General features: G+C 37.5%; 2 protein-coding genes across 2 annotated transcripts; both read left to right on the top strand.

The window, feature by feature from the left end:
- The first annotated feature begins 40,269 nt into the window (after positions 1–40,269).
- On the top strand, positions 40,270–139,252 carry AQR (aquarius intron-binding spliceosomal factor). The gene is made up of 36 exons (XM_069595983.1): positions 40,270–40,395; positions 57,590–58,068; positions 61,525–61,581; positions 63,684–63,724; positions 66,818–66,853; positions 72,881–73,001; positions 75,081–75,221; positions 76,848–76,916; positions 77,906–78,006; positions 80,672–80,748; positions 83,480–83,544; positions 84,029–84,145; positions 85,879–85,992; positions 87,552–87,655; positions 89,836–89,938; positions 92,439–92,559; positions 94,617–94,758; positions 97,836–98,014; positions 100,954–101,121; positions 102,231–102,400; positions 103,470–103,711; positions 105,634–105,780; positions 106,536–106,605; positions 108,886–108,996; positions 111,830–111,939; positions 114,634–114,769; positions 116,855–117,064; positions 119,161–119,298; positions 121,799–121,870; positions 122,864–123,051; positions 123,753–123,924; positions 125,742–125,912; positions 128,044–128,129; positions 132,729–132,903; positions 133,586–133,699; positions 136,919–139,252. Exons 2-36 carry the CDS (start codon positions 57,994–57,996, stop codon positions 137,225–137,227), a joined length of 4,452 nt encoding a protein of 1,483 aa, XP_069452084.1. The 5' UTR covers positions 40,270–40,395; positions 57,590–57,993; the 3' UTR covers positions 137,228–139,252.
- ZNF770 (zinc finger protein 770) lies at positions 40,308–49,357 on the top strand. Its single transcript, XM_069595984.2, has 2 exons — positions 40,308–40,395; positions 44,542–49,357. Exon 2 carries the CDS (start codon positions 44,598–44,600, stop codon positions 46,671–46,673), a length of 2,076 nt encoding a protein of 691 aa, XP_069452085.1. The 5' UTR covers positions 40,308–40,395; positions 44,542–44,597; the 3' UTR covers positions 46,674–49,357.
- Positions 139,253–144,179: the final 4,927 nt, after the last annotated feature.

The raw sequence follows: 144,179 nt of genomic DNA, 5'->3' as shown, positions 1-144,179 counted from the left end.
TTAACGGCTGAGTAATACTCCATTGTGTATATGTACCACAGCTTTCTTATCCATTCATCTGCTGATGGACATCTAGGTTGTTTCCATGTCCTGGCTATTATAAACAGTGCTGCGATGAACATTGGGGTACATGTGTCTCTTTCAATTCTGGTTTCCTCGGTGTGTATGCCCAGAAGTGGGATTGCTGGGTCATAAGGGAGTTCTATTTGCAATTTTTTAAGGAATCTCCACACTGTTCTCCATAGTGGCTGTACTAGTTTGCATTCCCAGCAACAGTGTAGGAGGGTTCCCTTTTCTCCACACCCTCTCCAGCATTTATTGCTTGCAGATTTTTGGATCGCAGCCATTCTGACTGGTGTGAAGTGGTACCTCATTGTGGTTTTGATTTGCATTTCTCTAATAATGAGTGATGTTGAGCATCTTTTCATGTGTTTGTTAGCCATCCGTATGTCTTCTTTGGAGAAATGTCTATTTAGTTCTTTGGCCCATTTTTTGATTGGGTCGTTTATTTTTCTGGAGTTGAGCTGCATAAGTTGGTTGTATATTTTTGAGATTAGTTGTTTGTCAGTTGCTTCATTTGCTATTATTTTCTCCCATTCCGAAGGCTGTCTTTTCACCTTGCTTATATTTTCCTTTGTTGTGCAGAAGCTTTTAATTTTAATTAGATCCCATTTGTTTATTTTTGCTTTTATTTCCAGAATTCTGGGAGGTGGATCATAGAGGATCCTGCTGTGATTTATTTCTGAGAGTGTTTTGCCTATATTCTCCTCTAGGAGTTTTATAGTTTCTGATCTTACATTTAGATCTTTAATCCATTTTGAGTTTATTTTTGTGTACGGTGTTAGAAAGTGATCTAGTTTCATTCTTTTACAAGTGGTTGACCAGTTTTCCCAGCACCACTTGTTAAAGAGATTGTCTTTACTCCATTGTATATTCTTGCCTCCTTTGTCAAAGATAAGGTGTCCATATGTGTGTGGATTTATCTCTGGGCTTTCTATTTTGTTCCATTGATCTATATGTCTGTCTTTGTGCCAGTACCATACTGTCTTGATGACTGTTACTAGAGATCATCAATGAATATAGTAAAGTTGCAGGATATAAAATCAACACACAGAAATCCCTTGCATTCCTATACACGAATAATGAGAAAGTAGAAAAAGAAATTAAGAAAACAATTCCATTTACCATTGCAATGAAAAGAATAAAATACTTAGGAATATATCTACCTAAAGAAACTAAAGACCTATATATAGAAAACTATAAAACACTGATGAAAGAAATCAAAGAGGACACTAATAGATGGAGAAATATACCATGTTCATGGATCGGAAGAATCAATATAGTGAAAATGAGTATACTACCCAAAGCAATTTACAAATTCAATGCAATCCCTGTCAAGCTACCAGCCACATTTTTCACAGAACTAGAACAAATAATTTCAAGATTTGTGTGGAAATACAAAAAGCCTCGAATAGCCAAAGCAATCTTGAGAAAGAAGAATGGAACGGGAGGAATCAACTTGCCTGACTTCAGGCTCTACGATTTAATTTTTTAAATTGTCCCACTATAGTATATTTATCATCCTAAAGGGGGAAACACGCAAGGTGACCAGTTATCAGAGTGGCCAGAAAAGGTTGCAGAGTTGAAAGCTGTGGAATTTACAATTTAGCTCTCTTCATTGCCTCTTATTCTATTAAAATACAAAAAGAAAAGTTACACATTTCCAAATTAAATATTAGCATAAAGATAGACTTTTCAAATGTAGACTTTTCTCTTGTTCTTCAAGATTTCTTGGTATACTTTTGGATGCACGATCTGATCAAAGATTAAAAATTGTTACTGGCTCTTATTTCTATTCAGTATCTTTATTTGTAATAGATTATTTCTCCAACTTTTTAATATCCCCTAAGAGTTTTGTGTTTGGATGATTTCCAAATAATTTAATCTGTCAAGCAGATTTTTTGGTAAACAGAAATCTGGTCTGTGAGATTTATTTTGTCTGTCAGCCCATTTATCTTTGGATTTTTCCAAACATAAATTTATTCCATTTATCTTTGGAAGTATAAGCATGGTAGATATCATGAATATTTCTTGTTCTCATATATGACTAACCACACGCATTCAATACCCTTTACTGTCAACCTGCTATGTGCCCCGTACTGCAAAAATAAAGACAGAGTCCCATGGAACTCACACCATATTAATAAATAGAGAAACTAACACACAGAAAAATCATTAAAATGTAATGAAATAAAATAAGAACTATAGAACATACTAGAACAATGTACACACACTCTGGATGTTATAAAAGTATGATTTTTGCCTCTGTGAATAAGCTTCACAGAAGAAGAATCTTCTGAATCGGAACTAAAAGGTTTTACGAAAAGGTTTTCATAAGGAAAGGGATGGGAAGGTTTATATACATATATTACTTTGTCCCTTGCCTTATGAATAGATATTTTTCCTCAATGAATAGTCTGGAGCCATCTAGTATCAGTCAATCTGACTGTAACATTAAAAACATCTTTAGATTTCATAGCCAATTCATCATTCTTTTGTACAGTCTTCATTCTCTTTAAATTCACTAAACTGTCTATCATTTTCTACTGTGCCTGCGATTGAGCAGACTGAAAAGAATTTATTGTTGATCAATACATGTTAAGCTTAACCATTAACTTCTTGATTCATTTACAACTGCATTTGTAGTGTCAGGATGCCCAGCTCCAAGGGATGCCATTCACGTGAACACTATCTATGGGCTGGGCAGTCTTCTGCACATCTCTCTGATCTAAAGCATTTATCTCCATCTTCCTTGTACGCAGTACTATTCTAACTACTGTATTTTCCTTTCCAGATGAACTATACATACAGCAGAATTTTAAGAAAACAAAAATTGCAGCCGATTATTTATACCAGCTACTTCTCTAGCTAGTTTGGTTAAACCAGATAATTTGGTCAAAATTTTTTAAAACAATAGTAATGACTTTCTAAAATATTGTATCATCATTTGGCCTAATCTCTTACTGGCATTGATGGAACATGTATCACTGGACAATGTAATCTCCATTGCACAGTGGATATTGATAGTTTCTACTCAATTGGTATATACCAGATTTATTCAGAAATCATACCAGCTTTGAGATTCCTGATCAACTCTGCTGAGTATTCTCAACCATTAACTGAATTTTGAAAAGGAATCTCATATATCTCTAACTTCTTTATTGATGGCTGATCAGGTCATAAATGGTCTATTGTCTAGAATTCTGAATGGCATCTACCTTACTTGTTCTTTGCTAACAAACATTTCAGGTTATTTTAACCATAGCTGTTTTTTATTACATATTTGAAATAAATGGATAATAGAATAATACTCAGATGCTTCCTCTGAACAAACTTGCTTCATTTTCTAAAGTTTTATTTTAAATTCCATGGATAGAAGAACCTGGCAGGCTACACAGTCCATGGAGCCCCAGTAAGTTGGATACAACTGAGTGACTGAACACATAGACTCTTCCATGCCTCTCAGTTCACTTCAGTCACCCAGTCGTGTCTGACTCTTTGCAACCCCATGGACTGCAGCACATCAGGCAACCCTGTCCATCACCAACTCCCAGAGCTTACTCAAACTCATGTCCATCAAGCTGATGATGCCTTCCAACCATCCCATCCTCTGTCATCCCCTTCTCCTCCTGCCCTCAATCTTTCCCAGCATCAGGGTCTTTTTCAATGAATCAGTTCTTCGCCTCAAATGGGCAAAGTATTGGAGTTTCATCTTCAGCATCAGTCCTGCCAAAGAACATTCAGGACTGATTCCTTTAGGACTCACTGGTTTGATTTCCTGCTGTCCAAGGGACTTTCCAGAGTCTTCTCCAACATCACGGTTCAAAAGCACCAATTCTTTGGTGCTCAGCTTTCTTTATAGTCCAACTCTTGCATTCATACGTCACTACTGGAAAAACCATAGCTTTGACTAATGGACCTTTGTTGGCAAAATAATGTCTCTGCATTTTAATATGCTTTCTAGGCTGGTCATAGCTTTTATTCCAAGGAGCAAGTGTTTTTTAATTTCATGGCTGCAGTCACCATCTGCAGTGATTCTGGAGCCCAAGAAAATAAAGTCTGTCACTGGTTCCATTGTTTCCCCATCTATTTGCCACGAAGTGATGGGACCAGATGCTATGATCTTGGCTTTTTGAATGTTGAGTTTTAAGCCAGCTTTTCCACTTTCTTTCACTTTCATCAAGAGGCTCTTTAGTGCCTCTTCACTTTCTCCCATAAGAGTGGTGTTATCTGCATCTGAGGTTATTGTTATTCCTCCCAGCAATCTCCACACCTCTCAGTAAATGCCAAACTCACCTCAGTAGCCTTTTCTTTTCAGATGTTTCTCTAATGGTAAATGGACTTACACTAAGTCTGTTACCTAATAATAACAAAAGCTAATTAACTCTTTTTGAGCAATCAATATATACTGTCCCAAACACATAAGCATATTATCTCATTTAATCATTATTGTGACAATCAAAAATGATGGAATGATCTCTGTTCGTTTCCAAGGCAAACCATTCAATATCATGGATATCCAAGTTTATGCCTCGACCAGTAACATTGAAGAAGCTGAAGTTGCAAAGTTCTATGAAGACCTACAAGACCTTTTAGAAATAACACCAAAAAAAGATGTCCTTTTCATTATAGGGGACTGGAATGCCAAAGCAGGAAGTCAAGAAACACCCAGAGTAACAGGCAAATTTGGCCTTGGAGTACAGAATAAGTACAGCAGGGCAAAGGCTAAGAAAACGCACTGGTCATAGCAAATATCCTCTTCCAACAACACAAGAGAAGACTCTACACATGGACATCACCAGATGGTCAACACTGAAATCAGATGGATTATATTCTTTGCAGCCAAAGATGGAGAAGCTCTATACAGTCAGCAAAAAAAAAGACCAGGAGCTGACTGTGGCTCAGATTATAAAATCCTTATTACCAAATTCAAACTTAAATTGAAGAAAGTGGGGAAAACCACTAGACCATTCAGGTATGACCTAAATCAAATCCCTTATAATTATACAGTGGAAGTGAGAAATAGATTTAAGGGACTAGCTCTGATAAGACAGAGGGCCTGATGAACTATGGATGGAGGTTCGTGACATTGTACAGGAGATAGGAATCAAGACCATCCTCAAGAAAAATTCAAAAAAGCAAAATGGCTGTCTGAGGAAGCCTTACAAATAGCTGTGAAAAGAAGAGAAGCAAAATGCAAACAAGAAAAGGAAAGATATACCCATTTGAATGCAGAGTTCCAAACAATAGCAAGGAGAGATAAGAAAGGCTTCCTCAGCGATCAATGCAAAGAAATAGCAGAAAACAACAGAATGGGAAAGACTAGAGATCTCTTCAAGAAAATGAGAGATACCAAAGGAACATTTCATGCAAAGATGGGCTCAATAAAGGACAGAAATGGTGTGGACCCAACAGAAGCAGAAGATATTAAGAAGAGGTGGCAAGAATACACAGGAAAAAATGTACAAAAAAGATATTCATGACCCAGATAATCACGATAGCGTGATCACTCACCTAGAGCCAGATATCCTGGAATGTGAAGTCAAGTGGGCCTTAGGAAGCATCACTACGAACAAAGCTAGCAGAGGCAAGGGAATACCAGTTGTGCTATTTCAAATCCTAAAAGATGATGCTGTGAAAGTGCTGCACTCGATATGCCAGCAAATTTGGAAAACTCAGCAGGGGCCATAGGACTGGAAAAGGTCAGTATTCATTCCAATCCCATAGAAAAGCAATGCCAAAGAATGAGTGGCTTAAAGCTCAACATTCAGAAAACTAAGATCATGGCATCCAGTCCCATCATTTCATGGCAAATAGATGGGGAAACAGTGGAAACAGAGATTGACTTTATTTGGGGGGGCTCCAAAATTACTGCAGATGCTGACTGCAGCCATGAAATTAAAAGACGCTTACTCCTTGGAAGGAAAGTTATGACCAACCTAGATAGCATATTAAAAAGCAGAGACATTACTTTGTCAACAAAGGTCCATCCAGTCAAGGCTATGGTTTTTCCAATAGTCATGTATGGATGTGAGAGTTGTACTATAAAGAAAGCTGAGTGCTGAAGAATTGATGTTTTTGAACTGTGTATTGGAGAAGACTCCTGAGAGTCCCTTGGACTGCAAGGAGATCTAACCAGTCCATCCTAAAGGAGATCAGTCCTGGGTGTTCATTGGTAGGACTGATGTTGAAGCTGAAGTTCCAATACTTTGGCCACCTGATGTGAAGAGCTGACTCATTTGAAAAGACCCTGATGCTGGGAAAGATTGAGGGCAGGGGGAGAAGGGGATGACAGAGGATGAGATGGTTGGATGGCATCACCAACTCAATGGACACAAGTTTGGGTAAACTCTGGGAGTTGGTGATGGACAGGGAGGCCTGGCATGCTGCGGGTTCATGGGGTTGCAAAGAGTCAGACATGACTGAGCAACTTAACTGAATTGAAATGAATCATCATTGCAGTTCTATGAGGCAAGTACTGTCAATAGTCCATTTTACAAATGAGTAAATTTACACTGAGGCACAAAGAGGCCAAGTGACAGCTTGAGGTTGCACAACCAATAAGTAGTAAAGAGTGTATTAAAAGTCAGATTTTTTGAGAGATGACTGATACTCTGCAAGGAAAAAATGTGCTAGTCTTATAAAACAATGAGAAAATTAAAGTTTTCCTTCTTCCATATGAGGATCATATTGGAATTTTTCCTAAAAGATTATTTTAGAAAGAAGGAAATGCACCATAAAATTATTCATGCTAAATTTTGGAGAAAAAAATTCCCCCAGGCAGTGACCTTTATTACTAAGAGTGGATTTGGAAGCCAATTTTTATAGCTCTGTTAAAAACTGCTAAACCCAGGCAGTTATATAATAGAAATGCTGACATGACCTTAATTCCAGAGGTACAAAGGGTATAATTGAATTTAAGAACAATGTATCTCCTCCATTAAGTCATTAAATAGATAGTAATAATCTGACACATTTGGTAAGTACTACATGAAAGTGGTTAACAATGGTATGCAAATAAAATGAGCTTGCGCTATTAGCTACTGTATTTTGCTTGTGTTTGCCAAATATTATATTAAATTACAATATAGTCATTTAGAAAATATTATGGCAATATATTTTAAATGTTCCAGAACCTGATGCCAACATAGAGAAAAGAAATATTAGATTATTCAGGAGATTGCCAAGTGCCTATGTGCAATTTAGATAAGTTATATTTACTATTCACAGAATTAAACTGAAGCAGAACTACATTCTTTTGACCCAAACTTCCAGAGTTGCCCCGGTGGTGTAGTGCACCTGGTTCAAGAGCATATATAAGGATGCCAACTAAATGCCAAAACGAGAACATTCCTCCACACAGATGCATATTTGGCTTTTTTGAGAAAAAAAATCTAGATGTTTGGTATCATGCAACTAAATGCATAAATCCAAGTGAAATCATAAGTTAAACGCACATTCAGGGAATATAATCAATGCAGACAGTCACTTGGGCTCTTTCTAGCATAAGCAAAATTAAGCCGAAACCCCATTCTTCTTTAATAAAAGCAGAGCTGGAGACCTGGATTTTCAGTTTATATTGGTAAAAATCTTCATTTAATCTGACTGTTTCTAGGACCAATAAAGAAGTGTACTAATCATTGCAGCGCAACAGAGAATCTAGGAGTGCAAAACATAATTATTTTAAATACATAGGACTTCCCTGGTGGCTCAGATGGTAAAGCGTCTGCCTACGAGATGGGAGGCCCGGGTTCAGTTCTTGGGTCGGGAAGATCTCCTGGAGAATGAAATGGCAACCCACTCCAGTATTCTTGCCTGGAAAACCCCATGGACAGAGGAACCTGGTAGGCTACAGTCCATGGGGTCACAAAGAGTCGGACATGACTGAGCGACTTCACTTCACACTTCTGTGTTTTATTTCCTTACCAAAATGCTAATATGGCAAATAACAGTTAATAAATAAGACTATATCTAATAGATTTTCCAGGTAAACAGTTGGTCACAATAACTGCAAATGTTTTCAAATGTCTTATTTTAGGTTTCTATAGGGCAGCAAGCCACAAAAACACATATGGATATATGTGTTAATGTAGGAGATATATGGGCTTCCCTGGTGGCTTAGACAGTAAAGCATCTACCTGCAATGCGGGAGACCTGGGTTCGATCCCTGGGTTGGGAAGATCCCCTGGAGGAGGGCATGGCAATCCACTCCAGTATTCTTACCTGGAGAATCCCCATGGACAGAGGAGCCTGGCAGGCTACAGCATGGGCTCGCAAAGAGTTGGACATGACTGAATGACTAAGCACACACACAAGAAATATACAATACAGTATGTGAAAATTGAAAATGTCAGAAATCACTGCCATAGTAAAACAGATATTTTTTAAAAAATCAAGGATTTAAATTGTGTATATTGCATATAACTGACTTACTATGATAGATGATCACAAAAATGCCTCCAAGTTTCCCAACTTCTTACAATGTATCTATATAGCTCCTCCCATTACAATGTAACATTTATTTGTCCCACACTCTTACTCCTTGAATTAGGCTGTCTTGCAACTTGCTTTGGCCTCTACAATGTGGTGGCAATGATTAGGTGCCATATTTAGCTGATCTTAAGTGGTATTATGCATGCCCCTTGACTTGCTCTCTTCCTTTGCCATGAGAACAATTCTGGCCTGGCCTGCTAAATAACAAGAGGCCATGGGAAAGAGAGCCAAACTGTCCCAGCTGGGGCCATACTAGACCAGCCAGCCTCCTGCTGACACACCAGCTATCACAGATACACAAGCAAGCCCAAGAACAGCTGAACCTGGCACAGAAAAGCAGCTCCCATTCAGCTGATTTGTAGTCTGATGAGAAACAATACAGTAAATGGTTGTTTTAAGCCAATACGTTTCGAGGTGGTTTCTTATGCAGCAATAGATAACTTCATACAATTATCATCAGACAATATTTCTATAGCAAAACAATACAAATACCATGGTCATCTCCAAATATTAATGATCCTTGAATTTATATACATGTAATACTTTTAATGCACTGTCACAGACTTGGGTCATGCTACAAGTAAGACAAATACAGTAATTCTCATAAGACTATTGACCTAGAAAAATCATGTGGCCAGGTACTAAGGAAAGGAGTGAGGGCAACATAGACAAAAGAGTAGAATCGAGTCCTTTTCTCTATAAGTCCACATCAATTTCCAATAATCTTTATGATCTAAACTGGCTTCATCGTGATTTTTGACTTAAGGATTAAAAATATCAGCAGTCTGGTACCCCAGCTAATACGGTAAGTTCTATCTTCACCATTAGGAGAACTAGGATATCACTGACTCCAACAAACCCACTAAAACGAAAAATGAGAAGATGCAAAAATACCTACAAATAATTTAACATTAACTGTTGCTGTTTTTGTCTTAGGCTTCTGTGTGCCTACCCTTCATTCAGAATATCTTAGGCATCTGTGGTGCTTACCCTTCGTTCAGAAGAAAAAGGAGCAAGAGGAAAATTCACCTCTCTTACTTTGGTGTCAACCTTTAGACTACTTAATAAACCAGTTAAATTAAAGATTCAGAATGTACCAATCTTTACACTGAGATAACCACTGAGCAATCAATGATAATTAAAAAAATCAATTGGTCTTCTGTAGTAATTAAATTTGTCCACTTAGATATAATTGATATTGTTCACAACTAATTATCCAAGTAAAGGCTCTGAGGGACTTTTAGAGACTAAAGGATTGAGCCAAAGATTCTTCCTAATTTGAAATTGGACTGAATGCCATGTTTTCTCAAAAACTGATTAAGTCTTCCCTAGAAACACAGTATTGAACAAACTCAAATACAGTCAGGAAATCAGTATTTCATTAGGAGCAGTTTAGCATACTCTCTAGTACTCCCTGTGTGACCATGGGCTAATCACTTAACCCCTGTGGTTTAGGGTCCTCATTTTCAAAACCCAGATAACAACAGTACCTACCTCATGGAGTTGTTGTAAGTATTAAATTATGAGTAGTAAAATGTTTAGAATAGTAAGCACTGTGTTGGTATCATTTTTAATACTGTCATGTGGAACTTTTTTTTTTTTTAGAAAGAATGGTAAGAAAGCCACCAAGCATAAGCTTATTCCATCATTTTATTCTCGCATGCACCTAGTTCCTATAGACATTTTACATTCAAGGGTTACTACTGCCCTTTCCCACATTACAAGATACGTTGTTTCTCATATTAAAAGATAAGTTGTTCTTTTGGGGATAAAAGATAGCTAAAATAGGGTAATAGGAAGTTCACATTTGCTGTGTGGCATATCTGATTACAAGTTATTAAGCCAACCTTCCTTTCCCTCTTCTAAGCAATTCATTTCTTAGCACCAGAGGGGAGGAATAATAATAAAACATGGATGATCTTATCACTGATGCTTAGCATTTGTATATTCACTTAAAAAGGTGGCAGAGCAATTTACTGCAGCCCTCAGGCAGCCTAAATGACATGTTAGCAAGTTATATAGATATGCTATTACCTATTTATTCTGATATTCAATGCAAAAATGTCAGGAGATCCCTACTTAAGTACATTAAATTACTGACTCCTAGGGCAGGAGAGTACAGTAGAAGCCATTAGCTATTGAACCCAGCCTCCAGATAAGAATCTATGGCCCATATAGATGCAAACCTTTCCAAGTTCTAGAGAAAGCTATTAAACTCTCTTCTATATTCTGATCCTCATGCTTCCAGGAAATTCTTTTTAAGGTACTCTGGCTTCAGCTTAAGTACATGTACATTTGTCCTGTCATCTGATGGAATGAAAACAGCTGGTGAGTCTTCTGACCCATTGGCATTTTCTTGAATTCTCTCCTTCATCCCAGACCTGTATTTGTAGTACCAGCAAGACAGTTTTATCTGAATGCCATCCATTTATCCTATAACCTGTCTTCTCACCTGAGATTACATTTAAAATTCCCTGTGCATTCTGATTCTGAAAATGCAGGAATCATGACTTGAGCTGTCCAGATATGCTTTCTCCAAACTTTTGCAATAGCTATCAGTCAAATAAGGGTTAAGGAAAAAGAATACCCGCAAGGTTAGACCCTTCTCTATTGTTAGTGCCAACAGTGGGTTAAACTCTCTGGCCAAGGATCAGAACTTGAGCCAGAAGTCCAGCAACAACGGATCTTAACAGCACAGTTCATGGCACCTTGGAGCCCGTAAGTAAATGTAGAATTGAAAGCAAGTAGATGTGAGTGAGATACAATAAAAAGCTCTTGGGCTTCTAAACATATTTCTTAATTAAGAAATTCTGGCATTAAACAGTTGGAAACAACCTGACGTTTCATGTAAGGAAAAACCAGAATTTGATTTTTTTATATTAAGGAAGCTTTATAAAGCATCAGTTTCAGATGGCAGACTGAGCACATCTATCTACCTCCATTTCTTTCCGCTGTCATTAAAATTCCTATTTATTAATACACATTGGACTAGAAAACAAAGGATCCAGCACCAGAGCACAAAGTTCCAAGAAATGTTAGAGGAAAAAAGTAGGACCAATAGAGAAAACAGAATAGGGAACTCTATAGGTCAAATCACCAAAAGGTAAGAAAAATCCTCTCCTTGGAAGCCCTGAAGCAGGCCTGATTTGGGAATCAAGATTAAGCCTTGAGACACCAATCAAGGCTATTAATTTACAAACTTCATTCAGAACAAACAAGGCAGGGTGGATTTATCCGTTTCCTATTTCCCCACTTTCAGCTAAACGTAAGACATAAAGCTAGAATCTGTTGTTTTTTGGTTTTTTTTTTTTTTCAAAAAGAAAAACCCAAACTTTTAAGAGCTCATTAACGCTTTCAAAAAGTAGAAAGATAATTCAGACAACAAAAAACATTTTGAACAATTCTAATTAGAAGATAGTAATGTAACTATAGGTTTTCCCAGGTGGCAATAGTGGTAAAGAACCCACCTATCAGTGCAGGAGATGTAACAGACGTGGGTTTGATCCCTGGGCCAGGAAGATCCTCTGGAGGAGGGCATGGCAACCCACTCCAGTATTCTTGCCTTGAGAATCCCATGGACAGAGAAGCCTGGTAGGCTGCAGTCCATAGGATGACAAAGAGTCAGACACGACTGAAGTGACTTAGCACACACATGCACAATGCAAGTCACAATGCACAATGTGACAGAACTGCATATAGCTACACACATATATGCAATCATATATCTGGTGAAATTTGAGTAAGCTCTATGGATTGTACTGATGTCAGCTTTTTGGTTTTGATATTGAAAGGGATCAGAACTTGCCACCTCAAAATATGCCAACTTGGCATATTGATTATTTTGATCTGAAGGCACTTGAGAAACAGCAGATGCAGGAAGGGCACTCTGACTTGCCCCTTTCTGCCTAAAATCAAGTTTAAACTTTCCCATGAGAAAGGTGCCCTCCCTGTACGAGGAAGAGAAGAACACCCTATCAACGGAGATGAGGACCTGACCTGCACAAACAAACCTACCAAGATAACTTTATCTCCCACTTGTCTCCCCATATATTTCTAGTCACTTTCCCCCAATCTATCAACCCCAGAAGCTTAATCCCCTTTTCTTTTGCTAGTTTTTCATAAGTTAATCATTATTTGTTAAAATGATATATAATTGCTCAGTTACATCACTTTCTTTGAGTTCTCATTTCTTTTTATTGAGTTTATTAAACAAGAACTGCCTGCTATGAAAAAAAGGAGTAATAATAATAACAGAGTGCTAGAAAATCAGAAATGTGATTTTTTGAAACTTAAAAATTCAAGTTCTAAAAATAACTAACATGAAATAAAAATGAATTGGACATTAACAAAAAGACACTATGAAGAACAAACTGGACAGTACTAAAAATCAGACAAATAATAAGGACGGTAAATGTAATGAAATTTTCTATTATGTAAAATAGAAAAACAAAGACACAGAAGATATGAAACAAAACGGAGAGCCAGTTGACATATGGGGAGAGGATCCAGGAATTTCAACATCTTTAGGCCCAGAGACAGGATTGAGGGAGCAGAGTGCAGGCAGAGAAGGAAAAAAGAAGAGGAGAAAACTTTTCTGAGTTCAAGAAAAATATGAGTCTTGGGATAAAGATACCTACTGAAATAACCGGATAAACATATGAGAAAAAAATAAAATGGATCCACTCCTCACACAAAGGCAAAATCCAAACAGATCAGATTTAAATGTAAAAAGTAAAACTATACAAGTACTAGATGAAACTATAAATTCCTCTGCAACCAGGAACGAGGGAAATTTTTCTTAACTATGACCCCAAATTTAGAAACATTAAAAGAAAAGATTAAGAAACTTGATTACATACAAATTTTAAATAATGTGTTGCTTGTATTTTTGCGAGGCAAGAGTGTTGTTTTTTGTTATGGCCAAAAAAATACATCACAAACAAAGTAAGGTCAAATGATGCATTAAGAACAAAATCTCCAACTTATATCACAGACAAATCATAAAAATTCTACAACTTATACTACACAGAGCTAAAGTTTATAGTGTATAAAGAGTTTCTAAAACTATTTTTTTGAGAAGATACACACCAATGATCATATTAAAAAAAAAAAAGCACTAGAGACAGGAACAGAAATCTTACAGGAAATAAAATGCAAACCACTTTTAAACATATAAAGGGATGGTCAAAGCACTTACTATAAAACAAATGCAAATTAAAACCTCAGTGAGATACCATTTCTCACCTTTGCTTTTGGCAAAAATCCAGATGAAAATCCAAATGTGTGACATGTCTTAGAAAGGTAGCCATATATACTGTTAGCTGGAAAACAAAATGGTACTACCCTCTTCAGGGAGAAATCTGACAATAACTAGCAAAAATACATATATACACTTACCCTTTAACCCAGTAATCTCATTTCTGTTAATTTATCCCAAATATACACTCTCCAATATACAAAAAAAACTGATGTATGCACAAGGCTATTCATTGCACCATTATTTGTAACAGCAAAAGATTGCAAACAAGCCAAATGTCCACCAATGGACGGATTACATAAAGCAAACATCCACACAACAGAGTACTAGGCAGCTGCAAAAAGGAGTGAAGACTGTCTCTACGTACTGTTATAGAAAGATCTCCAGACTACAATATTAGGTGAAAGAAAGCAAAGCAAAAAAAAAAAATTATTTAATAAAGAAAGTGAAAGTGAAGTGGGCTCAGTCGTGTCCGACTCTGTGTGACCCCATGGACTGCAGCCCGCCAGGCTCACCCATCCATGGGATTTTCCAGGCAAGAGTACTGGAGTGGGTTGCCAGAGGGAGGATACAAATATATTTTGTATTTGCTTAATTAAAAATAAAAAATGAAGTATAAACTATGAAGAAATGCTTATTTATCAGGGGAAGAGCATGGGTAGAAGCTAAATTTCTCCAAATACACATTGTTTAACAGATTTGATTTTGGAATCATGGGAAAGTTTTCTATAAAAAAAAGTCATATCAAAAATATTAAAGGTGTTTCTATCACTTAAAAGCAAAATGATACAAATGAACCCAACTGTATATCAAATCCGTGACTTAACAATGCAGAGAAAATATATTTCAAATGACTTTAAAACATAGTCATTTGACTATGTATCCCTGGTGAGATCAGACCTAGTGGTGAAGGGAAAAAAAGTCCTCAACTTTTCTTAGCAATCACATTATTAGTATTATAATTCAGGAACCATACAGAGAGAAGGACAAAGTGAGTAAGTAATCATATTAAAGTCTGAAGAACAAGGATTTCTGAGCAAGAGAAAAGAGATACTAACATAAAATCAAAGAGGTTTCATAGAGCCCTGGAATCCTAAATTCAAGCTAGAAATACTAGTGAAGAATTCATGATGCATTTCTCTTTTTAGGAATGTGTGTATCTTCTAGCTCTTACCACTAGAAGGACTAAGCAATAACCAATCCAGTAGCAGTGAGCATCTGCAACCAGGTTCTGGCCTCTAAATATGACTCTTCCTTAAAGGAGCCAGGACTCCACAGAGGAAACAGGCAATCACAGGTCTGGGACAGGAACTACCAGTTGAGCCTGGATATTCTGTCATCAAGAAAGCAAGGAGGTTATCAAAAACTATGTGGGGTCATGTCAAAGGGTTCATGAGCTAACTTGAGGGAAATCAACAGAAATGATTATGGCAGTGGACTGCAAACACATCAAATGTGTTATGTTAAAATCCATGCATTTATGATGTGATTCATGGGGTCGCAAAGAGTCGGACACAACTGAGCGACTGAACTGAACTGATGATGTTAAAAAAAATCTTATTGGTAACTTTTGGAGAATGCTAAGGAGCCAGCTCATAATTCTAAAATCTGGCAAATAAACAGAAAGAACCAAGCAGTTAACCTGCCTTTTTGTGTTGGGTAATTCAGAGCACCACCTAAATCCCCCTCTTCAGGACTAAGACACTCATTCAAGTGCCAGGAGCATTCCCAGGAACTATCTTTGAATAAAAGGAGCTATCTTACCCAAGCTTATATCCTCAACCCTGGGGCAGCCCACAAAAAATGATAAGTCAATGCAAGGATGGGAATGGGTACAAAGGTACAGCCTCCACTTTCAAGGGCTACCCCAGCTTCAAAGCTCCCTGTGGGACTGACTGAGTGAATCCTCCATCAGAGCCCAACTCCTCCCCCAGCCGGTCCCTGCTTCCCTCACTGGGTGTTATTCCCTAGTGCTCTGCTTTTTAAGCCTCTGACATGCAAACTTCATCTCAGTCTGTTTCCCAGGAAACAAACCTAAGATATTTCCCATAAAAAACACAACTCGGGGTAACGAAGTAGCTGATGAGGTGATTCAAAGAAAAGTGAGACAACTGGGTATTATGTGCCTCCTGAAAGAAGTATACACCACCGTCTATGAAGTATTCTTGCAAATTTAACATAAATTAAACTGAAAGTCTGGATTCAACTATCAGTTTACAGGAAATGCAGAGACAGAGGGTCATGTTAAATGTATACCATAGGGATACAACAAAAAACTCAGTGTAGGAGACTCAACTGAACAACCAGCTTTCTTCAATAAACAGCTTGCAAGGGGAAAAAAAAGGAAGGAGAAAAGTATCAACAAATTACAACAAAGGGATTTAATTTGGTCTGGTTTCTGATTTAAAAAAACAACTATAAAAAATTTATGAAACATTATTATTAGGCTACTTTGAACTCTCATTAGATACTGGATACTATATTAAAGACGTGCCAGGGTTTTTTAGGTATGATTATGATATTGTTGTGAATATTTTTTAAAAGATCTTTATCTTCTTAGAGATATATACTGAAATTTCTCTCATTTGAAAAGATGCTGGGAAAGATTGAGGGCAGGAGGAGAAGGGGACGAGAGAGGATGAGATGGTTGGATGGCATCACCAACTCAATGGACATGGGTTTGGGTAGACTTTGGCAGTTGGTGATGGACAGGGAGGCCTGGTGTGTTACGGTTCGTGGGGTCGCAAAGAGTTGGACACGACTGAGTGACTGAACTGAACTGAACTGAACTGAAATTTCAATTTGAAATTTCAATATAATTTAATACAATATAAAATAATATAGGAAAACAATCCCACTGAGTGCTGAGCAGAATGAACAAAATGCAGTACCCTACCCAACATTTTTCACTGTGTAAAGTGGTGATTTCTTTTACTTGCCTTCAAATAATACATAGTGGTACTGAACTATAATATAACAAAAGGAACATAATGATAAAAATTCTTATTGACTTAAGGTTAAAACACAGATTCCCAAAAATACACAAAATAATTTAAAAGGTAAATTAATTCTAATCTCCTATATAAAAAGATGATTGAAAAACAATGGCTATTTTAAAGGCAAATGTAATTTTAAAGACACTAAATGAATTACAGAATGAATATTTCTACAGAACATTTTATTTTTTCACTACAGAATAATTAGAACAGAACTAAGGAAAAAGGAGAGGCCTTCAATTAAAGGATGCCTGATAAAAATACAGGATACCCAAATACACATGGATTTCAGATAAGCAACGAATATTTATTTTAGCATATGTCTCAAATAGGGCTTTCTTGGTGGCCCAGTGGTTAAGAACCCGTCTGCTGATTCAGGAGACCTCAGTTTGATCCCTGGGTTGAGAAGATCCCCTGGAGAAGGAAATGGCAACCCACTCCAGTATTCTTGTCTGGGAAATCCCATGGACAGAGAAGCCTGGCAGACTATAGTCCACAAGGTTGGAAAACAGTCAGACATGATTAAGAACTAAAACAAGTGTCTTGAATATTTTTATTTGCTATATCTGGCAAACCTACTTCTAATTCCTTACCTTTCTTTTTTTCTAACCTTATTGAGATATAATTGGCACTTAATGTTGTGTAAGTTTAACGTGTACAACATGATGATTTGCTACCCCTATATATTGTGAAATGTTTTCACTTATTTTTATAATTGATTTTTTTCTTTCTCACCACCGTTTGACTGCCTGTCTTAAAATGTTACCCATATGGTACTTCATTAAAGCAACCATTATTTAAAAGCTCTCAAGTTAAGAAGTCAAGGGAGATTTCTAGCACTATCACCTTGAAGATGACAGTTCTGGTACAGGTATTTAATTTTGAAATATCAGCAGAAAAATTATCCCCTAGAGAAAAAGGAATCTGGAAAGTGTTTTTGACAGATCCACCACAGTCTTACACCAGTAAATGCTGCCACTTACTTGGTTCTCTCTCCTCCTCCTGTTTCCTTTGCAATAACACACAAGCTGTATTAATCAACCAGATAATGGTGGTGGTGAGTGGGAGTTGATGAGGGCTCCACTGTACTGACTGTGCTGACTCTACCAGACATGGACTGAGGTGGGGAAAATGGTAACCAGAGCACAGTCCCTTAGTTATAACCACAGCCTTTTAAAGATGACCACATATATACACTACTACATATAAAAATAGATAACTAATGAGAACCTACTGTAGAGCACACGGAGTCTACTCTGTAACAGCCTAGATGGGAAAAGAATCTACAGAGTGGATATATGTATATGTATAACTGATTCACTTTGCTGTATACCTGCTAACACAGCATTGTGGATCAACTATACCCCCTCAAATTTTTTTTTAATAAAATAAAGATGAGCCCATCTCTTCTGCGTCTCCACTACTATCAACTCATATTGTTTTCAAAAGACTTCTCCAGACTGTCCTTCACTACTCAGAAAAGCTCTGAAAGATAAAGAGGTTAAGCAACTGGCCAAAAGTCACACATCTGTGTGAACCTTGTAGTCCTGACTTTCATCCTGGGATTCTTCACAGCATAATCTGGATAAGGCTGGGTTTTGGTCAAGTTAGGGGTTCTTCCCAGGAGAATTCCTGTGACTTGATCACAGGTCCTGACCCAGCCTTGAACTCTTTTAAGTGAGGGGCTCACTATGCACTTATTCTCAGACTCTCAGCTCATTCAGTCCTCAACACATACTTAATGAACATTGGATTAACTGTGAAGAAACAATAGTGGACAATACAAAAAAGGTTCCTGCCTTCACTGAACTCACAGTTTAGGGGTGACTAGGCAATTAGGTATGCAATAACAGTGAAATGTGAAGAGTACTCGACAGGATTGTTGTCGGGACATGTACAAGAGTCTCCAACCTCTGTGTTGGGAGGCCTCCCTGAGAAAGGGATGCTTAAGCTGAGACAACAAGACTCATAAGACTAATACAAGTGATGGGGAAGAGGATGAGAGAACCGAAGAGTATTCCAAACAATGGGACTAGAAATGCAAAGACTTGGAGGAAAGAGGAGATGATGTACGGGTGGAGTGAGAACAGGGCAGGACCAAAACATGGGGAGGCCTGAGCCAGGTCAATGATTTTGTGTGGGGAGAACACTAGTGGCCTCTCAGCTACTCCTCTGTGGTCCTAAACATGGACACACTTTGACCCCAAACTTACAAAGCCTCTCAGCCACACACAAGATCTGCACTGAGCAGGACATGTCCTCCTTAGAAGTTGTTTAATGATCACCTATTGTGCAGCAAGCTCCTTGAGGAGGGGCTGGTCCTCTCTTCCCATTCTCTACCCCAAGAGGTTATGTTTCTTTTCAATTTTAAACACAGTTGAGGTTTCAGTAGAGTTCTACTAAAAATAATTTCTTCTATCTTGGTACATTTATATGTTTCATTTTAGGACCCTTCCCAATTGGCTGGTTTTCCACAGTTCTGACGTTGTGAGAGAGACAGATGAAACTGAAGAATCAACAGGGGCCAAGAGTAGAGGGTTTTGTGCAGGGTGTGCAGTTCACATGAATTTCCTCCAGCATCACTCACTCAACTGGGCAGAGTCTTCAGGTCCAGGCACAAGAACACTACCTGCCTTGTGGCTGATATGGAAACAGCAACGTGGAATGGAACAGCAGGCCTCAAACCTCCCTGACCAGAAAATCAAGAAGGCTTTTTAAAATACAGATTCCTTGGTCCTATTCCTGACCTAATAAATCATCAGAATTTCTACAGATAGGATTTAGGAATATATACTTTCAAAATTCTCGTTGAGTGAATCTGGTATTAAACAGTTCTGGGACTCACTGGTCTTTATTGCAAAAAGCACAAATTTCAGAGCCAGTAAAACCTGATGTCAAACTCCAGCTCCAGCATTTATTAGCTGCTGGTAAGTTGGAAGAGGGTTAAAATAGATTCTTGGGAAATACAAGAAGGCAGTAAGCAGGGCTGCAGCTGAGGCTGGGACCAGAATTAACTTGGCATCCAGGGAAGGTAAGATAAGGTAAGGTAGGTCACATGATTAGATCACACGATCTTGGATGAGATGTTTTGCATCTCTGAGCTTCCAGTTTAAAAAGAAAGAGGAGGAGGAAAAGTAAATAATATAATTAAGCTCGTATTTTTAGAGGACTGAAAATGAAATCATGACTAGCAAGTACCTGACACAACACTGTGAATGGTAGAAGTTACCTACCTTACCTTATCTTACTTTCCCAGGAGGCCAAGCTAATTCTGGTCCAAGCCCCACCTGCAGCCCTGCTTATTGCCTTCCTGTATTTCCCAAGAACCTATTTTAACCCTCTTCCAACTTACCAGCAGCTTCTATGGGGAATGACATGAGATAGTGGCTGCTGCCTACTGAGAAAAAGGGCTGAAATTGAAGCCACAGGAAAAAATAAGAGTCTGTCTACACACTTTCCACCTCAGGCACAAACACTTTCCCAAAGAGTTTGCCATCCCTCCTGATGACTGGATCAAGTTGCTATATAATGACCAAGGTCTCTTCGACTCTTTCTTGGACACCAGGGTCAGCATACAAAACTAGATGTGAAGTGGTAGTGGCTATCTTGTGCCTCTCTGATGATGGGGACAATTACTTCCAGGCACCTCCAGTCATTATCAAGAAAAAATGCTATGCATGGAGATATTGGTTAAAATTTTCCTTTAACATAAATACTTGGACTGTTTAGCTCATGTCTATCAGAATTCAATTTTTTAAGCTCCTGTTATTTCATTTTACTCACAACATCCTTATGAATTAGGCTAAAGCAATTTTTTTCTATTAAAAACAATGTATTTTCCTTATGGTAGTATTAGTATATGTCCATTAAACACAATTTGGAAAGTAGTGAAAATACTATAGGAAGAAGAAAATTAAATTCATCTCTAGTTACCATCTAAAGATAATAAAATTAACTTTTTGCTATATTTTATAATCATCTATTTTTTAAAACTGGCATAACTCAATATATATACTTTCTGAATCATGCTTTTTCTCTAGGCATTATATTGTGAATTTTTTGTACATTGGTAAAAATTTTCAAAACTGGCATTTTAATGTTGATAATATTGTAGCATATGATATAGCATAATTTTTTATCTCCCTATTGTTTCTATTTGGGCTTCCCTGGTGGCTCAGACAGTAAAATCGTCTGCTTCCAATGCTGGAGACCCTGGTTCGATCACTGGGTTGGGAAGATCCCCTAGAGAAGGAAATGGCAGCCCACTGCAGTATTCTTGCCTGGACAATCCTATGAACAGAGAAGTGTGGAGGAGTGGCAAAGAGCTGGACATGACTGAGTGATTTGAGGGCACAGTGAGAGGACAGTGGCAAGTTACAGACATAAAGGAAATTTATAATTTTTTACTTGTCTTCATATTGCCCAACTAGAGTCATGATCTTGGGGCCACAAAGTGTGATATTCTATCAATAGTAATGGCAATAGATTATTGAGCCTCACTGATTCCTATCTTGATATTATTTTTCTCTATTTGTGTTGATTCATTTCCCCTCAACTTCCCCCTGCTCCCACAACAAACTTAGATAAAGTAAAGCAATCTCTTCTGGCTCACCTAGCCAACCTTCAACTAACTTGTACACCTGAAACCAGGGTGGCAAAAAAATGATCTATTAAAAAGTATGTTAATTCCAAATCTCTTTAACTGTTTGTCACATCATGATGTTTTTCAGAATTAGGAGTCCTGATTTTATAAATCTGAAGGAGTTGATTATATACATATGGTATTTCAAAAGGACATGGATGGAGAAGTATGTGGCCTTTAAAATGGCTTTAGTTGTAGTTCTACCTAAGCCAGAAAAAAAAAAATTAGCTTGGGAAAATTCTACCCAGCTTACAAAGTAGCTTGATGACACAGAACAAGTTATTTACCCTCTTAGAGACTCAATTTCTTTAACTATAAAATGAGAGGGTTGTATTAAATGGCCTCTAAGTTTCCTTGGAAGGAAAGTTATGACCAACCTAGATAGCATATTCAAAAGCAGAGACATTATTTTGCCAACAAAGGTTCGTCTAGTCAAGGTTATGGTTTTTCCAGTGGTCATGTATAGATGTGAGAGTTGGACTGTGAAGAAAGCTGAGCACCGAAGAATTGATGCTTTTGAACTGTGGTGCTGGAGAAGACTCTTGAGAGTCCCTTGGACTGCAAGGAGATCCAACCAGTCTATCCTAAAGGAAATCAGTCCTGGGTGTTCATTGGAAAGACTGATGCTAAAGCTGAAACTCCGATACTTTGGCCACCTCATGTGAAGAGTTGACTCATTGGAAAAGACTCTGATGCTGGGAGGGATTGAGGGCAGGAGGAGAAGGGGACGACAGAGGATGAGATGGCTGGATGACATCACTGACTTGATGGACATGAGTTTGGGTAAACTCTGGAAGTTGGTGATGGACAGGGAGGCCTGGCATGCTATGATTCATGGGGTCATGACTGAGTGACTGAACTGAACTGAACTGAACTGAAGGTTCCTTTAAAAATCTAAGGTTTTTATGGCTGCCTATGATTTTATAAGCAGGTATGTCTAGAGCCATTTAACAGAGAAAACTGCAGAATGTGAAAACCTTTAGGACTTAGCTAAGAAATAAAAAGATCATTCATCAGGAAACAGGGTCAAGTTAGACAGTGAAGAGTATTTGCCTGAGCAACTCTAACTAAAAAAGAAATTATTACAGAGTTAAACAGAGACCTATGCTGCAGGCCAAGGAGAAAGAAAAGAAACAAGATCTCCATTTTTTTTTTTCCTATTGTCCTGTTAGAGGAATCATATGATAAATCCTTAACTTTCTGGAACAAGGGGAAGAATGAAAAAAACACACACACACACATACAATACCTAATCGTAAGGTAGCAAGTTATAACTGCTACAGTTTCTTTCCTAGTGCTTTTTTTCTTTCCTAGGGAAAGTCTGAAACTTCGAATGCCAGCTCTCCATGGGTACTTTAGTGGCTACTCCCAGCATGTTAATTTTCCCTCCCTCTTCCTGTATCAGAAATCCTCTCCAAAATCCTACAAGTAGATTCTCTGCTGAAGCTGGTGTTAAAAGCTGGTGTTAAAAGCTGGTGTCAAGCCCTCAAATCCTATAAGTGATATTATGAGGAAGCAGGACATTCAACTCTGTTGTGAAACTAAATCATAACACATCAGACAAGAATATAAAACTATTTGGTCAGAGTGCTCAGTCCAAGGCTACAGTCAACTATTCCAGAGATTATCAATGCCCCCAGGAGGGACCACTTTATTCTCTATCTTCTTGCTGAAGAGGAAATTAAAAAAATACACAGTTTGACTTGGAAGTTTAAACATGAGAGAAACAAATCTCCTACTTAAATTCCCATGCTTTGAAATTGATCAAAACACAGGATATTGCAGGGGCAGGATAAGAAAAAAAGAATAACAGAATACTTGTAAAATCTCAGATCTGGCTAACCAGCTCTTCATTAAATAAAACTTGGCTATATTTCTAATAGTTATAGTAGTAAAATTTGAAAATGTGGGTTATGGGAATTCCCTGGCGGACCAGTGGTTAGGACTCAGCACTTTCACTGCCAGAGCCCAGGGTTTAATCCCTCGTCTGGGAACTAAAGGCCCCACAAGCCTCATGGTGTAGCCAAACAAACAAACAAACAAACAAACAAAAAATAGAAGGAAAAAAGAACATGAAAATGTGGGTTATAAAAATATACCATCAGTGAGTTTTCTATTATTTTCTTATGTTCAGAAAGACATGTCTCCTGAGAATCCAATTTGTTCCTGTACTTATGTTTCTGAAATCTGACTCAATTTCTTCTATGATATACATTTTTGCAAATCTCCTCTTCTTGTTAGACTATTTCGTTGAATACAAAGAATGTGCCAACAACTGTGAGGAAACAGACAGCCAAAATCTGTCCATTTGTAACCTGCTTTTTTAAACCTAAACATCATTTCTCATTAGAAGTTTAGACATCCAGCATAAATCACTGAAATATAGGGCTTCTGTGAACAGTGAGTAGAGAAACCTCCACAGTGAAGATCTGATAGGGAGGAGAAGGGAGATTTTCCACATGACATACTGAGCAACTTCAGCTATCCTTGAGCTTTGGAAAAGTTTCTCGAACAGTTGTTTCCTCAGGAAACTTCACACTCTCCATATTATTGTGCTATTTTATCAAACAAACACCTGTGTGTGTGCTCAGTCACTAAGACATGTCCAACTCTTTGAGACCCCATGGACTGTAGCCCACCAGGTTCCTCTGTCCATGGGATTTTCTAGGAATATTAGAATGGGCTGCCATTTCCTCCTCCAGGATATCTTCCCACCCCAGGGATTAAACGTGTGTCTCCAACAAACACTTGGATAGTGGTTATTATATGCCAGGCCTGATAGGTGCTTTACAAATATTAATCTTTGATTGTTCAGAACAACCCTACAGAATAGGCAATATCATCATCATCACCATCACCATCCTTGCTTTAACTGAGGTAGAAATTGCAGCACAGAGAGGTTAAGTCATTTGCTCCAGGCCCACAGCTAAGGAGTACATAAGTCTTAAACACCACTCTCTGCTCCTCTCACAAGAGCTCATTATTTGAGGCAATGGTGGAAACAGAAAGTTAGAAAAGGTCATGGATGCCACAGCCCTTTAGCATGTCACTTCCTTAGTGAGGAAACACCACTTTAACTTCTAGAAACTTCATTTCTTTAACCTGGAGATTCTTCCTCAGGTCTGTGCCTCTCAGATGTTCTTAAAATAAAAGATATGATGAAGTAAACACCAAAGAAGAATTTTAAGAGTAATCTCTAGAATGACCTTGCATAAGAAACTGAGATTAGTGAGCAAAAGAAGAAAACAGCAAGATATTAATAGTTCCTACTGGACCTAATTAAAGCTCAACATTCAGAAAACAAACATCATGGCATCCAGTCCCATCACATCATGGCAAATAGATGGAGAAACAGTGGAAACAGTGGCTGACTTTATTTTGGGGGGCTCCAGAGTCACTGCAGATGGTGATTGCAGCCATGAAATTAAAAGACACTTATTCCTTGGAAGAAAAGTTATGACCAACCTAGACAGCATATTAAAAAGCAGAGACATTACTTTGCCAGCAAAGGTCCATCTAGTCAAGGCTACGGTTTTTCCAATAGTCATGTACGGATGTGAGAGTTGGACTATAAAGAAAGCTGAGTGCCGAAGAATTGATGCTTTTGAACTGTGGTGTTGGAGAAGACTCTTGAGAATCCCTTGGACTGCAAGGAGATCCAACCAGTCCATCCTAAAGGAAATCAATCCTGAGTATTCACTGGAAGGACTGATGCTGAAGCTGAAACTCCAGTATTTGGCCACCTGATGCAAAGAACTGACTCATCTGAAAAGACCCTAGTAGTGAAGTCGCTCAGTCATGTCTGACTCTTTGCAACCCTATGGACTGCAGCCTACCAGGCTCCTCGTTCCAAGAGATTTTCCAGGCAAGAATATTGGAGTGGGTTGCCATTAGACCCTAATGCTGGGAAAGATTGAGGGCAGGAGGAGAAGGGTACAACAGAGGACAAGATGGTTGGCTGGCATCACCGATTCAATGGGCATGAGTCTGAATAAACTCCGGGAGTTGGTGATGGACAGGGAGGCCAGGCGTGCTGCAGTACATGGGGTCTCAAAGAGTCGGACACAACTGAGTGACTAAACTGGTCTGAGCTGGACCTAAACTCTTAGTCACTTTTATCATTTGCCTAAAATTCAATAACATGATTTTTTGTTGCTGTATTTATGGGTTAATATGAATGATTTCTAAGAGAAAGTTTAAGAAAACAGATGGTATGATTCTTTACATAGAAAACCCTAAGGATGCCACCAGAAAATTTCCAGAGCTAATCAATGAATATAAGAAAGTCACAGGATATAAATTAATACACAGAAGTCTCTTGCATCCCTATACATTAACAATGAAAAATCAAAAAGAGGAATTATGGAAACAATCGCATTCACCATTGCAACAACAATAATAAAATACTTAGGAATAAATTTATCTAAAGAAGCAAATGACCTGTATATAAAAAACTATAAAACACTAATGAAAGAAATAAAATATGACACAATAGAGAAATACCCAATGTTCTTGGATTGGAAGAAACAATATAGTGAAAATAATTATAATATACAAAGCAATCTATAGATTCAATGTAATTCCTATCAAACTGGTATTTTTCACAGAACTAGAACAAATAATTTCACAATTTTTATGGAAATACAAAAGACCCCAAACAGCCAAAGTAATCTTGATAAAGAAGAATGGAATTGGAAAAATCAACCTTCCCAACTTCAGACAATACTACAAAGCTACAGTCATTAAGACAGTATGATACTGGCACAAAAACAAATACAGATCAATGGAACAAAACAGAAAGACCAGAGATAAATCCACACACCGCGGACACCTTATCTTTGACAAGGGAGGTAAAAATATACAATGGAGAAAAAGTCTCTTCAAAAAGTGGTGCTGAAAAAAAAAAAAAAAGTGGTGCTGGCTGTTTAAAATAGCCAGGACATGGAAGCAACCTAGATATCCATCAGCAGATGAATGCATAAGAAAGCTGTGGTACATATACACAATGGAAAATTATTCAGCCATTTAAAAGAATACATTTGAATCAGTTCTAATGTGGTGGATGAAACTGGAGCCTATTATCCAGAGTGAAGTGAGCCAGAAAGAAAAACACCAATACAGTATACTAATGCATATATATGGAATTTAGAAGGGAGGTGGGAGGCGGGTTCATGTTTGGGAACGCATGTAAGAATTAAAGATTTTAAAATTTAAAAAATAAAAAACAACAACAACAAAATTAATTCATTTAAAAAAAAAAGAAAGATGGTAACGATAACCCTGTATGCAAGACAGAAAAAGAGACACGGATGTATAAAACAGTCTTTTGGACTCTGTGGGAGAGGGCAAGCGTGGGATGATATGGGAGAATGGCACTGAAACATGTAAATTATCACATGTGAAACGAATCGCCAGTCCAGGTTCAATGCATGATACAGGATGCTCGGGGCTGGTGCACTGGAATGACCCAGAGGGGTGGGATGGGGAGGGAGGTTGAAGCGGGGTTCAGGATGGGGAACACATGTACATCCATGGCGGATTCATGTCAATGTATAGCAAAACCAATACAATATTGTAAAGTTAAATAAATAAATAAATAAAACTGAAAATAAAATAAAATACTCAGACAAGGAAGTCCGAGTGCTGGGAAAACTGGTCAACTATGTGTAAAAAAATGAAATTAGAACACTGTCTAACACTATATACAAAAATAAACTCAAAATAAGTTAAAGGCCTAAATGTAAGACCAGAAACTATAAACCTCTTAGAGGAAAGTAGTAAGCAGAACACTCTGTTATAAATCACAGCAAGGTCCTCTATGACCCACCTCCCAGAGTAATGGAAATAACAAAAACAAACAAACGGGATCTATTTAAATTAAAAGCTTTTGCACAATGAAGGAAACTATAAGCAAGTTGAAAAGACAGCCCTCAGAATGGAGAAAATAATCCCAAATGAAACAACTGACAAAGAATTAATCTTCATAATATACAAGCAGCTCATGCAGCTCAAAACCAGAAAAATGAACAACCCAATCAAACAGCAGGCAGAAGATCTAAACAGACATTTCTCCAAAGCATTGCAGGAGGATTCTTCACCAGCTGAGCCACAAGAGAAGCCCAAGAATACTGGATTGGGTAGCCTATCCCTTCTCCAGTGGATCTTCCCAACCCAGGAATCAACCCGGGGTCTCCTGCATTGCAGGCAGATTCTTAACCAAATGCACTATTAGGAAAGCTCCAAAGAAGACATACAGATGGCTAAAAAACACATGACAAAATGCTCGATATCACTCATTATTAGAGAAATGCAAATCAAAACCACGATGAGCTATCACCTCACCCCAGTCAGAATGCCATCATCAAAACGTCTACAAACAATAAATGCTGGAGAGGGTATGGAGAAAAAGAACCCTCTTACATTGTTGGTGGGAATGCAAACTGATACAATCACTATGGAGAACAGTATGGAGATTCCTTTAAAAACTAGGAATAAAACTACCATAGGACCCAGCAATCCCACTACTGGGCATATACCCAGAGGAAACCAGAACTGAAAAAGACACGTGTACCTCAATATTCACTGCAGCACTATTTACAGTAGCTATGACATGGAGGCAACCTAGATGTCCCTGGGCAGATGAATGGATAAGGAAGTTGTGATACATATACATGGTGAAATATTACTCGGCTATAAAAAGGAATGCATCTGAGTCAGTTCTAATGAGGTGGATGAACCAAGAGCCTATTATACAGAGTGAAGTAAGTCAGAAAGAGAAAGACAGATATAATATATTAACACATATATAATGAATCTAGAAAGATGGTGCTGACAATCCCACATGCAGGGCAGTAAAGGAGACACAGATGTAAAGAACAGCCTTTTGGACTCAGTGGGAGAAGGAGAGGGTGGGACGATTTGAGAGAAAAGCACTGAGACACATACATTACCATAAGTAAAATAGATAACGAGTGGGAGTTTGATATATGATGCAGGGTACCCAAAGCCAGTGCTCTGTGACAACCTGGAGGGACAGGGTGGGAAGGGAGGTGGGAGGAGGGTTTAGGATGAAGGGGACACTTGTTTACCTATGGCCGATCCATACTGATGTATGACAAAACCATCAAAATATTGTAATTATTCTCCAATTAAAATAAATTTTAAAAAAGAAAATATATGTTAGTAGTTCCTATAAAATATATACTTTGGCCAAGGAGCTTAGAGAACAAGGTCTTTCAAGTACAACTAAGAAGCAGTACAAGGATGCTAATCTGAAGGATTGTTTGTCATAATAAAAACTTTAAAAGAGCCTATTCACCATCAGCTACAAAATGGTTAAATAAAAGAACATTTCTGCAATAGGACACGAAGCAATCATTAATATTCATATGAAGAAACATGTAACATATCAAGTGAAATAGGCAAGTTAAGAACACTCTCATTGTATTATGCCATTCCGTGGGAAAACAATACAAGAAATACCATTTGTTTTTGTATGTCTATAACATTTAGGCGTGTTTGGATATAACCCTGAAAAATTGTACACACACCTCTTAAGCGAGGTTACCTCCAGAGAAACTGCTGAAGGGGGGATGAGTGGTGGTGAAAAAGAGATAAGTTTTTATTGTATAGACTTCCACTTGCTTGTGGTTGGTGAGATTCACAAAACACACATGAATTAAAGCACAAGCAACCATATGGAAACAAACAATTGGAGAAAGACTGGAATTAATTAAATTGTAAATATGCTGTGTAATAAGTTTGACAAAGTGACTCATGAGATACATCATATAATCACTTTGTGTACCAGTTCTTCCATAATTATGCATAAATTACTGTTAGCTTTACTAGACTTTTATTTTGCTTAATGTTATAGATTTTTAGTTTTTATTTTCATTAAAACTTAAAGAGGAAAAAACTGTACCTTCCAAAGACTGATAAATCTATAATTAATGCACCGTCTCCAAGAGATGGTGAAGGATGGGAAGTCTGCGGTGCCGCAGTCCAGAGTCACAGAGTCGGACAAGACTGAGTGACTAAATAACAACAATGCATTAGTCTTTTATTTCCACAGATTTTTTTGAGAACCTCAAGCACACATTTATGTGAACCATCACCATATCTCAGACTGATTGGATGGTGCTGTGGTATAATAAAAACAACATAGCATCGAGTTATTAGAAGACCAGTCCAGATTCTATCACAGACTCACTGGGTAATTACTGCCACTTAACACCTATGAGTCCCTATTCATTCTTCTTTTAAAAGTACCTATGATATAAAATGCAAGGGAAAGGTATCTTTCTTGGTTGATGAGCAATGAACTACATCTGCTGTGCTGGCAAAAAGTCTTGTTCAGTTCAGTTCAATTCAGTTGCTCAGTCGTGTCTGACTCTTTGCAACTCATGGACCGTAGCACACCAGGCTTCCCCGTCCATCACCAACTCCCAGAGCTTGCTCAAACTGATGTCTATTGAGTCGATGATGCCATCCAACTATCTCACCCTCTGTCGTCCCCTTCTCCTCCTGCCTTCAATCTTTCCCAGCATCAGGGTCTTTTCCAATAAGTCAGTTCTTCACATCAGGTGGCCAAAGTTTTGGAGCTTCAGCTTCAGCATCAGTCCATCCAATGAATATTCAGGACTGATTTCCTTTAGGATTGACTGTTAGGCAGCTTACTAAGCAGTGCTGAGCATGACATTTGCAACTGTTACAGTCTCCTCCTTTCGTCCACTGCAGGTTTCTCTGATTCTTTCATGTTCTGTTCAAGTGTCATCTGTGCAGTTGTGGGAGTCAGGAGAGCCAGCCTTTCACCACCCTTTGCCTCCTTCCCCTGCTCCTTCTCTACTCTGAGGTACCAGAGAAATGCCAAACCCAGGCCATCCCATGCTCTGCTGCCCAGGAGAGTCTAATCCAGTTTGTTCATGATAGCCAGAGAGATCTTTGTAGAACATACATAACCTTGTCACCCCCTTTAAAGGTCTTCATTATAGATCCCCACCATTTACCAAGTCCATACTCTTGGCTTGGCATAAAAGCCTCTTCCTGTCACAGCTCCAGTCCACTTTTCCAGTCTCTTCTCCTGCCTCCTAACTCCCAACATACAAAATCTAGCCATATGGAAATGTCTCAGTTTACTGTTTATAAGTATTCACTTAACAGAAACCCCGGAGACCACAAGTGTTTCAGAATTCATATTTTTTTATATTTTCAACAGGTAATCCCATGCCTCTGTATCTGTATGTGTGTGTGTTACATAACATCACAGATTGTCTAAGGCATCAGCTCACTTCAAACACATTAATATTTCTGCAGCAAACCTAGAATATTCACATTAAGTGCATTAAGATCACAAGTGGCCTCAATCAGTTGGGTCTGGCTTTGCTACTGAGTCACTTCCCTTGGCTCCTCCAGATCTTTTCCACCTGCTCTGTGCCTAGAAAACTAACCTATCGGGGCTTCAGGCCCATAGCCCATTGCCCCAGGATTCTAATAAGATACAGCCAATGGGGCGCCCTGCAGGTTATCTGGAAACCTGGGGTGTTTCCTTCTTCTGAAGCACAGTCCCCTGGAGGTAGCTGCTCTTGAGGCAGTCTTCTTCCCATGACTCTTCCTTCTGGCCTCCAAGAACCACTCTCTCCTCTCGTCTCCTAGGATGTGCGTCTTGGCATTATCACAGCTCTGCTATCCCACTATCACATTCCCATCTCTTGTACCAGCACTCCACCCACACCTTTGAGGGAGTCTCGTTATTAAACCCTCTTTCAATGATCCCAATCTGACAATACCATCTATTTCCTGCTGGATCTCTGACAAATGCTGCACACCAGTGCATTCAGATTGAGGCAGGTTTTCCTGCCTATGGATTAAGAAAAAGCTTTCAGCTTTTAAAACTTTCTGGACTTAATAATATAAGATATTTTAAACCCATCCATTTTATTGTTTCTTCTGTTTAATATATACTGCTACTTCCACCTGGAATGCCCTTTTCTCCTTGTCCAATTGGCTAACTTCAATTTAGTCTTTATACACCATGTGAACTCCAGTGAACTCCAAGGGTGAACTAGCCATTGACCAATGCCCTGTAGACAACACCTCATCCAATAGTCCTGGACACTTGTAAAGTCCCTAGAATAGCCTTGGAAAACGTATTTGAGTTGGGGCTTGAAGGGAAAACCCCACTGAAGGAGGTGCTGGACTTAAAAGTACTGTTACTGTTACATACATTAAACATATGATGAACAAAAGACAACATTTCTTAATATTATTGTGTGATTCTAGAAACACTGGGTGAGTGCCGTCATAAACAATTAAAATTTGCTGATTTTAAATGTCCATTATTCACCCTCTTGTGCCAAAGACTCATGGACAAAACACACATTTTTGAAAAATACTCGCCCTTAGCATGTGCAATGTACTCTGACATTTTCTAGCCTATTGTAGTCAATATCGCTTTTCAAGAATATTGATCACACCCTAGAAACATGTCATACAAGGCACAGTGTGAAAGACACCAAACAAAACAATATTCACTGACAAATGCTTCCAAACTCTGTCAAACAACCAAAAAATGTTAACTAAAATTGTAACCACACTTTAGTTTTTTGCCATTTATACTTTCAGGTTGTTACCCCCATTTTCAGATCCCTTGGACTGCAAGGAGATCAAACCAGTCCATCCTAAAGGAAATCAGTCCTGAATATTCACTGGAAGGACCGATGCTGAAGCTTCAATACTTTGGCCACCTGATGCCAAGAACTGATTCACGGGAAAAGACCCTGATGCTGGGAAAGATTGAAGGCAGGAGGAGAAGGGGTCGACAGAGGATAAGATGGTTGGATGGCATCACCGACTCAATGGACATGAGCTTGAGCAAGCTCTGGGAGTTGGTGATGGACAGGGAAGCCTGGCGTGCTGCAGTCCATGGGGTCGCAAAGAGTCAGACATGACTGAGAGACTGAACTAAACTGACTCCCATTTTTAGTGATTTGCTCTCCTGAACAGAGCCCAGGAATTCCTATCCTAAAGTTGGATGACATCTGGCTAGACCACATGACGTGTGCTGAGACAGAAACCAGAGCAGCAGGCAATCTGGGAGTTAGGACTGTCTTAGCCAATTTTGGAAATTTGGTCACCTTATCTGAGATTACACATAAACTTAATTTTTTCAGTCTCTCAGGCAGCTTTTATTGTGTAATTTTAAAAGAATTTTGTCCCCTGTGTTGTTTAATGATTTGGATTAATTTTAAACAAGGGTTTAGGAAATGTGAGCTAGTGCCAAGAAAATGCGGATCAATTGTTGCTTCCCTAGAGAAAGTAGGGGTGCTTTTAATAATAGATTCTAGTAAAGTATCTATAATTCTTTTAGAACTTTAAAGGCAAAGCAAAATATGGGTTGGTAGAGGGATTTTGTGTGTGTGTGTATAGACAATATACACAGGCTTGACTAAGAAAAAAAAATTGTTCTAATTAGACTATTGTTTGCACCAAGCAGGCATTCATTTAGATGCCCTTGGGAAAAAAAAAGGAGTTAATTATATGGACACTGCTTTATTTAGGATTAACACTGGCTACATGTGATAGAAATAGAAAATAGTGGTGGATAATAATCTTATATCAAATAAAATAGGTTTTAGCTCTCTTGTAAAAGACAAGAAGTAGGAAGTCCAGAACTGACATGGCTTGATGACATCAAAGGACCAGGATCCTTCTCTGCTGCCTGCTACTGAGATTGTCAACACATAAAAATTCCAAACAGCCAGAATGAGGAAGGGAGGAGGAATGGCATGCCCCATTCCTTTAAGGTCCTTGCCCAGCAAATTACAGACAAAATGTCCCCTATAGCCCCATTAAATGGAATATCATCACATGGCTATACTTAGCTGCATGGAAGGTAAGGAAGTGTAGACCAGATTTGTGGTACAGATATTGTCCCAGGCCAGTAAGATAAGCCAGGAAATTACAGCTAAGTGGGTGCATTGCAGTGGGGCCTTGCGCCCTTCTCTGACCTTTCAAGTGTAAAAGCCATAGGCTACTGCTTCCTTTCTGCCTTCCAAATAGCATATAAAATGCTCCTTGTGAGGCTTACCAACGCTGAGTCTCTCAGGAAGGGGAATTCTGGGAAACATCTTATCCTGGTGGCTCAGATAGCAAAGAATCTGCCTGGAATGCAGGAGACCCAGGTTTGATCCCTGAGTGGGGAAGATCCCCTGGAGAAGGGAATGGCAACCCACTCCAGTATTCTTGCCTAGAGAATCCCATGGACAGAGGAGCCTGATGGGCTACAGTCCATGAGGTCACAAAGAGTCAGACACGACTGAGAGATGAACACTTTCACTTTCTTTAACTCAGGATTAGCTAAATTGACATCATACATATTCTCCCAAACCCTTCACTTGACTCTAACATAGCCGCAATAAATATCACTTAAAATTCAAATCATACAATTTTTTCTTCTTAAAGCCTTCCAAATGCTTTCTCCTGCATCTAGAATAAAAACCACTCTTGACCATAGTTTACAAGGCTGCATAACATCTGATGCCTACCATTCTCAGAGCTCATTTCACCTTGCACTGCTTCCTCCTTGAAAACCATTTCTGAGCCACTAGCCTTCCACCTGCTCCTCAGATACATGGAGGTCTTTCTTGTCTTCATCTTCTCATGGCGTTCTTCTGTGTGTCTGTGTGTCTCTCTGTGCCCTTTCCTTTTCTTAAAAGGCCAATCATCACTGATTTAGGGTTTACCTTAAACCCAAGATAATTTCACATCAAAATCATTCATTACATCTGGAAAGACCCTATTTCCAAACAAAGTCCCATTCACAGGTTCCCAGGGTTAGGACTTGAACATACCTTTTCAGGGAACACAATGCACCACATCACAAGGCTAATGAAAGGTTCCTACTATGCCTGCTTCTTCTGAGACAGGATCCTTCAGAGATCAGAACCTGGGACTGACTACTAGGACCCCGACTAAATGCTACATGCCACAAGAAATATAGACATTTTCAGGTTATGCAGAAGGGAGGATTTTTACATTCCCTTAACTATTATTAGAGGCATGACAGTTGGGATATGGACAATAATTAACTGAAAGTTTGCAGAATCCAGAATTAGAAATTTATGTGATTGTAAAGCTTCCAATGCATCCCTTGGGGTACACTGGGTAGCTGAGTGCTTAACAATACTTTTGTTGTCTAGTCATTCAGTTATGTCTGATTCTTTGTGACCCCATGGATGGTAGCCCACCAGGATCCTCTTCCATAGGATTTCTCAGTCAAGTATACCAGGGTGGGTTGCCATTTCCTTCTCCAGGGGACCTTCCCCACCCAGGGACAGAATCTGCATCTCCTGCTTGGCAGAGGAATTCTTTACCCTTAACCCTCTGGGAAGCCCCTTAACAATATGTGAAAATGTGGTAAATTGTCTGGATTTGTAAGTTGGATTTTTGACAATTTAAGAGCTGAAAGGTAATATGACCTTTGCAGTTGTGTTAAAAGTTAAGCGGCTCTTGCCACAAAGCATCCATGTTGCTGTTAGAAAGCAGTTTGGAACACTCAGGCTTGCTGGAGAAAGTTGCTATCAGAGGATTTTAAAGCAAAACATTACAGGAGAAGCTCAGAATTTCCTGCAAAAATGTGAGCTACCCTTCCCACCTCTTGCTCTTAAAGAAGTTATCCAAGGGGAAGAAGAGAAGGAATGTTCAGGGTTAGAAATAAGGGCACACATCCAGCCATATAGGTACACATCAGCCCCTCAAGCTCAGGTTTCTAATTTCCAAAGCCCTCTGACTAGGGAATAAGTGACTTCCTCACTTTGGGTTAGAGAACACACAAGAAAAAGTCCCTGGGCCTTAAATCTGAACCATGACTACTGAATTTTTATCCAGTTGGGAAGCCAGGTCCTAAACAAGAGATCAGTAATATCTCACATATTTGCCCCTGGAATCTAGCAGCCACTTCCCTGCTGCTTTCCTGGTGGCTCAGACAGTAAAGAATCTGCCTGCAATGCAGGAGACCCATGTTTGATCCCTGGGTTGGGAAGATCCCCCAGAGAAGGGAATATCAACCCACTCCAGTATTCTTGCCTGGAGAATTTCATGGACAGAGGAGCCTGGTGGGCTATGGTCCATGGGGTTATGAAGACTTGGACATGACTGAGTGACCCCACAATTGCACTCATCTCACACACTAGTAAAGTAATACACAAAATTATCCAAGCCAGGCTTCAGCAATACGTGAACTGTGAACTTCCAGATGTTCAAGCTGGTTTTAGAAAAGGCAGAGGAACCAGAGACCAAATTGCCAACATCCACTGGATCATTGAAAAAGCAAGAAAGTTCCAGAAAAACATCCATTTCTGCTTTATTGACTATGCCAGAGCCTTTGACATATTGAGGATCACAATAAACTGTGGAAAATTCTGAAAGAGATGGGAATACCAGACCACCTGACCTGCCTCTTGAGAAACTGTATGCAGGTCAGGAAGCAACATTTAGAACTGGACATGGAACAACAGACTGGTTCCAAATAGGAAAAGGAGTACATCAAGGCTGTATACTGTCACCCTGCTTATTTAACTTCTATGCAGAGTACATCATGAGAAACGCTGGGCTGGAAGAAGCACAAGCTGGAGTCAAGATTTCTGGGAGAAATATCAGTAACCTCAGACATGCAGATGACACCACTCTTATGGCAGAAAGTGAAGAGGAGCTAAAAAGCCTCTTGATGAAAGTGAAAGAGGAGAGTGAAAAGGTTGGCTTAAAGCTCAACATTCAGAAGACGAAGATCATGGCATCTGGTCCCATCATTTCATGGGAAATAGATGGGGAAACAGCGTCAGACTATTTTGGGGGCCTCCAAAATCACTGAAGATGGTGATTGCAGCCATGAAATTAAAAGACGCTTACTCCTTGGAAGAAAAGTTATGACCAACCTAGATAGCATATTCAAAAGCAGAGATACTACTTTGCCAACAAAGGTCCATCTAGTCAAGGCTATGGTTTTTCCAGTGGTCATGTATGGATGTGAGAGTTGGACTGTGAAGAAAGCTGAGCACCAAAGAATTGATGCTTTTGAACTGTGGTGTTGGAGAAGACTCTTGAGAGTCCCTTGGACCACAAGGAGATCCAACCAGTCCATTCTGAAGGAGATCAGCCCTGGGATTTCTTTGGAGGGAATGATGCTAAAGCTGAAACTCCAATACTTTGGCCACCTCATGCAAAGAGTTGACTCATTGGAAAAGACTTTGATGCTGGGAGGGCTTGGGGGCAGGAGGAGAAGGGGACGACAGAGGATGAGATGCCTGGATGGCACCACCAACTCAATGGACGTGAGTCTGAGTGAACTCCAGGAGTTGGTGATGGACAGGGAGGCCTGGCGTGCTGCGATTCATGGGGTCGCAAAGAGTCGGATACGACTGAGCGACTGAACTGAACTGAACTGAGTGATTATTTATTATTATTATCTAGTGCCACGGAGAAGGCAATGACACCCCACTCCAGTACTCTTGCCTAGAAAATCCCTTGGACAGAGGAGCCTGGTAGGCTGCAGTCCATGGGGTCACTAAGAGCAACTTCACTTTCACTTTTCACTTTCATGCATTGGAGAAGGAAATGGCAACCCACTCCAGTGTTCTTGCCTGGAGAATCCCAGGGACGGGGGAGCCTGGTGGGCTGCTGTTTATGGGGTCGCACAGAGGAGAACACGAGTGAAGCAACTTAGCAGTAGCAGCGGCCACTGAAGACAGCTTTAATATCCACAGCACCCCTTGGGGGTGGAGACTAAGAAGAGAAATACCTCCATATGTTCCAGTTCTTGTGAACATGGGCACTTTTTGGTGGAAAGTGCTTGTGAGAAGAGGAGGGCACAGTAACTCAGTCCAGTATTTTTGCCTGGAAAATCCCTGTGAACAGATGAGCCTGGCAGGCTATAATCCATAGCATCACAAAGAGTCAGACGTGACTGAGCAACTTAGCATGCACACTTGTAAGAACTGTCCTCCAGAAATTAAGATCCAGAGACAAGAGAAAGGTCTCAGTGTCAAGCTCTCCTGACCCCATAAACAAAAAATCTTGGTAGATACCACACCCCTGCCTTCCCTCCTTGGTTAGCCTCCACCCTGGTATTAAAATAGTTGGAGGGGTCTCCATAGTCATGAGGCTTCAATGGTCAGCCCTGACTTAAGGGTGAACAAACGTGGTCAAAGTCCTACACTGAGAATCCTGCCTGCTTTATGGTGACTCTCGAACCCCTGTGCTACTGAATTTAAACTATAGAGAGTGGGGTGGGATGGTGCTACCTAACTAGACCCAGAAATCCAATAGGCATTATCAGCAATGGAGCTTTAGAGGAAAACTTCCAGCAACAATTTAGGAGATTGAGAACTAGCCTATGAGTTGGAGGTTGTTCAACTACTTTAAGTAAAATACCTCTGTACTATGTACTGTAATACTGCTGTATTTAAGTAAAAACTATATTTACCATATTTAATACTGTATTTAAATAAAATACTGCTGTACTGTAAAATACCTTCTGACCCCAACTGACCACTCCCCAGCCCCAGCATCAGCAACCCTTCCCTCAGAAATCATGCAGCAAGACACAAACAGACTGCAAATATTTTTCTTGAGGACATACAAAATGAGGAGGAAACTGTAGTCACCAAGTCTTAGACAGGGAGAGCTGTCTTTATTAGAAAAACTCTTTGAAAAACACCGATTCAAAAGGACATATGCACCCAATGTTCAGTGCACCATTGTTTACGAAAGCCAAGAGATGGAGGCAACCCAAGCATCCACCAAGCGATGAATGAATAAAGAAGATTGGTATATGTATACAATGGAATATTACTCAGCCATAAAAGAATGAAATTTTGTCATTGTGACAACATGGATGGACCTGGAGGGAACAATACCTAGTGAAATAATTCATACAGGGAGAGAATAAGACTGTATCTCTTCAGTGATACGTAAAATCTAAAAAATAAAACAAATGAACAATTGTAACATAACGGAAACAGACTGACAGAAACAGAGAACAAATTAGTCATTACCAGAGGTGGGAGGGGTGGAAAGATGAAGGGGATAAGAGGTACAAACTACTAGATATAAAATAAATAAGTTACAAGGATGCAATATACAACACTGGGAATGTAGTCAATGTTTTATAATAACTTTGTATGGAGTATAATCGTATCATATTTGTCTCTGTTCTGATCTCGGCTATTCAATGAACTCTATGGAAGTTTCCTGAAATAGCTCTCATGGTGAATGGGGGAGGTGACAAGACAAGGTATGTGACCTTGGAGAACAGCCCATCCACTTGTGTTCCACACTCCATATTTATCAGGTTCTTGGTGCAAAGGCCTATCTATTTTTTCAGGTAACGCACCTTTCATCGGTCCCCAACCTCGGGTAATAGTCTCTCATGATCTCTACATCTCTCCTAAAGACTTATATGGCTGGTGATGGATGCGATTGTTTCCTTAATTTGACTGAGATGAGCTTCCAAGAGAAGCTGCAGAAGCAAGCAAGTCTGGACAATGCACATCCCCACCCTGGGATCAGCACTCAGGACACAAAAAGCTCTTCCTCTCTGCTTGTGTTGGAAGTTAAGGGCTTCAACCTTCCCAAATGTGACTCTTCCCAAGGTTGCTTCCTAAGAAGCAAAAGCTTTTTCCTATTATCCATTTCCCCATGTTACATCAAAAATAGAGACTTTTCATTGGCCCTTTTTAAATAGAAGCGCATATACCAACATCAGGAATAACAATTTTTTTTGCAACGGCTCTTGAAAAGTAACGTAAAAAGATAACTCACAGGTGAAAACGTGCTTCTTACTTGTTCTCATTTCCTTGCCTCTTAAGCTGAGACAGTTACAATCAGAACCTGCAAAAGCCACAACAAATTCTCCTCTGATGTCTTTTGTACTTAAAAGCTTCAATAGATACTCAAGCATCTTAGTAATAATGTGCCACCCTAGTTTTCAACTATACTACAACACGTAGTCCTTAATTGTGCCTACATAATGTTGGGATATCCACAATTTGGGAGACAGTACCGAATTAAAAGGACTACCTGTGTTCAAATCCCACTGCCATCATTTATCAGCTGTGCGAAATTCAGCTCCTTAACGTCTCGGTCTCATTTTCCTCATTTTACAATGAGATACTTTAATTCATATAGTTGTTGTATTAAAATGAAAATAGTAACTAATAAACGATAATAGTTATTAGGGGGGGGGTATTATGCACTGGGCATTCCACTGAGCACTTTACATCCATTTCATCTGTCAAATCTGAAGAAACTAACACTCTGAGCACAGGTCTTCGTACATTGCAGACGACCCGAAATACACTGAAGGAATGCTCAAATAAGCTAAAAGAGTCCGCTGCTAGCAGGATGTTAGCAGAGCCGAGAGTGAAGCCCAGGTCCCTGACTCCTGCGCTGTAGTCTGACGTGCAGAGTACCCAGGACAGTGAAGGCACAGAAAGTTCTGATACGTGGCGTTTTATCACCGGCCCTTTTCTCTCGCATTATAGAGGACTAGAAGAGTGGGCTTTGAACACGGGCTCACCAGCTTGCAGTAGAGCCTTGAGCCCACCGGTCAAGGCTGTGTGGTTTTCCTAGTCAAGCACTGAGCTGAAACGGAAAATACACCCTTCTTAACTCTTCTCTTCCCCCCATAATTGCAGTGCCGGGGAAGCAGCACCAGGGTTGGAAACATCGCTGGAGCCGCATTTCACACTGAACACTTCCAGGAAAGCCTAAGCGACTGCGGCCCTGGGCTGGTGGGGAGCCTGTTTCCAGTCGGACCATGTCCCGAGGCTCTCCCGAGTCCTGCGCTTGCGCACCCAGCCCTCGCCGCGCCTGCCCGGAGGACGTGCGCACGCTGCCTTTGCGGCTCCTGGCCCCGAGATGCGCGGCTCCCGGGCCCGTGCCAGCTGCAGGTGCGTGAGGAAGATTTCAGGAATTCAGGTGTGAGGCGGAGCGACCCACGGGAAAGGTCGGGCCTGCCTCAGTCCCTCCAAGGTGCCCGGGGACCCAGAACGGGGGAGCCAGGAACTCAGCTCATTTTATTTTCTCGTTTCCCCAACTCCTGACTTCGTCTCCTGGGGAGCAGGAATCTCTGAATGGAAAAATGCAAAAAGCATACTTTCCCGTGCAGTGAATCGTATCACATGTGGCATTCCCTCCCCCCGCCCCACCGTGGCCAAAGCAGTTTTCACCCTTGCCTTGCCTTTCCTGCTGTGGGGTTTTGCAGTCTCTGGACTTTCGTTCGACTCCTAGGTGCTTACTGGTTGTGGATGATGAAGGCGAGGGTCAGTTGTGAGGGCCCTGTGTCCTGTGCAACCCCCCACCTCACCCCCCAGGAGGAAGAGGTGATGGTTCAAGGGCAAGAGAGAGTGGCCCAAGGGAAGTAGAGCAGAAGCTACCAAGAGGGAAAGGCCGTGATAAATGTCGCCAAAGATTATTCCCTAACTGAAAGTTCTCTAAGTTTTTCTCAGTTCTTGTGTTTCTTGCTCAATGATTTTTATGATGTCCTCACTTCCTTTTAATGGTGTTGTTCGAGACTGGAAAGCCAGTAGGCTTTCAGCCTTAAATTTTCGTTGGAATTTTTTGAGATCAGTTTTTTCAGTCTTCCAACTGTAAGAGTATTTTGCTATTGTCAGGATAATCTTGGGATTGAACCATTGAGATTTGCCGTTTTTTATTTTTACTTGAGCCTAGGAAAAATTACACAGTGTTGGTTTGTTTTTTAAAATATTATCGACCAAAAAAAAAAAAAAATCAGTTGAGAGCACAAGATCCAGTTGAAGTGGGATTTGGAGTTCTATCAAATTAACGTGCATGTGCTTAAGTACACGTGGGACTGCACTTGGAGCTTGGGGATCCCTGAGCTGTCACTTATAAATAGCAGATGAGATCACTGCTTGCCACCAATGATTCTAACAATATAGAGCTTCCAGTCAGTGCTTTCCCACATGGCGTGGATGCAAGTGACAATAGTATCCAGCCTTAGGGCTAGTGTTAGATGATAATCCATGGTCTCCTTTTGGCACGGTAACTATAGGTAGTCAATTCCTGTTATAATCAGAAATGGTTGCCATGTGTGTAGTTCTAGTGTGGCATTTTTTGCCAGTGTTCCAAAGAGACTATTAAAGGAAAGAAGAAATACACAATAGGAGTGGAGGAACCTGGCTTCAGGCCAAAATACTTCGTGTGATCATTCAGGCCCAACGGTAGACAATTGCATGGCCTTGCCTGGCTGGCCTCATCAGGGGAAGCTGCTCTGGCAACACTGGACTTGTGCATGGCCAGTGCACTGCAGTTTTGTGGAGGGAATTACAGTCGAGGATGCACCAGTTCCTTCCCACTAGCCATGCTCATATTCTTCTGCATTCCTGGTTCAGGTACCTCCATTCTGAGGCCCAGCTACTTCCCAATTGTCTCCACCAATACCTCCCTTATTGCAAAGGGAGGGAATGTGGACAGGGTACCATTGACTGAGATACTTTTGTCCATTTTGACTCAGGATCTTTCTACTTATAGCCCTTCCTTCCTCCTCCCCTGGCTCACAGGTCCATAAAGAGCCAGTAGCCTTTTTTTCCAGCCTCCTCCCCTGGGATATGACTGTGTGCACTCTTCTGTTTAATTGACCACTGGGTGACCAGTACTTTTTTAGCCTCTTGCTTGCACTGTTGCATAAGTGAATAAAGATTTGCTAATTACTTGCAGTTTGGCTCATTGTCCTAATTGACACCTCAATACCTGATTACTTGACAGGAATTAAATAAATTGCCAAATTTGGGGCAATTCACCTAATTGCAATCTTCATAACTGCTGCTATGTTAGCACTTGAGGGATTTGGAGGCTGTTCACCTGTAATTTCTCTAACTCAGTGTTGTGAAAATGCATACTAATAGTATCAACAGCTGATTATTGCTAACATGGATATCTGGGTTATAGTGTGTATTTTATAAATTAATAGAGTGGCTTGCAGTCAGACTATTTTGTGTGCCGTATTACCTTTGACCTCTAATTAAATTTTTTGATAATATTTTGGGGTTATTTGGGTCAACTGAAGAAAATTAGTAATCCTTAGAAATTCCTGTCTTGTCCTATGGGCCTCAGTCTTACCTAATGGATTACTTGGCCACTTTTGGATAAAGTGATTGATTTGTTGTGGGTTCCTCTGTTTCCTGTGTGAAGAAATATGCAAGAGAACAGGTTTCACAAAGTTTATCTCTACCTATAGAAGTTTCACATATGCATACCATATGTTATGCAATCTGATATTTTCTAATCTATTTTATTAAACAAAAATGCAGATCATGACCCATTAAATTTATTTCACAATCCATTAATGGATAGTGACTTGGAGATTGAAGGACACTATGATAAAACAACTAGTAGAAGATAATTTGCTCAATAAATGATTTTTTTCCTATTTTTAAATCAGATTGCTGAAGAGCACTACAGTAAGTGTGTTTGAGATTTTGTGTTTAAGGTGTTTTCTAGACACCTTAAACACAAAAACAGTAATAGCACACAGCACATATGCTGGATTGTCACTGAAAATGAAAGTGAAAGTTGCTTGGTCGTGTCGGACCCTTTGTGACCCATGGGCTGTAGCCCACCAAGCTCCTCTGTCCATGGAATTCTCCAGCCAAAAATACTGGAGTGGGGTGCTATTCCCTTCTCCAGGGGATCTTCCCAACCCTAGGATCAAACCCAAGTCTCCTGCATTGCAGGCAGATTCTTTACTGTCTGAGCCACCAGGGAAGCTCAGATATTCACTAAATCAGCTGACAAAAAAAACGGGGAGTCTCCTGTAGGTTTATCAACTCTCTTATCTCTCAACTAGAAGATACACTTTTTAGATGAGAGAGCTAGAACACCTTTTTTTAAATCTCTGGCTTCCTTATTTAAAGAAAAGGGATCCATAGAAGGATAAGAAGAAATTGGCTTTTCAGATAGAATATATGGTATAAAATGGTTGTGAAAGTTCCTCATAAGCTTTTGCGTGTGTCCCATAGAGGCATGTTAGGGAAAGTGTTTTTGTCTTTTTAATAACTCTTAAGACCAAAATGACCTTTAATTATATTGCCTGAAAGTGTATTGTACTCAACCTGCAATTACTGAGCCATAGATAAATATGTAAGTAGCCACTGTGTCAACCTTATTGCCTCTATACTTGTCTTTCAGGACTTCTACAACAAAGTGGAAAGAAATAAAAAGAACTATACATTTAGTCTGTTTACCTCTTAGTTAGAAACCCTAAAAATACTAAGTAGATTAAGTTTTTAAGTTTGCTTAGTGTTGAGCTAAATAATACCTTACATTCATATACTGCTTTAGTTTTCTAGCACCATCAGATGCATCATCTCCATTGATTCTCACGACACCATGATGTGGTAGGCAGGCCAGTCGTCACTTTCCCTGACTTAGAGCTGAGGAGTCTGTATATTTCCTTCTCCTTGCCACCAAGATCATATGGTAGCAAATCCAGGATTAAAATTCAGGTTTCCTGGAACATTTTCTTCCAGTTGTCTGTATCTTTGTTGGTCCAAAGAAGTAACTTAGAGTAAATATTACTAATGATGTGACTAAGAATTTTGATAACTGAAACATTCCATTCTCAGATCATATCCAAGGAGTGTTATAATTGAATGTAGATATGTCTTGTCTTGTTTTTACTATTATATTTCTTTTAGTTTTTACCTTTCTAGTCCAATTTTTGAAAATGGCAAATCTACTTAATAGTGAACTAAGAAAATTGGAATTAAAAGGTCTAATTAATGTTAAGAAATCCAACTCAGTCTCTTTAATATATCTCAACTAATTAGAAATACAGCTTAAAATTATATACATTTTTAAGTATTTCTTTTGAAGACTCCTTGTTTCTCTATATGTGTGAAATTAGTTTAATAATTCTAAAGTATCTAAAATGGTTATTAACTTACTGTTAAACACAGGAAAAGTTGAGGCTCCCTATTTCCTTTAATATCTTTAGCCAAAGGACATTTTAAATTAGTTCTTCTCACATGAATAAGTAATTTTAAAATTAATACATTTTTATTTTTAATTTTTAGACATCTGTGGAGTTTAAGAACACTATGGAGCTCATCAGAGTATATCACTGAAGAATATGATGGCTGAAAACAATTTTAAAATGCTAAAGATTCAGCAATGTGTAGCAGCCAATAAGCTACCTAGAAACAGGCCATATATATGCAATATTTGCTTCAAGCATTTTGAAACACCATCAAAATTAGCTAGGCATTATCTCATTCACACTGGTCAGAAGCCATTTGAATGTGATGTGTGTCATAAAACCTTTAGGCAACTAGTTCACCTGGAAAGACATCAACTAACTCATAATCTGCCTTTTAAATGTAGTATTTGTCAACGCCACTTTAAGAATCTGAAGACATTTGTGAAGCACCAACAGCTTCACGATGAAACGTACCAGAATGATGTTAAACAGGTCAGAAGATTGTTGGAGGCCAAGCAAGAAAAGCCAGTGTATGGAATGTATCATACTTTTACCCCAGAGGAGAGATGGGCATTACACCCATGCTCCAAGTCTGATCCTACATACAGCTCTTCAAAGAAAAAAAAGGATATTCATGCATGTACAATCTGTGGCAAGATGTTTCCATCACAATCAAAACTTGATAGGCATGCTCTAATTCATACTGGTCAGAGACCTTTTAAATGTGTCCTGTGCAGTAAGTCTTTTCGACAGTCAACTCACTTAAAAATCCACCAACTCACACATTCAGAAGAAAGACCTTTTCAGTGTTGTTTTTGTCAAAAAGGATTTAAGATTCAAAGCAAACTTCTGAAGCATAAACAAATCCATACCAGGAATAAGACTTTTCAGACTCTTTCATTAAAGGTGAAGAGTTCAGAATCATGCTCCCTGCCTAATAAATTAAATGCAAAGCAGGATGGCTTTGAAAATGGTAATATAGGTGAATCTGAAGAGAATAATCAACTTGATGTCCACTCTGTTTATATTGTCCCTTTTCAATGTCCCGAGTGTGAAGAATGTTTTGAATCAGAGCAGATTCTCAATGGACACAAGTGTTTTCCTGCCAGAAGTGGCAAAATTCCAAGCAAGCTCAAAAGCAGCTACAACTATAAAACCATTGTTAAAAAAATCTTGGCTAAGCTTAAACGTGCTGGGGGTAAGAAATTAGATAATTTTCGATCTGATAAAGTATTTAAAAACACTCTCATGAAAAATCGTGATCTTATTTCTGGTGAGCAGAGGCCTGAACAAACCCAGAGAACATGTCTGAGTTCTCTTGGCAAGCATGGAACATATAAGACAGTTGGCAATAAAAAGAAAACATTGACTTTGCCATTTTCTTGGCAAAAGCACTGCCAGAGCCAAAATATGGGGAAAAATGTAAAAGGTATTCTCACACCAGAAAACATGTTAACTATGGATAATCCTGTGCATAAAAAAGACATATCTATCTATGGTTCATCAGGTGAGGAATTCTTTGAAAACTGTCAAGTGCTCCAATGTGGCTTTTCAGTTCCAAGTGGAAACATACATACTGGACATAAGATGTGTCCTTGTGACAAATGTGAGAAAGTGTTTCCTTCTGTTTCTAAACTACAAAGACACTATTTAATTCATACTGGACAGAGGCCTTTCAGCTGTAATGTTTGTGGGAAATCTTTTAGACAGTCAGCTCACTTAAAAAGACACAAACTAACTCATAATGATAAGCTTCCCTATAGAAAATCTCTTTGCCAAGTAGAATTGGAAAATTTTAACAAACTTTTCATTCACCAGGGTGATAATGTTAGCTACAGTGCTTCCCAACAATGTCAGACTCTTGGTTTTCAAAAATACAAGGTCTCAGAGTCAGGTCAAATGTCAGAAATAAAAGTTAAGGCAGAATCAGAGGATTTCATTCTTGGTGCCCCCTGTAGGAACAGAGAGCCCTGTCTCTCTAGCACACTTCTGGAATCAGAGCAGAGCCAACATAGTCATTATTGTAGTTATTCAGGGCGTGCCGAGAGGAATGATGGCCTTCTTTACCAATGCAGTGTTTGTTCTAAAAGTTTTAGATCCCCATCTAAACTGGAAAGACACTATCTAATTCATGCAGGGCAGAAACCATTTGAATGCTCAGTTTGTGGCAAAACATTCAGACAGGCTCCTCACTGGAAGAGACATCAACTTACTCACTTTAAGGAATGACCACAAGAGAAAATGGGTATCCTAAATTCAGTTATGAAACTGACAGAACCACTGATATGTTTGTCGTGTCTCTGGTGACCTTGTTCTTCAGCCTGAATTTAAAATGTGTTTTTATCAAAAGGCCTGAATTAGATTGAATTAATTCATAAGCAGTTGCTTGTCCTTCATACTAAGAGGTAAGATACATAGACATTTAATACAGTGTTTTAGGAGCAGCCAAATTAATTTTTAGAAAAATTTGATATCATAAAGTAAGCATTTATTTTAACATATAACTTTGGCTGTATTGAAAATGTTATAAATCCATCATGGTACAAATAATTCAGCCTCATTTTTGAAGGAATTATTCCGTAAGACATATGATCTCCTTTTATATATACTCAAAAGACAGGCAAAAATTGATTTTTGGCTGCAGCAGATAGCATGACTAGATTTCATTTCTTTCATAGATTTTAGGTCTATGGTTCAAATTCCATTGGAAAATTTTTTCTTACAAGCTAAAAAATATAAAGTCAATAAAAGTGAAGGTAGATGAGAAGATAATAACAGTATTTTCATTGGTCTTTTCCAAGGTATTGATTCTTAGGACTCTGGTAACCTCACCTCCTGTTCTACAGGAGATTGGTGTTTTGTTGGGTTTTTTTTTTTTTTCCCCCTGCTCAGCCTGCTGTTTTTCCCTCCAAAATTTAAAAGAAAGAAAGAGTCTAGTATGTACCTCTGTACATTTACCATGTTTACTCAGTAAATATAGTGTTCAAGTGCCATAATCTTTTTGTTGATGTGAATGCAGTGTCATCTTTTCAGAGGAATGAATGTAATTCATCTACATGCTTTTTCATAATTGATAGCAGTAGACTTAAGGCTCACTTGCAGATTCTATCACCACAAGACTTTTACTTTAGTAAACTTTCTTTTAATAACTTTAATTGAGTGATTCTATGACAACTAAATCTATTAAATTTAATCAAATGGCAGTGACTACATCTAGTTTTTATTCCTGTTTTTTTGCAAGGTTCTAATGCTAAAGTGTTATTTTGATCATTAGTGAATTGTTATTTTAATTTATAAAGTAATCGTATAGAAATAAGATCTTTATGGAATTGAGAGTGTCATTCTAAACAGTTCTGTCATGATTTGGGAAATATTTAATCAAACTGTAAAAGAGTTATAATCACACATTGTCCTTCATATTTGCCATTTTAAATAAAAAATCCTTCAGTCAGTTCAGTTGCTCTGTCCTGTCCGACTCTTTGCGACCCCATGGACTGCAGCACTCCAGGCTTCCCTGTCAATCACCAACTCCTGGAGCTTGCTCAAACTTATGTCCATTGAGTCAGTGATGCCACCTAACCATCTCATCCTCTGTCATCCCCTTTTCCTCCTGCCTTCAATCTCTTCCAGCATCAGGGACTTTTCCAGTGAGTCAGTTCTCTGCATCAGGTGGCCAAAGTATTGGAGTTTAGGCTTCAGCGTCAGTCCTTCCAAAGAATATTCAGGACTAATTTTCTTTAGGATGAACTGTTTTGATCTCCTTGCAGTCCAAGGGACTCTCAAGAGTCTTCTCCAGCACCACAGTTCAAAACCATCAATTCTTCAGCACTCAGCTTTCTTTATAGTCCCAACTCACATCCATACATGACTACTGGAAAAACGGTAGCTCTGACTAGTTGGACTTTTGTTGGTAAAGTAATGCCTCTGCTTTTTAATATGCTGTCTAGGTTGGTCATAGCTTTTCTTCCAAGGAGCAAGCGTCTTTTAATTTCATGGCTGCAGTCACCATCTGCAGTGATTTTGGAACCCCCAAAATAACATCTCACTGTTTCCATATCTATTTTCCATGAAGCTAACCTGAAAATCCTTAAGAATGACCCTTCCTAGTAATAAGAAAATAGCCATAATCTTCCTAAGGTGAAAAGAACGGGTGGGTATTTATCCTCTCATACTCAGATATACTTGGTGGCAAGCCCTCCATTAAAATGGACTCGTGAACAATTTTACATCCCACTGTAAGAACTGTCTTTGTGAGGTGGGGAGGAAAAGTTGGTCTGCTGTTTTTTACAAGTGAATTTTGAGAAACTTGGGTTTAATTCACAGAGGTTAAACATAACAGTACAGATCCCAGCAATTTACAAACAGAGGAGAGTCATGTTTTAAAGAGTAATTTCTTTTTTCCTGAGATAATGTTCCTCAAGTGCAAGCAAGATGCTGGTTTATAGAATTTGCTTTACACAAGAACATTTCTGTTAAGTAAAAGCAAAGGACAACTAGTTCATATTTTCCAAGAATAAAAGTTCAAGGTTTTTTCTTTAATATGTCTGAAATTATCTATTTGGGGATTTTCCTAAGCTATTTATATAATTTTATTTGAACTTGATGATTTATATACTCCTTTTCCAGCCCTGACAGAGAATCCTAACAGTGTTGTGTTTGTATGATTATTAGATTTTGTTTGCCCATGTGATACTACTATACATTTTTTATCTTTTTGGCCCACGCCTTTTAAAGCTGTTTCATATTGAAAGTTGGAATATTGTAAAAATTTTGTCAAAGATGTACTGTAGTGCTATTTGAAGTACCTGTAATGAAACACTTTTATTATCACTACACTCTTCTTGTGGAAACTTTATAGGAGTGAAAATAAACTGTATACATCGTGATAAGATTAAACATTAGATGTTAAATGATCTGCTGCATGCTCAAACTTATTATTGTTGAATCAATTACTTCAGTTTTCTGAAAAAAATAAAGTTTTAAATATCTTTAAACAAAAGTAGAAGAAATTTTCATTTGGACAGGAGCAGGCTGTAGCATGATTATTTACTGAGATAGTTTGACTGAGTTAGTGGAATTATTGTTTTATTACTGCCATAGGGCCTATTAGGGGCTTCCCTGGTGGCACAGTGGTAAAGAATCACCCTGCCAATGCAGGAAATGTAAAAGACATGGGTTTGATCCCTGGGTTAGGAAGATCCCCTGGAGTAGTAAATGACAACCCACTCCAGTATCCTTCGCTGGAAGATTCCATGGACAGAGGAGCCTGGAAGGCTACAGTTCATGGGGTCACAGATGTGACTGAGCACACACATGGGGCCTATTAGGAGAAAATGTATGTGGAATGAAAGATGATGATTCTTGAAAAATTCAAATTTTGGAATATTTTTTAAATGTCAATTATACAGTTTGGACTTTTTTTTTAAGGGAAAATCATATAGAATAGAAACAAGGTACCGATAGGCAAACACTCCAGGGCTCACTCCAATCTACCTTTTCCACTGAACTTTCTAACATAGTTAATTGTTTGCTTCCTTCTTCATAATAAGTTGCTTTGATAGCTTCTTATCACTTGCAAAAGGATATGTTAACTCCCTTGCAAGTCACATGATATGCTTGTCCATTTATCCTCCTCATTGGCCTCCCTCTCCAGATTTTTACTGAAGAAACAAAGTTATTTCCTCCAATACATATTCTTGTTATTCCTGATTCCATCTTACTACATAAGAGCAGTGGCTGCGCAGTGCTGCTGTGGTGAGCAGCTGAGGAGATTACCCCACGTCCAAGATCAGAGAAACCCCAGTAAGACGGTAGGCACTGAGGAAGGCCTCAGAGGGCAAGCAAACTGAAACCACAATCACAGAAAACTAGCCAATCTTATCACATGGACCACAGCCTTGTCTAGCTCAGTGAAACTATGAGCCATGCTGTGTAGAGCCACCCAGGACAGACCGGTCATGGTGGAGACTTCTGACAGGATGTGGTCTGCTGGAGAAGGGAATGGCAAACCACCTCCGTATTCTTGCCTTGAAAACCCCATGGACAATATGAAAAGGCAAAAAGATAGGACACTGAAAGATGAACTCCCCAGGTTGGTAGGTGCCCAATATGCTACTGGAGATCAGTGAAGAAATGACTCCAGGAAGAGTGAAGAGATGGAGCCAAAGCAAAAACAACACCCAGTAGTGGATGTGACTGGTGATGGAAGCAAGGTCCAATGCTGTAAACACCAATATTGCATAGGAACCTGGAATGTTATGTCCATGAATCAAGGCAAATTGGAAGTGGTCAAACAGGAGATGGCAAGTGTGAACGTCTACATTTTAGGAATCAGCTAACTAAAATGGACTGGAATCAGTGAATTTGACTCAGATGACCATTATATTTACTACTGTGGGCAAGAATCCCTTAGAAGAAATGGAGTAGCCATCATAGTCAACAAGAGTCCGAAATGCAGTACTTGGATTCAATCTCAAAAATGACAGAATGATCTCTGTTCGTTTCCAAGGCAAGCCATTCAATATCACGTAATTCAAGTCTATGCCCCCATCAGTAGTGCTGAAGAAGCTGAAGTTGAATGGTTGTATGAAGACCTACAAGACCTTTTAGAACGAGCACCCAAAAAAGATGTCCTTTTCATTATAGGGGACTGGAATGCCAAAGTAGGAAGTCAAGAAACACCCAGAGTAACAGGCAAATTTGGCCTTGGACTACAGAATGAGTACAGCAGGGCAAAGGCTAATAGAGTTTTGCCAAGAGAATGCACTGGTCATAGCAAACACCCTCTTCCAACAACTCAAGAGAAGACTCTACACATGGACATCACCAGATGGGCAATACCAAAATCAGACTGATTATATTCTTTGCAGCCAAAGATGGAGAAGCTCTATACAATCAGCAAAAACAAGATTGGGAGCTGACTGTGACTCAGATCATGAACTCCATATTGCCAAATTCAGACTTGAATTGAAGAAAGTAGGGAAAACTACTAGAGCATTCAGTTATGACCTAAATCCAATCCTTTACGATTATACAGTGGAAGCGAGAAATAGATTTAAGGTACTAGATCTGCTACAGAGTGCCTGATGAACTGGACAGAAGTTCATAACATTGTACAAGAAATAGGGATCAAGACCATCCCCAAGAAAAAGAAATGCAAAAGAGCAAAATGTCTGTGGAAAGAAGAGAAGCGAAAAGCAAAGGAGAAAGGAAAGATACACCCATTTGAATGCAGAGTTCCAAGGGATAGCAAGGAGAGATAAGAAAGCCTCCTTCAGTGATCAATGCAATGAAATAGAGGAAAACAATAGAATGGGAAAGACTAGAGATCTCTTCAAGAAAATGAGAGATACTAAGGGAACATTTCATGCAAAGATGGGCTCGATAAAGGACAGAAATGGTATGGACCTAACAGAAGCAGAAGATATTAAGAAGAGGTGGCAAGAATACACAGAAGAACTGTACAAAAAAGAGCTTCACGACCCAGATAATCATGATGGTGTGATCACTCACCTAGAGTCAGACATCCTGGAATGTGAAGTCAAGTGGGCCTTAGGAAGTATCACTACAAACAAAGCTAGTGAAGGTGATGGAATTCCAGTTGAGCTATTTCAAATCCTGAAAGATGATGCTGTGAAAGTGCTGCACTCAAAATGCCAGCAAATTTGGAAAACTCAGCAGTGGCCACAGGACTGGAAAAGGTCAGTTTTCATTCCAATCCCAAAGAAAGGCAATGCCAAAGAATGCTCAAACTACCACACAGTTGCACTCATCTCACATGCTAGTAAAGTAATGCTTAAAATTCTCCAAGCCAGGCTTCAACAATACCTGAACCATGAGCTTCCAGATGTTCAAGTTGGTTTTAGAAAAGGCAGAGCAACCAGAGATCAAATTGCCAACATTGAAACAGCAAGAGAATTCCAGAAAAACATCTACTTCAGCTTTATTGCTATGCCAAAGCATTTGACTGCGTGGATCTCAACAAACTGTGGAAAATTCTGAAAGAGATGGGAATACCAGACAACCTGACCTGCCTCTTGAGAAATCTGTATGCAGGTCAGGAAGCAACAGTTAGAACTGGACTAGAACAACAGACTGGTTCCAAATAGGAAAAGGAGTACGTAAGGCTGTATATTGTCACCCTGCTTATTTAACTTATATGCAGAGTACATCATGAGAAATGCTGGGCTGGAAGAAGCACAAGCTGTAATCAAGATTGCTGGAAGAAATATCAATTACCTCAGATATGCAGATGACACCACCCTTATGGCAGAAAGTCAAGAAGAACTGAAGAGCCTCTTGATGAAAGTGAAAGTGGAGAGTGAAAAAGTTGGCTTAAAGCTCAACGTTCAGAAAACAAAGATCATGGCATCTGGTCCCATCACTTCATGGGAAATAGATGGGGAAACAGTGTCAGACTTTATTTTTTTGGGCTCCAAAATCACTGCAGATGGTGACTGCAGCCATGAAATTAAAAGACGCTTACTCCTTGGATGAAAAACTATGACCAACCTAGACAGCATATTAAAATGCAGAGAAATTACTTTGCCAACAAAAGTCCATCTAGTCAGAGCTATTGTTTTTCCAGTAGTCATGTATGGATGTGAGAGTTGGGACTATAAAGAAAGCTGAGTGCTGAAGAATTGATGGTTTTGAACTGTGGTGTTGGAGAAGACTCTTGAGAGTCCTTTGGACTACAGGGAGATCCAACCAGTCCATTCTAAAGGAGATCAGTCCTGAGTATTCATTGCAAGGACTGATGCTGAAGCCTAAACTCCAATGCTTTGGCCACCTGATGCAAAGTGCCAACTCATTTGATCTGACCTCAAAGACCCTGATGCTGGGAAAGATTGAAGGCAGGAGGAGAAGGGGACGACAGAGCATGAGATGGTTGGATGGCATCACCAACTCAATGGACATGAGTTTGGGTAAACTCCAGGAATTGGTGATGGACAGGGAGGCCTGGCGTGCTGCAGTCCATGGGATCACAAAGAGTCGGACATGACTGAGTGACTGAACTGACTGAACTGATCTTTCCTACATAGTATGAATTTAAATTAGATATAAACTTTCATACTTTATTCAAAGAAGAGATTTAGTTGAGCCAGGTTTAATTTGTTTTTATTCCATCATTAAATTAAAATTAAATGAAGTCTCTCAGTCATGTCCAACTCTTTGCAACCCCATGGACTGTAGCCTACCAGACTCCTCTGTCCATGGGATTTTCCAGGCAATAGTACTGGAGTGGATTGCCATTTCTTTCTCCAGGGGATCTTCCTGATGCAGGGATCGAACCCAGGTCTCCCACATTGTAGACAGACGCTTTACCATCTGAGCCACCAGGGAAGTCCATCATTATGGAAGGAAACTAAAGTTTAATATGCAGAAATCAGATTTCAATTTATATTATGTAAGATAACCAATGGTAATTGCACACAGTTTTTAGGGGATAGCACCATGGCAATGGCACCCCACTCCAGTACTCTTGCCTGGAGAATCCCATGGATGGAGGAGCCTGGTGGGCTGCAGTCCATGGGAACGCTAAGAGTCAGACACAACTGAGCGACTTCCCTTTCACTTTTCACTTTCATGCACTGGAGAAGGAAATGGCAACCCATTCCAATGTTCTTGCCTGGAGAATCCCAGGGACGGGGAGCCTGGTGGGCTACCGACTATGGGGTCGCACAGAGTCGGACATGACTGCAGTGACTTAACAGTAACCATGTTTGACGTCTGCATGTCTTTCAGGAATCCTTTATTAGAACTGATGTTGGCTAGGACTGTTTCATGCAGAGTATCTGCTCTTCAGAAGCAGTGAAAGAATATGCTTAATTCCTTTCTTGTTGAGGTTTCTCTTATTGTCAGTTAGGAGGGGTTAGAATTTCAGGGCTAACTGCTGGAATTCTATTAGTACTATTCCATTAGAGAAACAGAATTCTATTGGAGGAAAAAAAGAACTAAACTGAAAAAGAAAAGTGGTTCAGTGGTGTTATTAAACAACATGGGACATGTAATATTTTACATCTGTATTGACTAGTTTCTATTCATTCTTCGATGTTTGAACCTAAACACTGCTTCCTCTGGAAGGCTTTTTGATTTACCCTAACACTGCATTTTCAGTGCTCCCACTGCTTTTTCTTCTTAACTATGTTAATTGTCCCTGTTGATTAGTGGTTTTCAAACTTTAGTGTGCACTGGAATCTTCTAGAGGGCTTGTTAAAAACAGAGATTGATGAGCTGCACCCTCAGAGTTTCTGATTTAGTATTTGGGCCTGGGCCTGAAAATTTACACTTACACAAGTTATGTTATTGCTGTATTGAAACTACACTTTGAGAACCATTGAGTTAAACTATTGTTAGCAATACATGTTTCTGGAAAGCAAGAGAAGGCATGATTTTGTGTTTTAAAAATATAGTATAAAACAGTATCTGATGTTGTTGCATTCTCAGATGTATACTGAATATATAAAGAAGGAAATGAATGGAGTCATCATTACAAGCTCTTATATTATCTGTAAATCTCTATTTTCATTTAAAGCCTTTCATTCACTCTTGGAATGAGTTTGCTTTCTAATGTGTTGAGGTCACTCCCTGATGTTTGTCAAAATCGTATCTACCTTTAAACACTCATCATAAAAGCTATTCAGAAAATCTTATTTTACCTTTTGTTTTATAGACTTTATTTGTGATTAAAGTGTAATTAGATACTTTATGTATTCAAAATCTGTTGCATTTAAAATTATGATCATGCAAATCATCTTTAGTTCTAAAAACAAATTTTATACCATAGAAATTAGGAAAAGAAAAGCACTCCATATTTAATTTTCATATTTACAGACACTTTTGTTATCTTTCTCAACTGTTTATTCTCAAACAGGCTATAGATATTACCAAATTCAAATGTTTCAAAAGGGTATAAAATGTAAAATAAGACTTCCCGTGCTCCTGTTCTTCCCTCTCCCAGTACTTTGTCCCTAGAGGCAACTGCATTACCAGTTTCTTGCCTATGATAATCCAGGCAAGGTTTACTAGAGACACATGTTTAATTTTTGAATGGATTTGGGAGTGGTAGAAGTATGCGTTCAAACTCAATGATAAAACTAGCAATTCAATTTAAAAATTGGGCAAATGATTTGTATAGAGGATTCCACAATCATGAATGGCAAAGAAGCACAGGGACACTCAACATCATTAGTCATTAGGGTAATAGAAATTAAAGTTACAATGAGATATGCCACATAACTATTAAAGTGGCAAAAATTAAAAAGACTATACCAAGTGTGGATGAGAAAGAAGTGGAATTGGAACTCTCATACACTGCTGTTGTGAATATAAAGAGTACAACTACTTTGGAAAATAGTTTCTTAAAATTTAAGCATACACCTCCCATATGACCCAACTATTCCACTCCGATGTATTTACTTGAGAAAGGGAAACACATGTCTACATTAAGAATGCTCTTAGTGCATTATTTGGAATAGTCAAGAACTGGAAACAATTCAAATGCTCATCCATAGATGTGTAGGTTAACAAATAGTGGTATGTCCATAAGATGGAGGAGCCTGGTAGGCTGCAATCCATGGGGTCGCTGAGAGTTGTACACGACTCAGTGACTTCACTTTCACTCTTCACTTTCATGCATTGGAGAAGTAAATGGCAACCCACTCCAGTGTTCTTGCCTGGAGAATCCCAGGGACGGTGGAGCCTGATGGGCTGCCGTCTATGAGGTCGCACAGAATCGGACACGACTGAAGCCACTTAGCAGCAGCAGCAGCAGCCATAAAAAGGAATGAACTATTAATACATGCATCAACATGGATGAACCTCAAAATAATTATGGTGGACTTCCCTGGTGGTACAGTGGATGAGAATCCACCTGCCAATTCAGGGGCCACTGGTTCAATTCCTGGTCCAGGGAGATTCCACGTGCTCTGGAGCAGCTAAGCCTATGCACCACAACTACTGATCCTATGCTCTAGGGCTTTCCAGTCACAGCTACTGAGCCCAGATGCTGCAACTACTGAAGCTCGTGTGCCTGGAGTCTGTGCTCTGGAACAAGAGAAGCCTCTACAAAGAGAAGCCTGTGCACTGCAAAAAAGAATAGCCTCTGCTTATCACAACTAGGAAAAGCCCAAACACAGCAACAAAGACCCAGCTCAGCCAATAAGATAGATAAATAATAAAAATCATTATGTTGAGTGAAAAAAAGAAAGAAAGATGTACATACTATATTATTTCATATTTGTAAAATTATATTAAAAGTATATTAACCTACAGATGAATATACTTAAGATTAATAGATTATAGATTCATATACATTATATATTAATCTGTAGGTTAATATACTTTCAATAGGATTTTACAAAAATGAAATAATATAGTACATATCTTTTTCTAGGGCTTCCCTGGTGGCTCAGAGGTTAAAGCGTCTGCCTGGAATGCAGGAGACCCAGATTCAATCCCTGAGTCAGGAAGATCCCCTGGAGAAGGAAATGGCAACCCACTCCAGTACTCTTGCCTGGAGAATCCCATGGAGAGAGGAGCCTGGTAGGCTACAGGCCATGGAGTCGCAAAGAGTCGGACACGACTGAGCGACTTCACTTCACTATCTTTTTCTATAGTGACAGAGGGGTTTTCCGGGTTGCTCAGTGGTAAAGAATCTACCTGCCAGTGCAGGAGATGCTGAGACACACGTTTGATCTCTGGGTCAGGAAGATCCCCTGGAGAAGGAAATGGCAACCCGCTCCAGTATTCTTGCCTGGGAAATCCCATGGACAGAGGAGCCTGGTGGGCTGCAGTCCATGAGGTCGCAAAGAGTCGGACATGACTGAAGCGGCTTAGCACGCATAGTGACAAAAAGAACACTTCTACCCAGTGGATGGGTAGAAGAGAGATAAGAATGGATCGCACAGGAGTAGTAGGAAACTTTTAGAGACACTGGATATACTTATTATTATGACTTCGGTAATGGCTTCACAGATGTGTGCCTATGAAAAAAAGATCAAATTTCACACAAAATATGTGCAGTTCATTATAGACTAATTTATATTTCCATGAATCTGTTTAAAAAGTTAAAATCAAGCCTTGCCTCCCCGTCTAATTTTTTTTTTTCACTACTACTTTTTTTTTTTTTTTTTTTTTTTTAGGGTTGAAAGAATCCCAAGTCTCCCTCTTCCTCCCCAACGCTAACAAGAAAACCTCCACCAACACCGTCTATCAGGCCACTGAGACATCAATCCAGTCTCGCTGGAGTTTTTCTGTCGGTTTCCCACTAGGGGGCAGAAGCGGAAGAGAGCGAAGCTCTTGCTTCTCTAGCTCAGAGCCGACACCTTGCATGCACTTCCGGCCTTGTTCTGTTCCGCTTCCCGAAGAATGTACAAGCTGCGGTACTCGTTCCCAGTGAGACTGTAAACCTTGAGGATATTCTGCCCCGCAGAATTTTTGCATCTTGGAATTAGGCAGCTGCAATCTCCTCTTCGGGGAAGTTCATCAGATTCACCGCTGCTCGGAGCGGTCCTTTCTTTTCCATTGGAGCGGAGAGAGTGCTGCCATGACGGCCCCTGCTCAGCCCAAGAAAATCGTGGCCCCTACGGTGTCCCAGATCAACGCAGAGTTCGTGACCCAGGTGGGCTAGGGCGAGTCTGGTGTGTGTGAAGGGATGAGGACTCTGAGGCCAGGGGGTGGAATTTTCCTCGGGAAGGGAGCATCCAGGAGGCTCAAATCTTTTTACTAAAGTGTATGTGCTGTGTGCCAGCCACCGTACTAGCTCTTGGGGAAACCATGGTTAAAGAGGCTCTGCCCTGAGGAGTTCACATTCCTGGGGATACAGAAACATGAAAAGAAAGCTTTTATGCTAGAGTTTGTCGCTGGAGCGATGAAGTCGCAGAAGGAACAGCCCAGTCTACCTGAGACTGGCAAGATTCCGTAGCAGAGGTGATGCTGAACTGAGTGTTGAAGGAGGGATAGGTTTATTCTTATCCTTAAAGTAACCTCGATCTTTGAGCGGAGCGATGAGAATCAGACAAGAGACTTGCTTCAAATAAATGCGTCTAGGAAGAGCAGTCTCCGACGCTAATGCGTGAATGTTCCTCTAGAACCCGTTACTGTGTTTTATTGTGAACCGCGGTTGGCTTTGAACAGGGAAATAGAAGCCTGGTAGCTCATAGCAACATTCCTAATCCTTATTTGTTGTTTGGGATATTGACTAACAGTGCAAGTAGCTCAAGGTAGAACTTACTACTCACCAACTTCTTTCTTCCCTGTGCCCTGGCTCAGCAGATTTGCCAAGGCAGAAGCATAGGAGTCACTTTGCGTCCTTCTTTTCCTAGCCTGCACTTTGCTACATTCTAAATGTCTCTTAAATCTATCTGCTTTCTGTGCCTTAAGCCAGGTTTCCATGGTTTTCTTCCTGAACCTAGGTATACTAACCTGTGTTCCTGTCTTTCCACTTGCTCTCCTCGAGCTCATTTTTCACATTGTTGTCAGAGTGATTTTACCCAAGTACAAATCTGATCACCTCACTTATCTTCTTACAATTTCTAATGAGTTCTAATTGCCCTTAGGATAATGACTGGAATCATCCAAAGTGTTTTATATTCTAGCCTGTGCTTATATCCAGTTTTGTCTGTTATTTCCCCTTTTCTAATTGTGTTTTAGCCATACTCAACTGCACTTAATTGTGCTGTGTTATCTTTCACCTCCTGGCTTTTCAACATTGTTCCCTCTACTTAGAATCCTAATCCTTTCTGCTCCTCCCACCCTTTTCTTGTATGGTTAATTCATTGTCATCAATCTACATCAATTTGGAGAGGTTTTTGTGGATAACTTAGACTAGATTGTTATGGTTGTTCAGTCGCTAAGTTCTGTCCAACTCTTTGCAACCCCATGAACTGCAGCACTCCAGGCTTCCCTGTCTCCCTTGTGAGTTGCTGATGCCATCCAACCATCTCATCTTCTTGTCACCCCTTCTCCCCCTGCCTTCAGTCTTTGCCAGCATTAGAGTCTTCCAGTGAGTCAGCTGTTTGCATCAGGTGGCCAAAGTATTGGAGCTTCAGCTTTAGCATCAGTCCTTCCACTGAATATTCAAGATTGATTTCCTTTAGGATTGACTAGTTGGATCTCCTTGCTGTCCAAGGGATCTCAAGAGTCTTCTCCAGGACCACAATTCAAAAGCAACAGTTCTTGGGCTTTCAGCCTTTATGGTCCAACTCTCACTTCTATACATGACTGCTGGAAAATCCATAGCTTTGACTATACAGACTTTTGTCAGCCAAGTGATGTCTCTGCTTTTTAAAATGCTGTTTAGGTTTGTCATGGGGTTCCCTGGTGGCTCAGAGGTTAAAGTGTCTGCCTGCAATGTGGGAGACCTGGGTTCAATCCTGGGGTCAGGAAGATCCCCTGGAGAAGGAAATGGCAACCCACTCCAGTATTCTTGCCTGGATAATCCCATGGATGGAGGAGCCTGGTGGGCTACAGTCCATGAGGTCGCAAAGAGTCAGACTCGACCGAGCGACTTCCCTTTAGGTTTGTCATAGCTCCAGACTAGATTAGAACCCTCTTTTCACATATACTTGGAATTTTTGGGAGAAAGTATCAGTTTCCTCCCCTCAGGGAGCTTACAGTTTAGAGATGAGTCAGTAAATGAACAGCGTAGTTTCAGACAGTGATCACTGCTATCGGGAAAATGAAACGGCACTGTGACAGAGCAGGCGGAGTGTATAAAAGCAGTCAGGAAAATCCTCTCTGAGGTGACTTTGACCTAAGACCTGAATGCCAGAAAAGGAGCCAGTTGGGGAAGAGCAGGCAAACAGTATGGGGAGACGCAAGTGCAGATGCCTTATGATGTGTATGTAAAGGAGCCAGGAGCGTGAACTCGTGGAAGGAAGGATGGCAGAGGTGGGGACAGAGAGTATGTAGGGACAGTACCATTTCCCTGCCCTTCCTCCTCTATTATTTCTGAGCACCTGGTGCACCTGACCAGAGAAGGTGCTTTCTAATGATTATTGAGTGAATGATGTGTCGAGGTTGGAATTTAATTATAAAGAAGACCAGATATCTGAATTCTGTGATCTCACTTCTTTAATGATAAGCATTTTTTAGCAATAAAGTTTTCTTAAAGTATGTACATTGTTTCTTTTGAGACATAATGCTATCCACTTAATAGACTACTGTTATTGTTGTTTAGTCTCTTAAGTCATGTCTGACTCTTTTGTGACCCTATAGACTGAGCCCGCCAGGCTCTCTACCCATGGGATTTCCCAGGCAAGAATACTGGAGTGGGTTGCCATTTCCTTCTCCAGGGGATTTTTCTGATGAAAGAATTGAAACCTAGTCTCCTGCATTGGAGCCTTTGGCCACCTGATTCAAGAACTGACTTATTAGAAAAGACCCTGATGCTGGGAAAGATTGAAGGCAGGAGGAGAAAGGACGACAGAGGATGAGATGGTTGGATGGCATCACTGACTTGATGGACATGGGTTTGAGCAAGCTCCGGGAGTTGGTGATGGACAGGGAGGCCTGGTGTGCTGCATTCCATGGGTTCCCAAAGAATTAGACATGACTGAACCACTAAACTGACTGACTTCTGCATTGGCAGGCGGATTCTTTACCATTGTGCCACCAAAGAAGTCCTCCTGAGTGTGTGCTAATCACGTAACGATTTATTGTTTTGCAGATCAACATTCCTGAGGACTTTGAATCTGGTGTTTAGTACTGGCTCACTTGTGAACATTTTATCGTGGGCAGCTCATTTAGTTTTTCTAAACCTGTGTTTCCTTAGCTCTATGCTGAAGATGTTTGACTGTGGTTATTAACTTTCCTCTAGGGGTAACTAGGAAAGTATGTCTTGTTTTGTTTTTAAAATCGCAGTAGCAGGTTGCCATGCAGGGCATTACTGACATTCATTGGATTGTGGCCAAAGATGCTAACTGGTCTACAAGCCCATGTAGTCCCCTTAGTAGGTAAATGACTCTTATCTAACGTGGCCCTGTGCCAGAAGTGCTTGTTACTGACTGATCTTGGTCTTTTAGCTCTACAGCCATATGAATATATGACTTACTATTTATACTGTTTGCTTTTGCAGTTAGCATGTAAATATTGGGCACCCCATATCAAGAAAAAGTCGCCCTTTGATATAAAGGTAAGTATTTTTGATTTGCAGCATCCTTTTTGAATACGTATGCTCTTTGTATCTCTTTTTCAAGAGCTGACTCACCAAAAGCTTTTCACCTTTTTTAAAGTTAAAATGAATGGTTTTCCAAACTAGTGATTACTCATAAGAGAAAATTTGAAAAATACAGAGGCTATACATATGAGAATAAACGATCATTTCTCAGTGATAACCTCTATCATTTGTTCTGTTTCCTTTAAGCTTTTAAAAAGTGTGTGTGGATTTTCCTGTTCATAGATTCTTAGATTGCTTTTGATTTATCATTATTAGATGACCATGTAATGAATATCTTTGTAAATATACAGCAGTTTTCCTACAGGTTTTTTGACAGTTCACCTAGGATAGAATCTATTGTTTTCTGGTTGATGAGCTTCAATAAAGATCTGTAATAATGGTAGAAGAGGGGTGACTTGTTTAGTGTAGAGGATCAGAGGCGTGGGGCCAGTCATATCCAGTTAGAGAATGGTCTTAGGATTCATGTCACACAGTTTAGAATAATTGAAAAGAAAAAAAGCCTAAATGTAGGATTAATTCTTACTGAAATAGGTTCTTAAAAAGAGGTCCTTACATGAAATAGAGCTGACATATTGCATGCCACTTAATGTGTAGTAAAGACTGATATAAAGCTTTGCCATTATAAATTGAATTGTGATACTTTAGGCACTCTTAGTAAAACTGAACCCCAAATTTCTTATTATTTGAGCTTAAATGTTTTATCTATAAATATATTTGTTTTGCCAGCAATCCCATTTTGTTCATTAGGAAGATATTAAACTTGACATACATTAGTTACTCTTAATTATTGGCCAGGTTGCTTTATCTTACTTTATGTTATTTGTATATGTTGGGTCTGGGGGTTCCTAGAGTCATTTTTCATTGATAACAAAATTATCTTGATGACATTACTAGATTGAGTTGAACCTAATTAGATCAAGATTTTTAGAGGTTAAATTTATATTCAGATCATTTTAGTTAATACTAGAGATAATTCTAGATGAAGCTGTGTATGCCTGTTTAGAAAAAATTTATTTTAACTTGGTATTTAAAGAAGATTATACCCTTCATTTTATTATTTTTTAATAATTTAGATTTTAATAGAAAGCAGAAAAAAACAGAAATTTCATATAAATTCAAGATTTGCTTGCCTCATTATCTTCCTGCCTTTACTATCCACAAACATTTATTTGACAGATATACTCTGAGCAATTAAAAGATATCATAGTTACCATAAAATTATATTATACCATGTTAAAGCATTTTATAATTTTAACTTTTTTTTTAACCTACTCATCACTAGCACTACTATTACTTTAGCTACTGTTAACTATTAAAGCCTCACCATATGCAAGGACCTGGGCTGAATTCTATTTTTGGGGGGGGGGGGCTGAATTCTTTATGTGTGTTATCTTTTAGCAAACCCATGGGGTAGTTAATAGTATAATTAGATCCTTTTTGTATACTGGGAAACAGCCTTAGAGCAGTCAGGCACTTGCAGAGGTTGTAGCCATCAGCAGTGAATGTGGCTGGTTTGAATCAGGCTTCCAACTCCAGAACCTGAATTCTTAGGGATTATACCATCTTACCCCCCCCCCCCCCAACCCAAGTAAATAGAAATCAGAGGTTTTATCATGCATTTGGAAAACAGAATGGTGTTTGTTTCTGTTATTCCTTTGTGCTTTCAGTTTGCTTTCTGATTTTTGAAAACACATTGTTAAAACTCTTAGATGAAGCCTGCTACCATTTAGTATTCCTTGTTAAAACTATGTTTTAAAAATTATCCTGCTCTTGTGAATTTTTGTTTTCCCTAGAAATGAAATAAATACGTCATTTTAATAATTATTTCTATAATTATTTTTATGCAGACATATTTATTTTTTCTACTACTTTGCTTTCTTGCTATTTTACATTTTGAGGAATATAATGGGATTATAAAAAATATCTCTGAAGTATTTCACTAGAAGTAATATTTGAGAGCTTTCCTAAACAACTTGTGTTATGTAATCTCAGTAACTGAAAACTCTGAGTCTGAAAAAAATTATTTGAGATATTAAACATTTTTATATTTTTAACAGGTGATTGAAGATATATATGAGAAAGAAATTGTCAAATCAAGGTAGGAATGAGTTTAATTTTTATACATAGGGATTAGATGTTTCTAACTTAGATCTCATCTGAGCTTCTAAACTAAATGTAGTTATAAACTTGGAACTTTCTTTTCTTTCTTGATTTGATCATCAGGGAGATGGTAGCTAGAAAAATTACATCTAGCTGCTGAAGAGTCATAAGATATTTCTTTGCCTTGTAATTTTTGACTCAGATTAGAGCGATTAAGTTCTTTAGGGTTTATTTTCTTTTTGAAGGAATGTGAGGAAGACTAAACGTAGAGATTTTAAGATTTCAGTTCAATTAATACCAATTTTCTTACCATTTTCTGATAAATCTTTTTAAAAGATTATTTAAAAATTGGAAAAGTAAACATGCATGATAACTAAATACCAAACAATGAAATAAGTATGTTGTATAAGCTATGTATGTAATAAAAAATTATTTTGAACAATACCCAGAAGGGGGTAAGTTTCAGTAAATCTTCTTCCCTGACCCTTAACCCTCAGTGTCTTTATTTATATATACATCTTTTCCAGTTCCCTACCCCTGTGATTTTTTTTTAAAACTGCGTCTTGGACTTTTTCCATATTTGCACCTATAGACATATATGCCCAGTATTTTAAAAGGTAATTAACTGTTTTAGTATGAAATGGAAACATTCATGTTATGAATGTCATAGAGCTTATAAAATGGCAGATTATATTTTTTCATGTGTTCCATGAAATGAGGAGGTGAATTTTGCTAAACATAAACACAGTGTCAAAATAAGAGGTTAGTTGTTTTGTTTTAATGATTGATTCTTGAGCCTGATTGATTCTAGAGCCTTTGGTCCTAACAGGACCAAAGACCATCTTATGGTTTGTTTGCTTTAAATTCTAAGAGCAGTAGGAAACCAGCGAAGCCTGATGGTGGTATTTTAAAAATGCTCCCTGTTGGAGGGGGCAAGAGGCAGGTAGTTAGCTAGGTGGATATTGTTGTAGTCTGGTTAAGGATAATAATGGCATGGGTTAGCATGGGAAGTTGAGACACAAAGGAGTTACCAGTCTGAGAGAGAGGGAAATGAAGAGATGGTTGGTGGCTGGATGTGCTGAGTGTGGGAAGGGAGGAATCGGGGATGACTCCGCAAAGTTTTTGGCCAAGGGAGTTAGGTGAATAGGTGCCATTCCTGACTTTGGCTGTTGGTGGTGGGATTGGGTATAGGAATGTTGAATTCTAGCTACTAAAGAGCCTTATAGATATAGGATAAGCAGTTAGGTATCTAGGTGTAGAGTTACGAATAGAGAACTTGGTTGAGCCTACTTTGAGCACCATCCACCATTCTAGTTCTAAGGGTACATCAGTGAACACGGCAGATAAAGTCTTGTGTTAACTCATGGCGCTTATGTTCTAATTCTTACCTGGACAGATAACATATGCAGATGTAGCGTCAGCAGGTCGTGAGTGCTATAAATTAAAGTGGGATTAGGGTACAGCAACAAAGACTGCTACGTTAGATTGAATGACCTGGCAGTCCTCCCTTAAGGTGTATCACATGTGAGCTGACACGTTAAGTATTATCTTCCTTTTATGGATGAGAAAACTGAGGTGCAAAGACGTTAAGTAACTACCCCAATATATTTTACCATAGGTAGATAAAGAGGCTGCTCCAGTTATTAAATCTTTCTTCTCTGATTCTTATCCAATACTCTGTTCTTAAATAGGACAGGGTCCATTTGCTCTTTAGGACTCTCTTAACCCATACACTGTGATTTAATTGTTAATCCAATTATGAATCCATCCAAGTGATTTTTATACTGAAGAAACAAGGATAACTTACAGAGCTGTTTACTTTTGCCAGTGTTTAGATTTCTTTTCATGAAAAATGTTTAATCCTCTTTACAATGAAATTAACAGATACTGCATAAAATGTACAGAAATGTATAGCCTTCTGAATTTTATCACCACCAAGGTTAAAAAAAAACACCACCAACATTGTCAGCATCCTAGAAACCCTTGTATGGCCCTTTGCTTTACCATTTAAATATGTAAGTATGCAAACATGAATACTGTAGTTTAATTTTACTTGGTTTTAAGCTTTAAAAAAAATGGAACCACATAATATGTACTCTTTTGTGGCTGGCTTCCTTTGTTCACAGATATTATTTGATCTTTTAATCTGTGTAATAATCAGTCTGGAGCAGATAGCTCAGAAGTTCATGTCAAGTCCTTGTCAGCCTTCTAACAAACTTTGTATAAGTAATATTTGTCATTATTACTTGTAACTTTTTGTCCTTTAAAGATTTTCCAGCATGTCTAGTCTCTAGACCCATTTTTATATTTATATATATATAGCATTAGTTAAGCTCTTCACCTGTCTCAGCAAGTTTAATTTGCAAAGCTGGAAGCTTATATCCAGTGGCATGGTTCTGGTCTGGCTTCTTTATTTCTAATATACAAAATGATAAAGCTAAATTAGTGGACATTTGAACCTACCTTTGCAGAGATACCCTAACTACAGGATCATTTATCCATGTAAAACAAACAGTTCTTTTTCTTAAAGAATATACAGAAATATCTGATACTGTCTCTACAATTTTCTAATATTTTAGACTTAATATCAAGACTGCATGACATGTCTGTAATACAAATCTGTGTCCCTTGTATAGGAAGGCAGGCATGACTTCAGCAGAATGTTTCCATTTGATTATTATTAAATGAAAGAAGATTTGTACTTAAGAAATTGAGGCAGACTAGCTTTTGGCAATGGTGATCCAATAATATTGGTGATCCAATATTATGAATATTGATGAGCACTTGTGTTTTGATTAAATCTATTCAGCTTATTAGTTTGTGTATTATATCCTTGTATGTCATGGTGCTAATTGTGTTTGTTATGTGAATAGGATATAATTCTTCTTAGATAGTTTTTAAAAATAAATAAACTGAACAAAATAAAAATATATAAAAGCAAAATTTGCTTTCTTCAGTGTTTTATTGGATAAAATTATTCTGATATATGAGTCAGTATTAAAACAAGATTCCAGAATACATCTGTATTAGTAACTCAGAAATGTTATATTCTCTATTTAAATACATTTACTATTGACTTTTATATTTTTAGGTTTGCTATCAGAAAGATAATGCTCTTGGAATTTAGGTGAGTTCAAAGACTTTACTTTGACGAAGTTAAAGATGACAACGTGACTTAACTTTTAACTAGGTTTTCTGTACACTTCTGTGAGTTGGTAGGAAAATAATAACTATAGGCTTTTGAAGGTTTATATTTTTGTGTTTGGCTTATTTTGGAATATGTGTATGATGTCTTTTGTTTTCAAGGATGTTGTTCCATTGTTAGTGTAACTGTATTTTGAATTGTTTCTCACTAATTAAGATAGTGTGTGCTGAGCAATTTCTGAACTCTTACTTGGTTCCTCTAGTTACAATGGGAGTAAACTGGAATGCATTCTATAACCATTTTTTTCCTTCCAAGCTTATTTATTATGACCAAACCAACCTTGTTCTGGCCTAAACCACTTACAGATATTTCAGGCAGAAGAGGATATGCAATTTTTAGATTATAATTTAGATTATATTACAGCTAGGTATGGCCAGTAGACTGGAAGTAAAAGCCAAGATTGTTGTTGATGACAGTATCTGTCATTTATTGAACCTTGTGCTAGACATAGTGTTGAACATTTTATATATAGAGCAATCATAGCAATGCTGCAAAAAGTCAATGTTATACTTTCCATGTAGTGAAGGAAAAAAACTGAGATCAGAGCAGTTAAGTAATTTGTTCAAAATAATGCATTTAAGTAATTGGTGGAGCTAGGATGCCAGTGTCTTATGCCAAAGCTCATGGTTTTTCCACTTCTGCACCCTCCCTTGGGGTATGCTGCTGCTGCTGCTAAGTCGCTTCAGTCGTGTCTGACTCTATGCGATCCCATAGACGGCAGCCCACCAGGCTCCACCGTCCCTGGGATTCTCCAGGCAAGAACACTAGAATGGGTTGCCATTTCCTTCTCCAATGCATGAAAGTGAAAAGTGAAAGTGAAGTCACTGAGTCATGTCCAACTCTCAGCGACTCCATGGACTGCAGCCCACCAGGCTCCTCCATCCATGGGATTTTCCAGGCAAGAGTACTGGAGTGGGGTGCCATTGCCTTCTCCACCCTTGGGGTATAGTCTGCATCAGAAGTCAGTCTCTGTTTTAATGACTAACTCTGGGAGATAATGAAAGACAGGGAAGCCTGACATGCTGCAGTCCAGGGGTGGCAGAGTCAGACATTACTTAGAGACTGAAAAACAACAACTCCCTTCATAAACTGACTTGATCCTCACAAAAATGGCATAAGACTAGCGATCACTTCAAGAAAATGAGAGATACCAAGGGAACATTTCATGCAAAGATGGGAACAATAAAGGACAGAAATGGTATGGGCCTAACAGAAGCAGAAGATATTAAGAAGAGGTGGCAAGAATACACAGAAGAACTATACAAAACAGGTCTTCACGACCCAGATAATCATGATGGTGTGATCACTCATCTAGAGCCAGACATCCTGGAATGCGAAGTCAAGTGGGCCTTAGGAAGCATCACTACAAACAAAGCTAGTGGAGGTGATGGAATTCCAGTAGAGCTCTTTCAAATCCTGAAAGATGATGCTGTGAAAGTGCTGCACTCAAAATGCCAGCACATTTGGCAAACTCAGCAGTGGCCACAGGACTGGAAAAGGTCAGTTTTCATTCCAATCCCAAAGAAAGGCAATGCCAAAGAATGCTCAAACTGCCGCACAATTGCACTCACCTCAAAATTAAGGTGAGTAAAGTAAGCTAGTAAAGTAATGCTCAAAATTCTCTCGGTTTCAACAGTACGTGAACCGTGAACTTACAGATGTTCAAACTGGTTTTAGAAAAGGCAGAGGAACCAGAGATCAAATTGCCAACATCTGTGGATCATCAAAAAAGCAAGAGCATTCCAGAAAAACATCTACTGCTTTATTGACTATGCCAAAGCCTTTGACTCTATGGATCACAACAAACTGTAGAAAATTCTTCAAGAGATAGGAATACCAGACCACCTGACCTGCCTCCTGAGAATGCTGTATGCAAGTCAGGAAGCAACAGTTAGAACTGGACATGGAACAACAGACTGGTTCCAGATTGGGAAAGGAGTATGTCAAGGCTGTATTTTGTCACCCTGCTTATTTAACTTATATGCAGAGTACATCATGAGAAACACTGGGCTGGATGAAGCACAAGCTAGACTCAAAAAGATTGCTGGGAGAAATATCAATAACCTCAGATATGCAGATGACACCACTCTTATGGCAGAAAGTGAAGAAGAACTAAGGAGCCTCTTGATGAAAGTGAAAGTGGAGAGTGAAAAAGTTGGCTTAAAGCTCAACATTCAGAAAACTAAGATCATAGCATCCAGTTCCATCACTTCATAGCAAATAGATGGGGAAACAGTGGAAATAGTAAGAGACTTTATTTGGGGGGGGGGGGGCTCCAAAATCACTGTAGATGGTGACTGCAGCAATGAAATTAAAAGACACTTACTCCTTGGGAGAAAAGTTATGACCAGCCTAGACCGCATATTAAAAAGCAGAGATATTACTATGCCAACAAATGTCTGTCTAGTCAAGGCTACGATTTTTCCAGTAGTCATGTATGGATGTGAGAGTTGGACTGTGAAGAAAGCTGAGTGCCAAAGAATTGATGCTTTTGAACTGTGGTGTTGGAGAAGACTCTTGAGAATCCCTTGGACTGCAAGGAGATCCAACCAGTCCATTCTGAAGGAGATCAGTCCTGAATATTCATTGGAAGGACTGATTCTGAAGCTAAAACTCCAGTATTTGGCCACCTGATGCAAAGAACTGACTCATTTGAAAAGACCCTGATGCTGGGAAAGATTGAGAGTGGGAGGAGAAGGGAATGACAAAGGATGAGATGGTCGCATGGCATCACTGACTCAATGGACATGAGTTTGGGTAAACTCCGGGAGTTGGTGATGGACAGGGAGGTCTGGCTTGCTGCACTCCATGGGGTCACAAAGAATCAGACACGACTGAGTGACTGAACCGGTCTGAACTGAGCTGAGGTGTTCTTATTTATTTTTGCAGAGAAAAATTGAAGTTTGTAGCTATGAATTAACTTGTAAGTGAAGTACCTGCTATATCTTAAGAACTGTATTGGTATTAAATACTTGATCTCATTTAATCCTCATAATAATTCCAGTAAGATCTTCCTCATTTTATAGAGAGCACTTAGGCTAGAAATTGGATCCATATGACTCTTAGATTAATACACTTTTTTCGTCATACCATGTCATCTTTCAAGAAGAACAAGAAAAATCAAGTGGATGCTGATATACAGTCAAGGATAAAGCCAGAGTTCTGTGGCCCTGGCAAATATCAGATGCTAAGAGAATTGCAAGAACTAAAGGAGAAAGCAGCAGAACATATTTAAGGCACCAATGACAGTGAAAGACTTTTAATAACTGATGAAGTGGGTTGTTACCTTCCTGGAACTTTTATGTAATTTCTGGGTGAAAATGCCATTTTCTCTGTGCCAGCCTCCAGACACAATAATTCTTGAAGTTGTAGTAGAGATAATTGATGGTCTCTTGCTAGAGTGGAAAGTGAGATGGCATGGAGAAGGTGTCTAGGTATAGGAGAGTGAACTGAATCTTGAGAAAACTCATCAGAGGGGCATGTTATTATATAGATTACATTTGCTACAATTGCCAAAATAGAATCAGGGGATTAGTGAACAGTCTTTAAATTTGGTTTAAAGAGATGGAGTTGGAGTGTGATCTGTATGATCTATATATCACAGAGATAAGTCCATCATCTTGGACAGATCATTGACTCTCATATTCTCAGATTCCTTATCTGAAAAATGTCAAGAATAGGTTTGGAGTTCACTGTGTAATCAGATAATACCCATGGTATTACTGTTAAAAACTGTGGCAAGCCAATGATATCTGTGGGACATCTGGCAGAATCAAACATAAAGATACTCTGAAATGATATGTATTCCATCTAGACTAAAAAAAAAAAAAATCCTACAGCGAAAACCTTGATGAATGTGAGTCCAGACTCTCAAATTATAGGGCACATTACAGCAAAATTTAGTTGAAGCAACAAAGAGCAGAATTAGATACTCCTCAGAAAACCACAGGTAATTAAATAACATACATACTGTCAAATCATGTTTAAAATTACTATGAGTATAAAAGAAATAGAATATGTGAATAAGAAACAAGACACTAAAACCAGGCAGGTTTGGGGGAAAATGAAAATAAAAGTCATTGAAATTTAAAAACTCAGTGGTTAAGTTGAATAGATTAGACACAGCTAAAGAGGGAATTAGTGAATGGGGATTTAGAGCTGAGAAAATTAACAAATAACAGAAGCATACAAGGCAGTTAAGAGATATAGAGGCTAGAATGAGAAGGTCCATTAGAAGTTTCAGAAGAGATTTAGGGAAAATGAGGGAGTGGCAATTTAGAAGAGGTGATGGTTAAGAATTTTCTACAGTTAAGACATGAGTCTGTAAGATTCAGAAAGTATATATAGCAAGCTGTGAACACAGCAACAGTGACAAAAATCTTAAAATCTGCTTCTGCTGCTGCTGCTGCTGCTAAGTCGCTTCAGTCGTGTCCGACTCTGTGTGACCCCATAGGCAGCAGCCCACCAGGCTCCCCCATCCCTGGGATTCTCCAGGCAAGAACACTGGAGTGGGTTGCCATTTCCTTCTCCAATGCATTAAAGTGAAAAGTGAAAGTAAAGTCGCTCAGTCGTGCCCGACTCTTAGCGACCCCATGGACTGCAGCCTGCCAGGCTCCTTCGTCCATGGGATTTTCCAGGCAAGAGTACTGGAGTGGGGTGCCATTGCCTTCTCCTAAAATCTACTAGAGGAAAACAATTACTCAGAGGAAGAAGAACAAATTGACTGTAGACTTCACAATTGCAATAATAGAAAGGTAGTAGAATGAGTCTAGTCAATAGAAAAATAGAACTATCGACCAAGAAAGAATTCTATCACCAGCTAAACTGCATGAGATTAACAGATTTCAGACAGATTCATACTAACAGACTTGCTAGCAGAAGTTCTGAAGGGCATAATTTAGGGAAAAGGAATTTAAACTTGTAAAAATAGAATGGTATGAAGTTTCATGCATTTACTATATGAAAAGTAGTCTATAACTTGGAGCCTTTTGGCAGTTATTTAGGATAAAATACTATTTACCAGTTTCCTAGGCTCTCGCATACTAAGTAAGAATGATTCCTAAAGATAGACCCATGGAAATATCAACATGAGGAGACCTTTGAAGCGTAAGAGGAAGTAGAAAAATTCTGTGTTACAGCGCAATCTGAAATGCACAACTGTGTGTGAACACCTGTGCATGCGTGCGTGTGGACATGAAGACATAAGTGAAACGTTATATTGAAAAGTCATACATGTGGAGTGATTTAAAATAGAAACAAAAAGTTCTGTGTTCTGCATTAGTGCTTGAGAGGATTTTATAGCCCACAGCAGTGATTGATGTTTATAACTACTCTGAACAAGAAATGGTTTTGTTTTGAAAATCAGAATTGCTTAGTTTAGGAATGTTTTCACCAGTCTTAAAATAAGAATTTTGGCGTTTTGAAAAGAAAATGCTAGTTACCTTGAAAACTGACTTATGTTAAATGCCTTGTAAATTAAGTAACAGATCCTCTTTTTGAGTAAGTCTTTTTCTTAGTTTTCAGAAACCATTTGGTCCTGATATGAGTTTGTGTTAATTTCTCAGTTACTTTTGTCTGTGAAGCTGTCCATCATATGATTTTAGAGCTGATATTTGTCAGATATTTTTGTTTTTTACTCTGTTAAGCACCATAGATAAGGAAATATCCAGTGCTCTAATGGTGATAATTATATATGTCAGTAATCTTTGATGTTTTCCTACTTTGAAAAACTCTCGTTTTAGAAATAAAACTCTCGTTCTCCAGAGCCATATTTGCTACATATGTTTCCAATAGTAAGACTGACCTACATTATAGATTAATTTGTGAAGGGCTCTCAGACTATCAATACAGATTTTCAAAAAGCTGTAAGTAATTAGACTTTTTCAAGGGGAGTGATATAATGAGATGGTAGTAACTAATGAAATATTCTATGCCTTTTATTCTTCGTAGCCAGTATCTTGAAAATTACCTCTGGATGAATTATTCTCCAGAAGTGTCCAGCAAAGCCTATTTAATGTCAATCTGCTGTATGGTGAATGAAAAATTCAGAGAAAATGTGCCTGCATGGGAGGTAACAGATTTAAATTACTTCATAGCTTTCTTACTGTCCTCACTTAAGCTGTTACAAAGTAGCTTTTTTACTGATAATATTTTTAGAACAGGAAAATATTTTTATCCAAAAATAAAGTAAATATTGAGAAAAAGGATGGATGCATGAAAAAATATTGGGTTGGCCAAAAAGCTTGTTCAGGTTTTCTCTAAGATAGTATGGAAAAAGCCAAACAAACTTTTCGGCCAAATCAATGATATTTCTTTTGGTTTCAGTTCTTTCTTTAATATACTGTGAATTGAAAAATTATGAATGTGAAATTATTTTTCTGCTTTGTGCTTAAAACAAAGAATGGTATGTATTATAAAGACTTTTACATCAGATAAAGTAAATTTTATATTAAGTAGCTGAAAGAGTCGGACATGACTGAGTGGCTGAACTGAACTGAGTTCAAATAGATAATGTTCAGTGAGATAATATTTTTCAGTGCCTTGTTTCACAACAGAGAGTATGTGTTTATAGTTTTACCGGAGTAAAGTAGTATGTCTAAAGTCAAAATAGGTGCTTATATTGTAATTTCAGTCTTCTCTTTGTCTGATTTTGGATCTGTTTTCTCTTTTGAAATTTATAATTGACATTTTCTCTTTGGCTACTATAACAGAGCCTTGATCAGCTAACAGAGGTCCAAAATCTAGGTTTTCTTTGGCCATTATGAAATGGTCAGCTCATCAAAAGAGTTCCTTCCCCTCAATCATACTTCTTTAAATGAAGGAAAGCCATGTATGCTTGCCATCTCTTTTGAGGGGATGGTATCCAAATTGAAAAGGTGTTAACATTCTTTAAGCTAAAACCATGGACCCTCAAATATTCATTAGTACCATCATATAAGGGCCTTGTGTCTTATTGAGAAATCTTAGAGGTTTCTTAAAGTTGCCTTGAACCACCAGAGGAAGGGGGAGGGACACCAGAGAATGACTTCATCAGTTTTCATGTTGTAAAGACCACTTTGGTGATTTGAGTTGATACAGATAAAGAGAAGAGGTTACACACAGATTTGGAAAGTAAAATTGATTGGATTTGATAATTGAAGTAGCTTGAGGGACGGGGTATTATTTTCAGTAACCTTCCAGGTTTGGGCAACTGAATGTAAAAGATGAGAGGTGCCTCTTACCAAGATAGGTAGAAGAGGATTGAGGAATGCTTTGGCAGGTACAAAACTGTTGAACTGAGTTTGGACTTTCTGAGTCTAAGTTGCTTTTGGAATATCTAGATGAGATTGGAGCAGACAAAGCAGTCTAAGGACTGGAGAAGTCTGGACTGAAGATGTGTCTTTAGAATCATTAGCATATGGTAGTTGAAGTAATGGGAGAGGGAGAAGAAGAATGAGGCCAGATCCCCAGGGACACTGCCTTGTAAAGTGACAAAGAAGAGAAACCGCATCAAAAAGGAGTTGAGCGTTGGTAAGCGTCCTTAGGATTTGACAGCTATAACAGCTTCAGGGGAGTGCTGTACATGGAAACTTTGTTTCAGAGAAGTAAGTGGAAACAGCTAGTATAGGTCATACGTTTGGAGCACTTGCCCATGAAAGAAAAGAGAGCCAACAGAAAGGTGGGGAGGTAGATCACAGAGAAGCTTGAATATGTTTACATTATTTACCTTTTCTTTTTAAAACATTATTTGTATATTAAGAGTAAAGAAATAATATAAAGGAAAGGGTGTCTTTGAGATTAAATAGAATAGGAAGACTTCAGTTTTTGTTTAAGATGTTTCTTTGTTTAAATTAAAATAATTAAAACACTTTAGATCTTTAATTAAAAAAAACAAATCCTAAGCTAATTACCAGCCTAATACTTGAAGAAAAAATAAAAGAATCAAAGCCATTATTTTATTAGCTGAAAATTTCTGCAACTCTCACATTTCCTGCCAGAAATCTATATTTGACTTGCTACAGTGAATTTTAAGTAAGCAGGTAATCTTTTTGTAATTACAAAAGATTGGTTTGGTTAATAGACTCCTAAGAAGTCTGCCAGTGTTTGCTTACAGGAGAAAAAGAGGTGAGCAAGCCATTTCAAAATGAATTTTTATTTTTTCTCTTTTCAGACTTTTAAGAAGAAGCCAGATCACTTCCCATTCTTTTTCAAGTGCATCTTGAAAGCAGCGTTAGCTGAAACTGATGGTGAATTTTCACTCCACGAACAGACAGTCTTACTGCTTTTTCTTGACCACTGCTTCAATAGTTTGGTAATTTTACTTTATCTTTGGGGAGAATGTTCAAATTTTCTTATTCTTTTAAGTTGACTGTAAATGAGATTAGCTCTAGAGCCATCTCCTCATAGTAGTAGAGAATGAGGACAATGCTAACATTTCAGCCCCTTCTTGGGAAAATCATCTTGTAGGGTCTGTTTGCTTTTTAATAGATTTGGACTTGATCCCTTCTTCTTTCTATGTAGCGTCTAAGTAAAATGATAAGAATTGAAATTCTCCAAATATAGAGCAGCAAAGAGTCTGATAACATAAACATTAAGTAATGAGATCAGTGTCATAAACTGTACACAGGGACATAGCTTCATTACTTCTCAGTCATACCTCATACATAACCCGGCAGGTCAGCAGGAGAGTTACGTTTTGAGTTGACTGTTTAGGGGTGATTATGGATGATCTTTCAAAATCTCTTAGGTTGCGCATAATACATTTTTCATTCTTCGTAAGATTATGTTCTAAAAAATAAACATTTATAGTAATTAATATTTCATTTGTACTTCTCTCCTGGGGTTATCTGAAGGTATTTATCTTTAAATAAATAGGTATATACCTGTATATATATATATATATAGGTGCTTCTGAATTGATAGTGCATTTAGACCCATGCAGGAGAATGCATGTGGTTCTTTCTTACCCTGAAAATAACGTTGATAGACGGATGGTTATTATCTGTTTCCATGTAGTACCTCACATGGGTCTTCAAAGACCAGAAAAAGATTTATATTCAGTATTACCTCTTTAACATTTATTAAATTAAACAAAGCAAATATAAATAGATGTGATTCCTTGTCAGAAATGGAACAAAACCAAGATTTAATTAGTATTGGTAGTTTGGTGCTAGTTTAATTAACTTAAAAGCTATCTTATTATTGGTACTTTTTTCAGCTTACCACCAATATTCATTATTTGAGGTAGTTATGCTCTAAAAAATAGCTGTGAACACAGAATTAGCTAAAACTGAACCACTGCTCTTAGGGAAAATACAGAGATAGTTTCATGCAAGCCTCTGGTCACATTTTCATCAGGTGATCAATGTATAGCCTTGTTTTATGTGTTTCTATTTAAAGTCACTTTATATATATTGTTGATTTGTTAACGTTGAACTTGTGACCAACTTAAGTCTGAACAAACTTACCTAACACACAGTATTTTCTCTTTAAGGCACATCACAGCATTCTTTCACCTGGGAGCACTGAACGGCACTGAAGCCCTGTGCTTAGGGCCATTTTACATATCAAAATCACCAACAAAAATCACAATATTATGAGAAAGTAGCACTAAATAGACCAAAAAGAGATGCTAGTGTAAGAGAGCTGACGCAAGAAGGCAGAGCCCACCTTGTCTAACCTCAGCTCAAAATGTGTGTTGGGCAGTTCACACTTGGCTCTGCTCTGTGCTGTCACTGAATGACAGTGAAAGCATTGGGAGTATTGAATTGAGGGCTACAAATACATCTGCAAGCTGATGACATCACAGACATGGAATTTGGAAATCATGAGGCTTAGCTGTATCTTTTTAAAAAATGGATTGAACTTCTTAGTAATAAAAAATCATTGATTTGAAAGAATTGATGGCATATTTTCCCCTCATGACTGTTTTAAACAGGAAGTAGACTTGATACGGAGTCAAGTACAGCAGCTTATCTCTCTCCCGATGTGGATGGGCTTACAGCCTGTAAGTATCTCAGTTCAGAAACTCACATGTATTTGTAAGTGGAACATGTGGTTTTAGATGGTGTAGCTTTGTTATCGATATAAAATGACAGTTAAAAATCCCCCACCAAATTTATCTAATTTACTATGCATTAACTAATCATAGGTGTAGTTTTTTTCAGTTTTAAAGCTTGTGTATAAGCCAATAAATGTTTCTCCTGACGTCATTATTTTAAGGTGAAATAGGTAATATCTATTGAGCTCATAAAGGGAGTTAATTTAGTAAAATATTACTCATATATATGTCTCTGGATAAGACTAAATACAGACTTGAATTTTTAATTTTCCTTGAATGTAATGTACATACAGCTATAGGAGATAATCTGAATTATATTTAATACTAACAACTTCATTTTTTCCGTCAAAGTCTTACTGGATAATATGGGCGAGTATTGAAGCCAAATTAACAGATTTTAGGGAGTAGAGTTAAAACTATCAGATTTCTATATAATACTGTATTCAGAATTTCATTTCCTGCATGTGGGTGGTTTTGCAGACATTCAGATACACAAGCTCATTCATAGGCACCAGTTGATGAAGGTTAAAACAGGCCCCTATAAATAATTATTACCAAGTTAAAAACGGATAAGTACCATGAGAAAGAGTGGTGGTATGGACATTTCCTTATTATGATAGCTGTTTTATATGCTCTGTTTCAGACTGACTTTTTGGACTTTAAATGTTAATGCTCATATTTTTCAAATTGAAGTCCTGAATTTTAGAAATAAGAAAGAAAATTTATTGCTGAGCTTAAAATCTCAACGAGAAATTTCTTTTGTCTTATATTTTTTCTATTGACAAGTATTGGAATTGAAGTAGTTTTTTAAAGTGTAGGTGTTAGTTTCTTAGGTTCCAGCTTTTGTCATGTTCCTATCTGGTTTTATCCCATTGCTCTATATTATATCCTTACATTGGGGTTATGGCTGATTTAATGCCACATCATTCTTTCAGGCACGATTGGAATTAGAATTAAAAAAGACACCTAAGCTAAGAAAATTCTGGAACTTGATTAAAAAGAATGATGAAAAGATGGATCCAGAAGCAAGAGAACAGTATGTTGCCAAAGCTTTGTTCCATGTTGGTTTGTTATACTGAGTTGTGAGTCTTAGATGTTGCTGACTTGTTTTGTTTTTCCCTTTACGTAGTTGCTGAACCAAATAAGCGATTAAGAAGTGCTTTTACTTAGACCATCATAGAAATCTTTTTCACAAAGGTCCAGTGGAGAAGCTGCACGTCATTTCTCCTTTCCCTGTCTCTGCCCCAGTGACAAGCGTTATCAGTGGTCTTCCCTTTGCCTGTTGTCCATCCGAGTTTGTTCATCATGGATGGGTCTCAATTTTCTCCACAGTCTTCAGGCTGTCAGTCCAACTTTTTCCCATTCCCTCACTCTTAACAATGACTTACACACTACACTTTATATGCTTCATTCATTCAATAAATCTAAGTGTTTATTATTTTATTGGGTACTATTATAGGTGTAGGCGAAATGGCATAGAACAAAATAGAAGGTAATTCCTACTCTTGTGGAGTTTACATTCTCGTTGGGGAAAGCAGCTAAGAACAGATGGATCTTATGGTATATTATCTAGTGGTTCATGCTAAGGAGAAAAATATGACATATATAACGAGTAAGGAAGCAGATGAGGGTTGCAGGTTATTTTAATAGTAATTATTATCAATTGGGTAAAGTCTGGTAGCAAGCATTTATGTCATCAAACAAAGTTCTGTTAGTAGGAAGGAAGAAAAGAATCTGTATACTCTTAAGATAGCAGTCCTCAACCTTTTTGGCACCAGGAACCAGTTCATGGAAGACGTTTTTCCACAGACCAGGGCAGGGAGTGGGAATGGTTTCAGGGATGATTCCCATAAGGAATGTACAACCTAGATCACAAGGTCTGTGCTTCCATGGGAATCTAATGCTGCTGCTGCTCCGACAGGAGACAGCTCAGGCAAGTGATGGGAGTGGCTGTAAATACAGGTAAGGCTTCACTTGCTTTCCTCCTGCACAGCAGGAGGGGACCCAGGGGTCACAGGGTTGGGGGCCCCTGCTCCAAGAGGTTTGTTCCTCTCTCTGTCTTTGAAGCTAACTGGTCTACCTGTGTTCTTGCTTCATTTATTCCGTGACTCTTCTAGCAGTGAGTGTGATCCTTTTTTCTTTCTTCATCTCCAAGTGTTCTTTCCACTCATGTTTTTTTCTCCCTCTGCTTATGTATATATGCTTAGGACTCACTTCTTGAGCCTACGATAACTTCTTCTGACTCACATTTTTTCGTCCACTTAGGATAATACTCTGTTCACCCATAGATAGCAGTTGAAGTCATAGGTATGAGTAAGGTTATCTAATGAGTTATATAAACTGTGAAAAGAGGGTTGAGGACAAAAGTGAAGCTTGGAATTGTGCTGGTGATCACTGAAAATAAGAGAAACTGAAAAAAGCTGGATGTCAGAGAAATGAGTTTGAGAGTAAGGAAATGAGAGGTATAAGGACAAGAGAATAGGGTCAGAATAGGAATATCCTTTCTTTAACTTCAGGCTCCAGTCTCATCTCTTCATGATACCTTTCTAATCAATAACCTCTTAATTGGGCTACTTACATGATATCTTTGCATTATTTGACTGCTTTTTAAAAATTTAAATCCTCTCTTCCCATTACCTCAGTATGATTTAATTCCAAATCAATAGACTGTTCACCGTTTCATAAACATTCCTTTCCTAACCACCTTTGCCCCTCTACTTCACTTAATTGAGGCTAACCTTTTTAAGCAGTCTTCCAGACCAAGTACTAAGCCTGCAGTGCTTTCTTCTGAACTGAAACACAGTGTTTTTCATTGAAACATCAGCTCGTTTTGGAGTGGTTAGACTGTGCATAGTTGTTTAGAGTGTAAGTTCTATGATCAGACTTCCCTAGGTCTCACACCCACCTGCCGTGTAAGTTTGGGCAAGTCACTGCGCCTCTCTGAGCCTCAGTGTGCAGTCCGGACAGCACAGAGCCTGTTTCGTAGGACTGCTGTCGGCATTAGATTACCCTGTGTGATGTCCTTACACAGCTCAGATCCTAGCACAGCAGGTGCTCAGCTCATGTCAGGCAGTTTTACTAATCAATGTTGGCTTGTGTTACTGATTATAGTTTATGACTTGTCATCATTTTAAGTATATTTTAGTCATTTCCCTCCTTGTTATTTCCAGCAGGGCTGGTATAATCATTTGTAGCTGTCCAATATGTGATGATTGGTTTTTGAATAGTTGGTACATGAGGCGTCTTAAATTAGTAATGAGTAATAAGTTGTTTTTTAAACTAACATTTAATTCTTATACATTATAATACTCTATTTAATAATTTAAGCATATTAAAGTATGAAATTGCTCATTTCAACTACATACTTAAGTATTAGATTTTTAATGTTGAAGGCAGACTATAAATGAAAATTTGAAAACTCCTTTCTAGTCCTGACCTTTAAATCACAAGTGAAAACTTTTATAATAAGACAGAGATGCTTTCTGGGCTGGTTATTAGGCCAGTAATGAGGCTCATGTTTTCTTCATATAATGCTGTATTTCTCTCAAGGAAGAAGCTGTTTAAATTATGGTCCTGATTTCAGAGAGAAATGAAACAATTTGAGCAGTGTAAGAAAGGCTGTTCAGCATTTAAGATTTACTTTTGAAATAATTATTGCTCAAAAATAATTTGCTCCCTGTTTGTTATCTCTCTGTTTTTAGAGCCTATCAAGAAAGAAGATTTCTTTCACAACTTATCCAGAAGTTTATCTCTGTGCTGAAATCAGTCCCACTTTCTGGTAACTATCTTCCTTTTCTCAGCTCATTTGTGAAGTTACTATTCAGATGCCCATCTGTTATTTATATTCAGTCTAAAAACTGCTCTCCAAATGATTTTAAATTATATTGACAAGGGGTTATGTCCTTCCCTTTTCAAGTATGCTACCAGTCTGAGTATTGTGACTGCCTTAGAAATTCATATCATTTAAGGGCACCAGCATGGTTATTGAAATGTTAATTTATTTAGCAACTCTTTTTGGAGCTTCCTTATAACACACAGGTTTTGAACAAGGTTTCGGGACATGTTGAACAAGATAGTCACAGACCCTGTCCACGTGGCATTTATAATTTGGTACTGAATAATGTTTTCAAGCCATATCAAATACTGTTTAAGAGGGGAAGAGGAGAATTATTTTGAGATATGAGCTACAAGATGAAATGGGAAGTATTTTCCTCTGTCGTGGTCCCCATTTATTATGAAACAAATAGAAGTATATGCTGTATGGAGTATAAACTTCAAAATATATCACAATTATCCACTGTATATAGATACATATATGTGTGTGTATATGAGTATGAGCTCGATGTACCAAGAAGATCTAACTGCATTTTGCTGGGTTGGCAAGACTGACATAAGCATCTAGTGAGTGCAAATAGGGTATTGTTTACTTAATAAAAATATGTGTATGCTATGTATGATATCTCATTGGTACATTGGTATTAGAAAATATTTTATTTTCTAACTGAAATATAATCTAAGAACAGTTGAATACGTGTACCATATTTATATGCACCAGAGATTATACCATACATATGGATCAGAGAGCGTAGCTTTGTTTAAACTAAAATACAACAATGTGTACTTATAAATGTTGACTTTCCCCAAGTAATAGTTTACAACTGGAAGTCACACCTGTAATTCAGTGAGGAATAGATAATAATGCTACAGGTGCCAATTTATGGTGCCAGATTTGGGGTATAATATTACTACCAGTATTAGTATAAAGAAAAAATTGTCATATGCTTATAATCTGTCACCTAATTATTATATATTTAAATCTTTCAGGTAAGCACCATGAACCTGGAAAGAGGACTTAGATTTGGTTTCCTTGACACAAATAATAATAATGAAAACCAGTAATGTATAATAATTAGTGTCAGGTAGGGAATCCCCTGGCCTACAGTGTAGGTCTTGGCACTTCCACTACCGTGGGCCGAGGTCCAGTCTCTGGTCAGGGAACTAAGATCCTGCAAGCCATGCAGTGTGGCAGCGCCCCAGCACCTCGCACCCTCAGAAAGTTGATGGCATCTAGAAAGGTTTGAAAGTCAAGAAAATATAACAGTATAGGGCCTGCAGAAATGTTAATGACTAACAAAGCACTAAATGTTGCCATTGTCATAATATATTGTCAGAAAACAAAATTTCTTAGATTGATCTTGAGCTTTAATCAGAATTTATTAACTTGCTGGCAAAGGAAACAACAGAGATGAAAATAGTGTGCCAGTTTACAAAGGGCATAAAACCAGGTGGATTATATAGTTAGAAAACAGAAAACTAATTTTTAAAAGATTGTGTGTAGTTCTGTTTTGCAAGGTTATCGCAAGCAACTGTCCACATCAGTTGTTATAAAGGAAATCTGTGTAGGATGATTTGAAATGTCAGGGCTACTATCAAAAGAAGGAAAAAACACAGTACACATCCAAAGCAAGTGATAAGAATTTATTGGTGTCCAAAATTGGAATAACAGGGCTTCAGCTCTGAACAGCATGCCTCGTAGGGCCAATTAGTGTAAAAATATGCCGCTTTATCCACCAGAACTCAGAAATTGAGTGCCAGGCATCATGTTCTAATTTTAAATAGGCCATTTCCAGTAATTTTCTCAAGCTATAAATAAAAATATGAAATACGGATTTTGCTCATTTTTAAATTTTGGACAAAATTATTTTCCTTTGCCAGTAATAAGAACAGAAAATACAACCGAGGACCAGTTTGAACGGATTTAATTTAAAAGTCACTCATTTAAATTCTTTAGTTTTGGGAACTGTATGACCTAGGCTGTGTCTCAGAAAACTGGATTCCAGTTCTAACCAGCCCAAAATCAAGTCATTTTCCTCTGGTCCTCAGTTTCTCACCTATAAGATGAAGAATACAAAAATATTCATATTCTTCCTTCACATAAAGCCTTCTATTTGCCTGTCTACAACAAATAAATAAGTAGATTTAAATAAATTCAAATAAAGCATTTGTAGGACACCTTCTATAGGTCTAGCACTGGGTTATTCACTGCTGGGAGTCCTTAGACTAGGGACTCTAAATTTTTCTCCTTTTCATTTGAAACAATCTTGGCAGGATGGTTGCAGCTGGTAAAATAGCAGAACATTTTCTGACATTAGAAAAAAAAGAAATTTGTACTCTGAAAGTATATCATGTCACAAAGTTGTACTTATTTTAAAAATGAAAATGTTCTTAAAAATAAACACTTTAAAAATATGTTTGCAGGTCTGATTTTTAAAATGTATTTCTGATGCAAGCTACATTTTTCATTTTCTCCTACTTATAAAGCTTAATGTAAGTGTAAGGCCTGCCCTTTTTGAAAATATGTGAGGTCTATACTCTGAATCATAGTCCAATTCTGATGAATGAGATAAATAACCTTGTTTAAATAACTAAATAACTGCCAGTTTTAAGATATAGTACCATAGAATGACCTAAGTAAGAAAGTTTTAACATGTTTTCTCTCTTATGTTTAGATCCTGTCACTATGGACAAAGTTCATTACTGTGAAAGATTTATTGAACTTATGATTGATCTAGAGGTAAGAAGTGTGCAGTGATTTTTCTGTTACATAATCATTAAGGAAGCTGATGATTATATATGTAAAATTAAACCCATGACTATATATGAAATATTTCTTTTATCACCTCAAACTGGCCTTAGTTTGTTTGTACCTATTTCAAGTGTCTTAGAGAGAAGAAAGTCAAAAGTGATTGACTCTTGAAGTTTCAGATGACTGTCAAAGGGCTGTGTTTGTATTAAAAACCTTATTTAGTAGGATTTTGTTTGAAAACTACTGGCCAGGATAGAATCTGAGATTTTTTCCCAGTGCTGTACTTTGTTTAGAAACATTACCACTGAGTGTATCTGCAGCATGGCCTAGACCCTTTGCTTTGTGCAGTGTCTTTTGAGGGGCTGAGGGTACTCTGTATGTGATTAACACTCCTGCACTGAGTATCATTGGAGTTCTCGCCGCCTGCTGGGAGAGCATGCAGACTTATTGCTGCGGTGATTATTTTCTCTAGGCCCTACTCCCCACAAGACGCTGGTTTAATACCATCCTGGATGACTCCCACGTTTTGGTTCACTGTTACCTTTCCAATCTTGTTCGTAGAGAAGAGGATGGCCATCTTTTTTCCCAGGTAAGCATTGGTGTATCTGAATACACTTACTGTTTTCATTTCTAAGTTGATTTTTTTCTTCCTTCGCCATGCCACTGGGAGTACCAGGGCATGGCACAAAGTAAACTTTTGCTAAATATTTAGCTGAATGATGTAAATTCCAAATTAGTCATTTTAAAGTGAAACCAAGTCTTCATATACAAAGTGGATACCTTCTCATGTAGATGACCTCTATTAATGTTACATCATCATCTTTTTTTCTCTTCCAAATACTCATTTTATTAATTAAGCAGTAAAACAAACATTATTAAATTTGAGGGGGATGGTTAATTCACATAAAACTTGTTACTATGTGATGTTATCATTGGGCTAAATTATGCATGATATAGTTGCACGTGCTCATATATTTTGATTCTGTGGACTATAAATAGATGATAAGCATTAATTTCAAGCGAAATGATTTAACGTCATTCAATATTAGCAAAGAGCCTACTATCATGGCTCTTTTTCCATGAGATGATAGTGACGGGGCGGCTGGTAAAGTGGATGCGTGTGTATGCGCTGCCTTGAGTTGACAGGCAGGCGCACTTTGTTTACTGCTTTGTGCAGGAAGACAGAGTAGTAGGGTTTCCCATTTCCGATAATGTCATCCAGAAGAAAAGTCTTCTAACAAACTTCTGACTCTTGCCTTTGGTGTGGTCACAGCTGGAGATAAAATTTTCGTATATATTTACATTCTCTCCTAGAAACTCTTATCTGGTGTCTGTGAGCATTCCTTTTCTCCTATTCTCATACTAAATTTTACCCAGTGACTGGTTGCATGTAGATACATTAGATAATCCTAATATCGGGGAGGGGGAATAAATTGGGAGATTGGGATTGACATATACACACTACTGTGTATAACTAATAAAAGCTTACTAAATAGCACAGAAAACTCTACTTAGTACTCTGTTATGACCTATTTGGAAAAAGAATCTAAAAAAGAGTGAATGTAGGTATATGTATAACTGATCTACTTTTCTGTATAGCCAAAACTAACACAACATTGTAAATCAACCGTACTCCGATAAAACTTAATTTAAAAAAATCCTAATATCTGATCTGCTATAGGTTAGAATTAAGAATAATAAAAATGGGGGGCAGATGCAGCCCCCAGTTCTGTTGATGCTGCCATCACAGGGGGAAAGGAGGCCTTCAGCAGTCGCAGGAACTAAGCCAGAGAAAGGGCTTGATGGCCCTGGAAACTGAGGAGAGGAACGGATAACTTAGCCTTTCCTCCTACCTTGCTGTTTTTTTCTCAATATAGAGAAGAGTATCGCTAATTGAGAATTGCAAAATTCTCATCAGAAAATTCTGAGTGGCATAAACCCTCAGGAGTTTCCTCTAATTGTATGGGTCTATATATTTACAGTGATGTAGAGAGATTTTTTTTTTTCCTATTAAAATGATTGACCTCTTTTGATTAGTTCCTTAATGTTTCTTTAGTATTGGGGTTGCAGTTTTAAGTTCTCCCCTGTAGAAGTAGACCAAGTATATGAGATAAACTTAACAGTTATTCACAGTGTATACTTTATTCTCACCTAAATAAAACATTTGTACATGTTCTGAAATGTTTGTTGTAGTGTTTATATTCCAAAGCTTTTTGGTACCTCTAAGAAGGTATGTGGACTTATTTATTATTTTTAATAGTGTCTTTTTTTGCCTTCTTGCTCTCATGTTTGCAGTTTGTTAATTTAAATGTATCCTTTCAGCTTTTGGACATGCTTAAGTTCTATACTGGTTTTGAGATTAATGACCAGACTGGAAACGCTCTGACAGAGAATGAGATGACAACTATTCACTATGATAGAATTACTTCTCTCCAGGTAAGTGAAATGCATTATAGCCTTTGCATCTGTTCCATGAAGTTGTGTCATAAATAATTTAGGTTTTATATAGTACAAATAGGAAAGGTACTTTTTTAATAGTATGCTCATCTTGAATTTTTAAAATATTGCTAATTCTGATGGCTTTATGAAAAAGAAAGGTTTCTGTTCTAGTCCTCAGTCTTGAGAATCAGTATATTGATATTTGACAGTCAAAAAATATTAGTTATTGGGCAAATTTGGTGCATTTAAATATCAACTTTATTTTATGAAAGAGTATTTCTACTTGACAAAGTATATGTGCATACTTCATACATTTTAAAGATAAAGATAAAGACATGTAATGGTACTGAAATTTACCAATGCAGCTCAGATATGCCCTCAGAGTACCTTTGTTTTTATTACTGAGCTCATTTTGCTCTTGAACTCCATTTCCTGTGGTGGCGGAAAGAGACTTTTATTTCTCAATTTAAAGTAATTAAGGTCCTAACCTTTTGAAGAGTCTTGCAGGGAGGAGGGCAGGGAACGTGTAAAGACGCAGCCAAACTAAAGTTCAGATTATCTTTCACCGTCACGTCCCCTATCTCTCAAGGTCATTGCTCTTCCTGCACGCAGTCCCACCTCAGATATCTTCTCCTGCTCTTCTCAGAGAGTTAGTGTTTGTTCCTCTGCCTCTGCCCTTGAAGTGACCATGGCTGGTGTGGTCTGAGCTGTTCTCTTGGCACCGGCAAGGCTCAACAGTTGGTCTCTTGGAGGCTGGTTGTCAACCCACTGACAAGGTCCCAGTGCTTGATCTTGATGGTGCCGGAGTCCTCCTGGGAGCTGACTCCTTCATCTTTTAGCTTGGGGAACTCACTTGCAGGCTTGGTGCAGGGTCATTTTGCCACTGTCTGTGGTAATCTCATGGCAGGCCTTATCCATAACCTTGGCAACCTTCTGTGCAGTCCTCTATAGGGGACTAAAAATTTGTGGATCTTTTACCCTGGCATTAAGGAGGACTGGAGATGTGACCTCTCACGCACTTAATCAAATCAGCATAATGCTGCCCTGTTTTCTTGCAGCTTACCCCGTATTGATTGGAAGTGTTAGCCTCTCTTTCCTGAGTCTCAAAGTCAAGCATGCACAGTAAGCTGTAGGCCCCTCCCTCAGATACCTCTTCAGTGGGAGTGGCCCTTGAGACTTTCTTTTAGTTTTGTTAAGTCAGTTCTTTATTTTATTTATTTATTTATTTATTTATTTTTTAAGCCAGTTCTTAATAGTAAAGTGTTCTGTTTTTTGTCTTTTCCTGTCAGTGAAGCTGGGCTTCCTGGGTCTTATAATGTATATTCAAAATGTGACTTTAGAAATCAAAAACTGAACATTGACTCTGGTTTTACACTCTTGCTAGAACAATTCTGTTTTCTTTTCCCATTGTATTTAGTGCTTTTGAACAAGGCAGAGGTCACATTTGAGAAGCGTATAAGAAAGAGAAGTGCATTAATATTTTTTTAAAATATTTTTTCTGTTGTGCAGTAAGTTGTTATATGTAGGCATTAATTTTTTTTCCTGTTCTTTTCTAGAGAGCTGCTTTTGCACATTTCCCTGAACTCTATGATTTTGCTCTCTCAAATGTGGCAGAAGTAGATACTCGGGAATCCTTGGTCAAGTTTTTTGGACCTCTTAGGTAAGGCAGTATGAAAGGACGACTGTATTTTAATTTTCTTTATTTTCTTTTAGTTATTTTTGCACTGCTTTAGGTGATATTATTTGTTGCACTACTATTTATTGACAGTTAAAACTAGCTTCTCTCTAGCTTTTCTTATCTTTGGGTCACTTAAATATAATTATACATCTCTCTTTTTTATAAAATTTATATTTTTATCTTAAAAAATTTTTTTTCTTTGTCATATCTTTCTTTTTTATATTTTTTATAACTTATACAGTTTTCCTAGGTCATCGGGTTTGAACCTAAGTAGTTGGTTGTCTGATTTCTGAGCCCTAATTTTTTTTTCTTTGAGGAGTAATTGACATAAAACATTATATTAGTTTCATATGTACAATGTAATGATTTAATATTTATATTTATTGTGAAATTAATCACTGCAAGTGTAGATAGCATTCATCTTCATGCATGTAGAACTTTTTTGGTCTTGTAATGAGGACTCAGTTAAAATATGAATTTTACCCAAATTGTTCTATAGATATAAGTGTGTTCCAGTCAAAATCTCAGCAGGAAATTTTATAGAAATTGCTGAGCTTTCTCTAAAACTAATATGGAAAGGCAAAGGAACTAAGATAGTCAAAACCATTTTTGAAAAAAACAAAGGATTTCTACTATCTAACTTCAGAACTTAAGGTAAATTCACAGTAATCAAGACATTCTGCTATTGAAAACAGGGTAGACATAGATTACTGAGAAAGAGTCGAGTGAAATAGGCCACACATATATGATTAGTTGGTTTTTGACTCAGGTGACAAGTCAACTCAATGGGAAAAGGCTAATTTCAACAGTGGTGCTAGAACAATTGGACATCCATTTGCAAACTATGAAACTTGACCAATTCCTCATATCGTATACACAGATTAACTCAAAATAAATCATAGACTTAAATATCACAACTAAAACTTAACAAGAAGTATAGGAGAAAATCTTTGTCATTGTGCTTTGTACAAAGTTTTCCATAGATACCAAAGCACAGTCCATAAAGGAAAAAGATTGATAATCGGACTTGGTCAAAATTTCAAACTTCCATTTGAAAGACATTGTTAAGAGGATGAGAAGAGAAGCCCCATACTGGGAGAAAATACTGGCTAAATTCATATCTGATAATGGATTAGTATCCAGACGTCTTAGAACTCAGTAACAAGAAAACAACTTAATGGCTGTAGATATGAGCAGATGCTTCACCAAAGAAGATAGTGTAGATTTCAGTGAGTCTATAGAAAAGTACTAGTATCATTTGGCATTATTAGTTATTAGGGAAAAGCAAACTTAAATCAAAATGAGATACCATTACAGACCTATTAGAATCGTTTATAAAAGCAACAAGGTATTAACTCTTAACAAAGATGTGGAACAATTGCAGGTCTTATATATTGCTGATGAGAATTCTAAGTAGTCGTGCCACTTTGGAAAAAATCTGATAGTTGCTTACACAGTTTAGCATGCACTTACTGTGTGATCTAGTGTTCTCAGACATACCCAAAAGAAATGGAAACTTAGATTCACAGAAAAATCTGTCCAGAGATTTATGTAGTAGCTTTATTCATAGTTGTCAAACTGTTATTTTCATTGAAGTGACAGGTTTATTATTGTTCAGATTTTTGCTCTTATTCAAATCTGAGTAACGATAATCATTCTTTCAAGTAAAAAGCGTGTGCAAAGTATGTACTTCCGTTCTGTCACACAGAATTTCTAAAAAATCAGATACTCGTTTCATCATGGATGTTTTTTAAATTGACTTAAAAAAAAAAAGACCGTGGCAGCAGGAATGCCATGATCACTTCTTACAGCGCTGAATGGTGCCACTTCCTTGATCCAGGCCACCGGTTTTACCCACCATCACATTTGCACTGTCACTGTGCATGTAAAGACAGTGGGAAAAAGACTGAATAATGTCTTGGTATTGATATGAAAAAATGTCCTTGAAACCTCCCTGAAAAGATCTAGGGACTATGAGAGGTTTGTACAAGACTTTGAGAAGTCTGTATTAGAGGTTTAATATTCATATCTGATTTCATATATTTGTTTCTGTGTCATAGAATTATATTTTCTAGGTAAAACGTTTCAATCAGCTTGTAAAATTACTTTTCAAAAGTGAAGTTACAAGACAATATTCTGATCTCAATATTTTTATTCTGCAGTTCCAATACCCTCCACCAGGTGGCATCATACCTCTGCTTGTTACCAACCCTTCCTAAAGCTGAAGACACGACTTTTGATAAAGAATTTCTTCTAGAATTGTTGGTAAATATTAGTGTTCCTTGAATTATACATGTTTTTCCTACCTTTTTGAATCATTCTTGAAGATGTAGGTTGGTAGAGATTTTTTTTCTGGGCTAAAAATTGGTAGATTCTTTGACCTGGTTTGGATCATACCAGCATTTGACTTTGTCAGATTTCTTTTTCATCTCTTAGATTAGATTACTTTTTTCAAATCTCTTACCTCTTAAAACTGCTTTCTGGTGTGGATTCATTCCATGCAGACGTTTGTGAGCAACACCTGTGTCAAGCACCGGATTAAAGACCCTGGGGATACAGAGATGACCGACAGCGTTTCTGCTTTTAAGTGACCACAGTTTACATTCACACATACACACACACATGGGTAATACACATATATATTCATATCATTTATCTGTTTATTTTAATGTTATTACTTAAATATAGCATCTTGAGTATTAAACCGTACCTTTATCACTAGAGAATTCATGAATGTTTAGAAACAGAGAAAATTATCACTTCCTCAGTCATTTTGGAAAATGAGTATTAGTTTGAGCATTAACTCAAGGTTTCTGTGAAGTTTTATTTTTTTTAGTACAGTTTTAGATTCATAGCAAACTTGAGGGAAATGGATATACCTTACTTTTTAAACTTCCATAAAATATTTCCTAAAGAGGATGATTATTTAACCATACCCTGCCATGAGTATCTAGGTTGTTTGCAGTGTTCACTGTTACAAATAATGGTGCAGTCCTAATATAGGCCTCTTTGTGCTCAGATGTGGACCTTTAGGAGCGGTACCTAGAAATGAAATCATTTGATTGAAGCATGTGCTTATTTAAAAACTAAAAGATGCAGCCTAACTCTCCTTCAGAAGCTGTATGTTCCCATCAACAGTGTGTCAAAGTCTGTCTCCTTAAGCTCTTTTCAGCATTGGATGTTGTGAGTTTCCCAGTTTTGCCAATCTCATGGGTTGTTTTTTTTTTTTTTTTTTAAAAGCTTGTTTAATTATTTGTTTCCTGATTACTGTAAAATTGAGTTGTCTTTTGTATGTTTCAAACATTTTTATACCTATATAAACTTATACTGCATGGAGGTGTGTTGTATATACCTTTTTTTTACACATAATAATAGGCAAATGGTTTTGAGATACATTTCAAGCTAATGTAAGGTTTAAAACACAGTTCCTTACTGTAAAGAGGAAGATGATATGCTTGCTTTGGGTAGTAACAGGAAACTATTTGTAGCAGGTGTTTTAAGCCTGGTGACAGGTGCTTAATACCATTTGGAGAGAAATTCTTGGGAAGGGTTTAAAATTAACCAAGTATGGAAAATACTTTTTATCCATGTATTCACTTGGATGCATTGTGTGTCTTGGGTCACTTTCTTTGCCTTCCTTCTTACAAGTCACTTTTCATTGTCTCTGACTGAAAGTGCTTTCTAAAAATTCCTTGTCCTATTTTCTGACAATGTAAAATCTTCTCTGGTAAGTCAGGTTTTGGAGATTAATAATAAATCCTTACTATAGAAAGAAATGAGGATTTTTCCAGTAACCTTTCTAATGGAAAATAGGTTTAAGTATAAAATTGGTCCTGTCTGTGCTTTTTAAGGTCTTACAGCTAAAATTTCATCCTTAAAATTTAAATAGTTATGCGAAAAGAAAACAGTTTTAAAAATTTATAGTGCTGTATCATTATCTTTCATTTTCTCCCTCTCTTAAAAGATTTTCACAGGCTTTGAATTCTAATAGCCAACCAAATTATGATTAAAAAGTTAGAATATGCATGTTCTTTAGATGATAGTACAGTGTCTTCTTTTCTAAAACAATGCTATCTTTACTGAAAAGAATGTGACACATTTTTCAAGTATTATTTTAGCATCTCTTAACTAGGTAACAAACTTATTTCTGTATTTGAGATAGATCTCTAAAATATTAACAATGGAGGGATACATAGAGGTCATTAAGTCCAGCTCTCTCATTCTCATTTTACAAAGAAGACTGAAGCCAAGTTATTAATAAACTTACCCAGATTGTCTGACCAGTTAGTACAAGAACGACAACCATAACCTACGACTTAGGGCCCCCGTTTTGTTCTTGCAGTAATGAGCGCTGTGTGCTACAGCATTATCTTTTTCAAGGTCTTGGCATGTGCCAGGCCCTTTGACACTATTTTACAGGATTCCATTTCATTTTTATAGGAAACCTAATAGGGGAGTTAATCTGTTTTACTGAAAAGGAAATTAAAATCAGGGAGTTTGCAGTAACTTGCCCAACATCCACATAGCCCATAAGTAGAGGTGCTGGGAGTTAAACTCAGATCTGCCAAATTCCAAAGTTCATCACAATCAGTACCTCTTTCATATTTGATTTATGGAGAACATGGAAAAAGGAAGGAACATCTCTTGTTAAGTTTTATGAAAAATATGAAACTTCTAATTCCATACTTCATGGTGAATTTTTTAATAAGTTATTTTGATTAAAGAAAGATGTTTCTGACTTTGTTCCTAAACTTGTTTCTTTTAGGTATCTCGTCATGAGCGTCGAATTTCTCAGATTCAGCAGTTGAACCAGATGCCTTTGTATCCAACTGAGAAGATCATATGGGATGAAAATATTGTCCCAACTGAATACTATTCTGGGGAAGGTATGGTAATGAAGTACAGCATTCAGATGTAACATGAAAGTTAGTGTAGAAGTCATCATATGTACGTGAATGTACTTCTGTTTGCTATATCAGTCAGTTTAGTTCAGTCCCTCAGTTGTATCCGACTCTTCGCAGCCCCATGGACTGCAGCACGCCAGGCCTCCCTGTCCATTGCCATCTCTCAGAGTTTACTCAAACTCATGTCCATTGAGTCAGTGATGTCATCCAACCATCTCATCCTCTGTCGTCTCCTTCTCCTGCCTTCAATTTTTCCCAGCATCAGGGTCTTTTCAGATGAGTCAGTTCTTCGCATTAGATGACCAAAGTATTGGAGTTTAAGCTTCAGCATCAGTCCTTCCAATGAATATTCAGGACTGATCTCCTTTAGGATGGATTGGTTGGATCTCCTTTAGGATGGATTGGTTGGATCTCCTTGCAGTCCAAGGGATCCTCAAGAGTCTTCTCCAACACCACAATTCAAAAGCATCAACTCTTTGGTGCTCTCTTTATAGTCCAACTCTCACATCCATACATGACTACTGGCAAAACCGTAGCTTTGACTAGATGGACGTTTGTTGGCAAAGTAATGTCTCTGCATTTTAATATGCTGTCTAGGTTGGTCATAATATTTTTTCTAAAGAACAAGTGTCTTTTAATTTTGGGGCTGCAGTCACCATCTGGAGTGATTTTGGAGCTCAAAAAAATAAAGTCTGTCACTGTTTCCATTGTTTCCCTATCTATTTGCCATAAAGTGATAGGACCAGATGCCATGATCTTTGTTTTCTGAATGTTGAGTTTTAAGCCAACTTTTTGACTCTCCTCTTTCACTTTCATCAAGAAGTTCTTTAGTTCTTTTTTGCTTTCTGCCATAAGGGTGGTGTCATCTGCATATCTGAGGTTATTGATATTTCTCCCAGCAATCTTGATTCTAGCTTGTGCTTCATCCAGCCCAGCGTTTCTCATGATGTAGTCTTCATACATTAGGGTAATTTTCTGGTACCCTCAAGTGCGACTGTAGAAGCTAGAAACTATTCAGTGTTTTGAATGCTTAGCATTAAGAATTTTTATTAAACTTAAGCATTCCCTAATGAATAGTGGTGTGTGTGTGTGTGTGCGCGCGCATCATGCTATATAAAATGTGCCCATGAAGCTGTGTTTCAAGGAGACCGAATAATGCTATAAGGGTAACTTTAGTTATGTCACTGTAAATGTATTTTGGGGTTCTTTTTTGACCTTTTGATGTCGGTGCTGAGTGCTTAGTTATTTATTATCCAAGGTAAATATTGTTACATGAGGGTAATGGAAAGAATTGTATTCATTAATATTGTCAGAGAAGGGAAAGAACTCTAGGAGTAACATAAAGTTAATGCCTTATCCTTAAAGTCTATCAGGAAGGCAAAGGTTCAGAACACAGTGGTGATCACTGAAGATAGAGTTATATAATATAATATGCTAGTTCAGTTTCCTTGGTAAATTTGGTCATGGGCTCTGTTTTATGGTAGCATTATTTACTTTGAGTTTGCCAAATGTAAATTAGGTGGTAAGGAAAGAATTTTTTAGACCACTCATGTCAGTTCTTTTAAGTATCTTTAAGCACTGTTTAGAAGCACCGTTTGCATATGAGTCATAGATGTACCGGAGAAGGCAATGGCACCCCACTCCAGCACTCTTGCCTGGAGAACCCCAGGGAGGGAGGAGCCTGGTGGGCTGCCGTCTATGGGGTCACACAGAGTCGGACACGACTGAAGCGACTTAGCAGCAGCAGCAGCAGCATAGATGTACAGACTGCATGTATTAATGAAATTCATCCTTTATTCCCAGTCTTACTATATGGCATTTGTTAACTTGGTTTCAGTTTCTGTATGGAAACAAAAATCAGACCTTTTCAAATATGCTCTATTTTAAACACTATTAAATTAGGTTCTTAACAAATTTGTGGTGCCTTTTTTAAATATATGTATGTATATATATATATATATATATATATATATATATATAAATAAAGCAGATGTCTGATTAAAAAAAAAAATCAATATGGATGTTATTTTCCTTTTCAGGTTGTCTTGCTCTTCCCAAGTTGAATTTGCAGTTTTTGACTCTTCATGACTACCTCCTAAGGAACTTCAATCTCTTCCGCTTAGAATCAACTTATGAAATTAGGCAGGACATCGAGGATAGTGTCAGCAGAATGAAGCCATGGTTAGTAAATTGGTTCTACTTGCAACAAAGAGATGCAAACAATGGCTGACATACTTCTGTCAGAAACCTCGCACATGTATTTAGAAATAATACATCTGGTGAAGATGCACTTTAAAATATGAAATATTTATTCTTTGAGAAATTCTTTAAATAGAAAATATGTTTCTGGGTACTTGGGAGTGAGACTGAGGGAAGGGAGGAGAGATCATTGCTCTGGGAGGTGGGGTGGGAGTGGGAGTAAGTCGGGCGATAGTGAAAGGGTAAAGAGGGAAGGGGATGGGCTGGCCAGCAGGTGTGTACTAGGCAGGGCAGTTTAAGTCCTGGGAGAAGCTTATGATAAAGGGATATTCTGTTACCCCAACTGCAGTCAGCCTCTCTAAAGGACTTGGCAGGAGATGAGGGGCATAGCTGAACATTGCACAGAGCGGAATATTGGAAAATCTTCCTTGACCCTCCCTCCATAGGTTGCCTTGAAGAGACGGAATCGTCAGCCCTCACTTTTAGGGCCTGTTGAGTAGGTTCCATTATTTGAGGAACTTTTCTGGCCCCAACTCAACTTTCTACCTGCTAGCTTACGTCTGAAACTCCTTTAGCTAAGAAAAGCCTTTCATTCTGTTATAGGCAGTTCTGCATTATAAGATTTGTGATGGTTAGTTTTACTTTTCAGACATGACTGACTTTGGGTAAATGCCCTTCATTCACTGTTTCATTTGAAGTATGAAATTACTACCACCGATAAGTTACATATCACAAATGACTGAAAATGAGTAAAAGAATTCTGTAAAATGAATTTTTCATCACATTAGTGTCATACCATGCAGACATATATATAATTATACTGCATTCTTTGTGAAAAGCTTAATGTGTTTTAGGTGTGAACTGATTCAGGTATCTTCCAGGCTTCTCTCCTGACTAATTACAGAGAGCTTCGTGGACACTGTGATTATGATCCTTTTTTTTTCATTTCCATATTTTATTTCATACACAGTTCTATTTTTTAATTAATTAGTATGTGGAAAGTTATTCTGGGTGAGACTATAAAACACAGCATAAAGTATTTTTGACTTAATAATCAGTTGAGTCAGTGGGCAGGCCAGCACTGTGAAATTTGTATACCCTCTGGCTGATCATCTCTGCCCCCAGCTTTGCTGAAATCACTGCCCATTGTTTGGACCCCGGGGGAGTGCTTGATCAGAAAGCTGCCTTAGAATTTATGGTTACCTTGCGCTTATATGTTCAGATTCTAGACCAGATTTTGATCATTTTGCAAAGAAGGGACTTCATAGCTAGCAGTTCATCAAGTAGAATGCACTTATACTTTACTTAAATGCCAAATAAAGCAATAAATACTTAACAGTTCTTATGGTTTATTAATAAAGTAATTTTTTTAGCTTACATTATTTTCTATGAGTAGAACATGTCTTTTTGGAGATAACTTCTGATAATAAGTTTTTCTAAATTTTGAAAAATTTATTTTTCTGCCCATCATTGAAAACTGTTAAAAATAATGAGATCTAAAAGGGTGGGTCTTCTCTCTGTTTTCATGTCTTGAAGGAAGAAAAGTAGTAGAGGCGTTTTCACTCATTACACAGTTCTAATCATACTTTCAGGCTGTGAGCAGTATAAGAGGTTGTGCTTATGAGGGTCAGAAATCTATACTTTTTAATACCTCGTGTTGCAGATAGATTTTATAAAGAGGGAAGGAATTGGAGAGAGTAGACTAGTGGTTGCTTGGGAGTAGGAACAGGATTGACTGAAGTGGATGAGGGAGATCTTTTAAAGCATTGATGAAAATGTTCTATAATTGGATTGTGGTGATGGGTGAACAACTTTATAAATCTACTGAAAATTACTGAATTACACATTTACAATGAATAAATTTTATGGTCTATCACTATATTAAAGTTGTAAAGAATGGAGAAGGTGATAGAAAATTATTACAGAAGCTTTTATGCTCAAGGTAATGCCTTTTTAAGGGGCTTCCTTGGCTCAGATGGCAAAGAATCTGCTTGAAATGCAGGAGACCCAGGTTCAGTTCCCGAGTCTGGAAGATCCCCTGGAGAAGGGAATGGCAATCCCCTCCGATATTCTTGCCTAGAGAATTCCACGGACAGGAGCCTGGAGGGCTAGTCTGTGAGACTGCCAAGTTGAACATACCTGAGCAACTAACACACACACACATTGCCTTTTAGAAATTGTTTCAGTACTAACCAAGTCATTGGAATAGCAAACTTTATTTTTAATTAGCTTCACTCTTTAATGTCATGTAGTTTTACAATTTTTTGTTATTTACAAAGGCCTTAGGATATTGATTTTCTTTATCTTGGTAAGCATATTATTTTAGGTAGTACTTTCCAATATTGGAGTGTTGCTGCAGTTTTTAATATTACAAATTTCCCAGATACGCTATTTAATGTAAAAGCTAAAGCACTAGTATAAGAAAATAATGAGTATTTGCATGTTAGTGGTTCTCATTATTAGACCCAGCTTGATTATTCCCCTTCATGGCAATATCTTTTCAGTATCTTAAATATTGTCCCCTAAAGAAAGCATTTGCATAGATATCATTTGCTTATCTTTAGTTTTTTTTTAAGTCTAATTTGTTCTAAAACATTTTTGAAACAACTTTTAGAAATACTCCCTGTTGGCTCAGATGTTAAAGGATCTGCCTGCGGTGCAGGAGACTGGGTTTAATCCCTGGGTCAGAAAGATCCCTTAGAGAAGGAAATGGCTACCCATTCCAGTACTCTTGCCTGGAGAATTCCACAGACAGAGGAGCCTGGCAGGCTACAGTCCATGGGATCACAAAGAGTTGGATACAACTGAGCAACTATCTGAAGAGGGAGAAAGGGCAAAAATATAAAACTGAATGCTGGATAATTTCATTCTTTAACAAAATGGCTCAGCTCTTACATATATAAATTATATGTTTTTCTTAAGTTTAGGAATAAGATTTCCATATTATTGTTAGGGCTTAAATACTAGCTAAACATGTGTTTTTAGTTACTAGTTTAACTTGTCTAAAAGTTGGGCAAAGTTATTTTTTGTTTGAGTAATCATCTGCTTCTGCTTTTTAGGCAATCAGAGTATGGCGGTGTAGTGTTTGGTGGTTGGGCACGAATGGCCCAGCCCATTGTGGCATTCACTGTGGTTGAGGTTGCCAAACCCAACATAGGTGAAAACTGGCCAACCCGAGTTCGTGCGGATGTTACCATCAATCTGAATGTCAGAGATCACATCAAAGATGAGTGGGAAGGTAATTCTGTATTTCAGGAAGTTGTCACTTTTTGTCTTTTACTGTATAGACTTTTGCTTACAGCATTAACAGAAACACACATACTAAATATTGCCCTTTTAAGTGTACTGTTTTATCTTTAAAAAGTTTGGCTTAAAAAATGACAATTGATTTATAATTATTACTAGTAAAAACACCAAGGATCATACAGAATAATAATTAAGTACCTTAATACTTAACTAAAAAGCATTAGATAGCACGTATATCAGAGTGTTTTAAAAATTGCAGTTGGCAGAGCTGAGAGGAGAGCATTTTTTTAAAATGTTAAAATGTGTCAGAAATGACTCATAAATGGATTTAAATTGGCACTTTTCTATTCCCAGCTGTCTATGACAGCTCTTACTACCCTGTTATGAGAAACGGGAGCTGGTGGGCTTTATCTCCTACCTTTGTGGCGTGCCGGAAGGACAGGAATAGTCCCTTAATGGATCAGTTTTCAGAAATTACTGCTCTCGATATAGCTGTTTATAATCTCAGGGACTGTATGATACATTTGTCAAATAATTTTGAAGGAATCCAGCAACAAAGCTGGCCAGATGTTTAACAAATGGCCACTGTAGTGGGTAGAGTTTGTGACAGATTGTTTTTATGACTCCTGTATCCCTCAAAACTATTCCAATCTGGCACATTACACGTCTAAAATAATGTATACTTTTGTTATTGCTGAATTGTGAGAGAGGCATTCAGTTGCTGAGTAAGGTCTTCCATTTATTGCTCCTTAGAGCTTGAGGAGGTATTAAGATAGTGGGTAATGAACTGAAGTAACATATTGGCCACTCCTAGAAGTGCTAGTGATGCCTGGAAATAAAACTGGGGGGGAAGCAAAGACCCTTTGTAGAGATATATAGATAAGCTCTCATTATGATATTAAAGGAGAAAAGAAGTTCTTTACTCCAAACCCCTTGGGAACTCCTTGCCTCCATTACTTTGGAGACTGCTAATCAGAAGCCCATCAAGTCATCTTATTTTTTTATTTTAATGGACCTCTGGCAGATGAGAAATAGAATGGGTAAATTTTGATGGGCAAGATAGGAAACAATAGGGTATTGTGGGATGAGAGATTTATTTGGGGCAGCGGTCACCAGTCTTTTTGGCACCAGAGACAGGTTTCATGGAAGACAGTTTTCCATGAATGGGAGTAGGGAGATGGTTTGGGGATGATTCAAATGCGTAACATTTATTGTATACTTTATTTCTGTTATTATTACACTCTGATATATAGTGAAATAATTATACAACTCACCGTAATGCAGAATCAGATCATCAGGCATTAGATTCTCATAAAGAGCATGCACTGTAGTGAGATTCATACTCCTGTGAGAGTCTAACGCTGATCTGGCAGGAGGCGGAGCTTAGGTGGTACCTGTCTGTGGCTTGGGAGTTGGGACCCCAGTCAGGGGCATGGTGGGTAGAAGAGTATTTTATAGGGAGCCAGAGCCAAAACGCAGGCCCTTTATTGGTTCCAAATAGAGCAACCAAATAAACAATGAGACAGAAGTTCTGTAAACAGTAATGAGCGTTGTCCTGTAAACAACAAAAGTTTTGCGGAAATGAAGCTAAATACTATGAAAGATTGTTGTCTCTTCAAGAAAGTATGAAGCTCACATCATTATCTTCTCCATTACCTCACTTAAAATTACAGAAACAGAATTAATGAGACTGAAATATCTACAAGACAGAGCCAGGGTGGAGTAAATGCAAATGGTTGAAAGAGTTGAGATGATTGTAATACAAGTATTTTTAATGTGGACTGAGACATCCCACAGTATCCCTCTGTGAGGCCAAAAAGTGACATTGGTAGGGACAAAATTACTTCTCAGGCCCAATTCTTTGACTCTAAGACTTGGAGGTTTCAATGAGTTGTGTGCATCAGAAGTTATCTAGGCAGTACCACTCACATAGTAGATCATTTCCCCTTCATTTTCATTGTTCTCCCGCTTCATTGCCTAAAATTTGTTGGGAAATAAGCAATCAATTCATTATTATGAGTCAGTTATTATTTCTAGCACACTCAAACCGTATTCCATATTGAAACCACCAGGATGGTGCTAATACTGTTAGCCACACTCACATTTGCTGACTTGATGGAGTTGTTTATCTTGTTACCAAGGTTATGAGCAAGCAAAATGTTCAAATTTGCATTCATACTATACAATAACTAACAAAAAATAAATGAGAAAAAAATGATATGTAACATTACATGCTGTGTGGTCTAAATAAAAATCCCTCATCTTTCAGTATGTCTGCTTTTAATAGAGCTGGGAATCTTATTTAATCCATTATTTGAGCCAATGAATGGGAAACTACGGACTTTGGCAAAAGTCTCCTATTTCTTGACATTTGCTTATGAAAATTTCAGTATTTGCCAACTGAAGCAACATATATTTGGCTGTCTCCTCAAGATGCTGTCTGTAAACAATGTTTTCGTGCCTTGATGAATTATTCTAGAGTTGACCCGTTCTGGTGAAATGCAGTTAGACTGTTGTTGAAATGACACTGATGGATAGTTTTAACTGATGTTAGAAACCTGCTAAATATGATATAGATGCCAGCCATATTTTTGGTTACTTATTAAGAATATTAGAAATAAGAAAGATGACAAGCATCTAATTTTGGAGTTGTAACATGATCTAGAGGACTTATTCAGTAATGTATATATGGCTTAAATTTTCTCATTTAACATAAAGAGAAATTTTTATTTAATTATTGCTTTAAACATTGAGTAGTAAAGGTATAGGAAATCTATAATTGTATTACAAAGTAAATATAATCATTGATTATCTCTGATATTTTAAATGTTTTTTATATCTTTTCCAAAGATAAAAGGAAGAGAATTTACCAATGGAAGACAGAAAGCAGCAGCGTTCTAATAAGTGAAAATGTGTTTTATGTTTTACTAGGGCTTCGGAAGCATGATGTATGCTTTTTAATTACTGTGCGTCCCACAAAACCTTATGGTACCAAGTTTGACCGAAGAAGACCTTTTATTGAGCAGGTTGGCCTAGTTTATGTCAGAGGCTGTGAAATCCAGGGCATGCTAGATGATAAAGGGCGTGTCATTGAAGACGGTATGATGATCTTTATTTTTGAAAGACTATGTGTACATAATGATAAATTTCTTTGCCTTTTTGCAGCCTAGGTAATTTTTTAGTTATTTTATATACTAAATCAGCACAAAGGATTACATATATAGAAGTGGGTAGGGTACCTACCACCCGGTTTTAGAGATAAATAATATGGTTTCTAGACTACTGTATTAGATTTTGGACAGACTCTTGAAATTGCCTATATTTAAAACTCTTCCTTTTATGATACTTCATTGCTTTTAAAAACCTCTAAATACCTCCTATAGTTGTTCCCTGGTATATTTTCCTAATTTTTCCTTTTTAAGTTTCACTGATCTGATCCATGATAGCAGTGGCTCATAAATGGAAACCACACTCTCCTGTGATTTAAAATGCATGGTGGTATCTATGATGTCATATGACTGGGGCAGGGAAGGGATGGTCAGCTATTAATGTTTGATGGGTGGGGCCAGGGATGTTAAGTGCCTCAGCAGAAGTGTCTTCTAGAAGGAATTATCTTGCCCAGGATACCAGCATAACCCTGTTTAGAAGCGTCTCCTTGGGGTTCCCTTGGTGGCTCAGTCGGTAAAGAATCCGCCTGCAGTGAAGGAAACCCAGGTCCAATCACTGGGTCAGCAAGGTCCCCTGGAGAAGGAAATGGCAACCCACTCCCGTATTCTTGCCTGCAAGAGGAGCCTCGCGGGCTACAGTCCATGGGGTTGCAAGAAGAGTTGGACACAACTGAGCAACTAACATACGCGCGCGCGCACACACAGAAGGAGCTAAGTAACTGACATAAATCAAGTTCTTTGACTTGTAAGGCGCCTGTTCTAGTTGAGGGCTTACACACAAATAATTGCAGTTCATGGCATTGTACCATAAACATGACACAGTTGTTCTGGGAAGAAATAGTAACAATTTAGAGAAAGGAGAAAATCTTTTCAGGTTGGAATTTGAAATGGATGAGTGGATGTCATTCTAGTTGGAGGAATGGCTTGCAGTTAAATCTGAATAGTTTTCTCATCATTTCTAGAAAAGGAATACTGCTAACTTACTTTGATATTTGAAACATATGTATTTCATTTAACAAACTTTAAAAAAAAAATGTCCAGGACCTGAACCCAGACCCAGTCTTAGAGGAGAATCAAGGACTTTTAGAGTGTTTTTGGATCCAAATCAGTATCAACAAGATATGACCAATACTATACAAAATGGAGCAGAAGATGTGTATGAAACTTTCAATGTAATAATGAGAAGAAAACCAAAAGAAAATAACTTTAAGGTAATTTGTGGGCTATATAATTAAAAGTACTATGTCTTCATTTAAATAACTTTTAAGACATAACTACATAGATACTAGATTTAAAAAGATTTAAAATAGTGATCACTGCTTTTGTTTTGATTTTAAACAAATCTCTTAAATTCTTAACTTATAGATTAAATATAAAATAAATTTATTTGCTAAATCTTATTTTGTCTTTTGATGAGACTAAGAGAATTTTAGGTTTAGAGATTAGTACAAGAAAATAAGATAATAGAAGTGAGATTAACATACACTACCTTGTTATTTCATTATCTTGTTGGATGTATAGCATTATAATATAAAAATGTCTGGTTTTGTTATTCTTTGAAATTAATTGCCTAACTTTCTGATTTTTGTATGTTGCATAGATCACTTTGTTGAAATAATTATTGGAAAGTCTAAGAATCTGCCTTGGCTTCTAGTAATTACTTTTGACAATGTATATATTAACTATTATAGGGACCTCTTATTGTAGTCCTAATTGTTTCATTCTGAAATTTAGACATTACATTTTTATCATTGTTCATTTATTTTTATTTCTTATCTCTAGCAGTGCTAATTTTAGCATTTCTAAATTGTAGTGTTTCACAATCAAGGCATACATTAATGTGCTTCTGGTTATATGTGGTCTCAGTAATGAGGAACTATAGGCTATAAGGTGGAGGAAATGCCAGTAATTTCTAAGAGGAAACATTTTTTTCAAGGGTTTGTTCTATAATATTTTCTTGCTATTGTGTAGACCTGATCAGATTTTCATCCTACCCAACAGAAGTCAAGTGGTGAACTCATCTATGACATTCTGTCTAAATGATCTCCTAATGGATAAACTGTTCTTGCTAAGTTTGGTCTTTTGTTTAACTCAGTGTATGGTATCAGCTGGAAATATAGCTGTTGATTCAGTCTAGCCAAGCACCTGTCAGCAGAAAATAGCTTCTTGCCTTGAAACACTTGGGAATTCTGGATTAGTACAGCCAGCTCTACATTCCACTGAAGTGCAAATGTTTGAGATGTTGTCTTGACAAATCGGTTTTTGTCGTCTTACTGATAGGCCGTGCTGGAGACTATCCGGAACCTGATGAATACTGATTGTGTGGTACCTGACTGGCTGCATGACATCATTTTAGGTTATGGGGATCCAAGTAGTGCGCATTATTCCAAAATGCCCAATCAGATTGCCACCCTTGATTTCAACGATACATTTCTCTCCATTGAACATTTAAAAACCAGCTTTCCTGGGCATAATGTTAAAGTAACTGTGGATGACCCAGCTCTACAGATACCCCCTTTCAGGTAAAGTCAAAACTGGATATACTCCTTTCCAAGCTTTCTGTAGTCATTCTGAGTGAGGCCATCAGGACTGTAGCTAAAGTAAGTTTAAGTATCATCTCTAGATTTTGTTTGGGTAGTTTTCACCTTCCCCATATAATCACTGGGATAAATTTATTTTATTAGACTCTATTTCTAATTCTTTGTGTAGTAGCTATTTTAAGACCACAGTAAAAGTAGCCTTTGTCTTACAAGGGATCAGTTTGAAGAGTATTATATTGATATATTTGTAGCCTTTGACTGAAGAAATAAGTCCTAATTAATATAAAGAGCCATGTGATTTTGAACTCTTGCTTTTTAGGAAAAAATTCTTTTGATCCTATTTGCTTTCACAATTTTAAATATTAATGATATTGTTATACTCAAAATTAAAGGAGCTTTGGATTAGTTTAAGTAAAAGAACAGAGTACCTGAGGTACTGAATGCTTCATGAATTCCATCATATGAATTAGTGGCAAAGCACTAGGTATACCTGGGATGTTAGCAAAGGATTTAATTACTTTCTTAGTTGCAAATTAGAACATATAGCTTTTAATTAACCATTAAATATAAATATAATAATTATACATATTAAAAACATGTGCCCTTTTTAATTCTCAAACCTAGGCTTCCTCCATACTTCTCTAATCTTGTTAATGGCAAAATCAACTTGAAATCTCAGCTTTATTTTTTAACCTTTCTATTCCCATAACTCCTGCTCTGTCTTACAGATTCTGCCTTAAGGATACATTTTTTTTTTTTTTTCCAAATGTCAGTCCTGATGGCTCCCTCTCTAAACCCTCAGCACTTTCAGTCTTTGTAATGGTAGTGTCTTTCTGCCCCTTGTCTTCTTTCTTAAATCCATTATATGATGTCTACTGCTAGAGTCATTCTATTGTCTGACTGAAAACTGACCTCTTAGCTTCTTTGGTTCTTAGCTTCTTTTTAATGTTTTTTTCAGAATGTGAACAAAGACTGGAAAAAGTACAAATGGAGAATTAACTTTTTAGTTTAATCTTAAGAGTTTTCATTGACTTTCCACCGGGTACCTATGGGGAGTTGCTTCCTGGAGTATCCCTGGCCCCAGGCTAAGAACTTCTGCCTTAAAGGCTCGGTATTCCAGAGGTGTCATAACCTGGTGCCAGTCTTTCTCTCTAGCCTTTTTTCCTCTACTGTATCCTAAACTTCTGTAGAACTGGCTGTTTGTTTCTTCCTGCAATGTCTTTTGAAATTCATTTTAGATACTATCTTTCCCATAAAGCCTTTTCTGATTAAATGAAGGACAGTGTGTAAAGCACTTTACAGTGAATACGCTGTAAGTATATAAAGTTTCTTTTGTAAACATTATGCTAAGTGAAAGGAGCTAGACAGAAGAGAACAAATACTGTATGATTCCGTTTACACAAAATGACCGGAATAGTCTGCTATAAAGACAGAAAGTAGACTGATTGCCAGAGGCTAGGTTTGAGTTGGAATACGGAGTGACTGCTTAATTGACATGGAGTTTCCTTTGGAGTGATGAAAATATTCTGGCTTTAGAGAGTAGTGATGACTGTACAACCTTGTGAATGTACTAAAACCGATTGAATTGAACCTTTTAAAATGGTGACTTTATATGAATATTATCCCAGTTAAAAAAAAGTTATTTCCCATAGGAAAAAAAATTAGATAAATGTTTCTTCTTTGATTCTCCCTTAATCAGATGGCTGTTTTCTTAATCTAAACACCCTTAACCACATATCAGTGCTTTTAAATCTACTTTTTTGAAATTTATGTGCAGAGAGTAAGTTCCTTTAAACCATAACTGATTCTTACTCATGATTGTCCTCTGTACAATTCATGCATGAGACAGGTACTTGGCAAATTGTTGTTAATTGTGAAAATAAACAAAGGTTTTGGTCTTGTAGGATAACTTTTCCAGTAAGAAGTGGAAAGGGGAAGAAGCGGAAAGATGTAGACGGGGAAGACGAAGACACTGAGGAGGCAAAAACTTTAATTGTTGAACCTCATGTTATTCCTAATAGAGGTCCTTATCCTTACAACCAACCCAAACGGTAATTTCACTGCCTCTGCTAATTATAGTAATAGATAATAGTGTACTATTTCACATGGGTTAGTAATATTTAAAAGTTTTTCTGATTCTTTGAAAATTTTAAGACTCTTCTGTTTCTGGACCCTGTTTACTTTTCTTCTGTTAGTTGACTCAGTAGTTCAGACATTTTTGACCATTCTGTAATATTTCAAAAGGAAACATTTTCAGGTACTATGGAAACAAAATATTAGCAGTCTGCCTGAATGTGACCCCGTGGTTCTCACTTCATGACTGTGCGGTACATTTAGCAGCTACCCTTGTGCATGTGTGTCTTGAGTAATAAAGTGGCATTGTGTTTGGTATTATATGGGGAACCAGTACTTTGACACTCCAGTTAAGATCTGGGCTAATCATATTGAAAAATAACTGTCGTCTTTTCTTTCCACAAGATGCACTCAGTTTTAATTGGTCTGTGGAGGGGCAGAGGTAAAGAAAGTCACTCAGAATAGACTGGGTCAGTCATGTGATCTGGTCTGCACCGTTGTGCTTATAGTTAACAATACTGTACTGTGCATTTAAAATTTGTTGAAAGAGTATGTCTTTATGTACTTTTTGCTGCACACGCGCAGCCACAGAAAGGCCTCAGATGGGAGGAAGAAGAGATTGGGAGACCAGGGACAAATACAGAGCAAATGTCCAGACCTCTCCTTGTCTAAATTCTTATTAACATCATCCATCTTTATGTTTAACCAATTTCTTATCAACTCTTGTTTGCAGTAATACAATTCAGTTCACTCATACACAGATAGAGGCCATCCGTGCTGGAATGCAGCCTGGGCTAACTATGGTAAGAGAATTACTGTTCTACTAGTTCTTAAATGGATTCAGACTAGAAGTAGGCATCAGATTTTCAGAGTATATTCCATTTTTAAGCACAGAAACCCAATTGAATTGTTTATAAGTAATTGTGGCATCTTATGTCATTGGACACGACTCATTTCGATGTTCATAAAAAATGTTTCATTAGAACTGAGCTATGGCCATTTGTTTATGTACTGCCTATAGCCTTTTTATGCTGCCACAATGCATAAAGTGTTTATTTGCTGGCTCTTTGCAGAAAAGTTCTGTTGACACTGATTTAGAAGTGTGTTTAATTTCCAGGTATTCGGAGGTTTTCTAGTTGTCTTCCAGTTACTGGTTTCCATTATGGTCAGAGAGCATATTGAATACTTTCTATAATTTTCATTTTTTTAATTTATTAAGGTTTGCTTTATGGCCCAGAACATGATCTGTTGGTGAATATTCCATGTGCACTTGAATATGTGCTCTCTTGTCTTGAGTGGAGTGTCCTATGTATGCCATTTGGTTGTTTCCATTGCTCAGTACTTCTCTGTCCTTGAGAGAGGAGTGTTGAAGTCTCCAACTGCAGTTGTGAATTTGCTTCTCCTTTCAGTTCTATCAGTTTTTGCTTCATGTGTTTTAAAGTTTTATGGAGATGTACGTACCCTTTCAGGGTTGTTGTATCTTATTGGTGAATGGATGCTTCTGTCACGTATAATGTGTGTCTTCATCACTGGTGACTTTCTTTGCTCTAAAGACTACTTTGATATTAATATAGCCAGTGCAACTTTCTTTTGATTAGTGTTTACATGACATGTCTTTTACTGTCCTTTCACTTCTAACCTACCTGTTATATTTGAAGTGAGTTTCTTGTAGACAGCATATGTTTGGATATGGCGTTTTCCCTCTATTCTGAAGTCTCTGCTTTTAATTGCTGTGTTCAGTCCATTTACATTTAATGTTCTTATTGATGTGTTTGGATTTAAGCCTCCTGTTTTATATTTCTTTTTTTATGATTGTTCCCTTTTTGTGTGCTCCTATTTCCCTTTTCCTGCCCTTTTCTGAGTTATTTTGATAGTTTTTATGTTTCATTTCTACTTATCTATTTTGTTTATATCTCTTGTATAATTTTTCTTAATGGCTACTCTAGAGAATTATAATATACATACTTACCTTTTCATAGCCTACTTATAATCAATATTTTGTCTCTTAAATTGAATGGAGGATCCTTGCTTCCATATAAGTCCCTTTACCTTCCCATTTTATGTTGTAGTTGTCATATATTGTACCTGCAAATCCATTGAAAATACTAACATAATATTAAAATTTTTTATTACAGACATCAAACATATTTTAAAGAACTCCAGAGGAGAATAGTCTATTACATTTACCATTTATCCTTTATTCCTGATATCTCAAGTATCCTCTGGTATCATTTCCTTTTTTTTTTTTTTTTTTTGCTGTGTAGCATGTGGGATCTTACTTCCCTGACCAGGGATTAAACCCAGGCCCCCAGTAGTAGAAGCACAGAGTCCTAAACACTGGACCACCATGGAATTCCCTGGTGTTGTTTCCCTTGTCTGAGAATTTCTTTTACCAATTTGAAGAACAGATCAGCTGACAATGAATTACCTTTGTATTCCTTCATCTGAGAGTATCTAATTCATTTTCAGTCTTTAAAATATTTTTCCCTGGACACAGAATTTTCATTGATAGTTTTCTTTTCAGCCGTTTAAAAATGTGACTCCACTTCCTTTTGGTTTTCGTGATTCTAATGAGAAGTGCACAGTCATCTGAAATGTCTTTTTGTTATATGTAATATATCATTTTTCTCTAGTTACTATTAAGATTTTTTTTTGTCTTTAGATTCCAACCATTTAATTATTATATGTCTGGTCTTAGATTTCTTTGGTATTATTCTGTTTATGCTTCAGTGAGCTTCTTGAATCTGTTGATTTATGTCTTTTGCCAGATTTGAGAAATTTCCAGCCATTATTTCTTTAAATACTTCTCTACACTGTATACTTTTCCCCCCTCTAGAACTTCAAGGATATCAGACCTTTTAATATTGCCCCATAAATTCATGAAGGCATGAATCTTTTTTTCTGCTTTTTATTCAGGATGGCTGATTTCTATTGATTCATCTTTAAGTACACTAACTCTTACCTTTTCCGTGTTGCATTGAACTTACCCAGCAAATCTTTTAACTTGTTTCATCTTTCAGGTTTAAAATTTTCTTTTTATAACATTGTGGTAATTGTTCGCTATATGTTCACCTGCTTTTTAGGTTGTGGGCCCACCAGGTACAGGAAAAACAGATGTGGCAGTTCAAATTATATCCAACATCTACCACAATTTCCCAGAGCAGAGGACTCTGATTGTTACTCATTCCAACCAGGTAAGAAAAAGGGAACGTGTTTGTACATGTGTGCTCATGTGTGTACATGCTTGTGTGAAGTGGATGTGCATGTATGGAACAGGAGATGCATGGAAGCGCAGTGTAGATTTCTGCATATCCGATAACCTGATTATGGACACACAGCATACCAGCAAAGGCTGATGAGCATAGTGTTTGTTGTTGAGCTAATCTTGGATTATCACTGGTCATGACCAGACCATTCTAATAGAGGCAGTCCACATGTGGAAAAGCTGAGAGGAATATTTGGATTCGTGGTAATTGACTTTTTCCCCCATCTTCCATTCTTGAGTGAGTGAAGTCGCTCAGTCGTGTCCGACTCTTTGTGACCCCATGGACTGTAGCCTACCAGGCTCCTCCCTCCATGGGATTCTCCAGGCAAGAGTACTGGAGTGGGTTGCCATTTCCTTCTCCAGGGGATCTTCCCGACCCAGGGATCAAACCCTGGTCTCCTGCATTCCAGGCAGACGCTTTAACCTCTGAGCCACCAGGGAGACCATTCTTAGCTAGACCTTTTTCTTTAAAAGCCCCTTACTAGTAGTATTTTTCTGCTACTAGAATGGATATTCCTAAAAGACTGAACCTATATCATATTGACACTGATTGAATTTTAAGTTCTTATGAAGTATACATATGAATATGTATATTACATGGATAGACTGTTTTAGGTTGCTGGTCCAATACATAAAACATGAATAAATAGCTGAGGCTTCCTTATGGCTCAGATGGTAAAGAATCTGAGCTGGTAAAGAATTTGCCTGCAATGTGGGAGACCCAGGTTCAGGAAGATCCCCTGGAGAAAGGAATGGCAACCCACTCCGATATTCTTGCCTGGAGAATCCCACGGACAGACAAGCCTGGCAGGCTACTGTCCATGGAGTGACAGAGTTGGACACAACTGAGCAACTGACACTTTATAAATAACTAAAACAAGAAAAACAAACTCCTTTCTTGTAAATAATGGTTGAAAAATGATCTTTACATCTATATGTGTGCCAGGGTGTATATTCTAAAGCTGTCATAGAAATAAGGAAGAACAAGTAATGTGTATTAATTCTCATGTAAAATGTGACAGGCGACTCTCAGAATCTTCCAAAACATGTTGTGAAACTTGCACAGTAGTCTGTGCCAAAGGTACTTGTTTTCTCTGAATACGTATTAAAAATAGTGCTTTCGGTTCACTAGTTTTTTTAAAAAAAACTGGTCTGTGAAGAAGCACGGTGTTTTTAGAATGCTCAGTGTTATTTATTCTGTTATTCATCAACTTTTAATCCCATAATTTTAAAGCTATTAACTGTCTATCCAATTCATTCACTCTGTTTTCTTATCTTTAATGTTTGTAAGTAACTGGCATGGTGTACTAAAATTGTGCAGGGGAGAGGGTAACCGAGGCTTTATCTTGATGAAAGAAGCCAACTATGTAAAGACTTCTCCTGTCTTCTGTTTAATGAAATTTAGTCTGTAATAATTCTACCTATTTTCAACTTCTTAGAACGAGTAAGATATTATTCATGTGTTGTTTTAACATACTGGTCTTTTTTTCAAACAAATTTTGTCATAACTCAATAATGACTTTCTGTAGATTCCTCTACTTACGACTGACTTGTGTAGCACTGTTGTAGAGATGATGTTATTTTGCAAAAATGGCCAAAGACGTCTTTGATCCTCTGATAATCTAATCATCCTCTTTAATGCAAATTGTTTATTTTTCAGAGTTTGTATACCAGATCTTGATTTAAATATGTGATTTAAGCCATTCTCCAACATCACTTTAATTCATGATGAAATCTTACAGTTTTTTCTGAGATTGACATGTGCGAGTATTTTTTGCCCTCTAAATCTATGTGGTTCATAAGTTTAGATAGGGAAGGTTTAAATAGTGAGTAATGCCATGATCTATTGTATCTCAAGTTTTAGATGGAGAATATTAAGAGTTTGGATAGTGTGAATTATTTTTTCAGAAAATTTTGTTTATCTCATCAGTTTCTGAGCTCTAATTGCTAGAATTTTGGTAGTAAAAGATAGCTGGATACTTTATAGCTTGGATGTTTACAATACTGGATATTGACTTCATGGTCAGGGCTAGACTAGTGGTAAATTCAGAGAAATATTTGAGTGGGGGCTGATTTTTAAATGTCAATTTTATTAGTATATCTTTAAATGCAATGAAATGTTTGCCTTTCTACAAAACCTTGTGACTACAGATGTTCAGATAATAAGTACTAGGATTTCAGGAAGCCCCAAAGATGAACCTTTCATGGGTAACTGTCTTTCATCAGAACAGTTTGCAATTAGTGCTCTGCTCCTTATTGTGTCAAGAGCTGACTTAGATTCAGCCTGAGATTTGAGTGCTGCACTTTGGGTTCCTCTCCGAGGTTCTCTTGATACCTTCTACCAGCACACCTCCTGGGAGACCTTCTCCAGCCACAAAACCCTTCCAGTTTTCTGCAACTCATAGAGATTTTATTGAGTAAAGTGAAATTTGATGTGATTGTTAATTATTTTAGTAAGTATTACTACTTGAGGGAAATAGAAACTGAGCCAAAGCCTTCTCTTTTCATAAATTATCAGAGATGTAATAGATAGATGACTTTTTATGATTTCCAGTTATTATTTGACTACACATACATATATTGCATTATCACATATCAATAAAAACACTATTTCATTTAAATTATAAATGGCCTAATATGTTTCCTTCTGATCTGACTGGGCAATACTCATTCGTTTCTACCCTGTGATTGTTAGTTTTTGTTACTTTTAAAGGAGCCTACTGATTCTTTAAAACTCACTCATTCTTTTTTTTATTCTTCAGGCCCTGAACCAGTTGTTTGAGAAAATCATGGCTTTAGACATTGACGAGCGCCACCTCCTGCGTCTTGGTCATGGAGAAGAAGAGCTGGAGACAGAGAAAGATTTCAGCAGGTGAGCAAATTAGGATGAGTTTTGAAACAGTATCCAAAAAGTTTTTAACCTTCTCTTTTTCTTTAATAAAGAAAAAAAACAACAGGAAAGAGAGCAGTGAATAATCCAACTGAATTCTGAAGGGTTTTAGCCTAACCTACATAGGTATACTGCTGCTGCTGCTGCTGCTGCTGCTAAATCGCTTCAGTCATGTCCGACTCTGTGCGACCTCATAGACGGCTGCCCACCAGGCTCCCCTGTCCCTGGGATTCTCAAGGCAAGAACACTGGAATGGGTTACCATTTCCTTTCCAGTGCATGAGAGTGAAAAGTGAAAGTGAAGTCGCTCAGTCGTGTCCAACTCTTAGCGACCCCATAGACTGTGGCCCGCCAGGCTCCTCCGTCCATAGGATTTTCCAGGCAAGAGTACTGGAGTGGGGTGCCATTGCCCTCTCCATCATAGGTATACTAGGTTGCCCCAAAGTCCAGTCATAATTTCCCTCTGTTCCAGTTCTACATGTTTATGTCATTTTTCCCGTCAAACATGTGGTTATTTCAGTGAAAAGAATTATCTTGTTCATCTTTTTTAAATTGCGGATTTCCATTTGCTTTCTGTTTACTGAAGTCAACATTGCCAAACCAAAACTATACAACTTTACACAATTCCTTTTTACATTTCATCTAGACATTTAATTTCATTTAATCCGGGCACCAATTAGGTAGATTCACTTAACAAAATGCAATTGGAGATTAGTGATTGTGTAAGCTTTGGGGTTGTAAGTATTATTTCAGGAATTTATTGCCAGTTTAGCTGGACTTTATGTTAATGTGACATAAAGTGACTAAAATTTTACAAGTCAAATTTCTTCTGCTATTAGTATTTTGGTTTTTCCTTCAAAGTTGCTATATAAAAAACAGATTATTTCATTTATAATTAAACTAGTTTTTAAAGCTTGATTTCTGACATAGACATAATTAACAGCATACATAATTAATACAGCCTTTGACTATTGAACATTACTTTTATAATCATTACTAAATTGATTACAGACATCAAAAGAACTAAAAGTATTAAATTATTACATTGCATTTATTTAGAGTTCTTGTATTAAAGAGCTTACCATATATTTTTTAGCTTCTAAAAAGTCAGAGGGCAAGATCAACACACCTTAAGTTACTTGGGGCTCTGAATTCTTAATTTTTGAACAGCTGGTAATGCTTCTGAATTCTTCCCATGGGTATTTCTTCTTGTTGAACCTAACTTAGACAAGTGGACACAACTCTAAAAATCTGCTAATCCAGATTTCATTGAATGTATACAGGCTGATGAAATGCTAAGTACTGTAATTATAAGCGTATTACAGTATAATTTATAGTTTTTAGAGAATATTATAATAGAAAAGAAGTAGAATTTTTAAAGTGATTTCTAGTGCTACCAATTTCTTGGGGAATAATTCTTTTTGCTTTCTGAAGGGTAAGTCAAGCTCCAGGCTTTATTAGTAATGTGTATGTTTATTTGATTGTGCGATTATTTCATTTTTCTCTTTGTCATAATTAAAAAGATGGGGGAATAACCAATTGATGGAGCATAATACATAGTCAGAACAGGCTCATTCATCAGTTAAGTTTGCCATCTTACATGGGCATGATTCGTGGCACCCCAAAGTGGTTACAGTGATATCAGAGATCACAAAACGCAGATAACAAATATAATAATAATGAAAATGTTTGAAATAGTTCAATAATCTCCAAAATTTGATACAGACAGCAAATGCTGTTGGAGAAAAATGACAGTGATAGACTTGTTAAATGCAGTGTTGATACAAACCTTCAATTTGTAAAAAACGCAGTATCTGCAAAGTACAGTAAAGTGAAGCCTAATAAAACGCAGTATTCCTGTACATTGCTCTCCCTTTTTAAAATTAATTGAGACTTTTTAATATAGTTTTAGATTTACAGAATACTTGAGCAAATATTACATAGGATTCCATTGTATACTGCTGCTGCTGCTTTTTTTTTTTTTGGTGGTGAGGAATCGTAGCAGGCACTTTGTTATGGTGGAAAGAATTTGCACAGGCTTTGGGATCTAGTTCTGGTTCTACTTTTTTTTTCTTAACTACCTATCGTTGGGCCAGGTACTCTCCAAATTTCAATTTTCTCACACATTCAGCAAATATTTATGAACCTATTTGGTCCAGATGCCAAGCTGTGTTCAATGCCAAAGAATAAGCAAATAAATTTTGAAATTACATTTCAAAAGTTTTAGAGCTAACCTCCTTTTATGATAGTGGTATTCAGAGTCGCCAGTTTGTAAACTGTATTCTGGCTTGTTTTGAGACGAACTAGCACTTGAATGTACTATAGTGTTTTCTTCTTTGTGACGGTCTTTTTATGAAGAAAAAAGAAAAGATAGCTGAACTAAAGGTGTTTAATAATATAGTTAATTTTCCTTTCTCACAGACCACCAACACATTTGCATATCATCCTTGATCCATTGGTAGATTTTAAGTAGCTTTGGTATAAAATAACTAAAGAACTACCACTTGAGTTATTTTATACCAGTGCAACTTAGTAAATATAAACTATGTTTTCTACCTTTTATTTTTTTTGCCTATTTATTATTTCTGTTATGATTTTCTTAAATATTTTGCTGACAGTTTCCTTGCAAGTGTCTTCATAATATAATTTTGCTTTTTTACTTAATTGAAATTTTTAGGTATGGAAGAGTTAATTATGTCCTAGCTCGAAGAATAGAACTTTTAGAAGAAGTCAAACGATTGCAGAAGAGTCTAGGGGTTCCAGGAGATGCTTCATACACTTGTGAAACTGCGGGCTATTTCTTCTTGTATCAGGTATAAGAGATTAAAGATATTTAAATCATACTTTATTGGAATATACTCTTTATTTAGAAACTGGGATGGGTTCTGGAGATCCTTTCTTGAAAATTTTTTTTTTTGAGTAGATTAAAATATATGCTGTTGCCATAGCTGTATTTGTGGATGTTAAATGTTTTGTCTCCTATTGTCTTCAGTTTTCTTTGCTAAATAACTTTACTTGATGACTCATTCAATGGAAGGCCAGTGTTGCTACTGTTAAAATTTTTTTCTTCTCCTTTTTTGTTATTGACAAAGTTTCTAGACTCTCTTTTTTATTTTTTCATTTTTTTCATTACTATAGAAATATAACTAAGTAGTCTAGCTACCCAGTGGTAACAGATGCAGTTTTTTAACTTACTTTTAATATGCATATTAATCAAGGAATAAAGAAAAGCATATTTTCTGTTTAAATTTCCAAAAATACATTTTGTTATAGAATTGATTTCAAAGTAGGAGTTTAAGTTAAAAATTCTGTGACTTCAGTTTAGAGGTATGTTTTTGCTTTTGTTAGGGTTAATTTTGGGAGTGTGAAAATTAATGAGAAATAGCCAAATAAAATGAATAAAAATAAAATTTTAATACTTACTTTGTTTACTAGTAATTTTAAATGGACTGAACATAAAATAATGAAGATTTTTATATAACTCTATTTGTTTTCTTTGTACTAATGCTATTTGCATATTTTAGGTATAAATCACAGTGTTGAAACTTTTAAATGTGTGTGAAGAAAAGTTTATGCTCATTATAAGCTGATAAACCACTTGAGTCCATTCAAAATGAGTATATTTCACGGTTCCTTATGAAACATAGGACATATGCATGATGTTGCAAAGTTGTCTTCGTTTTAGACTCTCCAGAACTTGAATAACGGAGTAATGATCGTGCTTAAGTGCATATTTGTCATAAGATAAAATCGCCAGGCTCTTCGTGAAAACTGCCTTTAAAAGTAGTAGAAATAACGTATGAATTATTGAGGCCTAGCTAATAAATTTGAGAAATATGAACTGGAGGCCTCACAGCATACATAAACAATTTTCAACACACAATAATCATATTAGGAAAATTGTTGAAAAGGAAAATTCTCAAGCTCTGTCCCCAGAGACTTTCTTTTAATACAGTGTGATATCCAGGATATTTTTATTTAGCTTCTCAGATATTCTGGCTAAGGACCACAGTTTGAGAAACACTGAAGTTATAACAGAAAAACTGAGAGAATTAAAAAAAATTAAGTAGGAACTGAGTAGAGTCATAGTTAACATTTACACCAGCATATATTTAAAATATCTATACCCAAAAAGTCATAAAATGAGCTTTCAAATACATAGGCAGCTTAACCAGAAGTTTTTTATATGTATACTAAAAAGAATTCAAAAAATTTTGAAGGTCTAGGAGAAGAGTTGACAAGTGCTAAATTGATTTAAAAGCTACTAGAGCTGGACTTAACCATATATGGAAAGAAACTGAGATAGTGAAAAAATAAGGAATTTCTTTGTTCAGAGAGGGCCATTTGGATCATCGATCATAAACTATTTTGAATATGCATGGGAAATCTGAAACATCTGAGATGGAAAGTCCCATGAGATGATTCTAGGGTTCTTTCCTATCTGTACATGTTTTATTTAAGGGTTTTTTACCCTACAGTCTTGAAGTTTACTTTTAGAAAAGAAGAGCAGTTTGTCAGTGACTGGCATAAGAAATAGTCTTGTTGGGTCAAAGATTACTTTTCTTTTCCTTTTCCTACTGGACCACCAGAGAAGACCAAACTAAGCGCATTTTTTATTTTATTATTTAAAACATTGTTGTTTAGTCACTCGGTCACTTGGACACCAACTCTTTGCAACCCAGTGGACAGTAGCCCTCCAGGCTCCTTTGTCCATGGGATTTTCCAGGCAAGAATACTGGAGTAGGTTGTCATTTCCTTCTCCAAGGGATCCTCCCAACTTAGGGATCAATCCAAGTCTCCTGCATTGGCAGGCAGATTCTCCCCCACTGAGCCAGCAGGGAAGTCCATGTAAAACATAAGGGCTGGCTAATTTAACCCCAAGTCTCTTTTTCTTACAGGTAATGTCTCGCTGGGAAGAGTATATCAGCAAAGTGAAAAACAAAAGTAACACGATGCCAGATATTACTGAAGTCTCTGCTTTCTTCCCTTTTCATGAGTACTTTGCAAATGCCCCTCAACCCATTTTTAAAGGCCGATCTTATGAAGAAGACATGGAAATTGCTGAAGGATGTTTCAGGCATATTAAGAAAATCTTTACTCAGCTTGAGGTAAGGATTCTCAAGTTCTTTTTACTTTCTTTTAAAGGTGTTAAGCTTAGCTGGCTTTCTTTTCTTTTTTAAGTAAGTATAATATTCAAATCTAGCAAACAAGATTATTACTTTTAAGTGGAATTATTGGAAGCATGTTATTGTTCTAGTTGAGAAATAAGTAAAAATTATGATATGAATTGAATCGGCATTTTTTTTTCCTGGTATGAGAGTCTTAGTATTTAAGAAAGGAATGCTTTCTTTAGGAGATTTAACAATAGTTCCTTGATTTGGAATTTGGCCATTCTAAATTCTTTATGCCTTTGACTAGTGGGCAAAGTGAGGTTGCTGTGTTATCCGAGATATTCCTGATTATTAAGGTGAAATAAGAATCACGACTATACACAGGGGACAGAGAAGAATGTTTGGAGCCCAGGGCCCCTGGGCTGCTTCCTAGTTTTCTCATTCCTTATTGGAAACATCCCTGGAAGACTACAGCAGTACTATAAAAGGACCACGTTTCAGACTCACATTCCTCTCAGTTAGAAGGTTTAGGATTACTTCAGATTAAAAGGGCAAAGATCATCTCTTTTTAAAAGTCTTTGTACCTTTTAGATATGATTTTATTCCTACTTCTTACAACAATATCTGGCAGATAGTAAATATTCAGTAAACATTGACACATGGTGTGAGTAGGTGGATAGAAATGGATGAATGGTTGGTACAGAATAATAAATATGTATATACATATGTAGTATATATGTGGTATGATAATGATAATAAAATTGTAAAACCTGGAAAGCAGTGTTGTGGTATGCTTATGATTACATACATAGAATATAAAAGGAGAAAAGCATATGATTTATAATAATAGCTGTCTGGGGAGAGGGAAGAAGGAAATACAGGATACCTCCACCTGTGCCTGTGATGCTTTAACTATTTAAAAATAAATAAACCAAAACAAATGTTTAAAAGTCTGACATAAGTATGACATAATGTTCAGACTTAATAAAACTTGCTATCAGGCACTCTGCATGGCTCGTTTACTCCTTACATCCGTCTGTTGTCGATTCCCCTACTCTGCTCTGGGATCATCTGCCATGGTCTTGACTGAGACTGGTCCTTGGAGTTTTGGTTTCCCAGCCTCTCATGTCAGCTGACTTCTGGCTGGGTTTAGCCAATGAGAAGTGTGGCAAAAATGGAGGAAAGAAGGAAGCCAGGGTTTTTCACCAACAGCTCTCTCTGCCGGGGTTTCATCCCTTATATGACTCCAGTTTCTGCTGACCTGGTCCACTGCTGTTCCAGCTTATATTGATACCTCAGTTTCTGGGCTTAGATAACACTTCCTCCTCTTTATCCTTCCTAGCCTACAGGTAGTCATCATATTCTGCTGTTGCCAGTCCCTGGGTTACCTCACCATTCGCTGGTTGGCTTTTCTACTCCTCCATCACCTGCATAATGGGTTCCTTGCAATAAATTCCTTTCATTATGAATGCTTGACATAGTGTCTATTTTCCTGGACATACAAGGGTGATCGATATTCAGTATTCTTGTTGATACAGTAAATATTTTACCTTATACGAAAAAGCAGTCCAAATTGTAGCTTTAATATCAGTTATTATTTGAACTTAATTAGTAACTTATTAATCATGGACAGAATTGTTCTCTCAGTTCAGTTCAGTTCAGTCACTCAGTCGTGTCCGACTCTTTGTGACCCCATGGACTGCAGCACGCCAGGCTTCCCTGTCCTTCACCAACTCCCAGAGCTTGCTCAAGCTCATGTTCATCGAGTTGGATGATAGGCTTAGTTTATGCTGCTGCAGCTAAGTTGTGTCTGACTCTGTAAGCCTATGGACTGCAGCCCACTAGGCTCCTCTGTCCATGAGATTCTCCAGGCAAGAATACTGAAGTGGGTTGCCATGTCCTGCTCCAGGGGATCTTTTCAACCTGGGAATCAAACATCTCACATCTTACCTGCACTGGCAGACGGGTTCTTTACCACTGGCACCACCCAGATAGTTATATTAAGCTTCCACATAAAGTCTCATAAACTGGATTATTGAACGTATGCATGATTTTACTAAAACAAGTACCTCATTGTTTCCCCACTCCCATAGGAATTCAGAGCCTCTGAACTGCTTCGAAGTGGACTAGACAGATCTAAATACCTTTTGGTGAAAGAAGCCAAAATCATTGCCATGACCTGTACTCATGCTGCCTTAAAACGACATGATTTAGTCAAGTTAGGTTTCAAGGTAAAGACTTATATTTTAGTTCCTTAATTCATCTGTGCAGCTGTTAGTTCCTTTCTTTTCTCTTCTCTCCTTAATACTTGGCCTTTTCCCTTGAATGTTTGCTTCTTACTAAAGTTCGCATTTATAACTACTTTAAAATGTTTCTAAAGTGATAATCTCCCATGTTTATATGATTAGTAAACTCTCATAAATCTAATTTTTCTAAATTTAGTTATTAGATGCATTAATATGTCTTTAACATTATAGCCATATGACTATCTAAATAACTTCTAATACTTTTTAAGGTAAATTAACTTACTTTCACTGTGTTAAAAAAATCTCCAAACAGAACTAAAAACTTTATAAAAACATTTGACAGTGTTTTTCACCTATTAGAAATCTGTATGCTTGCCTTATTTACCTTTTAAGCACTCATCCACTGCAGTTATTTGTTCATTCAGTAAATGAAAAGCATTCTGTATGAGATGGAATATACTTATTTAGACTGTCAAACAAGATATTTAAATGGCTCCATCTCAGGATAAGGACTGGAGAGCCAAAGGGTAAAGATAGCCTGTTACTTGTTACTCAGTTGAAATGTAATGTAATAATTGATCAGTAAATTTGAGTTTGCAGATACTTTGTGACTTTGGTAATGGTACTGACTAAGCTCTGATTTTAATGCAAATCATTTAACTTCCCTCCAACTGGTTTATCTGATGTTATTAGTGTTTTGTATACTGGTTTGAATTCAAAGTTAGCAAAACGCTTGTTGATGAAATAGCTGACATATTTTAAGTTTATGAGGTCACTGGAAGATAAGTGCTAAATAAATTCAAGGTGATAGAATTGTTGCAATCTTGGATTAAAGTTTTCTCAGCTATAAGGTAGGACAAATATGATAATTTATTAAAAGGTAGTATGAACTTAACCTAGTGGTGTGAGCTTACCTTTTGCAAATTAGTGAAAATTTTTCACCTAAATATTTTGTTCTTGCTTTGGGCTGACACATAAAATATACTTTGGATTTGCTATTAAATCATATTACTTTTAACAACACAGGGAAATGATACAATCTAAACTGAGCATTTTATGCTTTCCTGCAGCTGTTCACATGCATAATCTACAAAACATTACTTGTAGCTTATCATATTTTCATTAATCATTTTCTTACACTGTGCTAGTAAGATAGATACCGTGAGTGCTGAGGGTATCCCTTAACGTTACTCCCCACTCCCCAATTATCTAGTCTTTCAACTCTTTTAATATTTCCTTTGTCCTTTTCATTTATATCAATAAAAAATGCTAAATTTCCATTTTAGGCATTGTCTTTTGATTCTGTGCTGTCTCCAAGGAGACATGCAAACACTTTTGTGTACTCTTTTCCTTCCTTAATACACCCAGTATAGTTGTGTCATAATTTTGCTTTGCAATTAAAATCTCCTTTTTAATCAGAGCTGTAGATGTATTTTTATAAGTTAAATCACTTTAGAGTTTCAGAGTTGTTTCTCAGGAAGGAGTCTCTTTAAGCTGTCATCTTGAGCTTTTCCCATTCTGTTCTCCATATTGTGTCTATCACCTTGAGACCCCACGTGGGAACTTCTGAGAAAATATGACTCTTTGAACCCCTTCCTCCTAGGTTCCCACCAGGATGACCTCACTAATCATTGTAATAGGGAAATTTAGCATCAGATAGAGCTAGAGAAGATATCCATCCACATGCCTAAAACTTAAGGTAATTTCACTAGAAAACAGTACAGAATTAAACCTTAAATTTCATCATGTCCAGTAGAAATCCAGCTACCAGTCTTGAACAAATACAAGCATATTTTGGTAAAAATGAGTAGCACAGAAACTGCTGCTGCTAAGTCACCTCAGTCGTCTCCGACTCTGCGACCCCATAGACAGCAGCCCACCAGGCTCCTCTGTCCCTGGTATTCTCCAGGCAAGAATTCTGGAGTGGGTTGCCATTTCTTTCTCCGGCACAGAAACTAGAGGATATGTAAACAATTAGCTTAAAAGAAAAAAATTAAGAGTAAATATACTCCCCCTACCATCCACTTCCTTGAAAAAAAATCAGGGGAGAAAACTTTGAAAATAGAAAACAAAAGAACTCTACTTTGTGCTTAGTAAGAGTCTCAAAGAAGGTATTTTACGAGGAATAGGATATCATACTATAAATAGCAATCAGAATTAGAAGAGGAAGGGAAGGATAAAACCTGATGAGAATAAATCTAGAAGAAATTGGGCAGATAGAAGATTCACAAAGAATGAAATTTCCTTCAGTTGGAGCAAGACTTGATTTTTCATTATTTTATGGACGTGCAGTGCCTAACATTCCTGGAAATGAGTATTCAGGCACAATGGTAAAGAAGATCATGAACTTTCTGTTTGAATGATTTGTATGTTATTTTTATCTGAATTATTTGAGAGGTTTGGGGATGCTTATTACAGTCATGGTGGTAGCTGTTTGGGTTTCAAACTGTCTGTTTCACAAGCTTTCTTTTTCTCCATTTCTCAGTACGACAACATTTTAATGGAGGAAGCTGCTCAGATTCTGGAGATAGAAACTTTTATACCTCTTCTTCTACAGGTAAGATACCGAAATTGAGACAAAGTAGAGGTTTAAGAATTCTGGAGGATGGAGTCAGAAAACTAGAGTTTGGGGGTGCTGATTGCTATGATTATGTATTCTCCTTAACTTCATGATGTTTAGTATTCTATTTTAAGTATGTAAACTTTAATCTATTCACTGGTTATTGAGTAGTTTGTATTATTTGGGAGTACTATTTAAAAATTCATAGTTTGTCTGTAAGTTTTGAAAAGACAGCAATTTTTCTCAAAAAAAAAAAACATTTTTATGCAGTTTGGAGGGAAGACGAGCTTTTTTTTTCATTTCTTTTAGAGTTGTTTCTGGAATTATTTTTGATATTTGATATTATTTTTCTTTATTTTATACCTGAAATTTTTTAGTTAAATGATTATGTTTAAGGATGTTTTCTTATTGTACAATAATCTTTACTATGGAAGCGTTAAAAAAAATGTGGAATTCCTAATTGAGGAACAGAGGCTCCTGTAATTTATAGATAATTTCTGAAAGTTGTTTTATAAAGCCAAGTTATCTGGTATTTATATTTTATCAAAATATGTTTCAAGAAACGAGACATGTAGAGTAGGAAATTGAAGTAATAGAGTAGGAAATTAAAGAAGGTATAATTTCTGCTGCCTGTAGTTGTGATACAGTTTGACATCTTTCCATTTCCCTGCTTGAGCATCTGTTTCTTTCTGTGCACCCTTTGCCTGATTAGGACCTAAGCCTCCCAGACCGCTTTGGGTTACCCTGTGTAGGGTGAGTCCATGCCTGCCTTCTCAATCCCTCCAGCCTCACTCACACACTGTCAGCCAGTGGTACCCATGCAAGTCATTCTGTAAATTTTTTAGGTTCTTCTCTGTGAAACTGGTGAATGACAAGAATTAGTAAACTGTTAAAGCCATCCTGTGAATAGCAAGAATCTTGTGCCATGAATTGGAGATTAACAGGGTACTAGAATAATTATTTTGCCATTTCCCCACTTTTTATTCCTAGAATCCTCAGGATGGTTTTAGCCGACTAAAACGCTGGATTATGATTGGTGATCATCACCAGTTACCTCCAGTCATTAAGAACATGGCCTTTCAGAAGTATTCAAACATGGAGCAGTCCCTCTTCACTCGCTTTGTCAGGGTTGGAGTTCCTACTGTGGACCTTGATGCCCAGGGGAGGGCCAGAGCAAGGTAAAGGACACTGGGCAATGGGAGATGGGAGCAGGGGACTGGATGTTAGGGAAACTACTCCTGTTTAAGGACATCAGTTCCATGATCCAACTATTCGATAGCATCTTCTGTATAGACTCTTAGCACTCTCTGCTATCTAGGAACTTGCCTGGATACACATCCACAAATTGGAAAATACCCTTATTGCCTTCAGCGTGGGTTGTGAATTGAACAAATGAGTTCCTTCATTTTATTCATTGAGATTAATTTAAGTGACTTATAAACTAAGGGCCTGCTTTCATTGTTACCTCCTTTTTCTTCATGGCCCCAAAAGATATATGATTAATAGCACTTTGAAATCTAAAGCTTAGAGATGAACAAGAAGAGAACACACTAATTCTTATTCATAAAATATGTAGGTTCCCTCTCAGAGAGTTACTTGTAGTACTTGTAGTTGACTTTCTTATTTAAGGAGTAAAGATAGCGTTTACCTTAGAGAACATAATAGAGTTATCATTTCTGTAATATCATCAGTCTCCTGATTTGCTTGATGGTAGAGAGACAAAGGTTGCAAAAGCATTATTGCTAAAACAGTGAGCACAACGTAGGTACTATGAACTTAACAGGAAGAACCCAGTTCCTCAGACACCCCCTTAGGCATATGAGAAGGGAGCGTGCACTGCTAATGTTTCCTGTTCGGGCGGGGGGTTTGTCTTTGAAAGCTTGTGCAACCTCTACAACTGGCGGTATAAGAATCTAGGAAACTTACCCCACGTGCAGCTCTTGCCGGAGTTCAGTACAGCCAATGCTGGCTTGCTCTATGACTTCCAGCTCATTAATGTTGAAGATTTTCAGGGAGTTGGAGAATCTGAGCCTAATCCTTACTTTTATCAGGTAAGAAAAAAACAAGAAACTTTCAAGTTTATTTTGTATTTTCCTGGCTTACTTGCTATCTGAATTAGTATTACTGAACCATTTAGCCAACCACTGAATAAAGGAAAGTTGGATTTCCACCTCACAGACAACACATACTTTTCTGTTTCAAATGGATTAAAGATATATATACCAAAGAAAAGAAACAGTGAATATACTAAAAAGAAGAAAATATTGGTGAATATATAATGTTGGGATGAGAAAGGTTTTTCAAGCTTACAAAATCTAAAATCATAAAGAAAAATATTGATTTAGAACAGAATTTATTTTCATCATTTAACAAACAAGAATTAACAGCCAATAGAAAAATACAATAAAGACAAGAATATACAGTTCACAAAGATACATGTATAGCAAGTATAAATCACTGGAGCATATTTTCACCTCTGTTGGGTTAGGTTTAGGAAATTCTGTACTCATGCAATGCTAGTAGGAAAGTTATGTGGTGGACATATTGTTAGTACTTATTAAAAGCAATATGGTTACTTCTATGAATTTATCCTTTAAAAAATAGACAAACTTGCAAAGACTTATATGGTAAAATGTTCATCACATCTTCTTTTACTGCAAATTATTTTTGAAAAGAAAAACAACCTAAATGTTATCAATAGGAATTAATTACACCTTTACCTATTCCATATAATACTGAATAGCCACTACAGGGAGAATTTTTATGCTATCAGTTCAGTTCAGTCGCTCAGTCGTGTCCGACTGTTTGTGCCCCATGAACCGCAGCACACCAGGGCTCCCTGTCCAACTTCCGGAGTCTATCCAAACCCATGTCCATCGAGTCGGTGATGCCATCTAACCATCTCATCCTCTGTCGTCCCTTTCTGCTCCTGCCCTCCCTTTCTCCTCCTGTCCTCAATATTTCCCAGCATCAGAGTCTTTTCAAATGAATCAGCTCTTCGCATCAGGTGGCCAAAGTATTGGAGTTTCAGCTTCCAACATCAGTCCTTCCAAAGAACACCCAGGACTGATCTCCTTTAGGATGGACTGGTTGGATCTCCTTGCAGTCCAAGGGACTGTCAAGAGTCTTCTCCAATACCACAGTTCAAAAGCATCAATTCTTCGATGCTCAGCTTTCTTTATAGTCCAACTCTCACATCCATACATGACCACTGGAAAAACCATAGCCTTGACTAGATGGACCTTTGTTGGCAAAGTAATTTCTCTGCTTTTTAATATGCTGTCTAGGTTGGTCATAACTTTCTTTCCAAGGAGTAAGCGTCTTTTAATTTCATGGCTGCAGTCACCATCTGCAGTGATTTTTTATGCTATATTAATGAAAAAATCAGGTTGCAAAGTATCCCACTTTGTTTTTTAAAAATAAGACATACATATAGAAATACGGACAGATAATTACCACATATGCTCTGTTCATGTATCATTGTTAATTTAGGATAAGTTGCTCAGTTTTATGAGAGGTATTCACTTGTCCAAGATAGTAACTTGTCACTTGTTGAGGTGTGATGAACGAGCAAATTGTACTAGTTAACTGTTTTCTCTACGTGTGCTGCGTGCTTGTCACTTCAGTCGTGTGCAGCTCTTTATACTATGGACTGCCAGGCTCCTCTGTCCAGGGGATTCTTTAGGCAAGAATACTGACATGGGTTGCCCTGCCCTCCTCCAGGCGATCTTCCCAACCCAGGAATCCAACCTGTGTCTCTTAGGTCTCCTGCATTGGCAAGCAGATTCCTTATCACTAGCCTGGAAAGCCCTGAGTTTTGTCTATAAAGGGAAATAAATGCACAACATGATTAATGTTTTCATTACAGAATCTTGGAGAGGCAGAATACGTAGTGGCACTTTTTATGTACATGTGCTTACTTGGCTACCCTGCTGACAAGATTAGCATTCTGACAACATATAATGGACAAAAACATCTTATTCGTGACATCATCAACAGACGATGCGGGAGCAATCCATTGATTGGAAGACCGAATAAGGTAATGTTCTCTTATTCATGTTGGCGAGATAGAAAGATTTATATTTGAGTTATTTATGTTGTTCCACTTTGTTATCTCCTTTTAAAATATGCAAGAAAATTAAATAATAAGAACTCTATAAGTTATTCTCTGACACTTCTGACAGTGTTGTTGATTTACTGGGAATGTCTGTCTCACCTATCACATTGAAGATTTTTGTTGATAGTAACCAGAAATAACTGTTTCTGAAGCTTTTTGTTGGTAAAGGATATCTAATTGTATATGTCCTTTACAATAGAAATAGGAATTGTAGCATTTTTTATCTTGTTTTACAAGGGTATGATTCATACTGCTTCTTAGTATGTGTATCTCTGTGTGCATGTGTACACGCATAAGAAAGTGTTTCTCTTGGGGACAAAGGAAAATCAAGAATAGTCAGACCTTAGGATTTTTTTTATTACTTTTTTTGTTTCTTATGTGATACGACAGAGTGATATCAAATAAAAATGTAGATCCTTGATTTTATCAACAAAAGTTAGAAAAATTAGAATAACAAAACATAAATATAGTAATAGTAATGAAGAAATTAGGACTTTGGTCGTGAACGTAGCTGTATAAAGCTCTTTCATCTTTTCTTGGAAATCATCCACAAGTAAGGGGAAAATGGGAGGGGGGAAAACAAGTGACGCTTTTAGTGAGATGACATGTAACTAAAGATCAGGAAGGAAACGTAGGGGAAGAGAGTCGAGGGGATCAGTCTTGAAAGTGAGACACTTTCTGAAAGTGAGCGGCATACTTTGAAGGGTAAGAACCACATTCCTACTCAACAGCGGATGTGGGTATTTGGGTGAGCAGAAGCCTTTCAGGTCCCAGATTGGTTCAAAGGAAACTACAGGTGAACAATATTTGGGAAAAAAAAAAAAAGACTGTCTCTGTAGTAGCAGTGGAGGACCATCTGTTGTGAAAACCACTGAGCCTTTAGGAAACAGTTCTGCTCATCCCAGCCTGTCTTCTTTATTAATACATAGCTAATCTAAGAAACCCACTTAATCAGTGGTGAAATAGAGGGGAAAAGGAAACTAGCACAAGCTCAATTTATAAATGAGGTAAAGAGCATCAGAACACACTAATTGATAAGATAACATACTCCAGAAAGCATGTTGGCCTAGAACAGATGAAAATTTTGAATGCATATTTGGGTATGAATTTTAAAATGCTTAATGAAGTAGCCACTTCTGTAAGGGAAGGCTACAAAACAAAGAAATTGAAGAACCCAGGAAGAGATAAAATGGGAACTAGCAGAAAGTAAAATAAAATCAGAGATGGAGACAAAAGGAATGGGGAGGAACAGACACTGTGGAACATTCCATAAGGGACATAGAGAGTGAAAATGAAAAACTAATAACTTTGAAATATAGGAAGTTCAGAAATATAAGAATCTCTATCTCTGTTCTTTTACTTATAAGTAACAAAAAAAACTTAATAAGGAAAGTTACTCTTTCTTGTATCAAGAAGATAAAAGGGATACTAGTTATATAATTCGGAGAAGGCGCTGGCACCCCACTCCAGTACTCTTGCCTGGAGAATCCCATGGACAGAGGAGTCTGGTAGGCTGCGGTCCATGGGGTCGCAAAGAGTCGGACACGACTGAGTGACTTCCCTTTTACTTTTCACTTTCATGCATTAGAGAAGGAAATGGCAACCCACTCCAGTGTTCTTGCCTGGAGAATCCCAGGGACGAGGGAGCCTGGTAGGCTGCCGTCTATGAGGTCACACAGAGTCGGACACGACTGAAGTGACTTAGCAGCAGCAGCAGCAGGTGTATAATTAACAAAGGTGGTCCCTGCTTTCATGGGGCTGAGAAGTCTAGTAGAGGGAAGACTGTTAAACCACAAATGGTTACATCGTTATCCACAGAGTTAAAGATGAGTGCTATAAGTGTGAGTAACGTAGGGACATAGCCTGATCTGGTTACCATGGTTTATTTCATAGGGTTCATTTACTTGTTCCTTCAGTTCCAACTATATAGTTATATTCTCTTGGGATTGATTATTTTAAGGATAAGATTTTTATTTCTAGCATATTATTTTAATGATCTCTCAAGAGTTTTTGCTTTTGAAAGTATACCACGTTCCCCTTTTTTTCCTCCCAGGTGACAACTGTTGACAGATTTCAAGGTCAACAGAACGACTACATTCTTCTGTCTTTAGTACGAACCAGGGCAGTGGGCCATCTGAGGTATGTAAGGAAGCATTTTTATAGTAGTGTTGAGTCTTACTGTCTGCTTCGATTTTGAGCTTTCATGGCTAAGCAGCTTTCAAGTTTAAAGTACAGTTCATTGTTATGGCAATTTTTGGTGCTTTTTGTTGGAATGTAACAGTATCATATTCTTTGTGTAATCATTACCATTGCTTCTGAATTTTTTGAATCTTAAATATTTTAGTCATTTTAACTTTTTTCTCTTCAGGAGCATTCAGGGATAGCATTTGATCATTAAATATTATACACACACACATATATGTATATATATGTATCCTATATCTGTTTGAAATTTAATGTAAGAAATTAAAGGAGGTAAAGTGGTAAAAAGTCTCAAGTAAGTTTTTCATTGCACGGAATTTCTGACTTACCCGACACAGTCTTTTAGCTCAGTGTTAGAGAGGATAAAGGAGCCATTTGTTCTCTCAGGATTAAGAATTGTCAAAACAAACAATAACCTATTTTTATCATTTATTGTGATCTATTTATGTGCTGGAGATTTTGTGGGAATAATATCTCCTTATTACAAAGCAGCCATTTAGTTTTATATAAACCTTCATCTCATATGACTATAGCAAAACTGTAAGGAGAGTTCATTTTATTATTTTACTTAATGGCTATAAAAAGAAAATTCTGTATGCTCTCTTAATGTTGTGATTAAGTCAAGATCTATTTGGTATTTAACCCAGAGTGCTCATGTTCCACTAAGCCAATATTTTTATATAGGAATAAACAAAAGATGTAATGTTTCAATAAATAATTTCAAGACTATAGCATTCTGAAATACAGTTTATTTTTACTTAAGTGTCAAATGTGTTTTTGGAGACTTAACTTTTCCAAAAAGTTCCATTTCCACATTGAAATTTATAGCTGCTGCTAAATAGGGTATCATTATGATTTACCTAATTAAAATCTCTCATCCAAGCTCACAGTATGAAGACGAGAATACTGTTCCTCCTCTCCCCACCTTTTCTCTTACTCTGTAGTACTTTTGTCTTTTTCACATTCCCATGACTTTATTTCTATGCTGTTCTTTACCTGACTTTTCTGAAAACTCAACTAAATAAAGAGAAAGATGATGATAATAAAATGCTTATAAATGAAGACTTAAAAAAGTACCTGATTTCATTATTGTCTCACATATCCAGCTTTTCTTTATCCAAATAAGTTAATCTTCTTTATATCTACCAAACTTTTGTTTTGGAAGTTCAGCTTCTTCGGTGGCTGCTGATGATAGTGATGGTAGTTTTATTAAAGCACAGAGGGGGGAAAAACTTAATTTACCAATCACCTGTAATTCAGCTTTCCTGATAGTTTAGGTATCTTAGTGAGGATTTGATCAAGCTCCTCATAGAATTTTTTGGTTTGTAGATGCAATCTTTCATGTCTTTGTTTTTCTAAGAAGCAGTAAAATATTTTGTCTTTCAAATTCAAGATACCAAGGAAACCTTCCATCTTCCATATTTTTCTTTTTAGTAGCATCTTTATTGAGATATAATACACATGCTGTACAATTCAGTGTGTAAATAAACTGTATTTTTAAGTGTACAATTCAATGATTTGTATATAAATAAACTGTATTTTAAGTGTATAGTTCAGTGATTTTTTAGTATATTCATAGAGTTATACAACTATATTCACAATTTTAGAACATTTTCTAAAATAGTGAGAGACCCTATGCCTGTCAGCAGCTACTCCCTTCCTCTCCCCCTCAAGTCCTTGGCAACCGCTGTTCCACTTTGTCTATAGATTTGCCTGTTGTGGGCACTTCATGTAAGTGAAATTGCTTAGCATAGTGTGTTCAGGATTCATCCATGTTGTAGCATGCGTCAGTACTTCATTCCTTCTGGTTGCCAAATAACATTTTGTTTTGTGAATATTTTATGCTTTATGTCCCCATTCATCAGCGGATGGACAGGGTTGTTTCCACTTTGTGACTGTTTGGACTGCTGTGAACATTCATGTACAAGTTTTTGCGTGAAAGTATGTTTTCCTTTCTCTTGGGTGTAGACCTAGGAGTAGAATTGCTGGGTCTTGTGGTAACTCTGTCTAACCCTTTAAGTTAGTGCCTGCCTTATTTCTTTTACCCGTCCAGGATAGGAGCCAGACCATTCAGCTTTGGATCCAGAGACCTGTTTTGGGACACTGTGGAGCTGTTCAGAAGCTAGAATAGTGAGACATTTCTGGTCCCTTTTCCAACATTCATTGTTCTTGTCCCTACTGACTTGAATAGCCCAGCTACAAATAGAAATGCTTGTGACTCGTTCAGAGCAAGTCAGTGAAACTGTCCCCAGCCATCCTCTGGAGATCATGAAAGAAGGTAGCAGTTCCCATTGCCCCAGTTTCAAGATACAGCTCCAAGGAACCCTATCTGTTCATGCTGCCACCCTGTTCTTTTTTTTGCCTGGTAGTTTGTTATCTTTGTGGTGTGTGATCATTCATTTAACAGATACTCTTAGATCCTTCTATTATTTGGCAGTATGCTAGGTTCTTGATATATAATGGTAAGTCTAACATTCATTGTCTCTGCCCCCATGAAGCTTAGAGTCCAGTGGGGGAGACATTAAACATGTCTTTGGGAAATACCTACATTTGATTCTGCAGAAGATTGTAGTCTGTACAGTGGAGATGAGCTTGGTAGAGCCACTTAACTGCACTGCAGTTAAGGGACCGGAGGGCGGAGCTCCTCAGGGGAGCGAGTTCACTGTCACTGCAGTAGCGCTCTGGCTGTGCTCCGCTTAGAGACAGAGGCTTCTGGATGAGAGAGGAGAACTGAATGGAGTTTCAATACTTGTGTGAGAGCTCATGCTAAGTATCTCTAGCACTGTACCTCTAGTTACTAGTTTTGGAACCACCCACCTATGGCATGACCCCTTGGGCTTCTAAGGAAGGTGGAGGAAGTAAAAAACAATTTGACTTGCAGTAACCTAAGATAACATTTCCTTCAAGAATCCAGTGTGTCACAAATGTAGAAATTCATCAGAACTTCTGTAAAAGGGTATGCTTTCTCCTTCCACCTAAATGAACTTCTCTTAGTTTGGGTTGGTGGGGTATAAGGATTGTACACCCCCAATATAACTGCTGTTATACACTGATGTTGTACAGTTCCTTCTGATAAGGGAAACTAGATCCTTATCAAGGCCATAAAACAACAGAAAATGAGACTGAATAGAGATACTCCCCAAATATCTCACATTATGCAGAGACAAAGAAAAGCCGTTTGATAAATATTTCAATTCCCAATTCTCTGTCTGGTTATTATATGATCTTTGTAACATTTGGTCCCTATAATATTCTTTAATACTTTCTTTCAGGTATTAGGGATGCTTATACCAGATTTTATTATTATTCATAAACATCTTCTCTTTTGTAGAATACTCACAAATTTAAATAGCCATCTAACAGCATCTTAGGAAAACAAAGTATCCTCCATATTGAAAGCTAAAACCATATTTTCTTACTAAAACACATTGTAACTAATATGAAATAATGATGCGAAATCAGGCTTACATAGCTACTCTTTTATTGTTTTTTTCTTTTTACAGTAGATCCTTGTTGGTTATCTGTTTAAATATAGCACTCTATATTTGTCAATCCTAAACTCCCAGTCTGTCCCTCCCCACCACCCTTTTCCCCAGGTAACCACGTGTTCATAATCTGTTTCTATTTTGTAAATAAGTTTGTTTGATTCAGGTAAATTCAGTAAAGAACATATTATTTCTAAAAGATAAAGGAAACTGCCATCATTCATCATTTGGCCAGCTACCTGTGTAGCTGAAGCAGGCATTTTGGCATTTTTATCACTGTTTATGTGAACACTGAGACCTATTATAAGCCAGGGATTGGGCGTAGGTACTAGAGTAAATGCATGAATAAGACATGATATTATTATGTTATATCATATCATCATATTGTGTTTATGTTTGTATTGTAATTACTATTATTATAAATAAGTTTAAAGCAGTGTGATTATGATCATAGGAAGTGATCATAAAAAGCAGGAAATAAAATTTGACCTATTAACCTTGACAGAGCATGGGAATTTGGTGGGTGAAGTAGAGGAAGGGCTGGTTTGGATTGACTTAATGGTGGTGACACAGTAAATTGGTAACTAACAACTGAGCTATTATTGCTACTTAAACCTTTTTTTAACTTCTTATTTTATATTGGAGTATAGTCAGTTAACAGTGTTATGATAGTTTCAGGTGGACAGCAAAGGAACTCAGCCATCCATATACATGTATCCATTCTTCCCCAAACTCCCCTGCCTTCCAGGCTGCCATATAACTTTGTATTTAAACCTTTTAAATCAGTGCATTGGTTATTTTGTGATTTCCCCCTACTCTCTCCACTCAAAAACACTTAGAAGTTGGTAATAAAGCATTAACTTCTTACTTGGTTAACTAGTTACATAGCACTGATTAACTTAATGTTTATCCTGTTAAGTTTTTAAGAAACCTAACTTTTTATTACCACAGCTTAACAGTAATATTTAGTAGAATGTTTAAAAAATAAAAGGCTGCATAAATATATTTTTAATCGTGATATATTTTAATTAATTTTGTTTGTTTCTCAAAGGGATGTCCGTCGCTTAGTAGTTGCCATGTCTAGAGCCAGACTTGGACTTTATATCTTCGCCAGAGTATCCCTCTTCCAAAACTGTTTTGAACTAACTCCAGCTTTCAGCCAGCTCACAGCCCGCCCACTTCATTTGCATATAATTCCAACAGAACCTTTCCCAACCAGTAGAAAGGTAAGACTTCCTTCTCCATTGTGTGGGGCAGCATTTCTTACAGGTGACTGCATTGTTTGAGAGCACCACATAGGTCATCTGATCACTGGTTTAGAGTGTTCCTTACACTAAGGAACTGAATTAGATCTTCTTTGTAAAAATAATATCAGCTATCACAGTAAGAAAATCCTTATTGGACTCTAACACTTACATCTTAATATCCTCTTACTGTTCTTATGTCCTCCAAACCCTAACAGTGTTCATACTTAAGTTGGAGACATGAACTTCTATTGAAGTGTTATCTTTCAGTGGTTTTCACTATATACTTAACTTTCTTTTTCTGTTTTTTAAAATTTATTTTACTGAAGTATAGTTGACTTACAGTGTTGTGCTAGTTTCTGGTATACAGCAAAGTGATTGATTTATAAATATATATACATTCTTCTTCATACCTTTTTCCATTATGGTTTATCATGGGATATTAAATATAGTTCCCTGTGCTATACAGTATATTGCTTATCCATTCAATATATAATAGTTTGCATCTGCTAATCCCAAACTCCCAGTCCATACCTCCCTCACCCATCCCCTTGACAACTACAAGTGTGTCTGTCTGTTTCTTTCGTAGATAAGTTAATCTGTGTCGTATTTTAGATTCCACATATAAGGGATGGTACTTAACTTTCTTTCTGCCTTCTTCTAGAATGGAGAGAGACCATCCCATGAAGTACAGATCATAAAGAATATGCCCCAGATGGCAAACTTTGTATACAATATGTATATGCATTTGATACAGACCACACATCATTATCATCAGGTAAGTTTTCTCAGAATTGACTCATTATTGTTCTTGCTGTAGCCTTTTCTCTGTTGGCAAATAAATCTTTAAAGTACTTGATTATTCCTTGTGAGACACCAGCTAAACCAAAGTAGATTACTATTCATATACCATCCATATTTTAAAAACATATTTTATAGCTATAATCTGGCATATAATAAATTCCACATATCTAAAGTATCTAATATGATATGTCCTGGTGTTCGTATGTACCCATGACTATATTCGAGATAATGAACATATGCATTATCCTCCCCAGAGTTTTCCATGTACACCTGAATAATCCCTCTCATCCCTCACCAGTTCCTATTCCACCTTCTCCAGGAAAACTGAGAATCTACTTTCTGTCACAATAATTAGTCACCATATTTTAGATGTTAATGGAAAGAGACTCAAACAACGTGTACTCTTTTTCCCCTACCTGTTATTGCTCAGCATTATTTTAATATTCATTTGTACTTCAGAATGTATCAGTAGTCCTTTTCCTTTTATTGTTGAGTAAGTAATCCATTATACAGATGTGCTAAGTTTACCCGTGCATCATTGATGGACATTTGGGTTTGCCTCCAGTATTGGCTCTTATAAATAAAACTACTATGAACATTCTCCTACAAGTCTTTGTACCTTCTCTTTGGTAAATTTCTAGGAGTGGAATGGTTGGGTAGTATGGGAAGTATGTATTTGACTTCTTTTAGGAAACTGCCCACCTGTCTTACAAAGTTGTCGTTGGTCAGTTGCTAAGTCATATCCATCTCTGCAGCACTGTGGACTGCAGCTCGCCAGGCTTCCCTGTCCCTCACTGTCCTGTGGAGTTTGCTCAAACTCATGTCCGTTGAGTCAGTGATGCCATGCAACCATCTCATCCTCTGTCACCCTATTCTCCTCATGCCCTCAGTCTTCCCCAGCATCAGGGTCTTTTCTGATGAGTGGCTCTTCACATCAGGTGGCCAAAGTATTAGAACTTCAGCATCAGAGCTTCCAGTGAACATTCAGGGTTGATTTCCTTTAAGATTGACTGGTTTGATCTCCTTGCTATCCCAGGGACTCTCAAGAGTCTTCTGTAGCACCACAGTTCAATTCTTTGGCACTCAACCTTCTTTATGGTCCAACTCACATCCATACATGACTACTGGAAAAACCATAGCTTTGACTATATATAGTCTTACAGAATTGTACTATTTTATATTCCCACCAGCAGTGTGTGAGTGCTCACACATACCTATGCTTGGTCTTCTTTATTTTAGCATTCCAGTAGGTATGTAGTGGTCTCATTGTGGTTTTGATTGGCGTTTCTCTAATAACTGTTGATGACCATCTTTTCACGTGGTTATTTGCCTTCTGTATATCTTCTGTGAGGATGTGTCTGTTTAGATCTCTCACTCTTTGGGGTTGTTTTATTATTAAGGAGTTTTGAGAGTTTTAAATTTTAATCTGACTACAAGTTCCTCATCAGATGTTTGTTTTTACAAATATTTCCTAGTCTGTGACTTTTTTTTTTTTTCATTTTTAGGTGTCTTTCAAGTCCCAGTATATCAAGTTGTTTCTTTGTGATTCATGCTTTTTATGTCCTAAAAGCATTTAGCATTACCCAAAGTTATGGTTTTATTCCAGTGTTTCATTCTAGAAGTTTTATAGTTTTTTTTTTAAATATATTTATAAGTATGATACATTGTGAGTTAATTTATTTGGTGCAAGGGTTGAATTTTGCTCATTTGCATGTGAATATCCAGTTCTTTCAATACCATTTCCTGAGGAGGCTGTTTTTTCCCTCTGTTCACCTGACTTTTTTTTTTTTTTTTTGAGATTAAAAAAGCAATTTTTCAAATTGAGATCTAATTGACACTTAATTTTCTTTCAGGTGTATAAAATAATGATTTGAAATTTCTATTCATTGCAAAACAATCACCACAATAAATCTAGTTAATATCCTTCGCCACACTAAGTTACATGTTTCTTTTTTTTTTCTAATGTTGAGAACTTTTAAGATCTTACCTTGTGGTCTTAGTAGAAAAAAAAAATTCATTGACTGTGTATGTGAGAGTCTTATTTTTGGGTTTCTGCCTTGCTCTGTTGATCTTTGTGTCTTTCCTTTTGCGAGTTTCTTTACAGTAAATATTGAAATTAGATAACATGAGTCCTGAAAATTCCCTTGGTGGTCCGGTGGTTAGGAAGGACGCCACGCTTTCACTGCCAAGGGCACAGGTTCAATCACTGGTCAGGGAACTAAGATATTGCATGCCACACCTTACAGCCAAAATGATGATAATGATAATGTGACTCCTTCAGTTTTGTAGTTCTTTTCCAAAATGTTTTTGCCTATTCTAGTTCCTTTGCTTTTCCCTTTACATTTTTGAATCGGCCTATCTCTTTCAGTCCCTAGAAAAAAGCATGCTGAGGTTTTGATGAGGATTTTTGAGTGTTATTGCTTAGGATCAATTTGGGAGAAATTAACATAACAATAGTTAGTCTTCCTTTCCATGAGTATGATATCCCTCTCCACTATATTTAGGTCTTCTTTGAATTCTCTCATCAGTGTTTGGCAGCTTTCAGCCTGCAGCCTTCATACATATGTTGTCAGTTTTATCGCTAAGTATTTCACATTTTGTGCTCCCATTGTGAATATGCTTTTAAATTTTTTTCAGTTTCCAACAAGAAAAACAAAATTCCTAAAGAAAGAAGCCAAGCCTTAGCTCTAGAAAGGGAAGCCGGGTATATAGGGCTGCTCCAGTGCTCCGGTTAAGTGGGACAGAAGCCCTGTGCCTGCTGTTCTCTCCCAGCCTTGTCTCAAGGCTTGGTTCATCCTCACCCTCACAGCGCCCCTTGATTGAAGTGGGCCCTTTCTTGAGTTGGTGTGCCAGTCAGTCCTAATCAGCCACTCTTTTCCAGTGTTTATAATAAGTTCCTTCATGAAAAAATTTAATTGCTTTTGATATTGGTTTTTCTCCCCGAAGATTTAATATATATTATCTTCTTATTATCTGATATCTGTGTCAGCATATTCCATGGAATCAGCAAAACCTAGGCCATTATCATCAGAGTTGTTACCTCTGCAATATAAAACAGCCCTCAGTGTTTTGGAGCTTTCTAGAGTGACAGTATCTATTAGGAAGATAATGCAAGAGCCTAACTTTATAAGCCAGGTGGGTTTTTTTATTATTATTATTCATTAATGTTTCCCTCTTTTTTTTCCTTCATCAGACTTTATTACAGCTACCACCTGCTATGGTAGAAGAAAGTGAGGAAGTTCAAAGTCAGGAAACAGAATTGGAAACAGAAGAAGAGGCCATGCCTGCTCAAGCTGACGTACCTGATAAAGCGACAGATGCCAGCTCCAGTCAGGAAACCTCAGCCTCTGAGACTGAAACCACCCCCAATCAGACCGGAGCCAGCTCCAGTCCAGAGGCTATTCCTGCTGAGTCTGAGATCCCTGGGACAGGACTGGTAACTGTACCAGCGGAGAATAACACCCCTCACAATGTCGCATCCACTCCCGGAGAAACCGAGTAGCCAAGCTGTAGCCCTTCTTAGAGAGGACATTTCATTAACAAAGTCATAGGTAAAGTTACTTCTTGTATTTTATATATGCTTCTGCCATTATAATGGCACTGGTGAATATTCAGTCCTTATTTTTGTTAGCTGATTGTCAATGTTTGTCTTCTTGGATATATTAAAAAAGAATGTATGTGTGTGAACAACTCCAATTTTATTTGTTCAATCAGAAGAGTGAATAACCATTCCTTTGCTATTTTGATCATTAACTATGTCTGTAATCATACCCACATTAGAAGAATTTTGTGTGGAATAATAGTTCACATTTTTAGTGAACTTCTCTAAAAAAAAAAGGATAAAATGTACTGGAATTAACCATAAATGACCTTAAGCAAGTATCCAAATTGGGGAGGAAATCATTTCTTCTATCATAGTGTGAGATGATCAGATCATGTTTCTTTCTGTCCTTCATTTCTTTGCTGTCTTCCTTGGTGGAAAGGCATTAACTCTATAGGATATAGGTTACTCCAGTCCATCAAAGAGGGCATGCGTTTCCTTCCCCCAGACCTCAGAATGTGTTAGAGTCACCTAGAATGTCTATTTATTCTTGAGGCTGCTCCAGAACTAATGAATCAGAGTCTGGAGGTTAGAGCCCAGGAGCCTGCATTTTTATGTTTACAGGTGCTACACCATTAACATTTGAATTGCTAACTGAATGGCATTGGATTAGTCTGGTGAAGACAGAGCCAAAATTCATCATTCAGCTAAGCAAGAAAAATCTGGCAAATCCATCTGGGCAGGAGCAAAGGTCCAGGGTCCAGGCAGTGAAAATCAGTGAACTTAATTAACTCCTGTATTCATGATGGATTTCTCCCAACACAGAAATTCTGAGTTTTCTGTCTTGTTTAGTTCTCCTGATAGATAGCCAGCTACAAGGAGACCGCAAGGTAAAATGTACTTCAGATTGGGAAAGCAGCTATACTGGGACCTTGCTACTCAAGTGTGCTTTGCGAATCAGCAGCATCAGTGTTGCACTGAAATTTGTTAGAAATTCAAAAGTTTGGGCTGTAGCCCAGGTCTGCTAAATCTCAGTCCACATTACCACAAAGTCCCTTGGTGATTCATCTGCAGTTGGTAGTTTGAGAAGCACTGTACTGAGATTACTGTGCTGTCCTCACATGAACCAGAGGTAGAATAGTGATTCTGTGGTGGTAGAATTTACAGTGAGTGTGACTTATGTTTTCTGACAGTGAACCTGTACTTACAAGGTCCCTGGGCACGGTGACCAGAGAAGAGATGGATGTGTGTGTGGGGAGGGTGAGATTGCCCACTGGTTCTCTTCCCCCTTTCCGCATCTGCTGGGGTGGCTAAGGGACACATTTCCGCTGAGTTCTCCTCTAGTGTATCTACCTTGAGGCCTGACCGTGCCCAACAAAGTTTTGAAGAATTGAGGAAGAATTGGCACAGTGCCAGTGAGATGCTTCTCTGGTCTTCACATTTCAAAGGAATGAATTTGTCAGGAAATTAAACCCAGAAAGTCAAGTCCCTGATGTTTTTGAGTAACTAGTGTTAACTTTACCAGTCTATGGTGGGTATAATTTAGACTCTCATCTTGATGCTTCCCGCAGCATCAACAATTGTGTAAAGATTGGATGGGCCGGGGGAAAATGAAAGTGATAGGATAATGAGGAGAGTGAAATGCCAAGGAAACTAAACTCAGAAATCCACCTCTGTTTGTTAGCAGAGCCAGGATGGCACCAAATGGTCTGTTACATAATTTATCTGGGTATAAGAATTTGAAAGCAGGTGTTGTGGGCCTCACCTAGCATGAGGACTACTCTCAGAATTATTTTCATTTGTGAATATATAGTATCAGGCTAAGCAAGAGGGAAAGCAGCTTTACCATATTACTGTCTTTCCTAGAAAAGATTGATTTTTCCCTCTAGCCTTTAGAGGATATGAATCATGGTACCTGAAACCAAAATAAGCAAACTGTTGTGCTGTCTTTCCTTAAATAAACCATTTCCCTAAGACTTTGTCTAACTCGGTGACTGAACTTATTTATCTGCCGCCTGATTTTTATCACTAAAAAGAAAAATTTAACTGGAAGGTAAATAATTTCTTTGCCTTCGTCAAATTAAGAAAGGGATGATGAAAGTGGGACTTGAATTATTTTAAATTGTTTGTTCACTAGAAAGGCCAGTGAATTGCAGTTGACTATAAAATTGTGGAATTTTTATAGGAACTTAAGAGAGCTTTTCTTATTTTAAATAATGAGGAAACTGAATCAAAGGTTCTTAACCAGGGTCACAACCATGGGAGACTGGGGTAGAATCCAATTTATAGACTAGGGCAGTTTTTTGCCCTTTTTTTTTTTTTTAAGTCAACCACACATGAGTACTTGCTTCATAAATGTAAAAGTTTTCTATTTAACTTGCAGTTACTACAGACACAGGTATTTTTGCCAGGTGACCATTTCAGATTAACGTTCCCATTGCTCTGCATCCTGTTTTTCATATCTGAATATGTCATGATTTTGGAGTTTATTTTTAAAAGCAAACCAAAAAGACACATGCCAAGAGAAATAGCACGAAATGAAGCAATTCAAGTATTTAGACTTTTTCCCACAAAATGCTGAGTTAAGAAAGTTCATTACCCGCAGTTGAGAATAAATAGCTGTATTGATTTGGGCAAGTGAGTGGAAAGATCTAAATATTATCAGTTCCCTTGAAGTTAGTGTGATGATAAAAGATATTTTGCTAGATACTGAGAGAAATAGTACAAATGGACTATTTGTGCTCCTAATGATCAGGAGACAGCATGATATTGTAAAACAGACTTTGGATTCATCCAGTCCTGCCTGACTTAAATTTTACTTCTTTTGCTCATCAGTATTTGGTCTGACCTTGACAAGTATTATAACCTCTCTAAGTCCCAGTTTTGTGATCTACAAAATGGGGGAAAGATCCGTTTGTTTGTTAATAGGGTAATTCTTGCGAAAATATCTGGCACCTGGCTGCTCAGTAAATACCGGTACCCACCCCACCCCACCTCCACCCTCCATTTTCCTCCAGATCTTTTATTACCAAATAATTCTCTGACTCGAGCACTTAGCTATGCCCCTATCCAGGGAGCGTGGAGGACGATGAAGAAGGCCAAACATGGTGGCAGTTGACATTTGAGATCAAGGGTCAAATTTACTGATTCAGAACCTTGAAATCAGCCCATAACAACATTGAGGAAGGTCTCTGCTGAAATTAAAATATCTGGCAGATGAAGACGCAAGGTATCATCGTGCTTGGGTTGTACTGATAACATGAGTTCTGTATCCTGTATCCCCCACCCCAAGTTCATCTATATTATTGCACTTATCTAGCTTTAATATGCTTTTTACTTTTCCTCTTGCAGTCACTCATATAGTGTTTTAGAGATGTTTCTTCAATTAAAATAAGATTAAACAGATTAAAAAAAAAAAAAACGACCCTTTTGCACATGCCAGAAGAGCTGTTGAAAACAGGCAGTGCTTTGCTTCCTGTGAAAAATGCTTGGCAGTTAGCCTTTGTAATTATGAAGCAGTCATGTTAATAGATGTTTAAGAATGATAACAACTGGAGCTGTACTGAGCCAGTGATGGAAATGAGCATGTGAGACTGTTTTTTCTTTATCCATTGCTACTCTTGAGTGCCCAAGAAAAGTTTCTAATTCAGCAGTATCCAAAAGCTTTGGACATTTCTTCCTTCATAGAGACAAACCGCAGCTCAGCCCTCTGGAGCATGACTCAGAATGCAGCACAGTTGCTGCGCAGACTGACAGCTTTATTGCTGGCTCTGCCTTTTGGTTTCCATTTAACTTCACTGCCTACTTAAACTTTTGCACTTACATATAAAGATGGCCGATCCCAGTATTTCTCAACATATGTTACAAAAACCACTCATCTGAAAGAATACTTGGGAAAAAACATGTTCCATGGTCAAATAAGTTTGAGGAACATAATTAATTCTTATTCCCCATTTGTAGACTAGTAGTACATTTTTAGTTAATGAAAGGTGATTTCCTGCTAGAAAAAATCAAGTTAACTTTATTTAATCTAGCATTTCTCAAACTTATTTGACATTGGAAGTCTTTCTTTCTTTTTCTTCTTCAAAGTAAGACATTCTAGGGAACTGGTTCCGAGGTTTGATATTTTTACATTAGCAAATGAACTTTGATTCCCCCTTAGACAACTAGGAGGATAAGAATATATAAGCCCCAATATGCTGCTTTGGCAAAAGAAATATTTTGAGCTGAAGGCAGTTGAGAAGACGGAGATACAGGAAGTTTTCTCGGTCCTTTTGCTTCTGCCTGAAAGCAGAGCATGAATTTCCCTTTGTAAAGATGTCCCCTCTCTCCTGAACTAGGAAGAAAACACCCCTTATTACTATACACAGAGATGATACTGAAATGAGTCTGCATAAACCTTACTAAAATAACTCACCCTTATCTTCCATTAATTTCCTCATATATTTACTTTCACACAATTTACCACTGCTAAAAACCCGAACTCCTTTTTTTGCCTTATTTACTTTTCCATAATTTATTATCTTTTGTTAAAATATATATAAGCTTAGAAGCCTAATAGGCTGGGGGGAATTTTTACTTCTTTTCTGTGCAACTCCATGGAAGTAAAGTTAAAAACATCAATTAAATTTATATGCTATCTCTTATCAACTTAATTCATAGCCCCCAGTTACAGACCTAAGAAGGCAGAGGAAAAGTTTTCTCTCCCCTACAAAAATAAGACTTTAATACATTGTTTTTCCACAAGTAACCAGAGGCTCAAGTAACAGCAAAAGAATCTAGGGGTGAAGTGATTGTACAAAATGTCATAGTGTAATTTGTTGAGTGTCATGTGGTATTAATAGCAACATCCTGAAAATGCAAATGAGTAAAAATTTGATCAGTGTACCATGACATTTGTTCGTGTGAGCCTTCGAAGAAAAGGTCACTGAGCATTTTCTGTTTACATTTTAATTTTAGGCTCCAGGATTTCACACCAACTTTTTCTCATTTTTTTTACTCTGCAGTAAAAAAACAGTCTATGTATTTCCAGTGTGTATTGTTTTCTCAGTTCTCTAAATGTTTGTTTTCTTTAGAAGTTTGTTTCAAAAAGGGAGAAGATTTAACATGGGCAATGGGGGTGGACCAGAAATAACAGAAGAAAATTTAGACAAATATAAAACATGAAAAAAATTTCCTTTCAGAAAAATGTAAGAGAGAAGACCCCAGAACTTACCTTGCATCAGACATGTTGAATTCTCTCTTAGTTGATCTCCAGAGATGACTGCCCACTTCTCTCTTCCTCTCCATCTTTTACATGGTACATTCACCTGAGACCTCTTCTTACAGTAAATCTAAGGGCAAGAGCTTCAATGATAGCTGTTTCTCCTTGGGAGATCCCTGGTTTAATATGAATAGCTATTTTGAGAAACTGATTTTTTCGACCTTTTTTTTAAAAAAAGTCAAGAGTTCTTGATAGAAGGTGGTCATATAAAATATTATCTTTTTCTTCTCCAGTCATTCATTCATTTTGAGGGGCGTTTTCTTCTGGTTTTGAGTTCAGTATTTTCATCACCCCTCTGCTTCCAGTAGCACTTGACAGTGCTGGTTTCTTCTAATCCCAGACTTCCCCAAGAATAGTAGTGGAACAAGAATAGACGAAGTTAATTTACATTTTATTTTGCTGGTTGACTACTTTTCACAGAAGTGAATTAAGTTATACATAATAAACTGTTGGAAGGCGTCTTTGAAACCGTCTAATTGTTGAGTCTTCCTAGACTGGATCTCTACTGTGGGACAGGCAACAACGCCGTAGTTCACAGAGGAGAAACACCGGGGCATTGGCTGGTTTGCCTCGGACACGATGGTTAGTTTAACTGGGGCAAGAACCACCATCTGATATGCAGGCAGATCCCTTACCTCACAGATGAGTAAGGCAGACCTACCAAAGAGTTCCTCTCAGGGGAATTCCATGGTGGTGCAGGAGCTAAGACTCCACATTTTCACTACCAAGGACCCAGAGTTCAGTGCCGGCTCAGGGAGCTGAGATCCCACAAGCTGTGCAGTGTGGCCAAAAAAAAAAAAAAAAGAATTCCTCCCAGGCTTAGAATACCAAAGAGAAGACTAGGTTGCCAGAATCAGGATAGAAAATAAGAGGTCTATAAAAAAAGATAATGCTTTGATATTTACAGTGTTTATACTTAAGGGTGAAGCCAAATTAATATTTGTTTTGGATTGAAAAAAGTATGAGAAACATATAATGTGAAGGGACTATAGTAAGTCATGTTTAATTGTCAAAATGCTAGTTAATTATCCTAAAGCTATTTTTTATTTTAAGCAAAGCCAAGAGAGGTTAAATAGCAATTTTGAAGGACTGTAATAAATGATAAGGGAAAAGTTAGAATGTACCAAGACCTGCTCTTTGAATTACTATTATAGGCACACCTCAGAGATACTCTGTGTGTGTTCCAGACCACCACAATAAATTGAATATTACAATAAAATGAGTCACACTTAATATTTCAGTTCCCTAGTACATATAAAAGTTGTTTACACTAAAATGTAGTCTATTAAGTATGCTAAATAGCATTATGTCTAAAAAGATGTACACACCTTCATTTAATATTACAAAAAAAATCTCTAACCATCATCTTCACGTTTAGCAAGTCATAATCTTTTGGCAGTAATAACATGCAGGATCACAGATCACCATAATAAATAGAACAGTAATGAAAACAGTATGAAATATTATAACAATTACTAAAGTGTAGCACAGAGACAAAGTGAGCAAATGCTGTTGGAAAAGTGACACTAATGGACGCTAGGTTGCCACAAACCTTCAGTTTGTTAAAAAGTAGGAACCGTAAAGATTCAGTATCCTCGGTGCACTGTTCCATAGCCTTTGTCACAAATCAAATTAATTGTATATGTGTGG

The sequence above is a fragment of the Ovis canadensis genome, chromosome 7 (assembly GCF_042477335.2).
Source record: "Ovis canadensis isolate MfBH-ARS-UI-01 breed Bighorn chromosome 7, ARS-UI_OviCan_v2, whole genome shotgun sequence".
NCBI classification, from domain to species: Eukaryota; Metazoa; Chordata; class Mammalia; order Artiodactyla; family Bovidae; genus Ovis; species Ovis canadensis.
This window is presented reverse-complemented; position numbering and strand designations above follow the sequence as displayed.

Excerpts from the sequence above, each read along its gene's own strand:
- ZNF770 (XM_069595984.2), top strand. The coding sequence starts at position 44,598 with ATGATGGCTGAAAACAATTTTAAAATGCTAAAGATTCAGCAATGTGTA.
- AQR (XM_069595983.1), top strand. The coding sequence starts at position 57,994 with ATGACGGCCCCTGCTCAGCCCAAGAAAATCGTGGCCCCTACGGTGTCC. Across the intron at positions 80,749-83,479 it reads GAAATCAGTCCCACTTTCTG|ATCCTGTCACTATGGACAAA; the intron begins GTAACTATCTTC and ends TCTTATGTTTAG. Across the intron at positions 119,299-121,798 it reads TAGTCAAGTTAGGTTTCAAG|TACGACAACATTTTAATGGA; the intron begins GTAAAGACTTAT and ends TCCATTTCTCAG.